This window comes from Canis lupus, chromosome 8, assembly GCF_011100685.1.
Source record: "Canis lupus familiaris isolate Mischka breed German Shepherd chromosome 8, alternate assembly UU_Cfam_GSD_1.0, whole genome shotgun sequence".
NCBI lineage: Eukaryota > Metazoa > Chordata > Mammalia > Carnivora > Canidae > Canis > Canis lupus.
The window spans coordinates 65,772,688-65,916,866 of NC_049229.1; the positions used below are offsets into that span (position 1 = coordinate 65,772,688).

The following is a 144,179-nucleotide window of genomic DNA, read 5'->3' on the forward strand; positions in this document are numbered from 1 at the left end:
AGAACCCTGGGATCATGACCTGAGCCAAAGGCAGAAGCTCAATCGCTGAGCCACCCAGGCGTTCCTCACATTCTGTTTCTACTGGGCAGCGCTGGTTTAGGAGATTTGCAGACATGTAATTGGTTAATTATAAAACAACAAGGAGAGTGCTATAATTTTTCACATGTCCCTAGAGGTGGAGCCTCACATGGAGAGACCTCCCCAAAGGCAGGAAGGGGAGGTTAGCAGAGGCTCCAGCTGTGTGGGGAGGCTCGAGGTGCTAACTGGGGTTTGGGTGAGGAGATTGGAGTTGGAACCGGGGCATCGAGAGTGAGCACAAACATACTGGGATCCAGTGGTGTTTGGAGGGTGTATGCATCAGCTTTTGCTGTGTAACAAACAGTGACAAAAACCACAGAGATATACAAGAATATGCATTTGTTTCTCACTCATGTTTCTGCAGACAGGCTGGGGTTCTGCTGATCTAGACTGGGCTTGGCTTCTCCTGACGACTGGGCTCAGATCTGCTCCAAGGGTGTTCTTTTCAGGGTCCCCGCTGAAGGGGTAGCAACGAGCTGAGAAAAGCAGTCGCATGATGGTATAGGTGCAAGAGACAAATCCCAATTGTCTGCAAGTGCTTTCAACCCTCATTTCAGTCACATTGGCTAACATCCCATCAGCCACAGCAAGTCACAGAGCTGCGGCCAAATTCAGCAGCAGGGAAGTGCCATGAGGCCAGAGCAAGTCATAATGGTCAAGCCCTACATCTGTTGGACAGAGGAAAATACTCCTTCCTCGGTGGTTGGGGGTAAGGAGAGAGTGCATTCTGTGCAACAATAATCAAATCTATCAATGTGGGAGCATGATTAGAGGTGGGGTAGGGCAGGTCTGTTCCGAATGACTGGTATGAAAGGAACAGAGGACTCAAGGTCCATGGGAAGGGTGACTATGTAGTTTAGGAGTCCTTCTGAGAGTGAAGGGGGACCATTAGTGATTATTTCAGGATAGGGATAAGTTGGGACGGTCCCAGGACCACCCTCACTGCAAGCCAAATCCCCAGCACAGATGGACATGCTTTGTTTTCCTGACATAGTGTTTCTTTTCATTTTTTTTCTTTAAGAATAAATTTGAATGTTCTTTAGAGAAGCCTGTGTTCTCACAGGCTAGGCACTCTGTTTGGTCTTACACATAATCAAATCACCTGCCCAGCATGCCAAGTTGTGGCTCCCAGTGGGCCAGCAGCAGCTTGATTTCAGCGGCCACTCTTGGGTCCCAGGCTGTTGTACCAATTACTGCACATTCGGTAGCTAAACCAACAGAAACGTATCTTCTCACAGTTCTGGAGGCCAGAAGTTTGAAATCAAGGATGCCAGCAGGTTGGTTTCTCTAAAGGCTCTGAGTGAGAATCCGTCACATGCCTCTCTCCCAGCTTCTGGGGGCGGCCCGCAATCCCTGGTGTGTCTTGGCTCATGGCTGCATCAATCCCAGCTCTGCCTCCATCTTCATATGGCCTTCTCCCCGTGTCTTCCAGTACCCCGATGTCAAATTTTCCTCTCCGTTCTCTTATAAGGACACCAGTCCTAGATCCAGGATGATCTCATCTTAGGATCCTCAATGTAATTGCATCTGCAAAAATCCTATTCCCAGATACAGTCACATCACAAGTCCCAGAGATTAGGACTTCCTTGCACGTGTCTTTTCTAGGGAAGCACAGTTCAACCCAGTACAGGTGGATTGCCAGGTGGGCCACGGAGAGCAGAGTGTGTGGGGGCGGGTGCAAAGCAGGGTGATGGTGAACATGCTGTTGGCTCTCTTGGGAGTCAGGGGGTGGGGGTTGCTAGGGAGAGCTCTCCAGGGAGAAGCATTTGAGGTGGGTCTTGAGGGATGAATGGAGTTTGGGGGAGGAAGAGAGGCCATGGGAGCAGAGGGACAAGCGAACCACAGAAGTGTGGAGCAGTCTGGGGGTCGCCAGGGGTCCTCACTAGCATGCAGGGGCTGGAGCCACAGAGTATGGAAGGGCAGGTGACCAGGGACGGCTTTGGGTGTCAGGTCACAGTGTTTTGCCTTTATCAGGAGCACGCCCAGGAAATGAATGGCTAACAGAAGCAACGAAACTGTACGTTTTCATTGCTTTAGGTACAAGGTCCTAGGTGGAGACAGCAGAGACTGGCTAGTTGTTCCCCAGTCGAATCTGGTTTCCTCTGGGGCATGTAAGTGAACTGCACATCCCAGGCTCCCGTGCGGTTGGGTGACCATGCGAATCCTGGCCGAAGGAAGGTGGGGGAAGCCGTGTGTGCCACTTCTAGACCTGGCCGTGGCAATCCACCCCTCATCTGCCTGCCAGCTGCAGATGCGGTAGTGGGGGGTCTCAGCTCGAGAGGCCTGGGTGGCTCAGTGACTGCACTGAGCCGAGTTCCCCATGAACCCATGTTGGGCTGCATCAGGTGCACAAATAAACCTTACTGCAGGAAGCCACTGCGATCTGGGACTTTCTAACTTCTCACTGTTGCTAGGGGAGAGCCCTCTGCAGACAACGGAAGCACGTGAGGGAGTCAAAGTCCAGGGGACTGAAGCTTGGGGCCAGATGGAGGCCCGGCCTGGGAGAGGCTAATGTGGCTCAGAGGACATGGTCTTCAGACCCCCTACTCTTGCCCTATTGGGACCAGGTGAGTCGCTTGCTAAGACTAAGACTCTAGGGACTTTCTAGGGCAGACCCACTTCCCAAGGAGGTCCAAGGTAGAAAGAGCAGAGGGGCCAGAAGTCTTCGGACGGGGTCCAGAGTCCCCAGGAGCCAGAGGCAGTGGTTGCTGCAGGTGTGAGCAGATGCCAGGGATGGAGGCCAAGGTCAGGAACTCAGCATGAGTCAGGTGCACATGAGACAGTGAGAGGGTGTCGGGGTGGAGTATGGAAACCAAGCCCACAGCAGGACGTGCTTGCTGAGAGGCGAGGGTGGCCGTGAGGTAACAAGGTGTGCCATCAGGTCCTAATGCTACGGGCTGGAACCACGACGAGCCTGTCCTGAGGCGGCATTCGTCTTTCAATCATTCAGTCCTTCACTGATTCCTTCCACGTGTGAGCCGGGGTGGGCAGCTAACACCTGGACCCTGGCCTCCGAGATGCTGCCCCCGCAGAGGGAGGCCCGTGGTCGCCGTGTGGGTGCAAGGGCAGAGCGGCGCAGCGCTGTGACCGAGGGACGAGGGACGGGAGTGGAGGGGTCTCTCGGGGGGACGTGGCCAGAGCCCCGGGCAGGGTGGTTCTGATCACGGGGCGGCCCTGGGGCAGCCCCTCTCTCACCTCCGGAGCCACTCAGAGCGTGCTCTACGACTGCACAACTGTGCTTTTGCTAACTTGCCAGGGAAAGCGTCCTTTGTCCCTCTTAGGGACAAAGAGGAAGGAAGGAAGGGCAGTGTCCAGGTCTGGTCCCTTTGTGCTCGGGGCCAGCAAGGTGGATGTTAATCATTTTATTATTTTTTTTAAGATTTTATTTATTTATTCATGAGAGACAGAAAGAGAGAGAGAGAGAACCAAGCTCCATGCAGGGAGCCTGATGTGGGACTCGATCCCGGGACTCCAGAGCACGCCCTGGGCCGGAGGCAGGAGCTAAACCACTAAGCCACCCAGGGATCCCCCAAGGTGGATATTAAATGCAATGATCCCCATGTATTTCAGCAGCGTCTGCTCTGGTGCCCACTGGTAGCTGGAGGACACACACACACACACACACACACACACACACACAGCCCACGGGGTCTGGCAGATGCAATTAGCCTCTGGGTCCCTCAGAATTAGATGCAGGTGGCTAATTGTCCATGCCAGGAGGCAACTGTGGACACAATTAGTCATGTCTCTTCTCCCACTCGGGGCTAATAGTGGGTGGGGAATCTGAGGTGGGGGAGGGGCTCGGCAGCTTTGGGTGGGAGTGCTCACCCTCTGGGTCTGGGGAGGGCGTCGGGGCAGGTGAGGGGGAGGGTGGCAGCTCTTCTGAGGATGTGCGGGCTCCTCGCCTCCCCTTCCCCGCCCCGCTGGGCACATTAGAGTCCCTGCGTCCCAGTCTACTAATGATGCCAACCCCCTGCTTTTGTGTGGCTTGTTAGGGCTTTCAAAGCCCTTTTGCATACGTTATTACATCCACCAGCCCCACGACTGGGAGGGGCTGTGGTTACTACATCCCACTTTACAGGTGAGGAAGTGGAGGTTCACCTGGCCATGGGCAGAGCCTCTGCTGGAACCCAGGCCTGGGGCACCCTGCCCGGGGGCTGCCTTTGTCTGTCTTCTCCTTTTTATCTATGAGCTGCTCAGGGGCAGCTCCCAGGGCCAGAGAGAGCTGCTGACAGCCAAGCAGGCTGGGGACATTCCAGATATAAAGTTTACCTCTGCAAATTTTCAACAATGCTTGTTTATTTTTTATTTTTTAAGATTTATTTATTCATGAGACACACACACACACAGAGAGAGAGAGAGAGAGAGAGAGAGAGGCAGAGACACAGGCAGAGGGAGAAGCAGGCTCCGTGCAGGGAGCCCGACGTGGGACTCGAGCCCAGGTCTCCAGGGTGACACTCTGGGCCGAAGGCAGGTGCTAAACCGCTGAGCCACCCGGGCGTCCCAACAATGCTTGTTTAAGCCCTGAAAGTCTCCTGTGTCCAAAACCTGTTCACAGACCCATGGGGGTCCGGAGATGGAGTGGGTGCAGCCCCAGCTTCTAAGAGGTTTATGGTCCAGTAGAGAGAATAAGATGCGAACGTTATATCCATCCCCCCAGCCGGAATGCTTCCCTAATGCGCCCCCTAACTGTGGGGTGACTTTGGTCAGTTTCTCCTTGTCTCTCTGGGCCTCGGTTGAGCCTCAGTGAGGTCTCGGGCTCTGACCAGTTCTTCCAACTGACTTCTATCAGTGCAATGGACTCACGAAGGATGTAATTCCTATGACTGGGGAGGAGGAATTGGAATAGGGAGGGTGCACCAAAAAGCCTAATTCATTTGGTCTTGACAGGTAGGATTTCAACCCGGGAGAGGGCAGAGCAGACCTATATTCTAACCCAGGCTCTGCTCAAACTTGTTTTTGATTGCAAGTAATGGAAATCTAACTCTGAGGGCATCAAAGAGAAAACATTGGCTGGTGTATCGTGGTAGCTCTAAAACTGCAGTCTGAGTGAATCAAGACTCGGTATGCATCCCTTGTGCAGGCTCCTCCTCTCGAGTTTCTAGGTTGACCCAGAAGCTTTCTTGTAACCGGTGGGAGTGGGAGAAATGACGCTGCCTGGTTCCTGAGACAAACTTTGTAGCTTCCACCTTCTCTTGGAACCGCTCACCCCAAGGAAAGCCAGACATGGTATGAGGTTTGACTCTGATGAGACCTCCAGGCTCTGAGGAAGTCCAAACCAGCCATGTGGAGAGGCTGCATGGAGAGAGATGCCCGGCCAGCCCCCAGGGAGTCCACCTATGCTAACCCAGCCAACAGACATGTTGGTGAAGATGCCATTTTACACTTTAAGTTTGCTTAACATCTGAATACAACACGGAAGACCTTGCGTCGGAACCACCTAGCTGAGCCCATCAATCCACAGAACCATGATAATAATAATGACTTACTGTCTTAAGCCACTAAGCTTTGGGATGGTTTGTTACAACAGCAATAGATGACAAGAATACATATGTAATGCAAAAGTCTAGGGAGGTCTCGTTTCAGGTGTGGCTAGATCCAGAGGCTCAAATAATATTGCCGGATCTTATTTTTCTTTTTCATGTCTTGTTCTCTTCCATGCTAGTTTCTTCCTAAACCACCTCTCTCTGCTGATATTGCCCCAAACTTCCAGACTTGTATCACCCCTGTTCCAGGAACACACCCATCCTGTCTCAGTAGGTACATGACATTCCTGGAAATGCATTCCATTAGCCTAGTACATGATCTTCTTTCACATTAAGGGTGCAGAAGGAGCATTCTCCACCTCTAGGAGCAGGATTAGGCATCAGCCCAAGCCAAACCATGGCTCGTGCATGGCGGAATGACACTATCTAAAAGGATCTTTAAGGGGAATATTGTCATGCTGCGGGTGGGAAATGGCCCCTGGACAGGCACAAGACAGATGTTCATTCCTGCTACCTTGTATGAGATACAGAAATTCCCTAAATCTTTGTTTCCTTCTATTTTAGAAAAGTTCAGGAAATAATTCCTGTTCTGCCCAACCCATGGTGAGGCTCAAGGTTGATAGCCAGGTGGTGGGAAGCCTGGGAAAGCTGTCCATGGGATCTATCTAGAAGAAATGACCTAGGCAAAGTAGGGCTGCCTCAATTGCTGCATAAAGCAGGGTGAGATGTGGATCCCCCAATCCCAAATCCTGTTTCCAGATCACTAGGCAGAAAGTAGTGTTCCCAGACACCTTGGCTCTCAGGAGTCCTTTACCCTGCGTTTCCTGGGTTATGCATTTCTGTGCACTAGCAGAGTCTGGGTCATCTAAAGATTTCCTGAAATTGAGTCCCCAGCTTGAAGTAGGGGTGAGGAGAGTTCCACTTGCTGGAAGAAGGGGTTAAGGCTTTCCCCAAACCTGCAGAAAGATCAGAGACACTGCACAGGAGGCCCCAATCTAGAATGATTCATCTTACTTGAGAGCCTACATACTATTTTCTCTCTAGCCATAATATCAAGAGGCACTGAACATATCTAAATAAAAGGGACTTTTACATTAGTCAAGGTCACAGGGTACAAAACACAAGGCAACATAAAAAATAATTTTAAAAAAAGACTCAGTGCTAGAAGTAAGAAAATGGACATTCTTTCTACTACAAAGGCAATTCAGTCCTTAAAACCTGGTGTGAACTAAAATGGTATCATTCATTCACCCGTGTGTTGATGCATTCATGCATCCATGCATCCCCCTAGCCATCCCCCATTGCTCTTCTCTCATGTCAACTATGCACCTGATCGTACCCATACTAGCCTCAGTCGGAGAAAAGCTCCAATGCCTGGTAGAGGCTGAGAGAGAAATTCTTAGAGCAGAGAAATAGTTAAAATAAATCAAAATAAAATCGGAGTTGGCTGTGGTGCTTATTCTTAATGACACACAGGAAACTATAAACCAGCCATGCTACATAATTGACCACTGAGGATTTTTCGCTCTCAGTTTGAGATGTACCGAATCCAATATCATATCAGTGATTTGATTTGTTAATAATCAAATTGCAAATACCTTTTCATTTGGCTTCAAAAAGCAAACAGCCATTCGGAATAATTTTTATGGGTCTTGGAAAGCAATATAAACTTAAAATATTGTGTTTGCAAGTCCTATTGGCATGACCATATTATAATTTATATTGGCCTATTTTGATGTACAGTGGCATAATGAAACTTTAAAAAATATATTCTGCAAAGCTGCATCTAAGCCCAAGCCAGCAGCACAGATTAATGTAAGAACATCATGGGGATTCTTTGCATATTTTCTTAAGGAGATTTCTGGAGAATGATGGTTCTACTCACCAGAACTTTAACTGAAGCAGGGATTGCAAAGTCTTTCAGAGTTTTGCCCCTTGTCACCTTTCCAGACCCTCTGTCTGACACTCCTCCTCCTGCCCCCTGCATCCCCACCCCCTGCCCTACTGTTCGCAGTTTTCTGAACATATTGTGTATTCAGTTTCCTGTTCCCTCTGTCTGGAATGTCCTTCCTCTCTTCTCTCTTAGATATTCTTCAGCTCCTGGCTAAAATGTCATCCCTGCTGGGAACTTTCTCTCACACTCCCAGCAGTTATTACTTCCATTCTCCTACAGCAATTTAAAGGGGACTCTATTATAGCACTTGTCACAGTGTGTTATTGTTATATGTTTACACACAGGAGTGTCTCGACCAAGATATGTTCAATTTGAAAGCCCCAGTGCCTACCACTGTGGTGCATAATACATGCTCAATAAGTGTCTGTGGAATGGCGCTGTGGATGGATAGATGGGGGGATGGATGGACCGACAGATGGTTGGGTGGGTGGGTAATAGATGGGGGGATGGATGAACGAGTGGCTAGTAGATGGATGAATGGATGGATGGGTGGGTGGGTAGGTGGATAAACGGGTGGATGAGCGAATGGGTGGATGGGCTGGTGGATGGATTGAAAGAACAAGTCCTTCTAGAGGATAATATTTTCTTTGGCACCAAAAGCATTCCAGCACAGGTTGTAGAGAGCCTTCAGGGCCTAGATGGGTTGTCAGACAAACCAATCTGTTAGATTTCTTCCAATCAGAGAGCCTCTGATTCCATTTTATTCCTGTAGGGTTTTGCCTCAGCGCAGCAATGCTGTAGAGACTTATTTTACTTTCAGAACCTTAGAAATCCTCTTTCTCTTGAAATAGATAGATGTGTGAGATTTCTGATTATAGCTGAATAAGAAGGAAGGGAAGGAAGAATATTTATTGAATGCCTACTATATGTCAGGGAGGGTTGGGCATTTTCCAATCATTTTATTATTTAGTCTTCATGATAATCCCACGAGGACCTATTATCCTCATTTCCTAAACAAGGAACTGAGTCTCAAAATCTCTTGTATTTTAGCCACTTATTATTGAAATCTCTTGCCATATCTAGTACTTTTTAGTAAGAAGGCAGATAATGTTGCCCACACGTAATGGAAATTTTAATTTTCCTTTCTAATAGTTATTATTTTTTTCTCACCTAGTTGCTGAGACATGGCTAGGACATCCAGCAAAATGTTGAATAATAAAGAGAGCAGATAAATACTCTTTTCTTGTTCCTGATTTTAATGGGAATGCTTCTACGATTCATGATTGGAAATCATGTTTGTGGTGATTTATGGTAACTACCGTATTCAAGTACTGGTTAGGGCATTGGCTAACTGGCACAACAAAGTGATTCTAGACTACTGTGGCTTAAGTAAGGTAGAAATTAATTTCTCTCCTGCGTAAGAGTTCACAGCAATAGTCCAAGGTAAGCAGCCCAGGGCTGGTTCCACCAGTCCCCCTAAAGGAGCTTCCACACTAGCTCCAGGAATTTCTATTTTCCAGCCAGCTGGAAGGGGGAAAGAGAACTCAGAAGAGAACAGTTCCCTCTTTAGAGCAATAACCTAGCATTTGCAGGTATCATTTCTTTTTTTCTTTTTTAATTTTTTTTTTTGCAGGTATCATTTCTACTTGAGTCCCATTGGCTTGAACTTAATCACCTGTTCACCCCCAACTGCAAGGAATGCTGGGAAATGTAGTCTCTGGCTCAGTGGCCGTGTTACCAGCTAAAACTGGGGGTTGGGTACAAGGGGGGAAACAGAATGGATGATGGTGACTAGAACAATCTCTGCCACAATACTCTTTATCTACTTACATAAATCTCCATCCATTTCTAGTGAACAAGCAGTTTGTTTTATTTTTAAGACTAGGATTAGATGCTTGGTTTCATCTGATTAGTTTTCAGTAACTTTTGAGGTGGCCATATGATTTTCTCCTTTAATGCGTGAGGTGGACTTCCTCATATTGAACCATATTTCCATTTCTGGCATTCAACTGTACTGGATCGAATTGCATTATTCTCTTAACAGGCCACCGATCATGTTTTATTTAGGATTTGCTTCTATATTTATAAATGATACTGACCTATAGTGTTTATGTGTGCACTATTCTTGGCCTTAGGATTGAGGCCACACCAACCTGAAAGGTCAAACTAGGAAACTTTCCATCCTTCCCCACTCTCAGTAACTGAGTATTGCAGAGGATGTATCCTGAAACACTCTATTTCTTAAAGGTTTGGGATAATTTGTTCTTAACCCATCCAGCATGGTGGTTTGTTTGTTGGTTGGTTGGTTTGTTTCTTTGTTTGCTTGCTTGATTGATTTTAAGAGATAAATCAGGGGGATTCCCCAGGTGGCTCAGCCATTGAGGGCCCGCCTTCCACCCAGGGCATGATCCTGGAGTCCCCGAATCCAGTCCCACATCTGGCTCCCTGCATGGAGCCTGTTTCTCCCTTTGCCTGTGTCTCTGCCTCTCTCTGTCTCTATGTCTATCATGAATAAATAAATAGAATCTTTAAAAACAAACATACTTGCTGAAAATATGTCTATTTCATCCGCCTCTCAAAGTGCAAGTGTTTGTTTTTACTATTTTCTAGTTTTCTATTTAATTAATTTCTGCCTTTGTGTTTGTTAATTTCTTCCTTCTACCATTTTTAGTTTTATTTAGGCTTATTTTCTTGTTGTTTCTCCCACCTCTTCAGTTTCCTGAGTTAAATGTTTAGCTCATTTATTTTCAATCTTTCTGATGGAAAGATTTTCAGATGGAAGATTCAAGGCTATAGGTTTTCCTCTGAGTATTAATTTGGCTGCAATCCATGGGTTTTTATATGTGGTGCTTTCATTATTGCTCATTTCTGAACAGTTTTTAATTTTGGTTTGCTTTTCTCTTTTACTTGGGAGTTATCAAGAATGGCATTTTAACATTTTGAAGCAAATCGATTAGATTTAGTTATCTTCACGGTTGCTGTTAATTTCTAACAGTATTGAATTGTCAGAAATGTGTTTGTTTTCACCGTTTTTCCAAAAAGATTTTCTAGGGCACCTGGGTGGCTCAGCAGTTGAGCATCTGCCTTTGGCTCAGGTTGTGATCCTGGGTCCTGGGATTGAGTCCCGTTATCAGGCTCCAGGCCTGCTTCTCCCTCTGCCTGTGTCTCTGCCTCTCTCTGTGTGTCTCTTACGAATAAATAAATAAAATATTAAAAAAAATAAAATAGAAAAGACTTCTTTTATAGCCTACTATATGAGTGTTCCTTGAAAAGAATATGGACCCTCTGCCTGCTAGTTCAAAATTCTATGTTTCTATTATATCAAGCTTGTTAATTGTGTTATTTAAATCTTCTACATTTCTTTCTTTCATTTGATCCCATCAATTTTGAGAAAAGCATGTTAAAGACTTACAGTATGATTTTATAGGAGTAAATTTCCTGCTCTGCATCCATCTTTTAAATGAAGATTTTAAAATAATGCTGTCAGGTGCAAAAATGTCATAACTATTACATTTCCTTATAAATTGTACTTTTTATTAATATGAAAAATTACTTTTTGCTAGTATTCAATACAGTCTTATATTAACATTACCACAATGGCCTTCATTTTTTATTTACTGCTTGTCTTATGTCTTTATTTTCAGTCTTTGTGTGTCATTTTTTAGTTGTGCCTCCTATATGTGATAGGTATTTGCATCAAAACAACTCACTCTGAGCTTCTGATTTTTAATGTAAGAATTTAATGCATTTACATTTCTTTTTCCACAGACATGATTTTGTTTTTGAGTTACCCTGCTCCCCCTCCCTTTCCAGACTTTTATTGAAAAGATTGAATTTTCTTTGTTCCATTGCTTTTCCTTTTTCTTAGCATTTGGAACCTATATGTCTCATTCGTATCTATTAACTTTGACCCTTTAATTAATCAGCATGTATATTTAAGCATATAGTCCTGGCATAAACCAGAAAGAACATTCTCCTTCCGCATGAGAAAAAACTGCTGTTGATTTGATATGTATCCCTGCAGAGCCTTTTCTGAGCATTTATACACATGTGGATATTCTCCTAGAAGGTAGACAGAAGTCTAAGAATGACCACTAATGATCCTTGCCCTGTATCCTCCCTCTGGAGTGTGGATGAAACCCACCAATATGGTGAGCTATCCTTCCCATGATTATGTCACCTTACATGACAGAAGGAGGGTATCAGGGTGGGTCTAACCTAATCACGCAAGCTCTTTTAAAACACCTCCCCCTTTCTTCTTTCTTTTTCCTAGGTCATATTACATAAGACACTATATACATATACCATTACATGAGACACCTAGACCCCAGGTTACTATTAAAATGGTCACAGCTTGAGGAGGGAGGCCACAGTAGGCACACTCAGGTGCCTGTAGGTACAAGATGACATCCTCCAGCTTCAAAGCAGGTGAGCCTTGACTAACCAGGAATGGAGGGGAAGCAGGGAATGAAGGTTCTGGTCAATTCAGTGACCTGCCTTATGGTATAACCGTCTGGTAGGGCTGCCCTAACAAAGTACTGCACACCTGCGAGTTAAACCACAGAAATGCCAGCCTCCTCGTTCTGGAAGCCAGAAGTCTGAGATCAAGGTATCAGCAAGTGCCCTGGGCTTGCTGACAGTGTGCTTCCTGGGGTGGGCATTCAGTGCTCTGCAAAACTATTGGAGATGTGGTCACCTGGGAGTCACACTGCTGACCCATCTGAACCTCTGTACTAGATCCCCAGGGATTGGCTTTTGAGCTATTTTATGGCCCGTTCTGTTGATGAAACACACCCAATGTTAAGTCCTTAATAAGGATGCTTCTAGAAAAAAAGCTCTGTGCAAGGACTCATTGTCCTCAGATCTGAGCTCCTCCTTTCCCTGTCAACTTCAGCCTTTCAAGTAGCTGGATAAAAGGGCTTCTCCTGGAAGAACAGAACTCTGTGTGGAAAAAACAAGTCACTCTTTGAACAATTTGTCTGAGGATTTGTCTGGGGCATCTAATTTTCACTGTTAGGGTTAACAGCGAAGTTCCATCTTGACATGAACACGCAGAGGTGTGGGTGAGGGACTGGGGGTGGTCACAGCCAACCCACCTGGAAAAGTCAGAAATCCAAATTTTACAATCTCACAGGCACGTGTTCCACTTTGGAGAGCTTTATACATGAATAACCTGATATACAGCAAGGAACTCATAAGGAAAACGAGGTAAATTAACATAAAAGAGCAATTCATAATAGGCCTCCGTTTCACAATAATGTCTACGCACAAAGGCCCCAGGTTAGAGCATTCATTTTGCATTTGTTACTCAATAAGAATAACATAGATGAGGCTTGAATAATTGAAAATTCCCAATTACAGTTCCGACGAGTGGGGTTTTCCAGCCTGTTGTGAGTGACGTGCGAGACAGTTTCGCTAAACCCAGTCGTAAAGGGAGAGGGAGATGCTACTCGTCCTACCTTTCTTCCTCCGAACAAAAGCCGTGATGGCTTTGTCAGGTCCCATTTGGAAACACAATATCAATCTTGCCTGATCCATGTTATTGATGGGTTGTGGGTATTCTACTGTAATTATGTCAAAAATGAAATATTTCAAAATGTGATTGGCAGGCTGATTACAATAATGCATGTGATTAAAGCCAGGGCTTGCTTGTGTAACTAAAGCGAGAATGTCAGTGGCAATTAACTATATTTTCTTTAAAGTTTGCCAAGATTTCTCTTGTTTTTCATTGTGTTGTCGGGGAAATAACCCACGGAGGCACCTGGCGGTAGATGTGCTCAGTGTTCTTCCTCACTAGAGCCAATGGGATTGGAGGCAGGGACAAAAGGACTCCTTAGCTCCTGTCTCTGTCAGGAAACCTGGACAGCCTCAGGAAGGTACTAGAACCAGGGACAAAGACCATTCAAATTCTCTCTCCATCTCTCTCTCTCTGGATCTTCCTTTCTGTCTCAGGCTCTCTCTTTCCTTATCTGTTTTCCTCATCTCTGCAACTCAAAATCCTTGGAAAAGGTACTTCCTGGGTGGGTCAGAGGCCCCATTGGCTGCCATTTTGTATGTTGCAGCCTCTTCCTCCCACTTCTGACCCATCGCGTTGACCACAGATGCGTGGACTGGATGAGTAGGGCCATTGCCAGATGGAAGGAGCAGGTGGTCACAGTGGTCTACGTGAGCTGTGCAAACACTCCTAGGCCCCTTGGAGCTTGATGGCCCCAGGAATGGGCTGAGTTGGAGTTCAGTGCTGCTCTCATTTCAGTTCAATAAACACCTGCACAGAACCTACCAGATGCCAGGCTCTGATCTGGCCCCGATTGGGTTTAGAGTCCGTGCACCACAAATCTTCCCCACCCCCTGGAGTTCACAGGGAATTGTGAAGTCATTTGGAGGCCTCACTGACCTTCTCCATGACTGCAGCTGCTCCTCTGCTGACAAGAACCCCTGTAGAGAAAGAGGATTCTTGTCTTAGACACACCTTGCTGTTTGAGGTTTTATCTTGAGTTAGAAGAGCTTGAGTGAAGTGTAAGAATCCTCCGGGTGAAACCTAACAGTGGACCTTATTGAGGAACCTGCTCACAGCCCCAGGGGTTCCCCAAGTCTTCCATGTCACTTCCTCCCAGAGCCTTCTCTGATTCCCTGGGCTGGAGTAGGTGCCTCGTGCTGCTGTTTTGAACTTAGCACATGGCTTTGGGATGAGTTTTTCTTTTTGGAAGACTCTTGAGTGTAGGGAAGGGTCATGTCTTTTTTTTTTTTTTACAATTTTATTTATTTATTGAGAGAGCGAGCGAGCGAGCGAGAGAACATGAGCAGATGGGGTGGGGAAGGGCAGAGGGAGAAGCAGGAAGTCCAACGTGGGGCTCGAGCCCAGGACCCTGGGATCATGACCTGAGCCGAAGGCAGATGTTTAACCCACTGAGCCGCCCAGGCGCCCCTGGGAAGGGTGGTGTCTTAGTCATTTCTATGTATGATGCCTGAGACACAGAAGAAGCTCGAGAAACACAAGTTTGATAAACAAATGACCCCTTGTATGAGTTTCCTCTGGCTGCCATAACCAAGTACCACATGCTGGGTGGTGTACAACAACGGAAACTTATTCTCACACTTCTAGAGGCTGGGAATCTGAGGTCACGGTGTTGGCAGGGTCACGTTCCTTGGAAGGCTCAAGGGAAGGATGTGTTCCAGGCCTCTCTGCCAGGTTCTAGGAGTTCCTTGGCTTGGACAGCTTTGTGTGGCATTCTCTGTGTGTGTCTGTATGTCCATATTTCTGCTTTCTTTTTTATTATTGTTATTTTTTAATTTTTAATTTTATTTATTTTTTTTCAAGCAAATAGGCTCCACACCCAGGGTGGAGCCCAGTGTGGGGCTTGAACTCATGATCCTGAGATCAAGACTTGAGCTTAGATCAGGAGTCAGATGGCTTAACCACCTGAGCCACCCAGGTACCCTCATATTTCTGTTTTCTTTCTTATTTATTTATTTATTTATTTATTTATTGAAAGATTTTATTTATTAGTGAGAGACACAGAGAGAGACAGGCAGAGACACAGGCAGAGGGAGAAGCAGGCTCCATGCAGGGAGCCTGATGTGGGACTTGATCCCGGATCTCCAGGATCACACCCTGGGCTGAAGGCGGCACTAAACCGCTGAGACACCCGAGCTGCCCATATTTCTGTTTTCTATAAGGACACCAGTCACATTGGATTAGGACCCATGACCTGATCTTAACATAATAAAATAGTTCTACAATGACCCTATTTCAAAAAATGGCCACCTTTCTCGGTCCTGGGAGTTAGGACTTTATTTATTTTTTTAAGATTTTACTTATTTATTTGAGAGAGAGAGAAAGAGAGAGAGAACAGGCAGGGGAAGCAGCAGAGGGAGAGAGAGAAGCAGGCTCTCCTCTGAGCAGGGAACCCAACACAGAACTCCATACCAGGACCCTGGGATCATGATCTGATCCAAAGACAGACACTTAACCAACTGAGCCACCCAGGTGCCCCTAGGAGACTTTAACTTAAATTTTGGGAAGACATATTCCACCTATAACAACCCTTGAAGAGGCTGCTCTCAAGGCCCCTTCTCCCAGATGTAACAGACAGTTTGCAAGTTTGCCTCCTCATTGTGTCCCCATGATACTCCCCGAGACAGATAAAGAGCTATCACGTTACAGAAAACCTGAGGTTCAGAACCAGAACCTAAGCGCAGGTCTGTTGATCATGGAGCGGGGCCAGGGCCTCTCCGGGTGTGGCCTGGTGAGGAGGACCCCCTGGAGGGTCCTCCAGGACTAGACTATGTTTCTCCCTCCTGCCGAGTGCCCCCTCACCCATCCTCCTCCTCCTGCACCAAGGCCTCTCTCACATTTCCAGTGTAGAAAGCCAGGGTGAAGCTGAGCTTTGCCTTTGGCTATTCTAGGCTGACTTTGAGCCTTGGGAGGAGATGAATGGCTTGAAATTCCCCCAAAGGCCTACCTTGAAGGGAGGTTTTTGCTGGCTTTGCAATGAGGTCTTGGATTTGACCCAGGAACATAAGAAATTGCTACAGAGATGATCTTGCCATGAGAATGAAATGCCGGCTGACATGGTGTTCTTGCTCAGCTCCTGGAATTGCATTAGATTCTTATCAACAAAACCCACCTACTAATAACACTCTCCCTATTTACATCATGTTCTTTGTCAAATGGGCCACTGTCCCTACACCTTCAGAATTGTGGCCATTGAAGTAGAGGTCAGAGTGGGAATGAAAATGACATAGGAGGTGTGTCTGAGAAGTGTGAGAATGTATATGTGTGTGTGTGCGCACACAAGCATGCACTACTTCCTATTTGTTCACAGGATTTTTTTTTTTCAAGATCTGATGCTTTGAGTGTGTCCTGTTTAGCTCTTGCTGTGTAACAAACCACCCCAGAATTTAGTGGCATAAGACAATAGCCGTTTAATTACATGCACAATTTTGTGGATTAGGAATTGGGGCAGAGAGGCATGCAGGACAGCTGGTCTCCACTCCACAGTGGCTTGGCCTCGGCCCAGATGACTCGAGCAACTGGAGATAGCTGAGCAGCTCGACTGGGGCTGCAGTGCTTGGCCTTGGTCCTGGCTGCTGGCTGGGCTCCTTTGATTTTCATGCTGTGTTTACTTGGGCTGGATTATCCAAGATGGCATCTGTCTTCACACGTCTGATGACTGGGCTGGGCGACAAGAGCAGCTGGGGTGGCCGGGCATCGTGCTCTCAATACACAGCTCCCCACGTGGCTAGCTTGGGCTTCCTTACAGCATGGTGGTCCTAGGGGAGTTGGATCTCCCTCCAGAGTGAGTATTCTAAGAAGGCTGAGTAGAAATGCCAAGGGTTCTTACGACCTAGACTTAGAATTCACACACTGTCCCTTCTTTCACGTTCTATTAGCCAGGAAGTCACTGAGGACTGTCCTGATTCAGGAGGAGGAGAAACACACTCCATCTCTGTCAGAGGATTGACAGAGAATTTGCCGCCATCTTCAATCCTCCAAGCATGCCCTGCCTATAAGCCATTGACTGATGTTTCAGGTGTTTCTCCAAGTCCTTCTCCATGCAGTCTCAGAACGATCGCTCTTTGCCACAGATCTAACCACGTCAGCCCCCTAGCCCCTCGCCACAAGCACACACACGTGTGCACACATTCACAAACACACAGCTTTTCAGATCCTCTGAAAGATTGCCATGCTCCCTGGCACACACACTCAGTAAATCCTTCACAGCCTTCCCCCTTCCTTACTTTTCTCCTCCTCTCCCCTCACCCTCTATTCTCCATCCTAATTTTATTTCTTGTAATTCCAGAAATCTCTTTATCTTCCTTCTGGGCCTTTGCACGTGCTGTGTCTGTGGCATCCCTGCCTCCTCTGATTGTTTCCTTGGGCAGCAACTCATCTTTCAAACAAGGGTTTCCTGACATCTGCCCCACCCTATCCCACCCCACAAGGTGCACATTTATCTTATGGGCCTTGTCACTTTGCATATAATTATCTGCTCAGGTGTCTGTCTTCCCTGTTAGACAATGAGTTCCTTCCAGTCAGGAGCTGTATTTTGGAAGGTATTCTCTTTGCCTTGGAGAGACCATTGGAAGCAGAGCTTGCTCTGTGAATACGGAATACGTGCATGATAGAGTGCTTTGGGAAAGGACGGATGGTGTAGCCCAAGGAATGGCTTCATATTGGAATATGTGAATGAAAGCATATGAAGTATTAGCAGGAATATCACAGCTAAGAAATAGCTGGAAATTCCATTTCAGCTTCTGGAAGTCTTGGAGCCTTGCTCCCCAAGTGGGCTCTCCCTTCCATGAGCGCTATGGATTGGTGACAGATGTTCTGCAGTAGGATTTGGGAAGCCCCAAATTAAACAAAATTATTTATTTCCCTTTTGACTGTAAAAGCTAAATATGCTGATGTGCATTGGAAATCTCACGGAAAGTATAGAATGCCATGCTTCCCAAACCTGTTTCACCATGGAACTCTCATAGGGCCACTGGTCCGTGCTACATTCTCTGGAAATGTTCAATTGCTCCAATTTCTCACTGCTCCTCTGCCCACTGCTCCTTTCAGGGGATACCCCTGCCTTTAGCCCCTGATGACCAGCGAATGAACCAAATGTCCCTGGTGCTCAGCCATTGGGAAAGGGAGGATCAGTGACCAAAAGGTGATGAGCATATTCCTATTTTCCATGGCAGGTGACTGAGCTGTATGATGCATGCATGACATGAATGACCATGACAATCCTGTGACATATTCAAAGCTCCCTTGACAAGGCAAGTAGAGGGGTGGCTGGGTGGCTCAGTAGGTTGAATGTCTGCCTTTGGCTCAGGTCACTGATCCCAGGGTCCTGGGATTAAGCCCCACATGGGGTACCCTGCTCAGCAGGAGTCTGCTTCTCCCTCTCCCTTTGCCCCTCCTCCTGCTTGTGTTCTCTCTCTCTCTCTTTCAAATAAATAAATAAATAAATAAATAAATAAATAAATAAATAAATAAAATCTTAAACAACAACAAGGAAGTGGAGGCTTAGAGACGTGAATGGTCTGCCCAGGGTAAAGCTGAGAGCTTGCTGGTCTCTGGGCTCCAAACATGGGGTCCTTTCCAATCTACCACTGCTCTTGTAGACCTAAATCCCCCAGTTATTGAAGAGTCACATCCACCAAGGACAGGGACCCCCACATTCATGGATCACCTATATGTACCAGGCTTCAGGCTTAACTGACCCCTCACAAGGACACTGGGAGCTGGTACTACTGAACTTATTTTGTAGATGAAGTGACCCAGTGAACACACTGGGTTCTGAGAACTAGCTCCATGCGCATTCTGCATGGCTGCATGTTTTTGCTTGAGTGGGGTGCCTGAAGAAGCCCATTACTGTCTATCCAGAATAGTTTCAATATCTGCAGATGGGAGCATGGGAAGCGTGTCTCACTCACTAGCTGGAGGTCCAGCCTTGCCATGGGATTTGCTACCGCACGGGCTGCTTCCAGAGCAGTCTTCTGGGGAAAGGGATCAATGGCGGAATTGGTAGATCCAGCAAGGCTTTTGCAATAAAAGCTCTTTATGCCTCTTGTTCAAAGCGTTTAAGTGCCTTTTAGATCACAGATTGAACCATCGACATTATAAAGTGGAGCCTTTTAATACCAAAATACACTTCCAGAGTAAAATTCCATTATGGGAAAAAGCATTTCACGGCACCAGGCTAGATAATAATTCTCTCACGTGTAATAGGATGTATGAAATGTTTGATGATAAACAGAGTTTCTCAGCATTGTAATAAGACGACTCACACAGCAGTGTGTGTGTGTGTGTGTGTGTGTGTGTGTGTGTGTGTGGTGTTGTATACATATAACAAGACACGTCTCATTCCGGATACCTGTTTCTTTATCTGTAAAGAGTGGAATTGGACTCGATGGGTCCTGAGGTGCTTCCTGCTGTCAGATTACAAGAAAAAGCCACTTTCCACAATCAGGTTCCATTCCTCAAAATGAAGGCTTTTGTATCAATCAGGAAACTTAGTTGCAGTGACAACTTAAAGTGGCTTCAGACACAAAGTGAAGGATGAAGCAGCTCTTGTAACCACGAACCTCGGAAGTGTTGTGGGTTCGGGCAAGGGTGCATCCTGATGCTCCAAAAGGGTCCCCAGGACTTGATTCCCTCCATCACTTGACATCTCAGCTCCTCAGATGTGCCCCTGGTGCTGCCCCACTCCAGGTTCAACATTCTCACGGCGTGGCAACACCAGCAGAAGGAGAACTTATTTCTCCCAATATTTTCAGTAAAAGCCCCAGGATTAGATCTCACTGGCTCAGATTGAACCACACCCCTGTCCCTGAACAAGTCATCGTTTTCAGGGTGCGAACTGCCCTGATGGGCCAGATCTGGGTCACAGGCCCACCCGAAGGCAGAAGCAGGAATGGGGCCAGTCCCTCCCAACTGTAAAGTAAAAGTTACTGGGGGTATCTCCCCCCGCCCCCCCCGCCCCCCGCCATGGAATAGAGAGAGGCCAGTCTCAGTGGAAGGGTGAAAGGATGACAGGCAAAGCCAACACCAGGCATCCGTTGGGGCTTTGACCTAGCTCTGGTTGGACCTGAGGCTTGCACAAGTTCTAGAAGCTATTGAACAAGTGCTTAGTGCTAGAGGCAATTTTGAGATGATTAAATTCAACCTTTTTGCTTTGAGTTGAGGAGATTAGGGAAGACATGTCTCGCTCAAGGTTACTTGAGTTTTTGGTAGCAGGCCTCTCACTAAGACTCGGGTCTCTAACCCTCAGCTTTTTTTTTCTCCTCTCTGAACTATGCAGGGAGGGAGGCCTCCTGGGAAGGGTCGGTCCAAGGGAGCCTCTTGACAGAGTCCGGCCGAGTACTTCACTACTTCGGTTTGCTTCAGCCAACAACAACCCTTTGGCACAGCCAATACAGGATACCTCAAACTGGCTGGCGCCTTCTAAGTTTCCTTGTGCAGAATCAGGACTCCTGGGTGTGGTTTCTGATTACCTGCTGATTTGTTAAGTACTCTTGGTCAAGTCACTTAACCTCTCTGGTTATCAGTTTCTTAATTTGCAAATTTACCCTCCTTCTTATTATAAATTCACTCAGGAAGTGTTTACATTTTAGCCAAGGTATTTAAAGAATATGGTGACTCTCCAGGAACCTGGATGGCTCAGCCAGTTAAGGGTCTGCCTTTGGCTCAGGTCATGATCTTGGGAGTCCTGCTATTGAGTCCTGCATTAGGCTCCCTGCTTGTCAGGGAGTCTGCTTCTTCTTCTCCCTGTGCCCCATCCCCTTGCTCATACTCTCTATCTCTCTCAAATAAATAAATTAAATCTTAAAACAAAACAAAACAAAACAAAACAAAACACGGTAACTCTCTAATGACCCGTATATTTCAGGCAGTGTGAGATGGCCATCTCGCTAGCTTTGGAGACGACATACCTAAGGTCAAAGACAAACCTGGACTTCTCCGTGTGTGACCTTGAAAAGCTGATTTAAACTTTTTGGCCACTGTTTCCTTCTCTGAAGAGTGGGAACCTTGCCGAGTGGATGTACTTGGGCCAGAGCAGCTCCAATTTGGGGAGAATGTATAGCAGGAGACATGCCCAGCAGCACCTGAGGTCCATGGGCAATTGTTAGAGTAGCCTTCTTTCTTGATTCCATTAAAGAGACTGATGGCAGCAACATTGGCCATGGCTGTTGTAGTGGGTTCAATAGTGTACCTCCCCCCCCCCCCAAAGAGCCAAACCACATACCTGTGACTGTGACCTTGTTTGGAAGTAGGGTCTTTGCAGATGTCATCAAGTTAAAGATTGTGAGATGAGATCATCCTGGATTTAGAGTGGCCCTCAGTCCAGTAACAGGTGTTCATAAAAGAGAGAGGAGAGGGAGATTTTACACACACACAGAGGAAAGGTGGCCATGAAGACAGAGGCAAACGTTGGGGTTATGCAGCCACAAGACAAGAGATGCCTGGAGCATCAGGAGCTGCCAGAGGCAGGGAAGGATTCTCCCTGGAGCCTCCGGAGGGAGCACCACCCTGCTGATACTTTGATTTTGAACTTCTGGCAGGGTGAGAATAAATGTATCTTAAGCCACCAAGTATGTGGTCATTCATGGGGCAGCCACCAGAACCCAAAAACAGTTGCCACCCTGTTTATGATAAAACAGGAACTTGGTAAGTTCTGTAGCGTTGACTCTGCCTTTCTGACTACAAAAAAAAAAAAAATTCTCATCTCTGTCTTTCTCCCCCCACCCCCAACTCTGTCTCAGCATGCACTATCTTTATGTTCAGTCTGATTACTCATGGAAATTTTCCCTACTGAGCTGATTAATCAAAATACTGAGTCATTCATATTATGCTTAGAAATTCCTGGTCGTACTTAAAAATAGTCAGTAACAGATATGTACAAATAGACCCAGCTACAAACCAGAGTGATTATTGGTGATTTAATTCACTCCAGGATCATAGGGTGTGTGTGAAATTATATGGCAGGAAGGCATTTTTAATCATATGTCTTCACTAATAACAAATGTATTAATGCATTATACACACGCAGGCTTTGGTGAGTCATTTATTCATTCAATAGGTATTTATTGGACTGGGTGTCAGGCACCATGCGAGCTCTCTGCTCTTATGGAGCTTCAGTCTAGTGCAAGAAATGGATAGCTCCATGTACAATGTCATCGGGTGTTCAATTTGGTGATGACTGCTTTAGAAGAAGGATATGGGCTACCTGAGGTGAGGGTTGAACATGTAGTTGAGGTTGAGGGCTTCAGTTCTGGAGCTGGAGCCTTTGGGCTTGAATCCCAGCCCTGCCTGGACAAGCTACTGACATGGTGGGGCTTCTGTTTCTTAGTTCCCTAGTCCTTGAGCCTCACCTTTCTTCTTCAGTCATGGTCTTTCGTGGGTTTCAGTGGAGAGATAGCCTAATATGTTAATCAAGCTCCACCAACTTGGTAGGGCTCAAACTCCTGACTCAGTGTCCCCTGTGGTGTGCAATGTTGAACTCAATGCATGCTCTTTCAGCCTTCCAAATACTCCTCCCTCTTGGGCTTCTTGGAGTCTTGCTCGTGTGGGTGCAATTCATCATCAATCAGCCAAAGATTTCAGGAGGTCTTAGGGTCGCCCCTGTGGCTCTGTTCTGCAATCCCTCCCCATTTATGATTGCTCCAGCAGCTCAAGTCCCATCCTCTGACTCCTCAGGCTAGTAGGATTGCGACTTTCCACTTTCCGTTTGAATTCTAGCTGCCTTGTGGTATGTAGGCTGGGGAGTGTCCCCAGTAGAAAAGTCAGATAAACATGGATCCACCTCTTCTTTCAAGGATCAGATCCCCTTCAGGTCTTGCCTACTTCTGGCTGCCCCATCCCAGGGAGGTTAGTATGCTATGAGTTCCTCCCTCATCACCAACAGAACTTTCTGACTTCTTGCCTCAGTCTACACTCGCTCCTTATGTTACTTCCTTCATTCTCATAAATAACCCATCCTCAGTTCTAACAGACCAACTCTGTGCTGAAGATCTCCAAGTTTTTATCTGTGCCCTCTGAAATCAGTGTGGATTTGAACAGAGACACAGAGCAAAGGGCCTTTAAGACTCAGAAGTTGGAGCCAAAGAAGAAGTGCTAGCAAAAGGTACAGGGAAACCGTTTGCAGAAGAGGAAACAGAAACCAGGGCAGAGGTGTGTTCTAGAGGCCAAGAGGAGAAAGTGCTGCAAGAAGAGGAGAATGGCAGGTATGGGGGGCTGCTGTGTGGAGGCCTGGTGGCCTGAGCAAAGGTCACCATAATTAGTCACATGGGTTCATTGGCAACCATTGCGAGAATGCTTCCGGTGGCATGAAGGTGGTGGAGGGCATCCTGGAGGTGTCAGAGAGAAGGTCAAAGAGGAGATGAAGGAGCAAAGGCATAGATGTAGAGAGGGCCACAGCTAAGGAAAGTATAGTTCGTGGAGCGTCACAAGACAAGAGCAGCTGTTTACAATTTCTCAAAAGCACCACACCTCTTACTCACATGCCTTTGCAGATGCCCTTCCCCCTGCCAGGAATGCCCTTCCCAGCCCTGTGTGCTTGATTCATGTCCACGCCTTCTTTAGGACTTCATTCAAGGGTCCAGCTTTGCCTAATGGCCACTTCCCCTGCTTGGTTAGTTATCACTCCTCATGCACTCATGGATTCATTCATTTACTCATTCATTCCTTTTTATTCTCCTTCTACTTCTCCTGCTTACCCCTGGTCACAGCTACCAGAGATCAGGAATCCAATGAACTAACACCCCATTTCCTTTCCTCTGAAAGAAATTGAAATATAGAATCAAACAAATGAAGAGCAGAGTGCCACCTTTAGGATTGGTAAAGCTTCGCTGGAGAATATGGCTTCACCTGTGGACTTGTGAGCTTCCTTGCTACTTTGGTCCCCAATCTAAACCTTCAGATGAGGCCCCTGAGCCGAGTCACATACAACAGAGAGTCTCTGCCCCACATCTGTGAGCCTCAACAGAGAGCTTCATGCTTCCAGACCTGAGTCAGGAAGTCTGGGCTGGCTGAGATCCGAGCCTTCTCTTCCCTTAGGGGCAGGAATGGGGAGATCAGAGAGGAAGGCTGTCTGCCCCATGCTCGTGTTCAGTTACTTCTCACCACCTACCCCTCTGACAAATCCCTTCCATAAGAAGGAATGTAGGAGGAGTCAGTGGGGAGAAGGTTGAGATTTCTTCCTATGACTGCTTTCCTTGGGATATGGGATGGAATTCTCTCATGGGAACTTGAGGAGGGAATGACAATACCCTCTCCTAATGAGGTCATCATGGTCCTGTGACAGTCACTTTATGTCCATCTACCCCAGCAGAGCACGGCCTCTTAGAGACAGCAATCTCGCCCTGTCCCTTCCCACCCTGAGAACCAACACTGCACCTAGGGCATAGTAGGTGCTCAGTAAACCTTTATTCAACAGTACGTGTATAACATCAAGCATGTAGATGCATCAAAGGAGGCAGCACAAGTGGATGCCTAACATCCTGAATCTTCCTAAAGCTACTCGACAAATTTTTATAACACCTGAGGCCTTATCGCTATGCTAACCTAAGACCAATGACAGGGGAAAGAATGATCAAGTTCACAAATTATCCTTTAGCTTCTATTTTAATTCCCAGAGATAAATGTTACCTCGGTGAAATCATGCTTTACGCTTCTATTGCAGGTGTTAGCTTATGAAAATATTGGCTGAGCTCAGCTCCCTGGTGTGAAATGCAAATCCTGGGAAATTCAAACATATCAGTGAATTGCAGCCTGAGTTTCACTTATTAATGGTCACTAATGGTCTACAATCAAGCCACACCTGCTAGCGGCGAAACAATTCGTTTGTTTGCATGGAGTATAATTTATCAACTTGCTGATCATTCATTCTCTCTTAAGGCATTAGCCAGAGACATTTAGGCAGAAAAAGAGAAGGAAAGTCCACTCACCTAGTTTTAGTGGGCAGTGTGGAGTCATCATGGCTCTGGAGTCAGACCGTGTCGAGTATAAGGCTTCATTCTGTCACTAACTAGCTGCCACCACAAAGACTTTGCTTCTCATGTGCTAGGTAATGATAATCAGACCTGCCCTTGGGGGTTGATAGTAAGGATTAAAGAGGTCAACAGCTTCTCAAAGTCTCCCTTAATAGATGTGTAACACATTTCCTCTCTTGTCCCCTTTCTGGTATTTTCCTGAAATTGTCTAGCTTACATCTGAAAGCACTGGTGGAGCATCTCTCCATCAGTTCACACCTTTGGCCTCATAGAAGTTTCTCTCTAAACAGAGCAACAGAAGCAAGGGCTCCTGGCCTGGTGCAGGGCTGGGTTGGCCCACCTACTGGTGCCTGGTAGAGATGGGGCACGAAGCCCAGGAGCCAGGTCTCGGAGCCCTGGGAGTGGGCCGGAGGAGCGGACGGGTGGTGTGGGATTGGCCCTGCGTGCACAGTCACCCAGCTCCGCAGCTTGAGGCTTTGGTCACCATGTGTATTCATTGGCCTGAGCCACCAGAACAAAACACCACAGGTGGCGTCAACAGGAGAAATGTATTTTCTCTGCAAGTCCAAGATCCAAGTGATGGCAGGATCACTTTCTTCTGAGGCCTGTCTCCTTGGCTGGTAGGTGGCCCCCTTCGTCCCGTGTCCTTCTGGGTTTGTCTGTGTCCTAATCTCTTCTTATAAGGACACCAGACATATTGGATCAGGGCCACCCATATGACCTCGTCTTAATTTAATCACCACTTAAAGACCCTATCAATAGGGGTGCCTGGGTGGCTCAGTGGTTGAGTATCTGCCTTTGGCTCAGAGCCTGATGCCAGGGTCCTGGGATGGAGTCTCACTTCAGGCTCCCCGCTGGGAGCTTGCTTCTCCCTCTGCCTGTGTCTCTGCCTTTCTCTGTGTGTCTCTCATGAATAAATAATAAAAAAAAATATATATATATATATTTTTTGTTTGTTTGTTTGTTTTAAACCCCTATCTATAAATAAAGGCATGTTCTGAGATCCTGGGGGTTAGGACTTCTGCATATCAACTGTGGTGGGTGGGAGACACAATTCAGCCCAGGGTACCGTGGTATCACTGCCTGAGGCCCAACAAGCAGCCCAGGTCTGGGAGACAAGGTGGGATCCCATGCCTTGAGTGCCCATCAGATGTGTCCCCCACATTGGTTCTAAGCACCTCCACTGTCTTGGGTTGGCCTTAGGAGGGGGCAGGATACACATACGGCCCCTCTCAGAGACACCTTGGCACCTTCTCCTTTTGCCTCCCTCTTCCTTCTCCCCTCCCTCTGCCCTCAGCATTGGTCTACTGAGACGTCTCCTATGCTCTGCCCTTAACTCCAAAGCTCTGGCCCTTGACACACAGCCTAGCCTCACAAATCTCTGAATTGTATTGCTTCTTCCATGACTTTGCAAAGTGTATTTTAAAATTTCCAAAGCTGAGAATGACCCTCTCTGTTCTCTGGCTCTCTTCCTCGTGGCTTTCTGCCCCCAAGGCACAGAATTGGAATGTCCTTGCTGCCTGAACCAGGGAGAAACTGCAGGGCGCAGAGATATTAGTGGGGAGAAGGAGAGGGAGCCAAGTAATTCATACTAACAAAATGTAGCCCCTGTACTCTGTCTTCCCAAAGAGCCCTGGCCTACTCAGATTTCTCCCGCTGCGGACCTTGACACTTAACTCAATGATCAGACCCCAGATGTCTGAAGATCAGGGGTCATGTGCCAGTTCACTGTGGGATACCATATTCCCTTTGACATACAGGAAGAGGATCATCGTTGACACCTGTACGGCTGGGTTCAAATCTGTCTCCATACACTCACCAGCTATATGACTTTGAACACGTTGCCAAAGCACTCCAAGACTCAGTTTCCTTGCCGGTAAAATAGGTTAATAATGGTACTTATCTCACAGAGTTCCTGGGAAGACTAAATGGGATGTAGCTATAATATACTCAGGACCATGCCTGGCACATGGCAACTGTTAAAATCTTTCAGTTATTTTAAAAAAATATTTATTTATTCTATTTTAGAGAGAGAGAAAGCACATGTACGTGTGTGCACTAGCAGGGAGAGGGACAGAAGGTGAGGGAGAGAGAGAATCCTCAAGCAGCCTCCCTGCTGAGCACAAAGCCGGATACAGGGCTCCATCTCAGGATCCTGAGATCATGACCTGAGCCGAAATCAAGAGTTGGACATTCGATGAACTGAGCCACCCAGGTGCCCCATCTTTCAGTTACTATTATTGAAAAATATTTGCCTATAGATTGACAGGCTATGGGTGTGTGTAGTTGAAGCAGGATGGTGATGATGGCGATGATGTGTGGAATATGGGAAAAATGCATTTTCCATGCGGTGACTGTACTGGGCAACAAGTCTCTCCAATTCTCTTGTGATAAAACGGTTTTGTTTTGCTCAGAGCCCTTCGAGTCTTATAACAATATTCATATACAGTGCCTTTTGTCCCAGAATCTCGGAGCAGCCCTGAAATCAAAACATAATAAAAGGTGGATGGTTGAAAAGCAAAGCAACAATTTGCTTTTTTGGAAGAGCACTCCTTCCTTTCCTAGTTTGTAACCTGGCAGCTTATGAGAGCATGTATGTGTATTTGGCCTGAGTCTATAGCTAGCCACTGGCAATCAATGATGACAGCTGTGGACCTCATGATGTTTAGGAGAGAAGAAAGAGAGGGATGAATAGAAGGAGAAAAGCAACTTTTACTGAGTGGCCGCAGGGGCAAGATTTTTGCACACACTGCCCCATCTGATCCCAACAACTGTGAGCAGCACCAGGTGAGGAAAGAGGCTCAGTGAGGTTAATAATTTCTACAAGGTCACACGGCATTAAGTGAAGAGGGAGGTTCCAGACTCAGGTCTATCTCATCTACAAAACCCATGCTGCTATCATATTACCACACTGCTTCTCTCTCTGAGGACATTTGTCTTCACTTTCAGAAAGTGTGGAGTGGGAGAAAGGAGAAATGCTCATGCCTCTAGGAGTTTGGGGGTGTCAGATCCAGTGTGCAATGTGGGAAGTAGAGTGAACAGGAGAGATGATCTGGAGAGAAGTTCTAATGAAGCAAGCACCAGGTACCCTGGAGTTTATTCAAATCCACCAATCACAATATGCCCCATTATGTTATGTGCTTCTGATAAAGGAAAAATGAAATCGCTGTTAATTACAATTGGCATTGATTGTGAGACATATCCTGATTTCAGAGATGTTAAAGACTGAAAAGTTTGCATGTTAGAATTGATACGAGACGTCTTTTATCAGGGCCAGCTCCTGTTCTGTATTAAAGTTTAACACAACAACCATTCTGGGTATTTTAAGCACAAAGGGATTTAATATAAGAGGTTAGTGCTTTATAAAATCACTGAAGGGCCAAACTAGTCCAACTAGCTGGAACTCTGCAGAACCACCTTGCCAGGGAAGCCACTTGTTCTGCTACAGTCAAAGAGAGGAAGGACGAGGAGGCTGCCATTGGGACTTGCAAGTTTAAATAGAGCTGTGAGAATTCTAGCCAATTCACGGTATACTCGTGGGTAGGGTTTATTGCAGGGAAAGGATACAGATTAAAATTGCCAAGGGAATGAGCAGAACCGAGGATTCCAAATATAGAGCCTCAGTTGTCCTCTTCTGCTGGGGTTAGGACAGCGTTACTTCCCAGTATCAGTACATGACAATGCTTCCAGTATTGCCAACCAGACACCCAAGCCTCCATGTCCTGAGTTCTTATTGGGGCTCTGCACAAAGATATGATTGATTGCCCATGTGGCCGATCTCTAGTCCCTCTGGAAGTTGACTGATATTGCCTGACCCAAAGCACCAGCCATACACTGTGTTGTTGGTTCTTCCAGCATAGCCAGGCCCTACCCTAAACCATTTTATTAGACCATCTTGTGACCCAAGGCTTCCAGGCAAACAGAGACACTCCTATCAAGCATGAGATTTCAAGGTCTTAGAGATTATCTCCCAGACACTAGGATGAAGGTCAGAGCTCCTTTTGGGCAAGGCTAAAGTCTTTATTACATGTACTCACAACTGCACCTGCCACCAGAGCAACTGTCTTCTGACAACGAAATAAGACACATGGAATTGGAACATGGTGGCAAAAAATCCCAAGACTCTGTGACTGTGTTGATGCCTCACTTCTGCCTTCAAATCTTCCTAAGGAATCTCACCTGATGGAGCATAATATACATTTAGGGCCCTAAGCACTTAGGGGGTCTGGGAAATGTAGGTTTTAGCTTTGCAGCCTCTGTAGTAGGAAGGGGCAGTAGAAGATGGTAGAAACATGTGCTGAGTGACAGTAGCTTTTATCTGTCACTCCTCCCAAGTAGGCTGAGAGCAACCCATCCACCAATATCCTCTGCTGAGAGCTGGCGAACCAGCACCATTGAGAAACCATGCAGTCATTCCTGGAGGTACACACATTAGATTCTCCTGTACCGTTAATTTCTTAAAACTTGGGGAAGACAAATAACTATGGTGTCTTGAAAACCAGCTCGGGAGATAGAAACACATGAAATGATGAACGGTTAGTGCACTGCAGGAGGAGTGGTTAAACATTTGGTCTTCGGAGTTGGTTGAAACCTTGGCTTAAAGTCCAGCTGCAGGGGATCCCTGGGTGGCTCGGCGGTTTAGCGCCTGCCTTTGGCCCAGGGTGCGATCCTGGAGTCCCGGGATCGAGTCCCGCGTCGGGCTCCCGGCATGGAGCCTGCTTCTCCCTCTGCCTGTGTCTCTGCCTCTCTCTCTCTCTCTCTATGTCTATCATAAATAAATTAAAAAAAAAAAAAGTCCAGCTGCATCACTTACTAGGTGTGTGACCTTGAGTTGGTTACTTACCTTCTCTGAGCTTTAGTTTCCTTATCTCTGCAGTGGGGGAAGGGGTAGTAATACCAACCTCCAAGGGCTATTGTGAAAATGTCTTGAAATTTTGTTTGTAAAGTATTAGCACAATTCCTGGAAAATACTTGATATAATGAATGGAAGCTGTCATCATCACCATTACCTCCATCATCGTCGTCGTCGTCGTTGTTGACATCATCATTATCAGGATAAGGAAAAGGAGGAGGAGGAGGAAACATTTTCCTAGGCCTTTAAAACCCCCTTTATACACTTCTGACCTCAGAATAATCTATACTCATCAATTATTGTGTCATTAAATCTAAAAGGACCTGTCTCTACTATTGTGGACGTCACCAGATTAGTTCAATAGACCAACTAGATCAATGTCTGTCACCTTGTCTATGAAGCCTGGCAGAGCAACTGGCTCTGCTTTCTGCGTTCTCACTACGTGGAGTCTGTGTGCCACCAGTTACTCCTTACATCATTAGCTTTTGCAACATCAGCTGTAATATCAGGATGGATATGGAGTCAGACAGCTCTATTGGTCACCAGCAGTGACATTGAACACATCAGTTCGTTTCTCTGGGGCTTCGTCTACTTACCTGGACACCAGGGATTATGTTATTTACCTCTCAGGGTTACCAGGGATAGTTTTCCCAGCACATAATACGTGCTCAAAAAATCACAGCTCCTGGAATTTGTAGACATGTCTGGCTTTCCCACTGGATTACAGATTTCTTGAGGACACTGTGCCTGGCACAGGGGAGATGCTCAACAGTCCTTGCTAAAATGGAAATACCAGCTCTCAGCACCAGGTGCAGGGTACTCAGAAGACCATTGTCTACATTCTACTCTTGCCTCCTCTTCCTTTTCCCTCTTCCCAGGAAGTAATATTTCATTGGGTTGTTGTTAGGTTGCCTACACTGACTAATGACACCCTAGCAGCTTTGTTCCTGGTAGATCAAAGCCCTCTCAAAGCCCTGGGAAGGCAGAGAACTGGTTGGCCCAGGATGATTATCCCCATTCTACGGATGAAAACAACAGGGACCGGGACTCATGCACTGACTCATCAGCAGAACCAGAAACTGCTAGACAGCCTGCCAGGGCAATATTTCCTCTTGGTGGCTATCATATTGAACTTCACAGACCTTTTCTGCCACTGTCTAGCCAATACCAACATTTTCTCTCTCTTTGTCAAAGTGCTCTGTTGTATTGTTGTTACCTTTCTGTGCCTTTGTATGAGGATTACAAGAGCTAGCTGGGCTCCTGGAAATAAAAAAGGGCAATCTGGGGCCTGGCTATCTGACAAATCTATACAGATCCCACACATAGATTTTCGGCTGGTCTGTCTTGCTAGGAAGCTGGAAAGTTTTTGTTCATTGAGCTGAACCCACTTATGGGTCACCCCACTTTATCTATGATGATCTGTCAGCCAGGAACCCCATTAGCTGACTATGACAGCCTTGTGTACAAATCTCTATTCCTGCATTGAAATTATTTCTTTATTAGAAGTTTCCTAATGTACTGGAGCTGTGCATAAACGGGGCAGTGAAAACCATTCTTAGTAGATTCAGAGGGCCTGGAATAATTTAGCCTTTGAGATTTTTTTCCTGAATGTATTGTTCCTGAATTTAAGACCTGAATGTATATGAAAAAGCACAGTGTCTAACCCGTGGTAGAGGCCCCTTAAACATTAGTTACACCAGAATCCTCAGAGTCCTCAGAGGTTAGCTTATTCCCTGGCTCAGAGTTAGTGCTCAGTAAACATTTGGACTGTGGATGTTTTTGCGTAGATGGCAGGGTTATATGCATGGACCTTTCCTCTTTAGTTCAATTCTTAAGTTCTAAAACCCAGCCATAGCAAGTTATCGCTGGTCAACTTTCTGCACAACCCTGATCTTGATACCAAGCTATCAAATCATCAAAATTCATTGAGGATCTCCTCCGTCCCAGGGGGTGTATCCCTATCTACAGCATTTCAGACACGCTGTCTCCATGACGGCAGCTTGGACTGGTCCCCTGCCATGCTTTGCACTGGTAGGACATCTCAGCATGTGTGGGTGGTGTTGGAGGTGTTAGCAACTGCCTTGGAACATAGCTGCATTTAAGTAGCATTTAACAGTAAGCCATCCAACTGAGGGTGATGTAATCATGAGCTCCAGAAGAAATATGTTCCATTCTCACCTTGGAATACTCCATGTACTGCTGTTGACTTAATTGTGCTTTAACGACAGCCAATTGTCAACCCAGGGTAGAAGCAGGGAGATTTCTTCTGTATGTGTATGGTGAGGTTAGGGGAACATGGTCACAATGTGACAGATAAGTCCTATTCCAAGTCTTCTTAACACCCAGATGTGTGTGTGTGTGTGTGTGTGTGTGTGTGTGTGTGTGTTTAGAGTCTCTTTTTCTCAATGGATTCTGGGCACATTTTCTTGCTAGGGAATTCAACAACCATGAGATGTGTGAATCTTGAGACCTCTTTACCGACAAATATTCATCAAGTACTCACCTTGTGCATGTGCTTCCTTCAGGGTCTCAACAGAAAGCAGATGACACATTGAGATAAAATGATCTGAGGAGGGTTTATTTGCAAGGAGACTATTAACAAAGGTTTAGGGTTGGGAAGCACAGGAGTGGGGCAGTAACTCCCGGTTCAGAGTAGTAGAGGTGCTAATCTGCAGATCTGAGGAGGGAGGGAGCTGTCACTGCAAGCTGGAGGGGAGGGCCCAGGGGCAGTGTCCTTCAAGTGAGGGACTCACCTGGTGGAGGTGACCTTGTCAACAAAGATCCAGGGGAATACCTCATCAACGACCCTCCTCACCAATATCCTTCTGCCTACGCCTTTGGTGCTTTTGAGCTAGAACGTTGTCCCAGTCTGCAGTAAGCTTACAGCTGCATGGATGATGGAGGCTTAGACAGTTTATTGTAAACACAATGGAAACCATGGCATAAGAGAATTATAGATGAGATGCTACAGAAGGTTAGGTAGACATTGAAGCAGGCTTTGAAAGACAATTAGGATTTAGATGTAGGACAATCGTTGGGCAGAATAATATTAATGCTATCTACTATTTATTGAGCATCTACTGTATGCAAAGCACTGTCTAAGATCATCTCATTTAATCCTGACAGAAACAGGAAAGCAAGACTCACAGGGGTCAAGTAAGTTGCCTTAGATCACAGAGCTACAAAGTGAGAGAGCTAGGGTGTGCACTGTGGGCTGTTTGCTTCCAGACCCTGGCCATAGGACTCTGAACCAAGCTGCTGGGGGAGCAGAAGGTGGGAAAACGCAAGCCTCAGGAGGCACAGGAGACCCTCAGCTCCCAGGACTTATAGAGCTTCTTTTACACCCAACCCTTTGCAATACACTTATGTGATAAATCAAGCCACTGGGAACACTGGCAATATCTACTCCGGTTCCAACAGCATCGAAGGGTACAGTATATGATAGGACCTACCGGCAGGTAGGAAACCACACTTGTCTGGAAACCCAGGCGGACACACAGAGAGAGACCCGGATCGCCCCGAGCCTCGGAAAGACTCCATTTCCCAGCATGCAGCGGGAGCGCCGGGCCACAACTCCCGGCATGCCTGCGGAGGCGGCGCGGGCCCCGCCCCGCTCCCCGGCTGCCCCGCCTCCGCCGCCCGCCCTCAGCCAATGAGCGGGCTCCGTACTGCGGGGTGTGCCGGGGCCGACGCCGCCGCGGAGTCGCAAGTCGGCGAAAGCGGCGGGAAGTTCGTACAGTGTAGAAGGCGACGCTGCTCCGGCTCGGGGTAGGGAGGCCGCGGGCAGGCTGTCCGGGAGCGCGGGCGCCGAGCGAGGGGCTGCGGCCGGGCGGCCTGGCGCTGGGCCGGCGTTGGGGCGGCGGGGCGGCCGGGGGCCGTGACCTCGGGCGGCGCCGCGGCGCGGGCGTCCCTTCCTGCCGCTTCCCCTCGGGCCCCGCGGCGGCCCCGGCTTCCTGCACCTGCCGCACCCCCCCCCCCCCCCGCCCCGCCCCGGCCCAGGCCCAGGCCTAGCTGCACGCGCGCGCTCCGACCTCCCCGCGTCCTGGGCGCTCGGGGCCGGGTCTCGGGGAAGGACCCGCCCGGCATCGCGAAGCTCCCATTCGGGAGGGGAGGCACCGAATGGAAAGAAGCAGGTGCTACAGTTTGCAGACCCTGATACCGGGACGGGCGACTGTAGGCCCGGGAGACCGGGGGGGGGGGGCGGGAGGAGGGAGGGCATCCCAGAGGAGGTGACGCCTGGCCTGAGAGCTGGGCGGGGGGGGCGGGGGGAGAAGGAGCCTGCCCCCACCGCCCGCCCGGCTCCATCTCCCCCCCGCCCCCCGCCGCCGTGCCCGGCTCCATCTCCCCCCACCCCCGCCTGGCTCCAACCCCCTGCCTGGCTCCACCCTCCCCTGCCCGGCTCCATCCCCCCCTGCCGGGCTCCATCTCCCCCCCCCACCCCACCCCGTGCCCGGCTCCATCCCCCCTGCCCGGCTCCATCTCCCCCCACCCCCCCGCAGGGCTCCAACCCCCCCCGCCCGGCTCCACCCCTCCCTGCCTGGCTCCACCCCCTCTGCCCGGCTCCATCCCCCCCGCCCGGCTCCATCCCCCCCGCCCGGCTCCATCCCCACCCCCGCTTGGCTCCACCCCCCTACCCGCTTCCATCACCCCAACCCCGAGCCCGGCTCCACCCCCACCCCCACCCCCGGCTCCATTCCCCCCCCCCCCCTCCAGGATAACATTCGGGGCCCGGGAACCCCCAGGTCGGAGACAGGCCCCCTTGCCAAGCTGTCAGTGTCGGTGTCGGGGCAGGCCGGGCAGGAGCTGGCCTGGCGGGCACGGTGCGAGGCGGCAGAGCCCCGAGGGCCCTTCAGGTTCCAAATAAAGCCCCTGCGTGCGCTGCGCTCGGTGCCTCCTGCGGCTTCTCTCCGTGGCCCACACGTAGCATCCTTAGGGATGCAGGTGCCTGAGGGCAGCGCGCTGCTCTTCCCACCGCCCGAGGAGTTTTTGGCTCTGGTCTCCAAACTCTTAGGTGGTGATGTAGTTAAATCCCGTGCAGCCCCCGAGTCCTTGGGTTGAGAGGCAGACCCTAGGTGCCTTTTTTTGTTTTTCCTTTTATTCCTTTTCCTTTTCCTTTTCCTTTTCCTTTTTTTCCTTTTCCTTTTTCTTTTTTTTTCCTTTTCCTTTTTCTTTTTTCTTCTTTTTTTTCTTTTTCTTCTTCTTTTTTTTTTTTAAGACCCTAGGTTCCTTTTGAGGCCATTCCTTCTTCAACTTTCTTCTTTGTCAAGCGACTCCTTTTTTGTTTTCTTTGTATGGGGCCTTCCCCCCCCCCCCCCCCCCCCAATCTCCCTCTCTTGGAACGACTTGGAAAATCCTAGTTTTGCTCTTGGGGTGGTGGTTTCGGGGAAGCTTTTGAAGAGCCTCATTAATTCTTTTTTTTTTTTTAAACTAGAATGGTCTGTTGTGTCTGAATTCACAAGGGGGAAAAATGTCCCCATTTATTTTTTCAAAGTTCAGAATCAAGACACCTTTTTATAAAAAAAAAAAAAAAAAAAAAAAAAAAAGACCTTTTTATGATATGCGGAGCAGATCTTGGGGTGGGGAGGAGATTTTAATCTACAGTTTTAAAGCAATTTCAGAAGGAAGCGGGGGTTCTTTATATCATCATTTTATTTAGATTATGCTGTTCAAAGTGGCGTGTAGTAATTGGAATTAAATTTCTGGATAGATAAGGTTGTGTTCATCTCCCCATAGAAGGGAATGTAACTTAAGTAGTCACCTAATAATAGCTTTCTCCGCTGAAGCGATCACAGATGGTTATTCTCTGTGCATCTCAACATTGCTGATCCGATTCTGTTTTAATACAGTAAAACAACCTGAATTTAATAACAAGAAACTTACATGAAGTATCACTGGTAAATTTAGTGCTAGTATCTGGTACAGATATCAGGTTTATAGGGTACTGGCTTCTTGTTTAGTACTGCAAAAATTGTAAGAGGGTATTTGTTAAACAAATGGGATAATGGAGTAATGTGTCAAGCATAGAACCTGGCATAGAATAAGTTACTAAGTGCCCAGGAAATGGTTCTGTGGAAAGCTTAGGCTAAGTCTTATTCCAGGATGCAAATATATATATAAAAACAGCAGTACATTCCAAATGTTGACAGACCCTAAAATTTCTTGAATAGGCCACTTTTTTTTTTTTTGTATTTGAGAACTAATGTGAAATAGTAAACATATAAGTGAATGTATTAGATGTGTAGAAGAGAAAAAAAAATAAGATTTTTATTTTGACAACTGTGTATTTTTGCCTTAAAGTCATCCCTGGTAGGATACGGTGTACCGTGAATAGAATTTTGATTTGAAAAATAAAATTTTGAAAGGATTTTTGATTTGAAAAATCAAACTTACTGGAAGCTTTAAAATTCACCTTATAGCAAATGAAGGGTGAGTCCTGAATTTATGCAAATGGGCAAGTGCAGATAACGCCATGTATCAGGCAGTGAACCTAATGGGAATTAAGTGCTGCCTTGGTGTGTGTGGGTAAGGCTTTCATGCAAATTGGTCTTGTTGGGTTATGAGAATGGATTGGTAACTGACTGGGACTGGAGGGTATTTTTTGGAGTGGTAGGATATTTTTCCGTGCTTGCCGAGGTTATTTTTCAGAGTAGGGCCGAAATGGATTCATTTATTCACCAGATATCACGTGCCTGCGTACTGTGTGTCAGGACCTGGGCTAGGTACAGTCTCTTCTTGCCATTGGAGTATTTTGTGCAAACACGTTTTCTTTGTTTTAAATTAATGGAGGTCATTCTTTTTGATTTCAGTTGGCTGGCATTCAGTGCACAAGAAGCCCGTATATGTATAGGACACATTTGAAAAACTACACTATTATTGATACAATTTAGAAAATACGGAATTTTTAAGAAGCTATAACACTAATTCAGAAAGGTGACAATCCTGACAAAGCGCTTAGCTGGGATAGGTTTGTATTCTAGAATACCTTTGGCCCCTTGACAAATTCCTGTGAATATGTTGCTACTAGGCACTGTAAACAGGGGAGGAGGGCTGTGCCCTTTAACCTTTCTCCACTTTGGTTTCTGAATTCTATTTACCTAGCATTGAGGTTGCTGTTTTGAAGTAATTTCATGCACTTTCCCAACTATGCCTGTGTTATATCTCTGCGCTCAAACCAAGTACAGTCTACTACTCTTGTTCTGGATGACTTATGGGCAGCCCTTTCAAAAAGGAATGCTCCCAGGAAGCCTGGGTGGCTCAGTGGTTGAGCGTGTCTGCCTTGGGCTCAGGGTGTGATCCCAGGGTCCCGGGACCGAGTCCCACATTGGGCTCCCCAGAGAGAGCCTGCTTCTCCCTCTGCCTGTGTCTTTGCCTCTGTGTGTGTGTGTGTGTGTGTGTCTATGAATGAATGAATGAATAAATAAATAAAATCTTTAAAAAAAAGGAACACTCTCTAGAGAGCCTAGATAAGAGCTTTTTAATATTCATCAAAAATCACTAATGATAAACTACTTAATAGTACCATTCTCCAGTAAATTTATTAAGAAATTTATTAGCCACAGCAATCTTTATTAACTTGGAAAAATACAGTGTGAATCATATTGTTTCTTTATTCATGTAGACACATGTATTTTGATGATTCTTTGCAATAACTCCTCTATCCATGGATTTCTGGCTCATTGGATGGGAACCAGTACTCTAGGATTTGAAACTTAAGATAGACACTGTTCACACTGGCTAATATTTAGGATGAATTTTAAACATATGTACATATTAAGATATATACATTAAGTGGGATGGTGTAGTAGGTGGAGTCATATAATTAAATTGCAAGGTTCTTAGTTGGGAGATTAGGAGTGTTCTGTCCTATACCTTTTAAGCAAATAGCATTTCATTGGAAAGACACATTTGTTTTATGACTTCACTATTTAGTTGGTCCCAAAAGGGACTGAGGAACAGGAAAGTTATTAGGAACAAGGACAGCAGAGTATGTCCCCCTCCCACCCCGCACCTGCCCCCACGCTCTTTCGGGGAAGTTAGAGTTCTTTTTTGTGCATTTATTTCATCTCTTTGCAGACTGGCTGTCATCCTGATGTTTGCATGTGGATGTCTGTTCCACAGCTAGCTCCTTGTTTCAAGAACCCCAAAAGAGACTCCATTATCCATCTTTATCAATTATATTTAAAATTTTTAAAACTCATGAAGTTAGAAATCTCACAGCTAAGATAACCTCAGCTTTATTTCATATTAATTGCTTTTCTCCAGTTGTTTTACCAAGTTACAGCTGAACAAGTGCCATTGTTTGATAATACTATGTATAAATGCATTGTGAACACATTTCATAATACTAAGAGTTGGAAAGTGCCTAAACAACTTCAGTCTTCACAGGCTATGTCTGGAAGACATAGAAACAAACTTGTACTGTTTCTGTTGGCAATATTGCCTCTTTTTTCACTTCTTATTGCAGTTTATAATATGGCAACTGAACTAGCAACAAAGGGATTATGTCTAAGTATAAATTGTTAGAGGTAATAAAAAAGTCTATTATTTGGGGATCAAGATAAAGGTTTTAAAAATTCACTTTTTATAAACTAAGCTCAGGTTATGACATTTAAGAGGCTTATTCTTACTTTTTTTTTTTTTTTTTTTTTGGGCCTTCAGAGCATATTTTAGAAATTGTGACTTTCAAATTTACATTATCTCTCATTGCTACTGTTAGGAATGTAGAATGGTTCAGCCACTCTGGAAATGAGTTTGGAAGTTTCTTAAAAGTTAAACATACACTTAACAATAACACTCTTGGGTATTTTTCCTAGAGAAATGAAAACTTATCACTAGAAGACCTGCATGTATGTTCATGACAGCTTTGTTTATAATAGCCGAAACCCCAAGACAACACCCGTCCTTCAGCGGGTAAATGGTTAAATAAAATGTGGTCTAGGCATATAATGGAACACCCACTCATAGTAAAAAGGAACAAGACTATGGACATGTAACAGTTTGGGTGGAGCTTAAAGGGCATTGTATTGAGTGGGGGAAAAAAAAGCCAGTCTCAAAAGGATGTGTGACTGTATCATTTTGTTTTGGTAGTATTCTTAAAGTGATAAAATTGTAGATCTGGAGAACAGATCAGTTTCTTCAGAGTTAGGGCTGGGGGGTGGTGTGTTAACTATGAAGAGGTCGCACAAAGGAGTTTCTATGTAGTAACAGTTCTGTATCCTGATTGTTGTGATGGTTGCACAAATCTTTACACATGATGAACTGTCCTAGGACTATATATACACACATAAAAATGTAAAAACTGAAATTTGACGAAATAGTTTGATTACCAATGCTGTATCACTGTCGATTTCCTTGTTTTGATAGTGGTACTGTGCTTGTCCAGTGAATGTGGCACAACCACATTTCATTTAACCACATTTCATTAACCCACGGAAGGAGCTGTGGATTGTTTCTAGTTTTTGACTGTTACACACAAAGCTACTTTGAGCCCACGTTCAGGGTTGTTTTTTTTTTTTTTTTCTTTTTCTTTTTCTTGATTTATTTTAGTTGACACAATGTTACTTTAGTTTCAGGTGTACAAAAGTGATTTGTCTTGTTTAAGTATTCCGCTACCTGCACCAGATAGCTACCATCTGTCAGGATACATCGCTGTTACATTATTAACTATATTCTTTACATTGTACCTCTCCTGTGACTCATTTTATAACTGGAAGCCTGTATTCATATACAGGTTTTAGTGTGAATATAAGTTTTTATTCTTCTAGGATAGATGCCTAGGAGTGCGAATGTTGGGTTGTGGGGTAAGTGAATGTTTAACTTAAGAAACTGCCAAACGTCTCCACTGTAGCTGTACCATTTTACAGTCCTATCATCACTCTATGAGAGATGCAGCTTCATCACATTCTCGCCAGCATTTGGGGTTGGCAGTGTTTTTTATGTTAGCCATGATAATAGGTGTGTAGTAGTATCTTATCATGGCTTTCATTTGCATTTCCCTAGTGGCTAATGATGTTGAACATCTTCTATCTTTTTTGGTACTTCTCTATCTTTTTTGGTGACTTGTCTATTCGTATCTTTTGCCCATTTTGTGATTGGATTGTTTCCTTACTGTTGAGTTTTGAGTGTCCTTTGTATATTCTGAATACAAGTGCTTTGCTAGGTAGGTGATTCTCAGTCTGTAGCTTGTCTTTTCATCTGCTATACTGTCTTGTAGTCAAGACGTTTTTAATTGATGAAGTCTAACTTGTTGATGTATGGAGTGTGTTCTTGGCATCATGCTGTCTCAGAACTCTGCCTAATCCTAGGTCAGAAAGACACTTAAAATTTTATGCCTTATATTTAGATCTGTGATCCATTTTGGGTTAATTTTTGCACAGGATGTGAGGTTTAGGTCTTAGTCTTTGTTTTCTTTTCTTCTTGCCTATGGATGTCCAACTGTTCCAAAACCGTTAGTTGAAAAGACCACCCTTGCTCCATTGAATCACAGTTTACCTTTATAAAAAAAAATCAATTGGCCATACATGGTAAACTGCATATCAGAATGAAGGTAGGAAGTGAGTATGCAATGAAGTATGAAAATTAATACAGATTTAAGAAAGTATGACATGACTTGAGTCTAAAAAAGTATGTATGGATTTGAGGGGAAAACATTTTAGAGAATAGCATGAGCAAAGACAAGTCCTAGAAGAAATAAAAACTGGCTGTTTTGGGGAGAAGACGAGTGAAGGGGAGGAGGGAGATGAAGGATAGTTGCATCATGAATGTAACTGTTGGCTAGATTATAGTCTCTAACTAGTTGTGTTTGCTAGTATGGGTTCTTGAGCAGGAAAATGATAAGAGTCGAAATGGCATTCATAGAGGTTGTTGTAAGCCCTGTGTGGTGGTAACAGGTTCACAGGAAGAACAGGGTATAACCATGGCCTTTGACTTAGCTCTTTGTGTCACAGATGTCTACTGGAAAGCTCAAAAAGTGGTATAATGTCAGAATATTAAGTTCCTAGTATTTTCTGGAAGAATTATGGTAGATTTCAGGCTTTTGCCACTGTTTTTGGCAAAGAGAACTCTGCTGCACTTCCAGACTCTCTTAAATTAATGCTACTTTCGGTATTTTTACGTGTGGGAAGAAGAGTAGTTTCTATTGACTCATTGTTGACAGGTTGACGTTTCTTATCAAGCCTGAAGGTCGTAGAGGTGAGCACCTGAAATGGTGAAAGCATAAAGAGTTAATAAATTGGTTCAATGAGGGAAGTTAATGGTACCGCCTTTATTTATCACGGCAGAGAGGGTTATTCTCTCAGTGTGTCCTGCTGCTTGTCTAGGAAGAACTCTACAGAGAATGCGGGCCAGCTGTCTTTCTGAGTAACTGAGGCCTAAACATGGACACATGTTTCCAATTGCAGCATTCAGGACAAGTCTAAGGCCAGAATCTGGAAGAATTTCCAGACAATAAGAACATTAGGTTTTTCACGCAAGCCTTGCGAAACATCTTTAATGTCAGAATAGGAACCTACATGTACTTTGGGAACATTTTGCTCTAGTCAGGGGGCTGTGACAGGGACAGGCCTTGAGTCCTTATTTATTAATTTGTGACCCAGATTATTCGGTTTTTGTTTTGTGTTCTTAGCACCCATTTCATTTCTTGATTTCTTTCTCTGAACAAATTATACTTTTTCCCCTATTCATCTGTGGAAATCTCTTTTGGTTTCTGCTTTCTTTCTTGCATTTAAAAGATTATCTTGGATATTGATTGAACTTCTGTCATTTAAAAAATAATCACCCAACAAATAGAACGTAATGTCAGGCAAACTGCTAAATATCAATGCATTTCTGCTTTTTTGCTTAGAACATGGAAAAGCATGTCAACCCATTTTTTAAAACAATGATGACTTCTTGAGCAAGGATTTACTGCCTTAAGAGATCACCGTGACGTGTGTTAATGAAAGATTGGCAGTGTGAAAAGCTTTAGCGCAACTGCTTGTCTTCAAAGTACCTTTCCTATTTGATTTAATTTCTTCAGTCTGATTCTTTTCTATCAGTCTAGATCTTTTTCCCCCTAAAATGTTGAGACTGACCAAGAAATATTTCATTTGTGATTGCAACCCTTCAATATTATCACAGAGATTTTTTTTTTTTTTTTTTTTTTTTCTGCAGAAGAGCAAGCTCTTACCGTGCTATGCAAGCTGCCCATTTAAAACTATCATTGCTTGGCACCTATGCCCTAGTGACAGTTTGACCAACATGTGAGCAGGCACATTGCCATCCCGACAGATGGGCGGGAGTATAGGCAGCCAAGAAACCATGTATCTGCATCTAGTGTGTTTGTTAAGGGCAGGATTCCCAGTCGGGGATGTTCAAACGTCTGTCCATCCTGAGCTTTCACGCCTCTGGATAAAGGGATGTCATCATTAATTTCAGCTTCTGACTGAGATTCCATGGGTATATAAGAGCTTCTTGGCTCTTACCAAAGTAGGCAATTGGGGACAATCAGGATAATTGTTCTCTCCTTCATCACAGGACTACTTCAAATAATCCTTTCCTCTTTCTTCTAGCCAGCTAGGTTTACAGTGAGTGCAAACCTGTTCAGACATTGTCCCAATACTTCTAGAAGATCTGCTGCTTCATTTGTTTTCTGGTGTACAGAGGCTTTGAAAGTCATCTAATGTTTGTGCTTTGGACAGTGATGTATATGATTGAGGTCAGGTAGCTCTCAGTTCACATGTTCACCACTGTATGACATTAGAGCATCCTGATTTTACCATCAGATCAAGGTAAAATAATGCCTATATCAGGGTGGCTGTGAGAATGAACTGGGAGATGTGTATCTGAATTACTTGGTATAACACCTGGCCCACAGTAAGTGTTTATCATCTTCACTATCATCATTGTTGCTTTAACATACTGAAGATATTTTTCTCTGGAGAATTATTTGAAACAGGAAATCTTTTTTCAGCTCATCTCCCACCATTTTTGAAAGTCATGGAGTGTTCATAAGTACAGTGTCTGGTCTATAATGGAATACTTCCAGTGACAGGGAACTCACTACCTCTGGAGCAGGTTTTTCATCCATGGCACCACTGACATTTTAGATGGATCATTCTTAGTTGGGGGAGGGGTTCTCTGAATTGTAGGGTGTTTAGCAGCATCCCTGGCCAGTGGGGACAAAATCATCCCAGATTGAGGATCACTGTTCTAGAGATAGTCTATCTTGTTCTTAATCAAGTTTTGACTGTTCATATACTTTTTCTTCTATTGAGTGGAAACCTTCATTATTTCTCCTATCTGGTTCTGTCTTTTGGAGACACCAAAATAAGCGGCATCTCTGTTGTGTAACATCCTTTCAAGTACTTGGTCATCAGGTTTTCTCAGTCTTCCTGAGTTGAGACATCTCCAGTTCATTAGCTGTTCCTTACAAGGCATGATTTCATGGCATTTCACACATTGGTGGCTTTCCCTTGACTTAATTCCATTTTTAAACTGTAGTGTTTAGGATTGAATGCAGTACTCTAAGGCTGGTTTGATTAGTAAAAAAATAGAATCACTTTTTTGTTTTGGATACAGCCTTTTAATTCTAGTAGTGTAGGGAAGAATAATACCTCTGTACATACATATTCTTATTATCAGCTTGTTGACCACATCATACATCAAACTTGGATGATGTTGAGTAGATATGTCTAAGCTGTATCTTCTTTTTTTTTTTAATAAAGATTTTATACATTTATTCATCAGAGACACAGAAAGAAAAAGAGAGAGAGAGGCAGGCAGAGACATAGGTAGAGGGAGAAGTAGGCCCCTTGCAGGAGCCTCATGTGGGACTCAATTCCTGGACCTGGGAACACACCCTGAACTGAAGGTAGATGCTCAACCGCTGAGCCACCCAGGCATCCCTAAGCTGTATCTTTATCCTATTCTTAGGCATTTGTTTTGGGGTCCAAAATGGGAGCTTATGTTTATGCTGTTAAATTTATTGGATTTAGCTAACTGCAGTATTCTTGGTTGACTCAGAAGTTTCTTCTAAAAGAAAGAGTAGGTGATGATGCCATCAACAAAGATTGAAAATACAGGAGCACGGGCCATGTGTTTGCATGTGTGTGCATGCGCGCATGCAGATTGAAGAGGGAATTGAAGATGGAAGCCTGGTGAACCTCCATATTAAGAGGCATCTGGGAGAAAGGAAGGAAAAAAAGGTTTCCAAGGTTAGGGTGGGCAGAAGGTAGGATGAAAATGAGAAGAATGTCTTGGAGGCTGGAGTGACTGAAGTACTGTGGTAAGTACTTGAATACAAAATAAACAGGACATGGTCTGCTTTCTCTGCTCATTTGTATTTCCCTGTCATCTAACTGTTCAGTTAATGGCACTATCTAGTCAGTTATGCCTGGAAAATTAGTTATCCTTCATATTTTCTTCACACTCTCACATCTATTTATCATGTTTTACTGAAAATTTTTTTTCCACCTGAAGTATAGCACATACTGGAAAAAGAATGCAAGTATCAAGGATCTAGATCAGCGATTTTTTTTTTCTTTGAACAAAGTGAACACACTAAAATCACCACCACCCAGGGCAAGACATTCACTATTCCAGCTCTCCAGATGCCCTTGTTGTGCCTTTTCCAGTAATCACTCCCACCTAAGGTAACCACTGTTCTGACTTCTTTAACTATAGCTTCGTTTTGCTCACTAAGAGAAATTATACCGTATATAGTCCTTTTTCCTAAACTTCTTTTATGTGGCATTGTGTCTGAGGTTCATCCTTGCTGCATGTAGATCGTTGTTTTAGCTCTGTTGTTCTGGTTATCTGTTACTGCATAACACATTAGTTTTGGGTTTTGATAACTGCATAACACACCACTCTAAACTTGGTGGGGTAAAACAGCACCATTTTATTGGCTCATGGATTCTGTGGGTTAGGAATTTGGTGGGTATAGCTTGTCCATGCTCTACAGTGGTTGGGGTCTAAAATCATTTAGAGGCTCCTTCACTCACATGCATGATGCCTCAGCTGGGATGTCTTGAAGATGATTGTCTGGGATTGTTGACCACAGCACCTACATGTAGAATTCTCCACTAGGCCTGGGGTTTTTGCAGCATGTCAACTGGGTTCCCAGAGGAAGCTTTCTGAGAGTGACTTCTCCTTGAGAGTCCTATAACATCACTCTGCTATACTGTTGGTTGAAATAGATACCAGCCTGCCTGGATTCAAGAGAGGAACATAGACCTCGTATCTTTCTGGGAGAGGTGTCAGAATTTGTGACCATTTCTAAAAATCACAAATTATATACCACAGTTTATCTACTGTATTGTAGATGAATTTGAGTAATATCTACTTTGGAGCAGTTATAGAAAATGCTGTTGTAACCATTCTTGTACCTATCTTTTGGTTCACATATATATTCATTTTAGTTGTATATAAAACTATTGGCCGTAGTACTTATGTATCTTCAGCTTTGATGGATAGACGCTGCCAGACAGTTTTCCAAAGGGGTTGTATGAATTTATACTTCTACTAACAATGTATGTGAGATCTCGTTGCTCTGCAGTCTTGCCTCTACTTGATACTGTCATTTAAACATTTAGAATTTTTTTTAACCATTCCGTGGTTGTGTAGAAGATCTCAGTGTGATTTTATTAAAGATTTTATTTATTTATTCATGAGAGACACAGAGAGAGAGGCAGAGACATAGGCAGAGGGAGAAGCAGGCTCCCTGCGGAGACCCCGATGTGGGACCCGATCCCAGGACTCTGATCACGACCTGAGCCAAAGGCAGGTGCTCAACCACTGAGCCACTCAGGGGTCCCCTCAATGTAATTTTAATTGGCATTTCCTGGATAAACAATTTGAACACCTTTTTATATACTTGTTAGCCATTTGGTTATCCTCTGTTGCAGACTGACCAAGTTTTTTTTGCCCATATTTGACAAACTGGGATGTCATCTTATTGAAATATTGGTCTTTGTACATATTCTGGATATGAATTTTGTGTTGAATATATGAATTGTAAAAATCTCTTCCTATCCTATGGCATAGCATTTCACTCTTGTAACATGTCTTTTGATAAACTAAAATTCTAAATTTTAATCAATTCCATCTTACCAATCTTTTCTTTATGGTTAGTGCATTTTGTGACCTGTTTACTTTTGCTACCCCACAGTCATGAAGATTTTTTTTTTTTATGTTATCTTCTACTGGTTTTATTATTTTACCTTTCATATTTAGGTCTGAGTTTCCAGGAACTGATTTTTGTGTGTTGTGAGGTAGGGAGATCAAGATCCCCCCCCCCCCCCCCCCCCCCCCCCCCCCCCCCCCCCCCCCCCCCCGCGCCCATATGTGTATCCATACCAGTAGTAGCAGGTAGCATTGGTCAGGTAGACACAGCTGGGAGTTAGGGGTCCTGTATTCCTAGCCTTAACCTACCTTTCATGCACCTTCTGAACTGGGCTTATTATTAAACGCTTCTGGCTTCAACTTCATCTGTAAAAGGAAGGATTTGAATGAAATGTTTTCTGATTTTCAGTCTGGCTCTCTTTTGTTAGATCATTCTATCTAGTTTGAGAGTGTTATTTAGGTTTGTTAGACTCTACTTAGATCTGAATTCTATCTGATATATTCATGATAATCTCCCAGCTTTCTGCTATTGCCAGTAGTGATGAGTACACCATTTAGATGTTCATCTAAACTACTGATGAAATACAGCTTTTTTGATCACGTTGGCAAGTCCCTGCCCAAACATGGTCTTCTGATCTTCTTAGTATGCTTTGTCCTTTGCCAGGAACTCATTATTCTGTTTTAGTAAGCCGTGGTTCATGATACCAATTCAGTTTTTGAAAGCCTTGTGCTATCTTGCCCCTTACTTCAGTTCCTACTTGAATTTTTAAGAGTCACAGATACAGTGTAGAGTTTCATGAATCATCAGAAGTCGTTCATGACCAGTGCGCTCTAATTTCTGCAGTCTCCCTTTAGAGCGTCTTGCATATGTGCTCCTGGAAAGTGGTATACCTTTGAATATCAGGTTTACGTACTATAATTGTGCCCTAAGCAGAGTAGTCAGGAATTATCTGGATGATAGAACAGGAAATCTGTCATTTGCTGGTTCATTTGTCTTTGTAGAGGCCTGCTTTGGGGTGACTTCTGCCCTTCTTTCAGAAGGTAAAGTTTAAAAAAAAAAAAAAAGAAGGTAAAGTTTTGTTTCCACAAAACACTGTAATTCCAGTATAGCGTTATTGTTCCTTCTTTTATTATCTTTGATCCCACATTTTTCTTCTCATTAACTTTTTAAAACACCTTTATTGAGATGTAGTTCACAAAACCTATGATTCACTCATTTAAGGAGTATTGTTCAGTGATTTTTAGCATCTCCCTGGGACTACAACTATCATCATCATCTAATTGTGCAATATTTTCATCAACCTTAAAAGAAACCTCCTACCCATGACAAGTCACTCCATTCTCTCTTCACTTCCTACAGCCCTAGGAAACTATCAGTCTTTTTTTTTTTTGTCTCTATAATGCTTATTTTGGAAATCTTACATAATTGGAGTTGTAAAATATGGGGTCTTTTGTAACTGGCTTCTTTCACTTAGTATAATGTTTTCAAGGCTAATCTATGTTGTAGCAGGTGTCAGTACTTCTTTTTATTCCTCAGCAATATCCCATTGTATGGATAGGCCACATTTGTTTACTTATTCATCCGCTGAAGGGCATTGGAGTTGCTTCCATGTTTAGACTGCTATGGATAATACTGCTATGAACCTTATGTACAAATTTTTGCATAGTGTATATTTTAATTTCCCTTAAGTATGAACCTACCAGTAGGATTGCCATGTCATAAGGTAAGTTCTGTGTTTAACTTTTTAAAGAACTGCCCAATTGTTTACCAAAGTTGACTGTATAATTTTACACTTTTGTAGCACTGTACATGGATTCAGATTTCTCCAAATACTCACCAGTACTTGTTATTGTGTCTCTTTTTGTTTGTGTCTTTGTGAGTGTGAAGTGGTATCTCACTGTAGTTTTGATTTTCATTTCCCTAATGACTGATGCGGTCGAGCACTTTTTTGTGTGCTATTGGCCATTTGTACACCTGTTTTGGAGAAATGTCTGTCTAAATCCTTTGCCCATTTTTAAATTGGGTTGTCTTTTTATTATCTTAACGTTCAGTCTGATTTATTTTCAACTAGAAATATTTTTTTGCCTTGGTATTCTTTCCTTTGTTTTTCATTCATTTTGTTCAGGGACCATTCATTCTTTCTATAGTAAGCCAGAGGATTAAGAGGGTTTTCAAGCCTTTTGCATTCTCTTGGCAACAGCTTCCCTTGGCAACCTACATAATTGTGGAATACCTTAGACTGGAAAATGTACATCTCCTGATTACTGGAATAGATCCTTTATAGTTCATACTGATTCTAAAATGAACCATGCTTCTTTCCCTGCAAATCAGTGGGTAAAACTCCAAGCTTAGACTTTAATCCAAGTAATTTTACAGGTGAGGTAAAAAGACCTGGAGAAGTTGGACCATGTTTGGGTTCACAGCAGGTAGACCTGGAACATGGTTTTAATTCAGCCCATTCTTAAGAAAAATGTTGGTTTCTCACAAAGTGACAGCTTCATGTTAGACTTGGGATACCAAGGTTAGACAGGGTCCCTAACTTCCAGATTCTCACAAAATGTGTCAAAAGAGAGTGACATATATGCAATTAATGGTAATACAGTGTCACTACTGTGACATTTGGGCAAGGGTGTAGAGTCTAGTGCTCGTAACACCACTTAGAGCTCAAATTTTCACTTTACTTTCTTTTGCATGTAGGCAGAATTAGATTTTTGAGTAGTTGATTTTGTCTGGACCATTTAGTAAAGAATAGTAACAAGAGTGCCATCATTCACATGCTGAGATTGCAAACATACTTTAGAATATTGGGGGATTTACAATGGAATCTGAAGATAGTCTCATCAAGTACACTGTTTTTATACATATATTATTAACTGTTTTTTCAAATATTCTGCAGTGGTTCATTACATTTTTTCCCCCTGAATTTGTGTCAATATTTTATATTAAAAAACAACAGCTAAAAACTTCTTTCTGAAGATACTTACATCAGTGATTTATTTCATTTTTTTGTTCTTTTGATCTTTGGAAGTCATTCTTTTTATTCAGCAGAGTTGGGCTGGGTATTTATAGAAACATGGGAATATATTTCTGTTTTATCTTTTATACTGTTTTAATGGCATTTGTAAAGGTATTAGATTGTAATATTAAAGTGAATATTTTACCACCTTAGGACTTCTTGTTTCACAAATGATTTATTTTGTAGCATATACTCTTTTTTAATGCTGTGTTAAATAACAAAAAGGCATTTCTGCAAAAATTATATTTTCCATATGTGTGTTTTGAATATTGGTTGGTCTTACTAACTTACTGGTTCTAAAAGCCATGGACAAATTATTTAACTTCTCTTCTTCCCAGTATTGTTATATGCAGTCAGTATAATGTCACCTATGTTTTATGCTTATTCTAAGAGTTAGAGATAGTGATTTAAAGTAGCCAACGTACAGCCTGCCATATAGGTGCTTAATAGTGAGGGTAGCTGTTGTTATATGTTTATTCATATGTAAGAGCTGTAATTAATGGCTAATTGATTCTTCCTGATACTGATTCAGTCATACATATTTTTATTCATTTAGGATTATTTGGGCAAAAATAAGTGATCATATTAATGTAAGAACTTCATGTCAATATTTACTTTCAGATTGTATTGCTCTTTAGAGACTGACCTAGGCTTTACATCAAAACATAAAGTTTTGGTCTTATCTGCATTGAGGGTTGTTTTTCTACATCGTCAGTTGCTCTGTTTTCAATTTGAGCTAATGGCTGGGGCTGAGTTGGGCGGATCCTGATGTTCAAAGAGCAGATTCCAAAGTGACAACATTGGAAAGAGCTTTTAGTATTTTTTGTAATACAAACTGTTTTATTATTTATGAAGAATTCTTTAGAAAGTTTTAGTTGAAAAATAACATGCACACAGTAAGAAATTTAGACAATATAGGAAGATAAAGAATGGAAACTAAACCTCCTACCACAAAGGCATCTTTTGCTACCAATTGATTATATAGGGTACCAGTAACATACTGTATATATACATGGTACATTGTTGCACAAGTCCCTGGGGTGCTAATCATATATATTCAAGCATATGCAGCATACGTTTTTCACTTTATCTTGAAGACTGTTCCATATTGATGTATATAGGTTTACCTCAGTTTTTAAACTACATATTCATTCTGTGGATATGCCATCACTCACTTAATAAGTTCCCTTTGGATGTAAATTGCGAGTGTTTCCAGTCTTTTGTTAATATTATGCTGTAGTGAATATCCATGTTCACGTTAACCTTAGAATAACATTTATTTTACTAACAGAAATGGACTCATTCAGGAATAACAGAATTGTAATTCAGGACAAGCAAACTGTGGCAAAACCAGAGGCTAGTCCGACAAAAGAGAGGCACAAGAGGAAAGAGGAAGCTGAGTGAGGTCGTTCTGAGTGAAAGTCCACTGGAGGGAATCAGGGGTTCTGGGTGCTGGGGCTTCTCACTGGCTGAGCTGTGGGGGCAGTCTCTTTCTTGTGGGAGATGCAATGTACATCTTTCCCTTTGGGGCCTGTAATTGATGGTTCTTTTCTGTCCACTATTCTGCTGGGTTGTAGTTGTCAGTTCTTCCCCTAATGGATGTTGAGTGGTAGGGCTCCCCCTTCTAGCCTCTGACTCCCACTTTGATGAGGTGTCCCTTGTGAAATGGACACGATATGAGTGTACCTATAGGACAAATTGCTAGAAGTGAACTCAGCCATAGGGCTGTGCGTGTAATGTTTTGGTAGCTAATGCTAAATTGATGGGCCACGATAACTCCTACTAACCCAGTCTGTTTTGTAACTCTTTGAATTTGGCTAATCTGAGAGCTTAAAAATGTTGATTTTAATGGTAAATTAGGTTTTATTGTAATTTTATTTTGCATTTTATTAATGAAGCTGAGCCTATTTGCTGTTGATCTTTGGGATATAGTGTTAGTGAATGAGATCATGGTGATGAATAAGGTATATGTTTTACCTGTTAACCTAAGATGCAGGTGATGCAGATAAATGTATTTTATTTATTGTTTAAAAAGAGGAAAAAAAGAAGGATAAACTAATAACTAATGAAAGCAGTTACATGTAGGGAAAGGACAGGAAGAGGGGAGGAATGGAAGCTGGAATGCTGAGCACACCCTGTGTTTTGGATCTGGAAATGTAAATGTTTTACAAAATTACAAAAATTCAAAGAGAAGAAGTATGTATCAGTTAACTATTTAGGTTAATGTTTGGAATCAAGAATTTTACATGAGAATAGAGACAAATATAAAGGCAAAGAAGTTAAGCAAAAACCCTATAATCCTAAATTTGAACAGGAAATATCAATATAAACTTGTGATGTATTTTCTCTTTGAAGAGACTTACTTCCTCTACCTTTGTCTACTCAAAAGATCTAGAAATAATGAGAACTTGGGACCAGTGAATATGTTAGGGTCCAGATCTTGGTCTCTAAACCATTTTTTTCTACTAAAAGGAGACAGGCTTTTCGTAGAAGTGCTTGATTTTAGATTTGGGGCAGAAAAATATGCATGAGGAATCTAGAACATTTTATACTAGAGAGCAAGGAAAATATCCAGGACTGTTGGGGTTGAATCAGAAGGGTATAGTGACAATGCAAAGGGCTTCCATCGTTTAGTGCAAAAGAGAAAAGAGGCACCCTGGCTGCAGAAGCTGCCTGACATTCATGTCAGGCCATGTCCTCCAGTTGAATGTAAGCAGTCTTACGGAATACCTCAGGCAGGGTTTCATTCACATTATGATAAAATGAAACCAAGCACAAAGCCATGGTCTCTGTGCCATCCACAAAATTCTTGACCAAAATGAGTGATGGCTGCTGCTTTACCACTTACAGCCTTATGTTCATTCTAGTCTGGTCTTGCTGACCTAAGGTTTATGGAGATACCCCTTCATAGAATTACCCTACTTTCCAACATCCAATTTAGAGAAACTCCTGCTTCCTTAGATCCTCCCCTAAATTACCCAGCCAAAGCCTGAATCCTGTGATAGATTCTTTAGAACATTCTTTTACTGAGCTGCCCTAGTATTCCTGTGGAATGTGTTCTCCCAGCAGGTTTAACTATAGCTGTGTGTTCCTGGTGTTCTTTCACCGAGGGACACTAACACCAGATAGATGATAGGATAGTTTGAGTAACAGTAACAAAAGATATCGGGGAACACGTTCAGTGATGCTATAAGGATCCAATGAGCAAAATTCACAAAGTGAGAAATTCTGCAAGACAAATGACAAGGGAAGGAAAAAAAAATAAAAGAGGGAAATGGCATTTGTTCATTAAAGAAATTCAAAGACATCCGCCAGATGCAGCAACTAGCTATAAGGAGATACTTCTTGAAATAGTTAGGGAGTCTTTGAATTTGTTACTAGATGATAATATAGGATGATTGTTAATTTTATTAGATATGATATTTAGTAACTATATTTTAAAAAAAGTACCTGTTAGAAGAATTTGCGTATGAAATGATATGATTTGCTTTGAAGCCATTCTGAAGGGGCAAGTAGATTGGGTATAGGGAAGAAACAGATTGGCTGTGTGTGGATAGTTGTTGAAACCAGGTAACATGTACGTGGGAGTTCATCATACCGCATCTCTACTTTGTATGGATTTGAAAATTCTAGTAAAGAGTGTGTGTGTGTGTGTGTGTGTGTGTGTGTGTGTGTTTCTAGAAGCCTTTTGTATTTCTTTTTCTTTTTTTTTTTTTAAAGATTTTATTTATTTATTCATGAGAGATAGAGAGAGAGAGAGATGCAGAGAAACAGGCTCCATGCAGGGAGCCTGACATGGGACTTGATCCCGGGTCTCCAGGATCAGGCCCTGGTCTGAAAGTGGTGCTAAACCATTGAGCCACCGGGCTGCCCCCTCTTTTTCTGTGACTTTCTGCTCCTCACTTTTCCATTTTTCTGTTGGGTTTTTGCCTTTTTTTTTTTCCTTAGAAAGGAATCATTAGATACTAAGAAAATTAGCCTTTTGTTATGTTTTGTAGATTTCATTTGCCTTTTGGGTTTGTTTGTGCTATTTTTAACCAATGATGGATTTTAATTTTGTCAAATGTGTCAATTTTCTTTGTGGCTTACCTGTTTTATTTCATTGTCTACAAAAACCTTTTTTTTTTTTTTTTTTTTGTCTCTGAGAGTCTTTAAAGTTTTTCTTTTATGTTTTCATGAATAATTTTTTAATGACTAGAGTGCATTTCTGATATGCTCAGACTATTTGGTCATCCTAATTTCCTGGCATTTAGAGCTATTCTCCCCTCGAGCCCTGCCATAAGAATATATAAGGAAAAATGTTTAGTTGCTATCCTGTGAAAATTTAAATGTGAACACGCAGGAATTAACTGTATACAAAGCTTGGTCATTATTTTGCCCCCAAGTAGGAGAACTCATGGGAAAGCTATCATTTACAAAAAAAAAAAAAAAAAAGCCAAAATATGCTAAATGCTGTATAAACATATTAACAGTGTAGTTCATTTTTTTACATTTATTTATTTATTTATTTATTTATTTATTTATTTATTTATTTATGATAGTCATACAGAGAGAAACGAGAGAGAGGCAGAGACACAGGCAGAGGGAGAAGCAGGCTCCATGCACTGGGAGCCCGACGTGGGATTCGATCCCGGGTCTCCAGGATCGCGCCCTGGGGCAAAGGCAGGTGCCAAACCGCTGTACCACCCAGGGATCCCCAATAGTGTAGTTCAACATTTCCAACTTTAAAACGTTTTCAGTGTTTGCTTCACATAGAGAAGCATTCCTTGTAGCTCCGTTTGTAGGGCCTGTGGGTCATACCTCCCTTTGAAGTCAGTATCTTCAGACTTGTTCCCCTCTTAGAGGTCATGGCTTTGTATGGGCAGAGCAGGAAGTCCCCAGTGTCTGCTCTCTGTGGGACAAATGAATGTTACTGTAATGTCTTCTTCATGGTGGTTTCCTGGATACCTGTTAGGACTCCAGGGATGGATCTTCTAACCATCACATCTACAGTCAGACAGAAAGAGAGGTGCACAGCGAGACCTCATGGAATCCTTCCCTTTTCCGAGAAGGGGTGGCAGCCAGGCATCCTGAGCTTGTGTTTGAAATTAGACCATCCTGTGTATTCTCAGTTGAAAATTAATTCTGCAGTTAGTGCTCCTCTTTTAGAACTTTTAGAAATCACTTGAAGGAAATAAAAGTTGAGGAAGTACACTTGATATACTATATTTTAAACATTTTATTCGCTATACCAAAAAATGTTGTAGTGTAATGTAAATCAGTTTTCCAATACAAGTAGAAAACATTCTGACTAGGAAGAAATTTTTCTTCTCTGAGAATACCCACTTTCTTTTTCAGAATTAGAAGCGTGAGTCTTCACCTCGTTCTTTCCAGCGTAGGTGTGAAAACCTGACTAGTGTGACAATTGCTTCCAAAGATTGTGTCACAGTTTGAGTTTAGCTTAATGTTTTTCAGGAACAAGCCTATGAATTTATAGGATCATTATCTCTGGAGGTTCACTTCTATATGCTCATGGGTTGTTGTGCTATAGTTGACTCTTGTTTTGTTAATGTCACTATAGGTACCATAAGGCCACAAATGTTTTTCCTTCTTAAATTGATATGCCTGGTTCTCAGAGTGAGACTGGGGGGACAAACTGGGTGTCCCTAATAGGAACGCACAGTTAACCTTCCTGTGTCACAGGTTTTTATGTTAAATGGTATTGGTAATAAGTATATTTTTATTCTATGGATATCCTTGCAGTTTAGTCTCAGCCATAGGACTTATGGAGATAAAAGAAGTGTATGAAGACCCTCGGTATGATTGGGAAGAAGCTATATAAACTCAAGATGCTGTACTTTGTTTTTTAGATGATTTCTTAGCAGTAATCAACTGCATTAATCAACTTCTGATTAGCTGGCTCATTTGTAAGAGAATTGTCTTTAAATATATTGCTTTCAAATTGTTCCTGATATAATTTAGCAAAAGAGGTGATGAAGTTCTTTGTTGACCGATTATCTCGTTTGCTTTTTATTCTTTGACTTACTGTAGTTTGGCAGAAAGCCATTTACACCAAAACATGTAATTACTTTTTAATCCCAAATAAGTTTGAAATGTAAATGAGTGATTTTTGATCTGGGATCTGATGGGATGGGAAAAAGGTGGTTTTTGGGGGGACTCTTCTTAAATCATTCATTCACTAATTTATATTTTTTTCCCCAACTTCTGAAGTGTACTAGAGGGAGCTTTTATCGACATACATACATACATACAGTGGAAGTGTGTATAATAGAGCTAGTATGTTGAAAATGAGTGACTGAATGAAGAAAGGAGCATGTGCCAGCATATCTAGATTGGTGGTCCAGTCTGTGCATCACCTCCTCCGTGCTTTTCAACACATGGACGCTGGGGCTCTTGTGGGAGAGGGCCTGTGTGGTTCCTGAATTCTGCTGGTAATTACTGTGTGTAGCAAGGACTGAGAGCCACTGCCTCACATTATGGTACTTATGTAATTGAGTTTATAATTTTGCTCTGAACTTGCGCTCATTAAAAAAAATGAGAAAACAGAAGTTTCAGAGCTCTTGATATCTTAAAAACTTGCACCACGGGAAGAAGTGCTTTTTCCCTGCCCTGAAACCAAAAGAGTTTGGTTCTGTAAATGTCTACAACTTTCACTGTCTTTGATAGTTTTATCCGAGGATTCAGAAATTATCAGAGGATTCAGAAACATTCTTTACCTAGAGGGTTTTTTTATTGATCCTTGTTTGAAGCTGATGATACAAAAATCCTAACTGTATGCAGGTGTTTTTACGTGAAGGTGAGTGCAGCTTCTTGAGGCCAAAGGTTGCGTTGATTAACCATGTGTTTCCAGTTCCAAGCATCAGTTTCTGGCACAGATTTTGGAGGTGTTTAATAAATGCCTTTGGAATAAAGGAGTTCAAATATTTAATATTCTGGTGAACTAAATTGTTGTAAAGATAGAGCTTAGAATATCTAGAGTAAGAGATGATTAGCATGTTTCCTAGACCATCTGTCACTAATATCAATTGTTTCTACTTGGCACTGAAGACTTGTGGGTGGGGGGTAAGGGGGTTGGTAGCTTGTGTAAAGTTTAAAAAAAAAATCTTTAAAAACCTCCTAGGTTTTTCTGCACTCCTCTGTTTGGTAGCTAGAAGTCAGTGCAGTGTTTAAAAAATTGACATTCTTATTATTCAGGAAGGATTAATGGAGTCATTGGTTTTTCCAATAGCAATACCATTGTAATAAGTGGTAGCTGTTTCTGCTTTGCCCCCTTCCAGTCTGTTTGATGGATTAACCAGAGTGATCCTTTGAAAATGTAAGCTAGAGCATGCCACTTCTCTGCTCAAAACCCTCCCAGGATTTCCCACCTTACTGAGAACTAAGCTGTGTTGGGTGTGATCACCACCCCATGCCCTGTTACATCCCTAACATCAGCTAGTGCTCTACCATGGCCAACTCTTCTCTGGCTGCTCCCTGTTCCCACCTCCTTGCCACTTCCAGAACAAGCTAGGACCTTTGCACTTGCTGCTCCCTCTGTGTGGGATGCACTTCCTCTGGACGACTGCGTGGCCAGCTTCCCTCCCAGGGTCATTTTTTGCTCAAGGGTCATTTTCTCCTAAGGCTTTACCAGTTCTTCTTTTAAATTTCATCCCCCCTCCCCCACTCCTTCTCCTTACTTTATTTTTTCCCTTATCACTTACTACCATTGGACATTGAGCATGTTTTAATTTTTAAAAAAATCCTCTATCTTAAATTAAAAAAAAACAATGAGAGCAGAGATCTTTTGTGTTTTGTTCGTTTGTTTATTTTCTTATAGAACAGTTCCTGGCACAGAGTGTGCTCAACATAAATATTTGTCTAGCAAATGAATTAATGAAGCAGGCACTATACACTGGAATAATACAGAATAGTATGGAACTCACTATTTTTTTTTTTTTGAAATTAGAGGGTGTAGCATGGTAAAAATTTTTTATTTCCTTTCAAAAAGTTACAAACTGTTCACTCTAAAGCACTACTAAATTACTTACATTTAAGTTAAAGGGAGAATAGATCCTTATTCCTAGGCTCTGCTTTATAGGAATGGAATCTGATCCATTATAAGCCCATTCCTACCTTGAGGTGACATTAGTGACAAAGGCACTACAGAAGCACTGAAGATTTTGAATTTCTATCAAGCTTACATAGTTTAGTCTATTGATGGAGTGGATTCTGAGAATGAAATAATGTACATTAGCAAAAAATATCAAACGTAAAAACTGGTGAGAAATAGGTCAGCAGAAGGAGATTTTTTGACTCAAGTGTTCATGGAGTATGATTTTTATTTTGATTAAAGTATTATGAATTAAAATGCAAGTATAGTACATGTTCCCAAATCTTGTAGAAGTATATTTCCCCTTTTGCTAAAGTCAGGGTCCTGAAGTGGCCTGCAGTGCTGTGCTTGACATGTTGCTCCTGTGTTAACCTGCCATCACCTCCTCCTACTTTCCCCTTGCTCCCCCCATGTATAAGGCACACTGGCATCCTTACTCCTCTTCGGTTGCCTTCTGTGCTTCTTACTTAAGATTTTTGCACTGCTTGTCTCTGCCCACAGTATTCCCCCAGACTCACCAGCTGTGAATCTGCTCAGCCCTCACCTACTTTTCTCAGTGAGGCTCACATGCCTCCGGCTACTCTGCTCTCTCTGTCCTCCTCCACTAGTCTGTTACTTTCCTTTTTTTTTTTTTAAAGCACAGCACCTACATTTTATGAAATGTTATATAATTTTCTCGTGTGTTTTAATTATCAGTTTGTTATCTTTCTCTGCTAGAATGTGTCAAAAGAGCAGCACCTTTGTATTGTTCCTTGAGGTCAAATAAGTATCTAGAACAGTGCTTGGCACTTGGCATATATTCAATAAATACTCATTAAGTGAGTGAATGAATGGATGTAATTCACGTAATAAGTTCACATAATTCATTTAGCCTTTATTTTGTACTGTGATAACTAGTAGATTTCTGTACAAGCATGCCTTGGAAATACTGCAGGTTCAGTTCTGGACCACCACAATCAAGTGAGTATTGCAATAAAGCAAGTCAAATGAATATTTTGGTTTCTTAGTGCAAATATAAAAGTTATGTTTACATTGTTGTATATTCTGTTGTGTGCAATAGCATTATGGATAAAAAACCAATTATATACCTTAATTAAATCTTTGTTGCTAAAAAATGCTATCATATGAGCTTTCAGTGAGTTGTAATCACTGATCATAGATAACCATAATAAATAAAATAAAAATGAAGAAGTATGAAATACTGTGAAAATTTACAAAATTACACAGAGACATGAAATGAGCAAATGCTATTGGAAAAATGGTGCCAATAGACTTGCTCTGGAGAAGGTTGTTACAGACCTTCAATTTGTAAAAAAACACAGTATCCTTGAAGTAAAGCAAAGCGCAATAAAAGGCGGTAGGCCTGTAATTTGCTTCTGTAAGGACAACCTTTGAAATAATACCACTTGTAAGACTTTCCTAGTTTGTGTGTATGTGTGTGTTTGCATGCATGCAGGAAGGGTGATTACATGGTCACCACGAATATGTTGGTATTATACTATATCCGTTTTACCTATCTATAAACACTTGTCATTTTTTAATTGTGGGGGACAAATAACACATAGAACCACAAAATTTATCACCGCTACCATTTTTTAGTGTATAGTTCAGTAGTGTTAGGTGTGTACACAATTGTTGTGTAACCAGTCTCCCAAACTCTTTTTATCTTCCGAATTTGAAACTGTACCCACCACTCAACGACTCAAGAGCTCCCCTCTTCCCCCTCCTCTCAGTCCCAGCAACCATTCTATTTTCTGTTTCTGTAAATTTGACTGTTATCGATACCTCATGGTATGGAATCCTACAATATTTGTCTTTTTGTGACTAGCTTGTTTCACTCAGCATAAGGTCTTGAAGATTCACCCATACTGTAGTAGGAGTCAGAATATCCTTTTTAAGGCTGAATGATGCTGCACTGTACGTATACACCACATCTTATTTATTCATTCATCTGCCCACAGACACTTGGGTTGCTTCTACCTTTTAGCTGTTGTTAGAAGTGCTACTGTGAACATGGGTGTGCAAGCAATTTCTTCGAGACTATAAACTCTTTTCTTGAGATCTGTTAGCTTACAGGAAAAGTGTACCAACCCGTTCTATTTTTGTATATGCCTCCATCTTAATTTCAAAGCTCTTAATTTTATTTCTAAGATCTGAAGTTTATTTAACAGCATGTTTTTCTTTTATGTAATTTACTTTCACATTATAGAATTTGTATTTTGGTGTAAGCTGGGGAAGTGTAGGTGTCCCGCTTTTTTAACATGATTCATTCCTGGAAAACCATATGTCAAAAAGCAGGACAAGCTCCTTGGAAAAACAAGCTACTACTTATTGTATTTTTCAAATTATCTAGACTGTGAATGACCTAAACCGTAGAAATAGCACCAGGATGGTATTGCGTTGTGGTAGCAAAGGAAGGAAATGTTTCTAGAAGGAAAGAATGAACAGTGTTGCTGGCAGAAGGGAGGGTGCAGTGTCATTTGGACTCGGGTGCCCTTAGTCCAAATGAGTATGAGCAGATCCTGAGGGTGGAGTCTGGCTGGAGTAAGGTGTGGCGCCAGCAAGGAGAACAGAGAGGTTACTAGTAGGGGCACATGATTATTGAGACATTGGCATGAAAGGAAGAAGAAAGGACAGCAATGGGGAGGGACCAATCAATAGTGTAAGTCTTAAGGTTGGAAGGGATGGGATACGAGGCAGAGGTAAAGGACCATCTGATATTTGGTAGAGGAGCAAAGCTTCCCTGAATTGTGATAGGAGGGACAGAAGATAGGATGGATGCCCAAGTAGGCTTGATGTAGGTGCAGGTGGTGTGTAGGTTTGGGTTTTAGAAAGAGAAAACAATTTCCCCTTAAAACTTCAGTTTTCTCTCTCAACTGGGAGATGAGGTCATCTCTTGAAATTTATGAGTTAAGAAGAGGAATGACTATTTTGAGGAGAAGAAACAGGGTTTGACATAGTGATTATATGTAGAGAGTGGGAAGAGATAGATACCAGTTGCCAGGCTTGGAGAAGGGAGACATTCAGTCTCCATTGCAGTTGAGTGAGGTACATTAAGCATAAAGTTAGACGTCAGATGTTTGTGAAGATTAATTTGACACATTTATTGAATTCCTACCTACTGCAATGTGTTGGAAGACAGTTCTTGTACCCAGGGAGCTTAGAAGCTTATCGAACATTTATTACATAAAAGAAGAGGTGAGAACAGTCCTGAAACTTCAGAGATCAGATCTGACTGAAGGAGAGAGAGATCTTTGGGTTTGGAAAAGACTTGAGTCAGTGTTGATGGGGAGGTGGGGGGTGGGGGTGGGTGAGAAAAAGCTTCACACAGAAGAATTTGTAGGTACTATGTTAATAGAATGGTGAATAGTCCAGTTTGTTCAGAATTATCCATGAGTCAGTTTGTCTCCAGTGCAGTTTAAAAACATATCACAGAAGCTTATGATTTAAAGAAGATTCTGTAGAAGTATGTGACCCCGCTAGTCACCCATATATAAACAGGCCTTATTGCTGCACTGTAGATTCCCGGTTTGGGCCAGATGAATTTGTAGAGCTCATCAAGTGTGATACTTTACCATCCATTCAAGCTTTTTTTCTGTCTTCAGCAGGCGATTAGAAAAAATTATTCCAAACTTGAATCCAGGACTTGAAAAATGTCAGTTGTCTAAATACAGTATCATATTGTGATAAATATAGCTGTTGAAATAAAAAGAATATCTCTTCACAAAACTTTGTTTTAATATTCACAGCAGAACTTTTTTGGGAATGTTATCTGAGAAATAGGACCATTTTATTATCAGAGCTGACTATTAATTAGGGTATTGTTTCAGATATAAAAGTTGATCTGCCACTGAAATTCTATTTGAATATGTATAGTTCCAAGCTTGCTTTGTGTATTTAATAACTTTAGTACCATAATTACTCTGTTTACAATTAAATTTTGGTGAATATGCTAATACGGAATATTGCAGTGAGTGATTTCAGCAAAGGGCAGTGCTGATTTGCATCTTGATGTGCTTTTCACTTGCATCTGCATTTCATTTAATGTCACTGGGAAAAGAAATGGTCAGATTATGTAATGGGTTTTGTGACAGTAAAGTTTTCCTTTTCTTTGAAACCTAAACTACTGTAATAGTGGATTTGCTTTCCTCCAAGTGGGCAGAAGTGATGCAGAAAGGTTGGGTTTGGTGGAGTTTTGTGCCCTCCAGCGTATTGTTTAACAGAAACCTAATGTAGGTATTGGTTTCATCAGTAGAAGAAACCTATAATGTATTAAGGCAATTGTTGAATTCAAATTAGTGTTTTAAGTTCTTTAGGAAAGTCACCGAGTTACTGAGGCAAATGCTTGTGGTTGTAAAACTTAACGATTTTTGAGTTGAGGCTTCTGGTTTTAAATACTTCTCCTCCTTTTCAGAAATCACATGAAAAGAAACAAGGAGATTGAGAAACAGTTCTCATATTCTCTGAAACTAGGGGAACTTCTGTGACCCTAAACCAGGAAATAAGAGGGGTGGCTAAACGCTAAAGTCAAATGGGGGTGTGGCAGGGCGTAGAAAGGGGACAGTCTTGGCGCTGAGACACAGCTCAGACGGTGCTGGAAGAGGAGTGTTCTCCAGAGTGAGTGGAGTGCAACCAATAAGGTTTTGTTTGGAAAAATAGGATATGGGTGTTGGCAGAACGACTTTATGTGAAAAAAAAAAAAAAAAGATAAAAGAACAACTTTGTATGAACTTGTTTTGTCCTTAGTTTACTTAGGCTGTATGATATATTTAAGTTCCTCGAAACCTGTGGATCTCCCTAACGTGCATGCATGACCGAGACAGAGAAAAAAAACTGGGGAACGGTTTGGAAAATTCCTGTGTTCCTACCCCTGGTTATCTTACACCAGTATAAGTGTAGACAAATCAAAATTATATCAGCAAAATATGAAACCATCAGATAACTAAAAGAAGACATGGGAGGTATTTGAAAAGAGTAATTTGGGAGCAGGCTTTCCAAGGATGACAGACATAAAGTCCAAAAGCTAAAAATAAACTCAAAAGACAAACGGGTGAGACTATTTGCAATATAAAGAGCTAATCTCTTTACTAGAGAATATATGAGAAGTGCCTATAAATAAAAAAGCAAAAGCAACCAATAGTTGTTAGGAAATGAAGTACAGATTTTACTTAGGAGTGCGTGGGTGTGTGTGTGTGTGTGTCTCTGATTGGACAAGCTCATAGAGTCTGAAAAGATTCTCAGTTTTGGTCCCTTGGTGATTGTTAATTATAGGAACAGTAATTTTTTAATGCTTAAAACCATAAAATATTTCACAATACACAAGACCTTATTAAGCAGACACAGACTTAGTGAATTATCAGGTGCTATTAGAACCACCACGCACACCAGGAAATAGAACCACCTGCCCGTCCTCATCACAACTTTCTTACACTTCTGAAAGTAACTTCTATCTTTTATGGCAATCGCTTCCTTTTCTTTATCGGTTATCACTACAATGTGCATCCTTAAATACTTAAGTATGGATTTGCCTGATTTTGTTTTGTTTTAGATACGTTGTTTTTCATCTGTCTCTCTTCTCCCCCATCTCTTGTTTTTTTCCTTTATCTGTTGAAGGAATGGGATCATGTGTACTGTAGGGTTTCCCATCCTTGGGACTTGGCTGATTGCATTCCTGTGCTATAGTTTATCATGTTCTGTTCTATTCATCTCCTGTGAATTGATAGGCTTGATCAGATTCAGATTCTATTAATTTTTTATTTTTATTTTTTGGCAAGATTACTTCATGGGTAGTGGCGTATTCTTTTATCAGGAGGCGTATAATATGTCTGGACACCTCTCACATTTTGATGTTAGTAGCTATCAGTGCTCAGTGTCTGGATCCATTAATTCATTAGAAAGTGGAAGTGGTGTTAACCTAAAACCATTCTTATTCATTTATTAGCTGAAATTTTCCCATAAGGAGAAATTTCTCTTCATCCAGTATTTGGTTACCCAGTGGTACAATTCATGTAAGAAAGAGAGGATAAATGCTTGATTCTTTTCTTTCTTTCTTTTTTTTTTTTAAAGCAGCTTTCAAAATTGAGTGGTCTCCTGTTATTCTCTAGAGGTGACCATTTAGGTTTTCTTACTATTATAAACTCTTGGATTTATCCATTTTATGTGTTTTAATCCATAGCGGTTATTATCTTTATTGAGTCAAATTGGCTCATCTTTGGTCAGAGGGAACGTTTAAGTTGGCTCCTTAGACATATCTGACATAACTCTCATAGTTTTTGATAGCTTCCTTGACACCTAGAAATGACAAGACGTTCCAAGTCTATCTTGTACATTTCTAGCTCCACACCTGGAATCAGTCATCTCTTCAAGAAATCTGATTTCTTTTACAGGAAACAGTATTTCAAGCATACAATTTGTGTACTAGAAATACTCATTACTACTGGGTTGGTTATTTCTAAGCTTTTTGTGGCTAGGGCTAGGAAATGCAAAGGTGTGTGGGTGTGCCTGTGGGCGTTCACGTGTACACGTGCTTTTTGTGAAGATAAAATAACTTCTGAATTAAAAGTATATTCTTTTTAAAAATATTTTATTTATTTATTTATTCATGACAGACACAGAGAGAGCAGAGACATGGGCAGAGGGAGAAGCAGGCTCCCTGCACAGGCTCCCTGCAGGGAGCCTGATGTAGGACTCCATCCTGGGGATCACACCCTGGGTTGAAGGCGGCGCTAAACCCTGAGCCACCTGGGCTGCCCAAAAGTATCTTTGTATAAAGCATTTTTAGCCTTACTTCTTCTGCCTTTCATCTGTATCCCCTTTCTTTCATATATGAATCTTGACTTTTAAGGATGCAGGGGCATGACAATTAAAATATCACATTATTGCTCATTTGCATTATTCCACAGCTATATATACAGTAACCTTAGTTTATAAAACCAAGTATCGTTTACAGTATAATTACCCGAGAGTTGGTTTTTTGGCATATATTCCTCCCCCCCCCCTTTTTTTTTTAACAGTTGTACCGTATCTACTTCGTCAGAACATATGCCTGTTATATATCCTGTCCTTGTAGTCTTTGTTGAGTCTTGCTTCTACAAATCAGTGTCTGCTTACTGCTCACTCCCAGGTCTTCCAGCGATGTTTCTTTGGGCATTTTGGATATCTGAGGCTTGTTCTCTGGTGGATTCTTGCTCCCTTTTTCCAAGTTGAGAACACTTCTGGTTTTTATACTTGAAATTTAACAGAATGTAAAATCTGTGGTTCATGTTTCTTTGTCTTAACTATGTTACTTTCCCTTTTTTTTTTTCTGGCATAGGTATTGCTGTCAGAGTGATGACAGTCTGATTTATTCTCCTTATAAGAGATCTGTTTTTGGCCTGGATGCTCAAAGAATACTTTCTTTTCCGTGGGGTTCCGTAATTTTGCTAGGTGTGTTTGAGCGCAGAGTTGTCCTGGGCTGATTTCTCCATGTACCGGGAGAGGTGTGACCTTTCGTTTTGAGGTTTTTTTTTTTTTAAAGTTCAGGAAAGTCTTCTTAGATTAAAGCATTTTTAGTATTCTGTTCCCTTGCTTTGATTTTCTTTGTTATATGTTCACTGGCTTTTCTTTTTGCGTTCTAAATCTATGACTTTTTTCTTGAAATGTTTATCTTTTTCACCCTTTTTGATTTTTAAATTTTTTTCCTTTTCACTTTCTATTTCTGTTAAGTCACAGTGTTTAAACTGCCTTCAGTCTGATGTTCCTTCTAGCTTAGTTTTCATCTCTGAAATGATTGTGACTTTTTAGTTATTCCCTTCTATCGCTTGGTTTCTGAGTTTTTCTAATTCTGATCTCTGTTAGTCTTTCCATATAAAAATTTTTAAGCTTGTTTTGAAATATTGCTTCATAGCTCTCAACTTTTTGGCAGGCATGTTTTATGTATTTTTCTGCAGGGACTTTAAAAAAATTTCAATTTGCACGGGACTAGGTTTGGATCCTTTTTTGTTTTGCTGAATTTTATAAGCAATTTTTCTTTTATGTGCAATTAGTTCTGGATGGTATAGTTCAGGTTGACTTTGTGTCATATTCTAGAACCTCCTTTTCTGTTCTGTACTGTTTTGTTTTGGTATAGTGTTCCAAAACATGGAGGCTAACTTACAAATCTGCTATTGTGTTTGTTTGAACCTTCTTTTTCCTTTCTTTGTATTATCTTTGTGATGCTCAGTTTGGATTCCATTCCCAGCAGTTTCTGATCCACCTGGGGAGGCTTTGACCTGAGCGTGAGTTTTGGCTGCTTGGTCTTGTGAGCTGTGGAGGCCAGCAGAGCCCCGCATGCGCCGGCTTTGGGAGTGTGCAGGGCCCTCCTCAGCTTCAGCTGCTGAGCTTCCACGTTGTCTCTGTGCCTCTAGAGGCAACCTGGGGTAACTTGGGGGTCCTCAGATTCGTCAGAAACACTACCCTGGCTTCTGCTCCTTTCCTCACAGCAGCTGGTGGCATGTAGGTCATCTTGTTGCCCGTGGCATCTTCACCCACTCCCATTTTGGAGTTCGTGGATGTAGGGAATACTGTTGCCTCATTTTGTTGTAGATACTGTCCTTTGGGTTTGAGTTTGTTCTCTAGTTGTCCTTTCTGGTTTTATGGGGGAATTTAGGGAGATTAAATAGGTGTGCTGCCTCTGATTTGTACAGTGAATTGAGAGACTCTCAGTGATGGCTGATTCTGTGGGGCTGCTTTTAGGAAGGAAAAAAGTCATTCCAGACTGCATTAATTGTTACCAGTAGGGTATAGGACTAACACTCAGAGTAAAAGCTAACCACTTAATTTGGAGAAAAAACACTTTTTGTTGACCACAATTTATATTGAGTAGAAGCTGAGCTAGCATATTTCATTTGAAATATGGCCACTTTTGGAAAGGAATTATAGTAAAACACAAAAGATAGTCTGGTTACTATCTTGAGTTACTGAAAGAGGAAAAGTCTTTTTTTTTTTTGACTCATTTTAAACTGTCTTGACTACTATAAGGAAATCATCAAATAGGAGATTACTCTGATGATTTGTTACAGTGGGGTAAATTTAGAAGGCATCCATTTTAGCATTTGGAAGTGCTGTGTCTAGGTTCTTTCTTTCTCTTTTTTCTTTTTTTGTCTTGCCTATTTCTTGTACTCCGTCTACAACCATAGCTGTAAAAGTCACCTTGATTGGGGTATTGAGTCTAGGCTATTACAGTTTACACTGAAATTTCATTCAGGAAGACTTTACAATGATTAAAAATACAATTAAGGGAATTGTTAGGAAGAAATAATAGTCACATTAATTTATTTTGGAGATGTTTTCTTAGAGAAGATTTGGACAGTGAAGAGGGATTGGTATTCTAAAGGAAAAATTAAATTTAAAAATCTCCAATAAGTTAATAAAGAACATTTGCATATGTAGAGTTTATGTACGTGGCATGATTGTGGATGGATATTTCCGCATCTAATTTCCGGTGTATGTCCTTAGAATATCTAGGCTCCAAACCAAGACACCTTATGTAATGTAATTGTTCTGTCTTAACAAACAGCCTGTCCTTCACCTGAACAGCCATTTCAAAGTGTTGCAGACTGTGGCCTCTGAGAAAGTATTTGTTTTAAATCTTTTCCAATTAGTAGTTGTGGAACTGAGAGTTTGAGGCCCTCCTGCCCCGCCCCTGCCCAGGGTTCTCTCTCTGTGAGGCAAGCTAGATCTCAGGGCACTTACAGCCCAGAGAGAAGTGACTAATTGGTGTCAGTGGTACTAGAATCTGGGGCTTTTGATTCTAGCCCAGGGCTGTTTTCACAGTAACACGCAGCTTCTCTGAATGTTATGTTAAACTCCGCTGTTGAGTGAGAAAGGTGAATCCAGATTCACTTCCAGAAGCATAGGTGTGAGAAGGGAAGCATGGAGCGCTGCGTGTTGCCAGCTTTGCCTTTCTTGGGAACCCGAGAGACCAAACAGCCGCCGTTTCCTTATCACTGTTTGGAAAGGTCCACTCCTTCCCTGGGTAATTGTGGGCCACAGCATCAAGGCTTTGGAGTCAGGTTAGTCTTCAGAGCGATGTCTGTTGCTCTGCTGCTTTTAGGTGTAGAGCCTTCATTTCCTCATCTGTAAGATGGGGATGATAATGTAATCTTCACAGAGACGTGACGATGGATTGTGTGTTAAGAAAGCATCCCCTATCGTGTCGTAAATGCTCTTCCTCATTTGGAAAGCACCTTTGCAGCACCGAGCATCCCTTAGTGGAAAATGTTTTCAGCACTTCTAGGATTATAATTCTGAGTGTCGCTCTCTTTCATGTTATAGTGAAAATGCCTCGTGTAAAAGCAGCTCAAGCTGGAAGACAGGGCCCTGCAAAGAGACGACTTGCAGAACACTTTGCAGCTGGGGAGATAATCACGGACATGACAAAGAAGGAGTGGAAACTAGGATCGCCCATTGGCCAGGGCGGCTTCGGCTGTATATATCTTGGTAAGTGTACCAGTCCAAAGATTTACATGTTTTCTTATCAAATAATTTCTCAGGAGCTTTTACAGGATGTTCCTAATTATCGACATTCAACTTAATACTGTATGATTAGACGAAAACGCATCTCTGTTACAGGAGTGGAGAAGAAGATAGTAGATTTACTCGCAGTAGAAAAAGAGGGTGATAGATCTGTAATATTGTGCTTTAGATTTTTAAGATATTCTGTATATTCTCAGTTTCTTCTGAGACCCGGAGAAAGCCATGGCCATCTTTCTTTCCCCACCTTCACTCAATTGGGATTTATTCCCTCTGTTTTGGTTTAATTTGGAGATTTTCAGATAACAGGTGTGAATTTTTTTTTTTTTCTTTCTCTATGACCCTACAAATCGTTGTAGTGGAATTGGATGACCTGAAAATTGCATACTAGGCCTGATTAAATGTGCTATTAATTAGCATACTTACCTTGAAATTTTGGAGGACCCATGTGGAACCCTGAGATTCTGTAGGTTAACTAAATCATTGATTTAAAAAATATTTTACCTCATTGCTTCTAAAGCTGACTGCTTCACTTGGAGTATTAATAGTGATATATTTCATGTTTGCTTTTGCAATTTCTTTCTTACTTTTCCATGATATATCCTACTCCACCTCTAATCTTGATTTAGTTATTTACCTAATTATTTAATTTCTGCTCTGAGGTTTATACAATTTTATTTTTAGTAATGGAACCCTTTTTTCTTTCAAGCAATGTGTTACTCAGGATACTATTATTAGATACTAGGTTAGTGTTAGTAGTGGAACCTTCTTAGCACTGAGATTCTCAGCTCCACAACCAGGCCTAGGAATCAGATGCCATATGTAGAGAGAGGGCCCAGCAGTGAGACTGAACAAGTACCCCAGGTGATTTGGATGTGTGCTGATGTTTGAGAGCTGCCCACGAGATGAGGATCTTCTTAGGAGGGTCCGACTCCAACTCCTCCAGGGCCAGCAGGCTGTAGGGTTAGCCGTAGCCTCTAGGGCTGTGTTCCTGAGACAGCCTGGAGCCCAGTGCTCTACTGTATGCTGTAAATAGGATTTCTCTAGGTCAGTGGCACCTGTCTTTGGGAGATGGGTGTTGATTCTTTAGTTTTGTTGAGGGCCAAGCCCGCTGTAGTAGACCAGGCTATCTGTTGAGGTGAAAATATGTATTAACCAAGAAAGGTTAGTGGCCAGGTTATATAGGTTTGACCTTAGGGGTTAGAGATGGTAGATTCTATAAGCTGTTCTGCAGAATGTGTGCACTTAGGACATTCCATGTTAGGAGTGGGAACCTGACACAAGTAGGTTCTTCATTTTGTAGTAGTTACTTTACATTTGTAACCTTTGGAACATTTGCCACTCCCACTGCATTTGTGCTCTTTTATTGGTGTTTGTATTTATCATTAAAAAGTGCCATCTAATAGTGAGTACTGTTAATGTCCAATGATTTGACAGATTCCTTTAATAAAGCTTTGCTTTTATAGAGCTGGATTGATCAATCTGGATTTGCTTTAGTATTGCTGCCTCCAGTTTGTCTCTTGGTGCCCACTGACATACAAAAGCAGCCATAGTCAAGATCATCAGCAGTTTTTGCTCATGAATTAAAAAGATTACTTTTGAATTATTTTGGATATTTCCTGCAGTGTTTGCTACCATTTTTTTTTTCTTCTTGGGAAGATTGCTCCCATGTCTTTCACGGGAGCACGTCCCCTCTCGCTGTCCTGCTGCCTGTGGAGATGCATAGGCATCCTCGCAGGGACTTCTGGGTTCTCCAGCTTTCCTTCCTCGGCTCACTTTTCATTCTGTGGGTTCTGCTCTGAGTGCTTTTATCGATTTCATGGCTGCTCTTGCTGTGTTTTGACTGTCGACTTCCCCATCTTTTATCTGTAGCCAGGGGCTTGATCTGCTGCGTGCATCCCGTGGCCAGGGGCCTGCAGGGCACCCACCGGCTCTCTTGTGACCAGGAGAGGCATATCTCAGGCCAGACACCGGAAGGCATTAAGTGTTCCTTTACCAGTGTCCCAAGTACTTCACCTAGTCCTGTGGCTTTACCTGTGTGACAACTCTCTCCATCTTTGCCGACCTTGCCTTAGTGCTGGTCATTTTCACGTCTTGTTTGGATTCTCACTGTGGTGGTGGCTCTTCTTTGCTACCTTCCTGGCCCCCTTGCATCTCATCATTCATGGCTTTGGCTTGAGTGATCTAGCCTAGTCAAATTCCTGTAATGGCTCCCCGTAGCTCCGGGGAGAAAGTGCCAGATGTAGGAGAATGGCATAGAGACCCTCCCTCTGTTCTCATTCCTATGTAGCTTCTTCATCCCTCTTATCTCCTCAGGATCTGTGCTTTGTCCTGAAGCCCTTTGCCTCTTGATCTCGGTATGTGATGCTTCTCTTGCTTCATTTTTCCAAAGCTGAGGATTGGGCAGGTACTCTGTGTATAGGCCCTTTGCATTAACCCTTTCATAATACTGTCCACACTGTATTTGAAGTTACTTTTCTCTCTCTTGGCAATGGGACAGCTCTTCTCATTGTGTCCCCAGTGCCTGGCATGTTTTGTGGCATATAATGTTTGAAGGAATTACTGAGCCTCTTTTTCCCCTTTCCTCATTTGAACTGTGCAGCATTATTGGAATACTATCCTTATTTTAATATTTTGTTACACTGAATGCTTATTTAAAGCTACCATATGCCCATGGTAGTCACTGTTGTGACTCTAGCATTCCTTCTTCACTCTCAAGTACTGTAGCTGCAGTTTCTTCAAAATCCTGCTGTTTTCCTCCCCTGGTCCTCCTTCATCAATTCATCTACTAATGTGAGAATGCCTTAGGGCTCAGGCCTAGGGTTTCTTCTTTTCTTATCTATGCTCGTGCCCTAGGGGCTCTTCCAGGGTCATGGCTTTAACTGAGTAGTGTTTCCATGTCAATGACTCTCAAATTTTTTTCTTCAACCTGGACCATTCTTGTGAACTCAGGACTTGTATATCAAGTGCCTGTTGGATGTTTACTGAGCATCTCAGACAGAAAGCTCTCCAAAGCACCAGCTCTTCCTACAGCTTCCTCCATCTTAGTAAGTAGCAACTTTGCAGCTGCTCAGGCTGAAAACTTGGAGGCCTCCTTGCCTCCTTTTCTTCCTTTCCCTTCCATATCCAGTTTATCAACGAATCCTGTTGACTCCTTTTTGAAAATACATCCACCGTCTAACCACTTAGCACCACCTTGTCTGCTGTCGTTCTGGTTCACCTCGAGTGTCGTTGTGGCCAGGCTGACCTCTCTGCTTCTGCTTTTGCCCTCTGTACCCCATTCTCCACCAGGCAGCCTGAAGAATTCTGAAAAATCAAAGTCTAATCTTGCCAGTCCTCTTCTCAGAACCTTCCAGTGGCTCTCCAGCTCAACCACAGTGACAGCTTTATGTCAGCCTTACGTCACATGCTGCTCTTTGTCCCCTGCTGCTGCTTCTGATCTGTCCCTTATTACTTTCCACCTCACTTAGTTTTCTTCAGCTACTTTTGCCTCCTTGCTTTCTTAGACTTGTCAGAGGCTTCCATGTCAGGGCCTTTGTGCTGGTTTGCATGGAATGTTCTTCCCCAGGTACTTACATGGCCGATTCCCTCTCTGCCTTCAGACCACAGTTCCAGTGACAGAGAGGCTTCTCTGAAGACCTTTCAACAGTGTGTACCTTCTTTCCTGCCTCGTTTTCCTGTTCTAGCACTGAAAGCATTGAGCATGCTTTATGTTTTAATTGCTGTCTGTGTCCTACCACTGAAATGTTAGCTTCATAAGAGTAGCAGTTATTTCTTCCTGTTCATTACTAAATCAGTTTCCTAGAAATGGCATTTAGTAGGTACTTGGTAAAATATTTTTTTCATGAATGTGGGCAGCCTTATATTCCTGACTCCTTAATCTAGCACCTGTGCTTTATTTGCATGAAATAAAATGACAGCCACATTATGATTAGTTCAAAGTTCTAGTGCCAAACATCCTGAATTGTTGATATAGATGAGTTTTCCCCCCAAAACTAGTGCTTTTTGGAACTTTAGCTCCCTCTTTTCTTACCCTCTTTTTCTTTTTTTTTTTTTTGCCCCTGGTTTGTGAAATTTAAGAAATGTCATCAGTTATTATCCTCTTGGGAATTCACAACCTTCATTAGCATATCAAAGGCTATGAGTACTTTTGAATTAAATAAATCTTTAACTCAGAGTTTTCCATACTTAATTGATGATCGGATTAAAGATACCAATAATTATAACATGCATTCCATTTTCAGATCTGTTAAATCTTAAAAAAAAAAAAAAAAGAGCCTTCAAATTGGTGAAATATACTATAATGATATCCTGAGACACATATTTGGGAACTGAAATTTATCCTATCAAGGAGTTATAGATATACAGACCTAAATATTAACAGGTTTGTAACAGGTTAATTAAAATAATGCTACTTCTTGTTCTAATATTACATATGTCACTTTTTCAAACAGCTGATATGAATTCTTCAAAGTCGGTGGGCAGCGATGCACCTTGTGTTGTAAAAGTGGTAAGAAAATATTTTAGCTTATTTTCTTTTTTTGTTGAATGGGTGTATGGTTTATTTTGTATGACATCCTTTTTGATAACTAGAATTAAACTATAAGATACTACATTTTTAACAATGTTTATTAATAAATATGTAAGAAGACAAAAAATATCTTTATAATTTTAAATAATTTAAGTTCAAAAAGTCCATTTCTTCCCTTTTGAGTTAGAGTGATCTTGGTTTTTAGGGGAAAAATGAATCATGGAGGTGTACAGATGTAGAATAAAAAAATTCATCTCATTCTTTTATTTTAGCTATATTTACAATAGAGATGCTTTTTATTTATATCCCGTAAGACTATATACTTTAGTGAAATTATATGGTATTTTTTCTTGCATTTGCTTCTGAACTGCTTTGTCAATTTTTTTCATTTTATTTCCAGTTTTCTTCCCTTCTCCATCCATTTTAATAAATTACTTATTTAATCATCACTTTGAACTTTCTTTTGCTAATGCTGAAATTAGTTTGTAACAAGTAAAAGTTGACAGCATCCCATCTGATATAAGCATACTTTGAATAGTCAGGTCAGCTTATACCTTGGGTGCACTAAAAGGCATTAAAACGACTATTTTTTGTTTAGAATATATTACACATCTTTCTGCTTACAAAGTTATATTTGTAACTCCTCCCTCGAAGTTCTTTACTCCTTATGAAGAACACGCTTTTGTTTAATAGAAGAGATAACAGGGTCTGTTATTTGGGCAAAGTACTGACATATGTTCTCCAACTCTCCTTTTTTCCTAAAGACTACCGAAGTCAGAATTATCCTGAAGTTTTGTTTTTTTGTTTGCTTTACTTTATTTTCTTTTCAATGAGGAATGTATTTGATCCCTTGTGAATTAACTCTTTTGTACCTGAATTGTTTTTGGGATTGTTTTTAACACTTTTTTATTCAGGCATAGTTTTTACAAGGAAATTTATAGGTATTAAATAATTTGAATACTTCTGACAGGTGCATATACCTGTACAGCTCCCACCTGTATCAAAATATGTAACATTTCTGTCACTGCAGAAAGATTTCTTGTATCCTTTCCTGTACCCTTTGAGGTAACCACTTATCTGAGGTTTTCTTTTTTTTAATTTTCTTTTGTGCTGTAGACTAATTATTCTTGTCTAGAATTATCATATAAATGGTATATAGTATATACTGTTTTCTTTCTGACTTATGCTTAGCAAAATGTTTAATGGGCTCATTCATATTGTTGGTATATTGATTACTCGTTCAATCTTACTGCTCAGATATTATACAGTTTTTTCCATTTCCTATTGATAGACAGTTTTTGGCTATTATGAATAAACTGTCTACAAAAACTTTTGTACAAGGTTTTTATTTTTCTTGGATAAATACCTGGAAGGAAAATTGCTGGTTTATAGGGAGGGTGTATATTCAAATTTATAAGAAAGTACCAGACAGATTTCCAAAGTGGTTATGCCATTTTGCACATCCACTGGTGATGTGTGAGAGTTCTGGTTGCTCCACATCCTCTTTAATATGTGCAGTTGTCAGATTGGTTTTGCAGCTGTGGTGTTGGGTGTGTAGCAGTGTCTCATAGTTTTACCTGATGCCTGATTTTGATTAGTTTTTCCAAGTAATTGTGCTTATTGACCATTCATATATGAATGTGAAGTGTCTCCTCAGTTTTTGTTTGAAATAACTAGGTGGTTTTGCTTTTTATAATTGAGTAGTAAGAGCATTGTTCTGAATGCAAGTCCCATTCCACATGTGTGAGTTGTAAAAATTTTCTCCCAGCTTGTAGTTTGCCTGTTTGTTTTCTGAATGCTTTTTCTGCATCTTTTGAGATGGATCATAGGATTTTCTCCTTTATTCTGTTAATGTGGCAGTGATATTGATTGGTAATTTGAGCGTAAAACTTTTATTCTTAACATACCCTACACTTAGTTATGATGTATTATGCTTTTTACATAATGCTGAATTGATTTGCCAGTATTTTGTTAAGGATTTTTCCATATTTGTTCATGAGGGATAGCAGTCTTTAATCTTTTTTCTAATATCTCTAAATTTTAAAAATGTCTAATCTCATTTTTTGGTTTTGGCATCAGGGTTATTGGTGTGTGGTCTTCTTATCCCATAGAACCCTGATTCATCTCCTTTTTACTCCAGGTGCCTCTGTAAGGAAAGCCAGGGCTGGCCTGGGGCTCATTGTGTTTGTCCCCCTCCTCCCCCTCTTTTAAATTTTATTTGTGTATTTACTTAGTGCAAGCAGGAGGTAGGGGCAGAAGGAGAGGGAGAGAAACTCAAACAGGCTCTCTGCTTAGCTTAGACCCTGATGTGGGGCTCGATCCCAGGAACCTGAGATCAGGACCTGAGCTGAAACCAAAAGTCAAACGCTTAATCCATTGAGCCACCAGGCTTCCTGGTTTGTTTCCCATTTTTTAGAGGTCACAGTCTGTGCTTCCTGTTCTGTCTAATGTCTGAAAGGAATAATTTCATCTGTTTTGTCCAGTTTTTATATTTGTTTACAGCATGGGGGGCTAACTGGGGCCCAAGTTACACATGAGGCCTGTAAATGGAAGTAAAGTTGACGCCTTGATGGGCGTGTCCTGCCATTTTGCTTTTCTTTAAGCCCTTTTCATTTTGGATTTTTCTCTCTTTGTGGACTAATATTCCTCTTGAAATACTCAGTTTGCTGCTCTATCAGAGGAAGGAAAGTTCTTAATATTAAATTGAGTTGTTCGTCTTTGATACAACAGATTAAAATCTACGGGTAAGACTAGTCTTCAGGTCTTTAAAAAGTTTCCATTGTGAGAGGAGAGCAAGTCCACTTATGACTTCTCATAATCTTGAGGTTCAAAAATGTGGTTCGCTGAGACCCCCTTGCAGCTGGCTGACCTATACCGCCCTCCCCATGTGTTGGACGGATAGCGCCAGGGCTGCATCTTACAGGCGGAGCTGCTAGGTCACCATGTCTGTCTTCTCTATGGCTGAGATTCTTCCAGCTGCGGTTTAGTTTAGAATTAAGATGCTCTTCTTTATTATGGGTCATTCTAAGTACTTCAGTTAGTCACTTTAACTTCATTTGTACTACCTGTTTTACTTAACAGAATTATGAAAAAAATGGGTTGGAACAGGCATTTCCTAACTGCTTAACATAAGGAAGTAAATTACTCTTTATTTCTAAGTTTAAAGCCCGTTGTTACCAAACCTAGTTTAGTGCTCTGCGTCTCTCCTGTCTCCTAATGTAGTTCTATTTCCATTGACCTGTATTACTCCTTCTCTTTGTAATTAGGACAGTGATAAATATTCAGTCGATTTCTCTTTTGCATTTAATATCTTACTAACATTTTCAATGTGATAGTTGGTCTGTGATCCTGGAAGCATGCCATGAACAAATCAGAATTACTGACTTTCCCTTTCAACCCTCTCAGGGAATGCGAGTCGCTGCTGTTGCTCTTCCTTCCCCAGATCCTCCTCGTCCTCTCAGAACCTGAAACTCCAGCAGCATTTATTCTGTTTACATTTATTTAACCATTTCAGATGCGAATATCCTTCCTAGGCTACAGTTGCTTTTAATTTTGTGTTTCTCTCCTTAGCTGGATTTCAAGTTTTAGTGATAAGGACTTTCTTGTAAACCTGTTTTCTTTATGCAGTTTTTAGTTTTATTCTTCTGAAAACGTTGTAGCCATAATTTCTCACCACCTTTTGATTTCTTGAGACCACTCACTTTCATCTCTGGTCTGTGTCTTTTCAAGTAGCATGATTTGCCTTCACTTGTGACATGCTGTAGCTCTGTCTACTAAAACTACTATTCTGTAAGTCTTACTCTCAGAGCTTTGTAATATTAAAAATGGAGATGGTTCATCAAACACAAACCTGTAAAATGAGTATCAGATCTTTCCAGTATGAAAATCAACTTTATGAACATTTGCCATTTAAAACATTAGGGGCTATTAATCATATTTTCAAGGTACAGGAACTACTCTTTGGGGAGGTTTCATAAGTAATTACTAAAAAAAACAAGATATGGTTATGCCAGGGTGGCTCAGTGGTTGAGTATCTTGCCTGTGGCTCAGGGCCTGATCCTGGGGTCCTGGGATCGAGTTCCACATTGGGTTCTCTCCGTAGGGAGCCTGCTTTTCCCTCTGCCTGTGTCTCTGCCTCTGTCTCTAGTCTCTCAGGAATAAATAAATTTAAAAAAAATTACAAAAAAATAAAAAGCAAGATACAAAACTATGTGTGGTATCAAAGTAATTTTATGAAATAACCACGTATGTGAAGAAAATATACCAAAATATTTCCAAAATCTAAAATAAGCACATACTTTATTTTTGGAGAAAAATCACTCCAGCAGATGTTATTTAAGAAATAATCGAAGGCTGGGGCACCTGAGTGGCTCAGTCAGTTAAATGTCTGCCTTTGGTTCAGGTCATGATTCCAGGGTCCTGGGATCGAGTCCCACATCTGGCTCCCTGCTCAGCAGGGAGTCTACTTCTGTCTCTCCCTCTGTGTGTGCTCTCTTTCTCTCAGATAGGTAAATCCTTAAAAAAATTTTTTTTGAAGGCAAGTTTTATTATGAAATTAGACTTAACAGTGCAATGCTATATCAAATCAAAAAGTGATTCTCTATCGGGTTGTGCAGTATAATCAGAATCTCTGAGTGCAGAGCCTGGCTATTGGTATTTTTAGTAAAGCTCCCCAGGGGATTCTTTTGCGCCTCAAGGTTGAGAACCACTGGTAGAGTGTGGTGCACAAAGCACTTTAATTATTTTCAGTGGACTCATGCATGCTCATGTTTACCTTTGTGGATCGTTTCATTCAGTAGAGGCAGCAGGTATCCCGTGCTTGTGGTAGGGCTTCCGCCTCAGCGTGCAAGATTTGTCAGAAAATTTGGTTGCTGCTCATATGCATACCTACCTGCTCTATGAAAGAGCTTTGGATGGTTAGCCCACATGTTTCTTACATTTGGTCTTGAAGTTAGGACAGATTTAAGATAGAGGTTTCGGTGCATACTAAATATATTCTCCCTCCTACCAAATGATCATGGTTTAGATTAGGGCCTTATCCTTACAGACTTAGGGGAGCAGCCTTGGAGTCGTGATACTGGGGTCACCGGACATGGTAAACTTGTATTCTCTGCCTCTAGTTAACTGCAAGATACCGTGTTTTGCCTCAGGAAAGATGATGTGCAGCGGGAAATGGGAAATTGGTACTAAGTTGGATTATGCAAGGAGAAAAAAATACTCTCTTGTGTTATCTTGTTAACACAGTTGATAGTTTTCAGTGATCTCCCCCAGACTGACCGACTGCAGTCCCATCAGTGAGCTCAGAGCAGAACTGAGCGGGGAGGGGTGGGTGGGGGGGTGGGATGGGTAGACTTTTAGGTCTTGTATCCTAACAGTTCTTTATATCATGGTCACTTTACAGTATGAACGATCATAAAGCCTGTATTTCAAAGTTTCCTGGCAAGAAGTTTGCAGACTGATGTTTCATTTTCCTCACTGACTTTATGAGAAGTGACCTGAATTTTCAATTCATATATCATAATTTTTTGGTAGGAAGGGGAAACTTTATACAGCTTCATTTTTAAATGGCAGCCAGTTGCTTTTAGAGGGTGCCATTGAAATATATCACATTTTAATTTTTTTTCTGTTGTCATCTTCATTTTGACACTTAGAAGTCTTAAAGAAACGTTTAGTGATATTCTAGTTAAAATGTCAGTCCCAATTTCTTTTCTAAATCTTGGCTATTATAGAGTTGGCAAAGTATTTTAGATTTGAAATATGTTAATAAAATTTTAGTTATGAGTTAAGGTATTTTCTTCCACAGAAATAGCGAGCTTTGGCCAGAGTGCAATGCCAAGGAAGTAGCTCCTTTATTTTGTTATAATGGAACCTTATTGGATTAGAAAAAGTATGAAATGAGCTCAAAGAGCCTTCATTGTAGTGGGGCTTTCATTATAATAGTCTGATTTATATAGGTTGATTTTTATTATTATAAGTTTAATAAATTATTGCCCAAAGGGAAGTTTGAAAATTAAAGTTGATATGACATAGGTTGAAAGGGAATGAATCAGAATTTTATACTGATGGTAATAAGCCAGGATTTGTCTTAGGAAAACCCCTTTCAAACCTGAATTATATTAATAAGCTATTCTAAAAGTTAGCCTTTGGAGAGTAACTTCACCAAAATTTCATCTCTTGAATTTCTACTTCTTCATTTCTTACACTGAGACTGCTACTTCTGCTGGAGGCCTAGCGGTGGGCTCTGACCACACACAGGTGTCTGTCTAGAGAGCGTTGATGCCAAAAAGGAGCCACGGGTTGTGGCAAAATTTGGGGTATTGAGTCTAAAAATTAGGAATTTGGACTCATACTTTGTATGTTGGTTAGTTTCTACTTCTTAAGAGGCAGTGAGATGCCAGACCTTGTGTACCATTCTGTTCTAATGCTGGGCTGACAAGTATACTTACCTGGAACAAGGCAAATTTATTTTCAAGTTCTGATCCACGTGTTAGTTACTTATGGTGCCTGTTTGTCGAGTGCTCATTCTTAACTAGGTACTGCCTGACTGTTTGCAGATTGGCTGACTAGTCTTCCTACAGGTGCTGTAACTGGAGATTCCTGAAGCTAGTGGGCCTCATTGTCATTTTTTCTAATGCTCTGCTGACCCTGGAACTCCAGCTACACGGATGTTTTGTCCAAAATAACTTTCTTCCCATATTTCCTAAAGGAAAAGCAACCCTAAAATTTAGCTGGGAAATGTTAGCTTCCTAGTTTGAAGTTTTTACTGCTTTTCAGATTTTTTCTCAGGTTCTCGATAAATAAAACAGAAATGATCAAACATGACCTAATAACCACTTTTGATTCAGATACAATTTACTATTTAAAAAACCCACAAAATTGTAAGATCTGTTTTACCCTTCCATATCTGTTTAACAAAGGCAAAATTCCCAACAGGCTGACATTTCTTGTTTGTCCATACCTTTTTGTGCATGTGTACCTCTTCACAAATCATCTTACCTGTTACTGCCCCTAAAAATGTAAAATGAATGTAGTTCAGTAAAGTTGGTGGGAAACAATTATTACTGAGCCCTGGTTTCCTCTTGACTTTGAATTATCATGTGGGATGTTGTAGGGCTTCTTAGTTTGAAAAAGGCGGGAATCAGTTGTCAGCAAGAAAGGGATGCAGCTAAGTGGATAGTGCTTGCTTGCTCTGGAGTTCCAGAAGATTCCCTCTGACAAGATTCCCTCTGATCAACTAGATACAACTGCTTTGAGAAACAGGGAAAAGAGTTAGATTTTGACACTGATGGGTTAAGTTAGGTGTTAGAATTTTATTAGATCTCAGAAACCTCTGGTAGCCCCTTGTTGAGACAGTTCACATGGTTGCCAATCATTGCTTAAGAGAAAGCTTAATAAAGATGAAAACGAGTTTAAAGATTGTTCTTAAACTTCTGTGAAGACTGAGCCGTATATGTGTTTTTTAAGTTTTATCACTTACAGAAGTGGACCTTGAGAAAAATGTAAGACTCACAGACTCTTCTGAGAATATCTAAAACATTTCCAAAGAGTGTATGCCTTAAACATAGTTACAAACTTAAGTAATACAATTAATTATATTGGAAAAAAATACTGATGTTAGTGCTTTTTGAAGTTTCATTGAAAATGACTCCATAATGTTAAGCACTGCTAGCACCAATTACCTCTTATGTTTTAAGGAACCCAGTGACAACGGACCTCTCTTTACTGAACTGAAGTTCTACCAGCGAGCAGCCAAACCAGAGCAAAGTAAGGAATACATACATACGTGTACAGTCTCAAAGTGACCACTGCTTGTGTGAACTCAGGACTAGAGCACTGGGTCTGATACTCTGATGCTTTGTTAGTTTTATTTTCTACTTCGTAAATAAATTTCATTTTGATGAGGTGTGTATGAAAGAATTCTGATATAAGATTTCACCTATATTAATATATAGAATAAAGTTAGTAAAGGATATATGATTTAGGAAATATTGTTAAAAATTGAGAAGTAATCCTAATTCATGCATAGGATTTAAGGATATCCATCCCAGTCTTTTTGAGACATTTTTCTAAAGTCTGGACAGCATAACCTGGGTGGAGGGGGATTTTGTAATTGATGAATTAGAACAGACTACTGGGAAGAGAGCAGGACCTCTTCAAGCCACCCTCCTTTGAGCTTCATTTCCTGATTGACAACCTTTAGAAATGAGGTAAACAACTTCTAGGTTGGGTAAAAATTAAGTCTTTCTGGAGAAGCAAGTAACCATTTACATCATTAGAGCTAGTAACTGCCACTAGAGTTACTGTGGTTGGATTTTCTTTTTTTTTAAAATGCCTTTCACAGATTTTTCATTTTAAAGACAGTGTTTAGAGCAGGGTAACACAATTTTGTGGGTTAATAAAAATGCTTTGATTGTAAGGTACTTGTTATTTGTTATTATAACGTGTTCCCTTTTTTATGAAAAAAAGATGAAATCTTATTGCATGTATAAGTACATTCTACTCTTAACAATTTAAAAAATGAAAAAAGGAGATTTATTTAAAACAAAAGTGAAATCACAAGCATGTGTTTTTAACTTGTAGTTCAGAAGTGGATTCGTACCCATAAACTGAAGTACCTGGGTGTCCCTAAGTACTGGGGGTCTGGTCTACATGATAAAAATGGAAAGAGGTAAAACTATGCATGTATTGTTTTTCTTCTCCCTGTTGAGCATTCACCATTTACTGTTTACTGAGTACCTGCAGTACTGCTGGGCCTTCATCTGGGCTACATGGCATGCACTTGACAGAGATGAACAAGACATTATTTAGAGTCTGGAGGACTTGTGCAAAAGCACTAGCAACTGACTGGAACCCAGCTGATGAGTAGGAACAAAGCAAATGCACCTTGCATTTATTTCTCTTACAAATAAGGAAGGAAGCATGCTCCATATCCTTAATGTGAAAGGGAGCCCTTCAGGCTTCAATTCGGTGTTTCATATTAGATATATGATCTACCCATAGCATCGTCCCCCTCTTTATGACGTTTCAGTCTAGCTGATGAGAAGAAACAAACATATATGAAACGATTAAAACCACTAAGTGCTGCTAAATTGTGTAACTCCAAATCGTTCATGTCTTAGGAGTTCCGAGATTGGAGAGAGAACATAGTTGGCACAGCTGAGTTGGAGAAAACCTCCCATACTTTAAAGTGATTGATGTTTTAAAAATACTTGAATGAATGACTGGAGCTTCTTGGAATAAGGCTGGTAGCTATATGAAGAGTAGATTTAGTCTGGCTCTGGGGGTGTATTGGGTGCTTTCAGCTGCAGGTAAAGGAAAAATGACTCAGCTCTCTGGAGTGATCATCTTGCTTCCTTTATCATGCCCTTTTGCCCTCTTCTTGGCTTTGTGCTGTATTAATTCTCTGTTATGTGGTCCCAGGGTGGCTAGCTGCCCTATTTCTAGGCATCACATGCAAACACAGCAGCCCACAGCAGTAGAAAGTATTGCTTGTTGTGTGTTTCATTTTCCTGCAAGGGAACCTCCCTTCCTCTCGTGTTTTCTTGGTTGGGGTTGTATCAGTGCTCATTCTTAAACTAGTCACTGGCAAAGGCCGAGCGATCACAGTGATTGGCATGGCGGAGCACGTGGCCACGTGGAAGAGGACAGAATGCCTGAACCCAGTTGGTGCTTTGTTGAAAAGGATGGAGAGGAGAGGTAGTTGTCAGATAGGCAGCCAGTGTTGTCTTTTACTTGGAAGTTCTTATCATGGGATCTGTGTATCCCTCAGCGAGTGTGCGAACTTCCTGAAATAATGGCGTTTTGTTATATAAGGTTTTGCTGGGACGATTCTCTATAGTTCTCATGGAAATTTTGGAGAAATAGTATAGAGCAAGGAGTTATTATGAATAGAGCAAGGGTTCTAGAGCCATATTGTTGGGTTTCAAATCTGTGTTTTGCTCCTTAAAATGTATGTGACTAAGTAAGTTACTCCTTTTGCCTTGATTTCCTTGTTTGTGAAATTGAATAACAGCTACCCACTTAATAAGGAGGATGAAACAAAAGCTATTAGAATATATGTAAAATATTGTGTTAACTTTTACTTTCAAGGGGATTTTAATCCCTTAAATGTTCAGAACTACTGATTTAGAAAACCATTGGAGAGCAGGATAGCATCTCAGGTGGGAGAGTAATATGAATGCAGGGCCAGGGTAGGATTTTGGCCTGTTGTGTGGCACTCAGCATCACTCTTTCACCAGGAACAGGGTGTGCATTTGGAAGGGAGAAGGGGCCTGAGGCTGGTAATGGAGACTGGGGTGAGGAGAGGAGAGCGGTGTGGAAGCATGGAAATCTTCACCACCTTCTTTTGTAAGAATGCTTCTCCCACTGAATAGTAAAATGAAAGTTATTTCTAGGTAATTCCTCCAAGGGAAAGCCATCAATGTCTACTTTCCTGGGGACTTAGATAAAATGGCACAAATGATGGGAAAATCAGTTGATGTGTATAATTTGAAACAGACGATTAGGGGATTATTTACAGTAGTGGTGGAGTGGTCTATGAATAAAAACAAAGATGTACTCAGTGTGATGTATTAATAGATCTCATGTTGAATTAAGCAATTGTGTTTTAGCCCTCTTTTAGACTGTTAGCAGAGGTTGTATTTTCGTTACCCCTGTATTATATTATACTAATTACATCACTTATCATAAAAACAAATGTGTATTTGTGTCCTTTTGTCCTCCCTCCAAAATCAAGTTGTACAAATGAAATCAGGAAGTCAGAATTATTGTTCCTTCTTTATGATGATAGAGATCATGGTGTACTGGAAAATCTTGCACGAATGAATGCATTTTGCTCTAATTATATGACTTTGGACAAAGCATTTTATGTGTATACACATTAATTTATTTATTAAAAGATGTTTAGATAAGAGGATCTCTCATTCCCTTCCACTTCAAAAATGAATAGAATCCTGATTTTTTATTTGTCATGTTATCTTTTAATGTTAGCTTTCCTTCCCTGTTGAACTTGTCATATGGTATTTGTTGTAGGCTTCACAGATAAAAATAAGTGGGATTTTTTGTGTACCACTGACGTTTATTTATTTGGATATGTGAAAAAGAATGACACCATCACTTCCTGGAAGGCAAATTACCAATCATCAGTTTTCTTCTGCTGTAAAATGGGGTGAATAGGAGCCTCTACCTCATGAGGGTGATGTGAGGTTGACATGCACTAATACATGTGAAGTAGACCAAGGCTTCAGTGAGTGATAGGTGTGGTTATGATGATCATCATTAATCTTATCCTCATTGGAAGATACATTGTGAGTGTGGTATTGGTTTTTACGATTTTTCAGAGTGATTTAACCAGGCAAATCAGAATCTGGAAAACTTGGTAAAGATAAAAGTGATCCTTAGAGCATAAGGTGAACTGTGTTACTGGACTGAGGTGTTGCTGTTTGGGCACACACAGAAGTGTCACGGTTGTCGAGGGTTAGAATTCAAGTGCCAGAAAAGACCTCCGTAGACATGAGGCCCCACGCTCTCATTTGACACCCGGGGGAATCAGGGCTCAAAGAAGTGATGTGAGTCAGCCAAGGTGACCTAGTGGGTTTGTGGCAAAATCAAAAATCTGCACATTTCCCCAGGATATTTGTTCTTCCCTAACTCTTGTCCTTTGAGTATTTAACATACAGCCCTTTTATACCATTTAAACAATTTCATTGAATTTAGCTATTATTATAGCATCTTTGGTATCTTGATTTTAATAAAATGTTAATACTGCTAAAATGTGCCCCCAAAATAGAGAAAAACGGTCACAGACAACAAGCTAATATCCAGAAACATGAATTGACTTTGGCGGGAAGAAAATCCGTGATACTGGTCTTACTCATATTGTCTTATCTTTCCTGTGAATGAATCAGCTGGAGTCAGTCTGTGGGCTAATTACCTTATATTGATGGGTGTCTCAGGAAACTACCTGGCTGCCACCAGGAGAAGGCCCTCAGGCAGGACAGGGAAGTATTCCCAACTCTGAGATTTCTAGTTGGAAAAAATGGTTTCAAATGTTTGTCTTTCTTTCCTCCTTTCTTCTTTCTTCCCTTTTCCTTCTGCTTTCTTACTAAACATGGACTTGAAAAAAATGACTGTGAGAGTAGTCCCTGCAAAGTAGGTTACCCGAGTTCTGTTTTGTTTCATTGACTTTTCTTGTTTGTCTTTAGTTACAGGTTTATGATAATGGATCGCTTTGGGAGTGACCTTCAGAAAATATATGAAGCAAATGCCAGAAGGTTTTCTCGGAAAACTGTCTTGCAGCTAAGCTTGAGAATTGTATGTGAGCTACATTCCTCTTGTTTTAATCCAGTGAAGGCGAGTTGCGTTGAAGCTCGGTCCTCTGCTGGCTGGTGTTAGGTACTGCATTAATTTATTCTATATGGTGCTTTCATAGCTGGATATTCTGGAATATATTCACGAGCATGAGTACGTACACGGAGATATCAAGGCCTCAAATCTGCTCCTGAGCTACAAGAATCCTGACCAGGTAGCATTGTTAAGTTTAATTTCTACTAGTTAAAAGCTGTTGTTTGAAAACAAATATGGTTGCTTTGAACTTTTGAACCTGTGCAGAAGTTTTACTTTTTGGAGTCGATATGGTAATAATAATATTTCTTCTTGACACTTTTATCTAGTTAACATTCTACATTTTTGATGCGATTTGTTGGCACTTTATCAAGTTGGCTATTTTGCCCTAAATAATATTCAGAAGAAGTGCTTGTGATACAAAATGAATTTCAAATAGCTATTTGGGGGTGGAAGTTTAAAATTATATAGTGCACCGATGAATTATGTTTGCCTGTCTGCTTTGTCATTTTTTTATTTCCTTTGTTCAAGAAATCCATCAAATGTAAGTGTTCTATTACTTGGAAAATTTGGTCTTTAACATGTTGATTATTCAAATCAATTGGTTTACAGAAATATCTTAGCTGTCTAAATTTGTATACCCTTAGTGTTTAGAATTCAAATGTGCATTTTTTTTTTAGTTTATTACATTCACTTTGTAATTTTTACTTTTTAAGGAAAAGAGAAAAGCTAATGTTATTATATCTCTATTTGGATCAGTTTAGTCAGAATAGAAGGGTTTATACAATGTTCTTGAAGCTGTACCACAATTTTGGTTAAAGTAAGGTTTGACGTAGGCACTCCTGGTAGGGCCACTGAAGGAAATCAGTTCCATATGTGTTCTTGCATCTTATTGATGGTGTGTAAGAAGGGACTGTCTAGGTATTTGAAGTGTGTTTATGTTGACACTCCACTTTATTCTTTTTCTCAAACCAATCTTTGACTTCCTCTTGCTTAGTTTCCACTTGTCCCTTCACCTTCCCTTTATTGTCCATCTGACATTGTCCCCCCAGCCCCATCTCTGTCACAGTGGCTGTCAGGGGTCTTTCCGTGCACAACAAAGGAAAGTTGTTATATTTGTAGAATGCTCATGGGGAAGTCTTAAAGGCACTCGCAGGATTCCCAGACATCTTGTGTTAGATGTTTTTAAAAAGGTTAAAAGCAAGCAAGCAAACAAACAACATAGCTGAGGATTCCATTAAGCATAAGGATTCCATTAATTGAGGCGAACTGTACTTGTACAATGTAATAAATAAAAATACCATTGATTTCAGTTTGCAATTAACCAAAATATGCTGCCTTTTGTTTATAGGAAAATATTTTTGCATCTCTGTTATCCTTCGGGCATATGCTTTGGATGGGATTATTTTTCTAGTGTTAGATGTGTGTGTTAGATCTGTCCCTATATTTTTACTTCAGTTTCCTCTTGTGATCACATGCATACATTTGTGAGACAGTTACCCAGAATTAGAGATGTGATACATGGCTATGGATTAGAAGAAAGCCAAATTTACTAGCTTTTATGCTCATCAAACCCACACATACATGCCCACAGATATGTGCTTTGTAGTATTAAAATTTAGTTTTAATTATGAAGCTTTATTATATAATATTTAAATTATGTATTATATAATATATCTCATATATTATAGATAAAAGTCATCTAAAGGTTCTTCAGATCATTATTGTAATCTGAACTACTTTTATGAAATGAATTGATAATTAGAATATTTTGTAAGTGAAGGAGCAGAGGAATAGAAGATAATGTATCATGTATCATCTACACCAGTAGTCTTATATTTGGTGTGGGGCAGTTGTAACAAATATTGATGGTTTCCTCTCTGCCCAATTATTCTGTTTTAGACCCTGCAAGAAAAAGTGCAAGATTTATAATCTTTGCTCAAGTTAGCAGACAGGATTAATTACAAGTATAACATGCTTATTTTAAAAAGTATATAAAGTCAGGTGATAGTGTCTGGAGTTTAGTGACATGATCACTCAACATTTTTCTTGAAATAAGTCTTTCAGAATTGGGGCACCGTGGTGGCGAAGTCCATTAAATGTTCTGACTCCTGGTTTTGGCTCAGGTCATGATCTTAGGGTTGTGAGATCAAGTCCTGTGTTGCACTGTGCACTCAGCATGGAGTCTGCTTGAGACTCTCTCCCTCTACCCCTCCCTACCTGTGTACACACATGCTCTCTCTCTCTAAAAATAAATAAATAAATCTTTAAAAACAAAAAAAAGTCTTTCAGAATTCAGTATTTGCTGTTGTTAGCATATTGGATCTCACTTGTTGGGGGGTACAGTGGTGTGGCCTTGCAGATGAATCCACCTTTAAATGAAGTATTTTATCTCTGGGCCATAAAGGATTATATGTGCAATCATTTTGGCTTTGATTTTACCTTGTGCTTGGACATTTATAGGTGTACTTGGTAGATTACGGCCTTGCTTACCGGTATTGCCCAGAAGGAATTCATAAAGAATATAAGGAAGATCCCAAAAGATGTCATGATGGCACAATTGAATTCACCAGCATTGATGCGCACAATGGTGTGGGTATGTCAGATTCCTCCCTGGTTCTTAATCTTGTACAAATAAACAAGCTGATAAATAAATAAGAATTGCAGAGGCAAGGTAAGGCCAGGGAGGGATCCGGGGAAGAGGTTAGACTCTTCCAGCCCTGTAATCTGCCACCTTGTCTTTCCCTGTGGTCCCCTTCTGTCCTTCACAGACGCCATGGTTTGAGCAGGGAAGGTGGTTTGGTTCAGCTCAGGATTTCTTTTTGGTTCTCTTTAGCTTAGTTGAATGTGGGGTGTTATTCCCCCTAAAAGTCTATAAGTTTCTTAGGCAGCCATGACTTGGCGGCAGGCAAACTGACTTTCTTACCTGTGAAATCATCCTGCTTTCTTTAGCAGGCATTTTGCTTTTCTGGGGCCCGTACAGTATAGAGGAGCTGAGACCCCCAGTTCTCTGGGCCTCTCCGTAGCTCATAGCATTTTAGTGTCTTCAGGTTTTCCAAGAGCAATATTAAATGTGTCTCCACTTTATAGTTTATTTCCTACACTCATAGTCTTAGTTTGAAACTCTAGAGTTTGCCAATTTGGATTTTAAAGTAAGCTGTTAGTTGGATGTAAATGACTTCTTTCGTATTGCCAAGTATTTATTCAGTACTTTTATTAAATGCAATGATAAGTTTTGATGAAAAACAAGACTGTAAGATTGGCTGTTTTACTTTATTGGTTTGTATATATTTGAAACTATACCTGAAAGTGATTTTAGTATCCTTATCCTGCTTCTTTTGTATTCACAGCCCCATCAAGACGTGGTGATTTGGAAATACTTGGTTATTGCATGATCCAGTGGCTTAGTGGTCATCTTCCATGGGAAGATAATTTGAAAGATCCTAACTATGTTAGAGATTCCAAAATGAGGTAAAGGAAAACTTAAATTATCTTGGGCAAAATCATGATAAGATAAATGTGTATGTCAGAATTTCTTGAAGAGACTATAGTTTTAATGGCTACTGATGTAGAAATAAGAAAGTACTTGCTAAATAGGAGGAGTCCTTGGTTCTGTCTTCTGTTTATTTTAGAAGAAAGCCTGTAAGCATATTTAGGATGTAACGCAGTGCTGCTTATTGTGCTATTTACTGTCATTAAATATTAATAAGTTTCCATGGTATAAAGCTTCAAACAATGACTCATTCTTTAATTTTTAACAGATATAGAGAGAATATTGCTGGTTTGATGGACAAATGTTTTCCTGAGAGAAACAAGCCAGGTAGGAAAAGACTTCTTAAATGTTCATAAGGTTTTCGTTTTCTGGGAGAAAAAGATTAAGAATCATGATGTGCACAGCATATCCCGTAAAGTAAGAGCTTAGGTATTTTCAAGTGTGATTGTTGTATAGAGGCCTGTTCTCATCATGACAGCAGACCCCTTTCCAAAGGTGGACTAAATGGGGATTTGAGCTTCCTTAAGTTATTGTTCAACTTTCAGGAAAGGAAACCAAATTTCATTCATAAATTCAACTTTTTTTTTTTTTTTTTTTTTTTTTTTTATTGAGGCTTGATTGAATGCCAGGAACTGTTCTAGATACTAGAGTTACAACAGTAAACTAAATAAAGAGAAATTTTTGTCTTCATGAAGCTCATGTTGTAGTTGGGAGAGACACACAGTAAACACAGGAGTGATTTTATAGTATATTCTGTGGTTAGTACTATGGAAAAAAAGAAAGTGGGGAATAGAATTAGTGAGTGTGGGGATGAGGTAGGGAGTACAGTCAGGGGGAGTTGGAATTTTAAATAGGGTGGCCAGGGGGATCCCTGGGTGGTGCAGCGGTTTAGCGCCTGCCTTTGTCCCAGGGCGCGATCCTGGAGACCCGGGATCGAATCCCACGTCGGGCTCCCGGTGCATGGAGCCTGTTTCTCCCTCTGCCTGTGTCTCTGCCTCTCTCTCTCTCACTGTGTGCCTATCATAAATAAATAAAAATTAAAAAAAAAAATTGGGTGGCCAGGATGGCCTTATTGAGAAGGGTGACATTTGAGCAGTTGGAGATAGGGATTGAGCTCTGTGCAAGTCTGGGGAACAGTGTGTCTGGTGAACTAGAGGACTGCGTTGTTTTAGGCCATCCATTATAAGGGCTTTGGCTTTTACTTTGAGCAGGAGTGTAAAGTTTGGAGTAGACGAGTGACATCAATGTGTATTTTTAAGGGAACTCTCTAGCTCCTGTTCTGAGAATAAACTGCTAAGGGAGGAAGGCAAGTATGAGCAGGAGCCGGCTAGGAGGGCCACCACAGAGATCCAGGGAAGGGAGGTAGCAGTGGGAGGAGTGAGAAGTGGTTACTTCACACATATTTAGATGTCTTTTCAAGCCCTTGCTCATTTGTCTCCTTTTTAGGGTAGTCCACTCTGACCTTATGCAGTTTAAAATTGCAGTCTTACCAAGTACCATATGAGAAATGGAACGCTATAGGCTTTTCAGAGTCCCCCCTTGTGCCTCCTACGAATCATGAGCCTTTCCCTCTAGGCTAATGAATAACTTGCCTGACTTCCAACCCCTAAGATTTGTTTTTGAGCTCTATAAAAAATGGAATCATAGAGTGTGAACAACGTAGATAAAAATCCCTGCCCTCATGATCTTGACTGCTAGCTCTGTTGGAGTCCTGTTTCTTTTACTCAGTATTGTATTTGTGAAATGCATTTCCATTGTTGCATGGGGTTTTTTCTTAATGTTTTTACTTATTTATTTTTTAACTTTATTGACAAATACAATTGTATACATTTAAAGTGTACAATGTGGTGATTTGATATATGTTTATATCATAGAATGATTAACAAGATCAAGATAATTAACACTTCTATTACCTCACAGTTAACTTTGTGGTGTATGTGTGTGTGTGTGTGTGTGTGGTGAGGATGCTTAAGATCTACGCTCAGCCACTCTCCAGTCTGTAGTACCAGATTATTAACTATAGTCCCCATGCTGTGCATTTGATCCTCATGGGACCCCATTGTTGCATGTTTAACAGTGATGTGTTCATTCTCATCTCTAATAGTAGTCTGTTGTATTTATATCCTATTACTTAACTATTCTGCTGTTGATGGTTTCCAATTTTTGGCAATTATAGATCCCCTGTTACAGATATAGATGTTTAGTCCACCTAGCATTGATTATTGTGCCTTATATAAGGAGGGGCCAGATTTTTTCCCACCCCCATATTTATAAACAGTTGACCGAGTAGCTTTTCTTGAAGAAAACACTTCTTGTCTATGGTGCTACCTTTGTCTTAAATCAAGTGTGGATCTGTGGATCTGTTTCTGAACTCCTTCTTTCTGTTATTCTTTTTGTCTGTTCTTGCGCCACAGTGTCATAATGATTCTGACTGAGTCTTGACATCTGGTAGTATAAGTCCTTCAGCACTGATGCTCCTTAACTTGACTTTGGTCTTCTGCAATTCTTGACCCTTTGAGTATCTGTGTACATTTTAGAGCCACCTTGTCAGTTCCACACACATCCCCTCCCTTTCCAGTTTGCTGGAATTTTGAGTGGGATTGCCATGACTCTAGATCAGCTGACATCCTTGTACTAGTGAGTCTTCCAATCTACTAATAAAGTATATCCTCCACTTCATTTCTTTCACTGTGTTTTATAATTTTGTCTGTAAAAAGTCTTGCCTGTCTTCATCGTATTTGTTGCTAAGTATTTGATGTTTTTTTGATGCCATTGTAAATGATCTGTTTTTAAATTTTATTTTAAGATTTTTTTTTATTTTAAAGAGAGAGAGCATGTGTGTGTGTGTGTGTGTGTGTGTGTGTGTGTATGTGTGTGAGAGCAGGAGGAGGACGGGCGGAGGGTGGGGGAAGCAGACTCCCTGCTGAGTACAGAGCCCATTGAGGGGCTCGTTCTCACGACCCTGAGATCATGACTCCTGCTGAACCAAGAGTCAGAGGCTTAACTGACTGAGCCACTCAGCTGCCCCAGTGATCTATTTTTTAAGAAATTTATTTTCCAATTGCTTGTTGCTGATACATAGAAAATGATTTTTTAAATATTTACCTTGTATTCTGTAACCTGGTAAATTTACCTATTAGTCCCATTAGTTTTTTTTATAGATTCCTTAGGGTTTTCTGCATACAGTGCTGTGTTTGTGGATAAACTGTTTCACTCTCTTTGCCTTCTCTTTCTTTTCTTGCTTTACGGTACTGACTAAAAGCGTAGATGACTATTACACTGAACAGAAGTGGTGAATGTGGACATGCTTCACATTTTACCCCCTCCGAAGGAAGGTTTTCCATATGTGACCTTATTAGGTGAAGTTTGCTTTAGATTTTCCATAGATCCTCTATAGATTAAGAAAATGAAGGGAGGGATTTCCATTTCTTTTTTCCTCACATATCCCAAGTACCTAGAATTGTGCCTGTCGCATGGTAAGTGCTAGTCAGTGTTTGAATGAGGGTGTGTGTGTGTGTGTGTGTGTGTGTGTGTAGTGCTCTCAGGATCTCTTGGTTTATGGCATGTGGGGTGTGGGAAGAGTTTTTGGCTTGAGCTGGAAGGATGGAATTCTCAGTAACTGGGGTGGGAGGAACTGCAGGAGAGCAGGTGGAGGGATAGGTCAGGAGTTTGGATTTGGATTTGTTGGGATTCAAGAGGATAGTTGGAGATCCAAGAGGAGTGGGCACACAGGTTCCTGGGGGCCAGTGGACGGATGAGGCTGGGGATGTAGGAGTCGTTAGCTTAACGATGGATTTCTGGCCTTGAGGAGTGTCTATCTTGACTAGTAAGATTTCTTTTTAGGGGATTGGTCCTGCCTCAGTGTACAGTGAGCCTTTCATCATTCAGAAGCTGATTTTCCTCTTTTATGGGAAAAGTAGGTCTTGCTTCTTTCTCCCTTCAACTTGGCTTTGGTATGTTTTATTTCCCATTTTCACAAAGAATGCAGCTATTTTCTATAGAATTAATGGCTTCTGTGGCAAAAAAAAAAAAAAAAAATACGGCTGTGATCGTCCTTGTACTTAAGTACCTTTTACTTTATAATCTGTTTGAGGTCCTTTCCTGTTTTGTTTTTGTAGCCTTAAAACTACAGCAGTTATTTCGTGCATGTTTAAATTTTAATATGTGTCTCATCTTTTGTCCCTTAGAATTACAAAAATGTCTTTTACATTCTATCTCAAAATAAGTTTCTTATTTCACTTATCTGACAGCTCCCGACTTCAAAAGCGTACTTTCTATTGAAGAAGTGATTTATGTAAAAAACATATTTTAACAGGATACACATTTGCATTCTAATTTTACTGTGAGTTATTTTCTTAGAAGTAAGAGATAAATCTGTTGTATTTGTGATTAAAAAATTACAGAACAATTATGTTACTCTTTTAGATGAAATTGCTAAATACATGGAAACAGTGAAATTACTGGGCTATGCTGAGAAACCTCTCTATCAGAACTTGCGAGACACTCTTTTGCAAGGACTAAAAGCTATAGGAAGCAAGGATGATGGCAAGCTGGACCTCAGCCCCGTGGAGAATGGAGGCTTGAGAGCAAAGTCAATGACGAAGGTGAATTTTGATCCTAAGTTATCCTTTGGCCTCCTATGATGATAATTGCCGCAAACTAATTTTAGAGAAATAAATCAGTAAAGAAAAATGTAACAGATTGCTTGGCAATTAAATATCTATCACCATTAGGTAAAGGCACAAAAACATGTAGGGGGTTGTAGAAGAATGAATAAGTATCAGTTTCTTATGTGCAGTAGCAAGTTAGTAAATTCCTGGAAAGATTGTCACTTGGGATACTGACCACTGACAGGGGGATTGGGATGGGGCATGCGATTTAGAGTGTGGGTGTTTTTTTCTCCCAGGCCACTGAGTGCGGTTGGTCTTCTCTCTTAGCTTTTCCTCCTTTGTTGATGTGGTCAAAGCATTTACCGTTTGAAAATCAGTGTTTGAAAATGACTATTTGAAAATTAGTGTTCGAAAGTTTCTTTGTTTGCTGGTGTGGGGTGCTTACCATTTGACCATTAGTTTGCTCTTTATAGAAATGTCATTATGTAAAGCTATGTATCTGCATAGAAAGAGGTTCACTTATCGGACAGCTATGTTAACAGTGAACATTGTGGGCAAAGTATTGTGCAGGCATGTAAATAACTTCTTGGTATGACTTTAAAATTAACTTATTGGATATTTTTAATTAAATTACTAACTCAGATTTCCTTTATAGTCTGAAATTATTGAATAAAATGTGCTACCTGCATTTAAATCAAAAAGAAGAACTACTCTTAGAAAAAAAATATTTTTTTACAATACTACTTTTCCTGTTACTGACTCTGTAAATTCCAGTAGATTCCTTTGGAAATCTCCAAACTATGAGAAAAAGGGTTTAAAAGCAAATTTTCTCTTCTTAAAATAAGAAGCAGCATTATTAAAAGGTTTTTATAATTCTTTTTAACTTTATAAGTTAATGTTATAAAGGAGATGGGAATTTTGAAATTGTATCTTGAATTTGACTTTTTTTTGGCAGTTAGGTCTCTGTGTAGTTTCGCTCCAAATCTGAAATTATGCACATGCACCTACATCTAAATTTTTTTCTTTTGTAAGTTTTGTCTTAATTGCATCGCTCCATTTTTGTGGTCAACAAGTGTGCTGAAAGCCATGTCCAGTTTTGAAATGAAGAGGATAAAATGGCAGCTCGAGTGGGATTTTTCAGTAAGGTAGTAAACTTATAGTTTGCATGTATGTGTAAACATACAGCTTGCACCTTTCTGCTCAGGACAGGTTTCTGTGCATTAATATTCATAGATAGCTTCTGTGGTGTTTTCCTCTAAAATTTTGCTGATTGAGAAATAAAGATCTCTGTTGCAGTGAGAACATGTCCAGTGCCATACCCTCTTACTTTTCAGATCACTGTTATTTGGACTTACATGCTGGAGAAAATTTGGTTTCTGCAGCTTGGCTGACTTTATAGCTGAATAGGTCAGTCTGCTGCAGAGCTAACATCTGTGAACTTAAAATTCTCATGTGTCCTTGGGTAGTTCAGAAGGCTGGAAATTTCCTGCTGGATCATCCCCTACATGTATAAAGCTTCATTTAGAGGAGGAAAAAAATGACTAACAACTGAACTATTAGATTGCTTCATTAGTTTACTGCTTTTTTTGCCCCTACCCTCATAGCTGACCCAGGCCTATTCTTTGTATTAAAAAGAAGTTAATAAAAGTTCAGATTAGGTAAGATCCTGAAGCTGCTTGATGGCCGTGTAACTGTAGATGAGTTGTTAATTTTAGGTGGCCTTTTGTCTTGTTTTTGTAACCTGAACAAGTTGGACCAGACCAGTTTTCTTTTTTAAGTTTTTTTTTTTTTTTTTAAAGCCCAGAACATTTTCTTCAAATACATTGTAAATACTCCACATTTAAGGCAGATAATAGCAGAGCTCCACCAACTGAAAAGTTAGGGACTCTGTCTCTACAAGGGAAAACTTTCCCTTTGATAAATTAGTATTCCATCTTTTTTTTTTAATTTTTTAATTTTTTTTTATTTATGATAGTCACAGAGAGAGAGAGAGAGAGAGGCAGAGACACAGGCAGAGGGAGAAGCAGGCTCCATGCACCAGGAGCACGTTGTGGGATTCGATCCCGGGTCTCCAGGATCGTGCCTTGGGCCAAAGGCAGGCGCCAAACCGCTGCGCCACCCAGGGATCCCTCCATCTCTTTTTTAGCAAGGGGTGTATAATCAAGATGTCGTTTTTTGCTCTGGTTACTAGGAAGCTCAGAGTTAATTATGCTTAATCATAGAAATTATGCTAATCCTTATAATTAGTATGTATTCTCCTTTCCCTTTGTCATAATTTCTTAAAACTTTTAAGTATGTACTCTTTGTATTTACGACACTCAAATCTCTTTTGGAAAGGGATAATAGTTTTAATTCAATATACATATTTCTTTTTATGTTCCTGAGAGTTGTCCATGATGGTAAGAACATATAAAAATTGGTTAGCAGTGGAATGAAACAAGGTTTCTATCCATTTTTAAATAGCCATGCTTGATTATGGTACAGTAAATTTGGAAACTAGAGTGAAATATGAATTTTCCCACTTGAAAATGTTTTCAGCCTCAGTAGCCTAAGAGTTTTATTTAAAGCACAGGATTTGGGGATAATATAAAGCTGAAGTAGAAAAAAACTAGGTATCAGTCTACCTTTAGGAAGTTCACAGCCAGAGATTTTCATTGTTGATCAGAACTGAACACTTGCCTTAGAATCGGGCAGTACAGTTCCAGCACTGGATTCAGTGTGTACTCTTAAACCAACATTCAACAATATAAAGGTCTAATTTATGTACCTGGTCTAGGCTGGGTCCCCGGGGCTATAAAGATCAATAGCACGTAGTTCCATCCTTAAAGAATTCCTCCCTGTCCGATCTGGGTTAAGAACAGCTTAATTTACTGGAAAGAACTCAGCAAGTTAAAAGGACATTAATACCTCCATTAGCTATTTTCTTGTAAGGTTTTGATTAAGTTACTTGCCCAAGCCAACAAAAGGGGCTGTTCATTAGAATTTCTCAAGTCTCATCCCTGGAGATTCATTGAGTAGGTCTAGAGTGTGGCCCTGCGATTTGCATTTTTCTCAACAGTATATACTGTTGTTTCCTGTGAATGACGTGCACATACCCTTTTCTCTACTCCCACATTTTTTAGTTCTTTTAAGTTGTATTATGCTAGTTCCCTTCCTAGAGTTTCTCTGAAAAATGATTAACCATTAAATAAATCCCTGCTGGTACTCACCCTGAAACATAGTACAAGGAGACAAGAGTAGAGGCCCTCCATTGCCCACCAGTGGTCTGCAGCTGCTCTGGTGGACAGCTTCCTGTCTCGAGGTGACTGCCCCCAAGGCAGCTTATAGTTCTAGTCAGATAGCCCCAGATACACCCTCTGAACTTGGCGAAAGTCTGTCTAGCTGGGTTTAGCATGCTAGAATAATAGAAACTGTCTTTTCCTTTATATAAGTTTAGATGGTTGAAGTCAGTACATTTCTTTCCTAGAATAATAGAAACTGTCTTTTCCTTTATATAAGTTTAGATGGTTGAAGTCAGTACATTTCTTTCTGTTTTTTTTTTTTTAATTTTTATTTATTTATGATAGTCACAGAGAGAGAGAGAGAGAGGCAGAGACATAGGCAGAGGGAGAAGCAGGCTCCATGTACAGGGAGCCCGACGTGGGATTCGATCCCGGGTCTCCAGGATCGCGCCCGGGGCCAAAGGCAGGCGCTAAACTGCTGAGCCACCCAGGGATCCCTTCTTTCTGTTTTCTGATGAGGATTTAGTCGTAGTTTTCTATGTAAGTGGATTCATTGTTTACTAATGATTCTCTTCTTTAGATTTTTGCTTGAGCTCTGTATTTTAAATCTCATATTATTTGGCTGGATTTTGCCAGGTAGCTTTTTTCCCCTATATTTTTAAGTGAGATTATGACATATGTACAGAAAAATACACAAGTGAATGTGGAATTCAAAGTTTACAAAGTGAACATACACATTTAAACATCCCCCATATCAAGGTATGGATTATCACTTGAACCCAGGAAACCTTTATCAGGCCCCCTCCAGCCATTATCCCTTCATTAACAGTAACCAGTGTTTTGACTTTGACACCATAGATTAGTTGCCATTTAAAGAAAATTAATAGCACCTTACAATATATTCTTCTTATACTTTTTTGTGTCTTTTATTCATTGTATGTCTAGATTTCCATGCTGTTGCATGCAACAGAAGTTTTCTGTTTCTTGTTACTGTATAGTATGGCACTCTGTTATATGAGAACATCATAATTCCTTAATTCCTTTTATTGATGGATATTTGATGGACATTTGTACTGTTTCCAGTTTTTGGCATTTGCAGTAATGCTGGTTAAGAACATTCTTGTAATTTCTTTTGGGAACTGCATATATTTATTTTAACTGGGGTATATACATAGTGGAAGTACTTGGGTGGAGGGCTTATGTTTAGCTTTAGTAGGTGTTGTCATGCAGTTTCTCCCAGCAGTTGTCCCAGTTGATAATCCCACCAGCAGTTTATGAGACGTCTAATTGCTTGACAGTAGCTTTTGCATTATATTTAATTTTATCCATTTTGGTAGATTTGTACTGGTGTTCCTTTGTGGTTTTAATTTAATCTCCTTGAGAATATTGATTTTGAACACCTTTTCCTATGCCCATCAGTCTTATTGTCCTTTTCCTGTGAGGTGCATTTCAAATCTTTTGTCCATGAAAAAGGAGGAGGTCGTCTGCTTTCTTTTGATTTGGTAGATTTGACTACCTCATATATATGCAGTCTATGTATTATACACTTTTCTTTTTATAATTGATAGTTTATTTTTTCATTCTGTTAATGTAGTAGTACTTCTTGATGAACAGAAAGTTCTGCATTTTAATGAAGCCTAATTTATCAGTCTTTCTGTTTATGGTTAGTGCCCTTTTGTATTCTGTTTTTGGGAAAATTTTGTCTACCAAGGTCATGAAAATATTCTTTTATTATCAAGAAATTTTATCATTTGTATTTAGGTCTACGATATAACAGCAACTGATTTTGTGCATGGTGTGAGTCTGTGTTTATTTACCTCCTGTGGATAACCAGTTGATTTGAACCATTTATTGAAAAGACTGTAATGTCCCCACAGCATGTAGCAGGTTTTCAGGTAACAATATGTGTTTGGATCTGCTTCTAGAAACTCTGTTCTGTGCCATTGGCCCACTTACCTTTTTACCAAGCCACACTGTTTGAACTCCTGGCTTCATAATGGTATCTGATGGTGTTACTCCTTCAACTTTGTTCTTTTTGTCTTAGCTATTCTTGGCCCTTCTGCTTTATGTATAAATATCAGGATCAGTTTATTAATTTCCACAAAAATACTTCTGGTATTAAAAAAAATACTTCTGGGATTTTGATTGAGATTGCACTGACTCTCATTTTGGGGTAGAATTGACATATTAACAATCCACCTTTCTGTCCATGAATATAGTATACCCCTGTATTTATTTAGGTGATCTTTCATTTCTCTCAGTCATGTTTGCAGTCGCCTCTGGCTGTGTAGAGATCATACATGTGCGTCTTCCTTTCTGTTTTCTTCTAAGTGCTTAATTCTTCATCTATTTCTTTTGTATCATCTGTAATTACCATAGAACTTACCTTCGTGTCATTTAGTTGTCAGCTCTCTCTGCTGTTTTTTGATGTTTCTAATATATTTATAAGTTCTGTGGTGTTCTGTTCTATTTATTGGCTGCACAGTTTCCTTGTTTTCTCTTTTAAATGATCAATTCTCATTTACTCAGTTTTTAAAATCTTTTTTCTTTTAAGCCTCCAATGCACATTATAAAGTTTTCTTCTTTTGGGAGGACTTTGTTTTCTTTCAGAGTGGAATCTTGGCTGTCTTTTGCAATCATTTATTTCATCTTCTTTTTTTGTTTCTGAGGATTCTCATTTTGTTGGCATACTTCTTCTCTGGATCGTATTAATATTGAATAGGATAGCTTTATCTGGGCAGAACAGATTACCATATTTGTGAATCCTTGGCTTTTCCATTTGATGAAACTGTTTTGCTTTTCCTCATAGTTTGGATTTGGGGGTTTGGCATTGTTAAGGGACATTCTTTGCCTGCAGCTCACAGTCTGGGAGGGTTTGGAGGGCCATGGCTTAGCTGGTACTGCAGGCTGGATTACCTGTGTTTCCTCAGTACCTGCCCCATTTTCCCTTCCTGGTCAGAAGAGGCAAAAGTTTGGTAAAATCTAAACCCATATTTAGAGAAACCTCATTGGGGATTCTTCTCCATAGCTTGATCTGTTTTATTCATTTCCTCTTTTGTCATCTATTTTGGTAAATCATTGTTTATTATTGAAAATAATTAGTCTTGAATGATTGTAGTTATTCTGCCCCCTTTCTCCAGATTTTTTCTCAGCCAGAGAAGAAACAGAATTACATGTCCTGCTTTCTATCGGGGACTGTGGAACTAGGGAAGGTCTCTTCCAGGGGCTGTTCTACTCTTTCTTTCCAAGCTTCCTATTTATATTTTGTAACTTGAAGGTCAGTGGTGAAAAGTTTCTGAAAGGTGTTCACTCATGTTCTTTTCCTCAGTATGGTTTGGTGGTGTGTGCTTTCTAAAAGTGTCTGACTCTTCTTGGCCATCACTTCTCAAAGGTTATGGTGTGACACTCTGTCACTGTTGCTGCTGAATTACTTCTTAACTGTTATTGTGTGTTCTTTTCTTCAGAGTTCAGATGGAGGGAGGCTGAAATATTACCCCTCACAAATGTCCCTTATTTTTAAACATTATTGCTTGTTTGTGAGTATGAACATTCTGGGGTAACCCAAAATCTCTGCTCTTCCTCTACAAGAGTAAACTGCATGTTGTGCTATCACCCTCTCAGCTCTTCACAGATTGTCTCCCACATTACAGTCACCTGAGATTTCAGTTCTTGTACAATAGGTAGCATTAATTCATTTTCGGACAATGACAGTAAATTCTTCATTCTTCATGGTATTTTAAGGGTGAAGAACTTGAACTGGTGAAGAACACCATATTCCAAACTTTGTTAGTCATATGATGAAACATTTTCTGTTGTTAAACCCTTTCCCCCAGACCTGGAAATAGCTAGCAAACTTGACATGAGTTTACATGCTCTTCCTACCTCCATAGTAGACAATGAAACGTGTTGACAAGCACGTTTAAGCAAGTAACAAGAGGAACAACAAATAAAATAAGTCGTGCATGGGCTCCATTTACAGGTGCACTGATACTTCACTGAATGGCATTCATGCATGTGGGGTTACACTGGACACTTACTATGTAAGACTATTTACAGAACTCTGAAGTGATTTCTTCTAGGACTTAAAGTGTTACAAATTTAACCTGTGTGTGTTTGATGTTTTTATAAAAGATAAGCTTACTCTTGCTTTAATCTATTTTTTTAGCATATATTTTTCGACTTGAGAATGCAGCCTGTAACAGTACCAAGGCACACAGTAGGTGCTTAGTAAATATGTGGTGGGTTCTCTCCCCCTGGTAACATGGAAGCCCACGTTATTGCAGAAGAAATTGTAATATTTATGATTCTTATTACAGCCTTTATCACTGGAACTCATTTAAAATAATAAATCACTTTAATGCATTCTAGCAGAATATTTTTAGATTTTTCTTCAAATTAATCTGCCCCTCTTTTTAAGTCCTTCACTTCCTGACCCACTTCCCATCTTTCATTTCTTCTTTTTCTAATTATGTCTGGCCTCTTCCTACTTTTTCTCAAAATATACCTGTAATTACTTAATGTTCACTTAAAATTACACAGTTTGTAAAGGGTTTGGAGTAAAATAGGAAGTCAGCTCTTATTACAACACTGGATGAAGAGTTCCTCGACAGGTGCAGACGCATAGATGTTTCTATGTAAAATACTGTGCTTGACTCAACGAGTGCTCCCCAAATGGGGAACAGTAGTCCCTGCCTTCTGGGAACACATGTAGAAGGGAGAAATAGGGTGTGTAATAGGATCTGTCGAGTTCTGTGGACTCGAACTCTTCGGGAAGGGTTGCGCTAATATGAAAGCACAGCAGCTGGGAATTGCTGTGTCCACTGCAGGGCCTGTACCAGACGACATAGCTCCAAGATAGAAATTAGAGCGAGAATGAAGAGTTCTGAGTTCTGATCTTTCCCATCCTCAGCTGAGAAACACTGAGCCTGTTCTCTTAGCCTTCTGTCTCCAGCCTCAGCGTTTTCTGTCTATATTGTGAATGTTAACCAACTCCACTGGTTTTGTAAATATTACGTAACAACGTGTCTGCTTTGCCTTCATAGAAGGTATGTTCCATGTTTTTTTTTAGCTACTGGTTGCTACTAATGAATATAGGACTATAAATAAATAATACTGTTTATAAAGTATGCACCTTTTCCCAGTGACTTCAGGTGGCCTTAAGTAAATAAAATGAGATGAACTGATGGATGGAGTCACATGTTTGTATTTGGAGTTCTTTGTTCATCGCCACATGTAAAGTACCAGACCTTTGGAAGTTTTAGGTTGTATATTTTAAGTTTCTGTAATAAGGAAACTTAGAATGGTGATTTTTGTAATAAGGAGGAAAAAACCAGCAACAGTCCTGGAATACTCCTCTCCTTTGATAGAGCAGTGGATCTGATTGGCTTTTTTTAGAGGCTTTTGAAAGCATCTAGAGGTGATCTTTTGATGTGCGACCTGGGAAGCAAAGAATGAACGGGTCTTTGGTTTTTGCCTCGCAAGATTTTTATTCTTTGTCCCGTTAAAACAGCTTTAAGTCTCTTAAGTGGTCTCTAGTCAGTGTTTAGACTATTAGTAAATTATCAGTCCAAATGCATCTAGCTGATTTGTCTTCCTGTTTCTAAGCTGGAAGTGAGAAGCTGCTAATTAACTAAATTTTAGCCTAGCATATCTGAACACTTCAAAAATACAATGCGTAATACATACACTAATGCCCTTTGAAAAAAAACCTAATTGTCTGCAGATATTTTAGCTGTGCTGAATTAAAAGAAAACTCTCTTCTAAGTTTATAAGTCATTCTTGTGTGCCGTACAATATTTTGATTTCATTTATAAACGCAAAGGCACTTTGTGGGACCTGGTGTGGAATATGACAAAATCAGACATTAGCACAGTCCCTTTGTGAAGCTGTTTTCTGTTCTGGGAGAACCCAAATATGCACTATCTGAAGCCCAGGATGTTGACAAATAACAGAATGAAGCATTTGGAGATAATCCGGAGAAAGAAGCTGCCAGTGAATTGTTTGGAATTTTGCTCATTGCCTTATAAAATCAATAACACACTTAGATACTATTAAACTTTAAGTTTTTTTTTGTTTTTAATTGGTCTTTTCCTGTAGACCATTGGCCCTTTCTATCAAAACTAAATATATTCTCAGAAAAGTTGGGCAGGAGACACCTAGCTGAAGTGTGGACTAATGAAATTCAGTGCTTTACCTATTGCATGATGCTTAAAACACAGGTGGGGTTTTTTTTGTTGTTGTTGTTTTTGGTGGTGGTGATTGAATACTGGCTGTTTTTTTCATTCCTGTGTAATTTACCTGCATGGAGATTAAGAAAGCTCTTTTTTATTAAATAAGCTTGGGAACAAGATGAATGCACTAGGTTCTTGGGTAGAATGTATTGGATAGCTCCCTTTATAATGAGCATCTAAAAGTCTGCCTCCTTAAAATCAGAAAAAATGCATTCTTTCCTGTATGGGAAGCAATATAGTAGTGAAATATTCCTCCTTAATTTTGGTCCGAACGAACAAAAGTGTCCGTGTTTATTCCTGCCTAATGCATCACAAATCTGCTGACATGCTAACCTTGGAGTCTTGGCTGGCGTTAATCAGGCCTGTGCACCGACAGAAAAGATGTACCTAGTGCACTCCATCAGTGCAGTTTGCATATGGAAGTTCTCACAGGGGAGCTGCCCTGTGCCAGCTGAGGGTTACCTGCCCACTGCAGTTATTGTATGTAATTATCGAGCCAATCTGTTCAGCCCAGCAGGGTTTAGATGGTAATCATGAAGCAACACTTTGGAAAAGAAAGATGTAAGGCACTCTCCCCTTCTCTCATCAGTTATATGAAGTTACAGCCTCTCTTAACAGCTATCTCTGAGAGGCAATACCTCCATATACAGATCTAAATCAATGCCTTTGAAAGTTTCTTAAACTTTAGTCAAGTTATTTTTGTCTATGTGAAGCATTTTCTTTAGGAAAATGGCAGGAACCTCAGAGTTTTAATCTTTTCACGGCTGCCTTAAGAATATTTTTGAAACAGTGGGGTTATTTGTAATATGTAGATAATAACAGTTCTGACCATTTGGGGGGGGGTGTTTCAGGGAATGTGGTTTGAGTAGAGTTTTCCCATGTAGTTCTCTGTGGAACAGAGCCTGTTGCTGTTAGGCAAGAGAGCAGTGTTCTGTCAGCAGGCAGTGTGCAACATGGCCCGAAGCAAGTGAATTCGCAGATGAAGTTTAACTTAATATTAATTGTTGGAAAATGTAAGTGAGGATATTCCAATGCATTGCGAATCTAAAATTTGGGACAGATGAGAGGATTTTCTAAATGAAATCTGGGCAACCCAGGGAAGCTCTTTGACTTATCATTTGGATTTTATCGCATTTAAATTTGAGACTACATAGGATAAAATTATATGAAAAATAGAAAGTTCTAAAGTTATTTCGTAAGTCCTTCCATAGTTATTCCTACATGTAGACATGTTGAGTAAATTAAAACCCTCATACCGTACTGAACTAGTTAGAAAATGTCATAGTGATAGAAAATAATAAAAAGAAATTGAACAGACACCTGGGAAGACTAGCTGGTGACAGAATATAAGCATTTACTCCTAAGTAGCCCTCAACTAGAAAAATAAATAGAAAGTTGGAAAAGGGGCAGCCCGGGTGGCCCAGCGGTTTAGCACCGCCTTAAGCCCAGGGCGTGATCCTGGAGACCAGGGATTGAGTCCCACGTCGGGCTCCCTGCATGGAGTCTGCTTCTCCTTCTGCCTGTGTCTCTGCCTCTCTCTCTCTCTCTCTCTCTGTATCTCTCAAGAATAAATAAATGAAATCTTAAAAAAAAAAAAAAGTTGGGAAAGCTTGAGGGGAGGTGGAAAATCCAACCTATTTTCAAGATTTTAGGAGGGCTATGTGCTTACTTTTAAGACTCTTCCTTTATAGGAAGGTGTCCCCCTTAAAATTTTAATAAAAAGTTTACAAAGGAAAATACGCACTGGAAGTTGGTCATTATTGATTTGTGAGTAGAATTTTGCCACCGATTGACAGGGTATAAGCAGTTATATACTGTATCGACAAAGTATATTTTCCCGCCCCCCAAACACACACACAGTAAAAATTGGGAGAATTAAGTGTCATTAGCCTCAGGGCCAATTCCAAATTTGTTAAATGCTTTGATGTTCAAAACAGAGTTTCTGTATAATCAGTCCTGATGGGTAGGGTTTCAGTGATGAACTATAAGAAGCATAAAAAGTTAGAAGTGGTTATAACAGACAAGCCGACAATGAGACTACTATATAGTTGAAGATTCTCTTAATTCCATTTTCTTCCATCCCCAACCCCTTCCCCTTAGGTAACACCCACCCTGAGATTGTATATATTCTTACTGTATGTTTTGATAACACCCCCACCTAGATAGACTGGCATGTATACCAGTATACGGTAAGTTGTTGTATTTACTTGCTTGACCGTCAGACTACATCTCTCTTTCTCTTTCTTTTAAAAAATCTTTGTATGTAAGAAGCGCAAGAAAGGAATTGAGGAGAGCACACAGTCCAGTGTTGAAGACATGGAATGCTCCGATACACAGACAAAAGAGGCCACACAGACCCGTAAGTTGAACAGTCTTACCTGTTAGCCTTTTCTGTATATAAATACAGATTTCATTTCCTTCCAAGAAGGTAACCTATGATTTTATAATAAAACATCATGCAAGAAGATCTTATATTTGTATCGTATTATCACAATGTCCTTCGTACATACATTGCATTATTTACTATTCACAGTAATCATGAAATTGGGGTGGGGAGCTACTCTCATTTTGCATCTAGGGAGCCCAAGATACGAGACATTTAAATGGCAGAGCCAGAAAGCCTACCTCTCAGGCTATTGTCTTTCCATTTCCACATGTTGATGTACATAATGGGATACGAGGAAGATCCAGATCAGGCGAGTAGTACCTGGGCTTACTGCAGCTGCTGAGTTCCACTGGCCTGAGCTGCCTGAGTACCCCCCACAAAGTGTGCCAACCCTCCTTTTCTCTCAACAAGTTGGGACACAAGGAATTAAAGCCTCAAGTCATCACTTTTCTTTTTTTCTTTTTAATATTTTATTTATTTGAGAGCGAGCAAGCACTAGAGACAGAGCAAGCATGAGTGGGGGTGGGGGAGGAAGAGGGAGAAGCCGGCTCCCCGCTGAGCTAACACAGGGCTTGATCTCAGGACCCTGAGATCATGACTGAGCCACAGGCAGATACTTAACTGACTGAGCCACCCAGGAGCCCCTAAGTCATCACTTTTCAAAGCTCTTGAAGCAAAAGGCAAAGTAGAAAGTCATTTCTGAGGTGGCTCATAATCTAGTGCTGAAGGCTCTTCCAGTACGGAGCAGAGCCATCATCGACATTAACAGGGCCCCACTTGCAAAGGGCATGGCAGGGTTGGGCTTCCATGTGGTCCCCTTCATAGCTGGGCAGTGCGGGATGTGTAGGCACACCTGTGGGCAGCTCAGGCAAGGGGAAGATGGTTTCAGGTTTCACAAGAGAGGATTTATTTGATGCAATGAAGAGATTCAGTACTGGCTGCAGTACCAGGTTTCTCCTACCTCTCTGCCCTTTGTTTATTATTTTTTGGTTCCAAAACATTTCTTGCCTTCTAATAGAAAAGGCTCATTCTGGGGAAAAGTTTCATTAATGTACAAGTGCCCTGTTGAGTCAGGCCATGGATATATTTTACCTTTCCTTTGATAGTGTCATTTGTGGATAGTCTCATCTGTGGAGACAAACATTCGACTTTCCAAGAGAATTGTCTGCCCTCCAACTCAGTTAACATTGTCTTTATCATATAGTGTGGATAGAACATCCTTAGGTTTACATGAATTCACCCCAGAGAATGCTGGGGTATCTAAAGAGGGAGGACAGAATTTCACCCTGGAGGCTAAAGGTTTTGAAGAAATTCCTCTCTCTCTCCTGTAGCCTGTTCCCATCCCCACTTTCTTCCTGCCTCCCGTCTTGTTCATTTTGTTATTAGGAAGTGAGGAGTCCCGAGGAGCAGTGCATGGAAGCCTGTCTCAGCCAGAGGCTAGCAACAGCAGCTATGACAGTGAGTGGGAGTGAAATTAAGGAGCATTTGTAAAGATAGAGCAATATTCTTACTTTAAGAAATCCCTCATGTTTTAAAATGGGCAGTTTTAGTTTAGGAAAGGGCCCACATTGTGTTAGGAAGGGGCTGATACCCATCTAGCCCAGAGTGAATTCACAGCTGTGTGTGGAGAAGACTCCTGTCTCTCTTGGCTGCCTGAAGGTCATTTGTTACCTGCACTTTGCTTAATGAGCATCAGCGTCATTTGTTTTGATACATAAATGATTTTAAATTCGACTATAATTATGAAAAATGTTTTTTATACCTAGAATTTTAATTTAAGGTCCTTACACTGATGGCTTTTACTGGAAGAAAATATATTTGTTGTTTTTTTTTTTTTTTTTTTAGTTATTAATAACAAGAGTGTGGGTCCCCTTGCAAATTTAAAGAGAACAATCTAGATTTTTGGTTTTGATTTAGAAAAAAAGAAGATAGAATAATTAAATTCTCCCTTATTCATATAAACTCTGAATTGTTTTACTTAAACATTGTTTCTCCTCTTATTGTAATTTATCCTTTCTTCTAAAGTAAAGGGCTAGTTAGAGTATTTTGCCATCTAAATATTCATAAATGAAAGAAATATTACCTGAGATGGTAAAATGTTATTGTTTCTGGCAAAAAAAAAAGGCTTAATGTTCATGAAAATATATATTTATATTCATCATTTTAAAGTAACTTGAAGGAGGAGGCACACTATTACGTTTGAATTTTGTTTTCAAGAAATATATAATACAATTCAGTGACTTCTGTGTTTTAGAGCTTTAAGATTTTGTGTCATAAACGTGTTTCAAGAATGGTTACCTCTAACAGCAGCTTTAGAAATGTCAGTTTCTTCATTAACAATTTTATTTTCAAACACAATTTATGGTTTACAATATGGTAAGAGATTTTTCTCACTGTGTGATCTTTCAGAATGCTGTGCCTGGCAAAATGGGAGCAACTTTCCTTTAATATCTATTTAGACCATTTTAAAAACGTGTATAATTTTCTTGATACACCTAAACTCATTTTGACTAGTTGGGGGTCTATTGTGTAAGAACACATTCTGAAAGCTTTCAAAATGTGTATTGTGTAGGTTTTCTCAAAGAAAGAGAGGGGGTGACGGGGTGGTTTTCAAGAAGAACAGAGGCCTCTAATCCTTTTATTTTTATGCAAGGCATAATTTTTACCAATTGAGAAAATTTGGTTATTTGCTTTAAGTAATTTTTCCCCCCACAAAATGATAAGCCTTAAAAAACCATGCATATTTTGGCATTTCAAAACCGTGCCAATACTTCAGAATTATACCAAAAATTAGTTAATGTAGCCATGATATTTATAGCTGGTGTTCTTTGTCCCTCCCGTACATGAAATGGACAGTACTCCACAACCTTCTCTTGTGAGTGTTGTTTTTGAAGTAACCTTGAATACTGGTCCATTCTAGAGAAATCTGAGGGAGGCAGGATTTACATTTACCTCCCAAATACCTATGATCTCATCAAAAGGATATTTTTAAATGAACAAAGAAACTCCCACTTACTTTAAATTTCTGCATTAATAAAATCAGAGAAGAGTACCCAAACTTAGGTATTTTGTTTTTTGGATGTTAAGTTTTACATATTAGTCTTACAATTGCACCTTTTACCAGTAGTAATATATTATGAAAATGGGTATATTTTTTAAAGAGACGAGAATCACAAAAGTATTTTTTGTGCCACAATTAGAGTTGATTATTAGGGAAGATACTGAATGGATACCTGCTGCAAAGACTCCATGTTGCAGAATCCTGCAACATGAATTTATTACATAATTATTATGTAATATATTCAAGATGGTGATAGTGTTTTAGTTGTAGTGAAAAATTTTAAATCTAGTTTGAAGGAGATAAGCAGCAGTGGTATTTAAGAATAAAATGACAAATTAGAATGTTAATGAGAATACTACTATTTGAACATAGTGATAACTGTTGTTAAGTGTCCTTTGTAATGTGACTATAGATTTCAAATTTATTGAAAGGGAAGATGTACTATAGTACTGATTACTGACCTGGATTTCGTGATACTCTGTTATGCCCATCTCAGCCCATCAAAACATTCTTAGTTTTCTGTGCAAAAATAATTTCAAAATTCTTGAAATAAAAAACTAAAAACCTACCATGGGATTTTTTTTTTTTTTATATATATCACAAAAATTGAGAAAGCTCAAAAGTTTAAACCAGCCATAATATGGGCTATGGATTATCAGTGGCAGGAAAAAAAAGATATCCATGAAAATTTGAAATTTGCTTTAATTGAAGTATATGGCAATTAAGTAAAAACTGGAACGTGGAAAAATAAAAAACACTAATTTTCAAACTGATCTTCCACATAAATAAGCCTGTAAACAGAACATCTTTAGAATTTTTTATTAGACATGTGGTAAATACTGTCCTGGATTCAAAGAATGTTTTGTATGTTTCAGAAAAGAAATATTATTGATCTGTTGTTTAGTACATTCATTGATAAATTATGGGCGACCACACTGCCCCTCACCCTGGTACCGTTGCTCTTTTCCTGGCAGAGGGAGGCATGAGGCAGTGGGAGGGCATACTTCGTTTGCCCGTGCTAGGGAGCCGTGATCAGGCTTCAACATACCCTTCCAACTGCTGTGTTCGCCTTGGAGGTAGAGTGGGGGTGCTAGGTGGGAATAGTCTCTCCTCGGTGAGGTGGAATGCCCATGTGGAATTCCCATAAAGAATTCTGCCCCTAGTGTAGAATCACTGATTTATTCCAACTCAGGAGTTGTTGGATAGGAACTGTCATAAGGCACTTAGACCAGTTATCAGATGTGATGCTTCTTTAGAAGGCTACTCAGTTGGGATCTATTTAATTCCTAGTGGAAAAGACTTTGTGTTTTGGAATGGCCCAGTGTCCTCCTGCCTAAAGAGTATAGGTAACAGGCTTTAAAAAGCAACACATTTTATTCTTTGCTTTTCAAAATATGCATTACTTTGTCGCTTCTCTTCAAGAAATGACTGCCTGTCGTGTTGCTATCTATAGCTTACATTAAGAGTTACTGTTTTAGATTGCATAATAAAATTTTGGGGGAGAAATATTTTAGTTCCATTATAAATTGGATGTGTTTTGCCAGTGGCAGAGTTCTGTTGTGAGTTCTGTTAAGACTGGAAGGTACAGGTTAGCATATTTTTCTGACATATTAAAGAGTTGACACAGTTTCCTAAGGTTTTCAGGCTATTAACCATTACCTTTGTGTTTGAATTTCATTTCCACAAATCATTGTAGTCATTTAGATTTTTAAATACAAATAAGTATATTTGGAAATGCTTATATTTCTGTTTTTTAGTTTTTATAAGTTAATGATTTGAATTTGTTTTTTTTTTTTCTCTTCAAGGTTCAAAAACCAGAAAGAGAGTCCAGAAGTAAATCAAATGCTGTCAACCGACTTTTCTTTTCTTCCTGTCATTTAACTTTTTCCTCTTTCTCTATTTTAAATGTTGTATTTTCATGTGAGTCTATTAGGGTGGGACTAACCATGAAAATACCTATGTCTTTGAAAAATATAAACTTTTTTATGAAGTAAATACTTTGTACAATTTATTAAAGACTAATTTATAAAATTGAAAATCTTTAGGTCATACTCTTTAAGCTCTCCCGAGCGGTATGTGTTTGAGGTTCTGAAGTAGCTTATAAGAAAAACCCCATGATGTGCACTTTGTAATCATTGTACATTTGCCCTAAGTGTTTAGAATGCTTGGCAAAGTCCTCACCTTTAAGCAGATACAAACCTTAAAATAAAGGTCTCTTTGCATGATACAAATACACCATTTGTTGTGGCTCTAAGATTTGGATCGTACTGGTTCTGTTCCATTCTGCAAGTATTCATTGAGCAACTGCTGTATGAAGCAAGAGGAACAAAGGAAAAAGGCTATGAAAGCAAAAGTGGGGTACTTAATGTGTCTGCGAGAGACCAAATGCATGTATTTCAAAGTTAGATTGCAGAAGGACTACGTAAGCATGCAAGCTGTATGAAAAGAAAACGGGTGATAGAGTATCTAGTGGTAGCATGATCACAGTCCTATAGACTGGCTGCTTTTAAGGAGATCCTGGGAAACAAACAAACAAAGCAAGCGTATTGCTCATTCACAGGAGATTATTTTTCTTACAAGTGTTGTGTTTTGTAGCATATGATGTCTGTGCAGTAAACTAAGCACTTGAGAGTTTTAGGGATCAAACATTTTAAGGTTTGGACTCTTCTAGTCACCCTGGTGATAAAAGCTTGGGATTTAAACCTTTATGAACAATTTTAAGGCTTACTTCGTTGCAGAGATTGGAATTGAGTTGGATTTCCTAAAGGGAACACCTTACCACTTAATGGCATGTCCCATGTTTCTAGGTGGCATAGAGACAGACTTTTATTTAAGTATTTAAGGATTGAACGTGTATTTTATTTTTTTTTAAAATTTATTTATTTCTTCATGAGAGAGACAGAGAGGCAGAGGCACAGGCAGAGGGAGTTCGATGTGGGACTTGATCCTGGGTCTCCAGGATCACTCCCTGGGCTGAAGGCAGCACTAAACTGCTGAGCCACCCGGGCTGTCCAGAACGTGTATTTTAATATGTATTCAGAACATAAGTAGCACATGAAACTGGTGATTTCTCTGTTGCTTAGGACAAGCCTAGAGTAGGTATTTCTGTTTTTAAAAAAGTGAGCTGGGGATCCCTGGGTGGCGCAGCGGTTTGGCGCCTGCCTTTGGCCTGGGGCGCGATCCTGGAGACCCAGGATCGATTCCCACGTCGGGCTCCCGGTGCATGGAGCCTGCTTCTCCCTCTGCCTGTGTCTCTGCCTCTCTTTCTCTCTCTGTGACTATCATAAATAAATTAAAAAAAAAAAAAGTGAGCTGATTTAAAGAAAAAAGTAAGTAGTAGCACAGGAGGAATGTAGATTTACCACATGTTGTCAAGGCGGACTGCATTTGAGCAGCTCTGAGCCAACACAGAGACTTTAAAACTTTGGCTCCCTGATGTGGGTGTTTAGTTGTCGCATGGAACCTGTGTCCCGGTAGTGGTCAGAAGTTGAAAAGTGTATACCAGATCTGTAGACTTTCCTTTGAAAGTTAATCTTTTAAATGCCTCTTGAAGTTCTTAAGCTGTGTGTCTTCGCAGAATAGAGAACTAGATTTTGGGCAGAGCCGCCTCCTGTTTTCTGTAGAATGTTGGATTTTCGTGCTCATCAGTGTTATGGTCCCAAGTTTATTTGTAACACCTAAATCAACTCTCAAGTTCTGTTTCAAACACATTGACGCTTAAAATAGGATAAAATGTGTGTGGTGTGTTTTTGTGTATATGCCTTAGCCTTTTTTATTTTTCAAAACACAAAAACATAGCAAAACCTGTTGGTTAAATATTAAGAAAACAAATATTTCCTCACATATTGTTTTTAACAAGTGCTGGCATTTTCTCGAATGTTACTCTCTTGGCAGGGCTGCAAAAATTAAAAACTAGTAGCCATAGTAGCCAGTTTGATTCATTGGCTGCATCTCCTGATTCCACTGCTCTCCTTCTCCTTCCTGTCTTACACTTGGTTTTCTTACATTCCCTTTATTTTAAGCCAGTGATCGAATAGACTCGTCATTTGGAGTTATGCCTTTTTTTTTTTCCTTGCCCTTTTTCAGTTCTGTATTTACTATTTTTATGTTGCATCATTTCTTTCCTTTCCGGTCTGTGTTTCAGTGGACTTTGCCAGTCTTCTTTCCTAACCCAGCGTCCACATTCTGACAGGTGTTCCTGGCACCGAGTGGTCCTGCCTTCTTTGCCATTTGCCTCGGTTGTTAGCGAGCCTAGGTGGTCTGGGCTGTTGAGGATTGGCACCTGTGCCAGGCTCTTGTCCTTTGCATGCCGGGGGCAATATGTGCTCTAGATGTTCCAAAAAGCAACCGGTACATCTTTGGTAATCAGCTAAGCCCTAAAGTAAAGTAGCTTCTGGTGTTTTTCAGTAGTGATCTCTTAAGACAAATAAAGTGCTAATAGGCCAGAGCTATAAAACCCCAATTATTTTTTTGAATTACTAAATTAAGTGTGCATATGAGGGCCTAAGTTGCATAGCAATAAATCAGTGCTAGAAATATAAATTAAATGTGTTTATGTATATGTGTTTATATGTGGTAGAGCAGTATGTAGCTTGATTATCCCTTAAAATGCTATTTTTTTTGTTGGCTATATCCTTATGATTATCAAAGTTTATTAATAATGCCTGGTCACTAGGAAATTTAGGACACATTAAAAAGTATCAAAAGACAAACTAGCCATCCTACTCCCACCCACAGGCAACTACTGTGAATGTCTTGACACATTTTCTTCCAGTCTTTTCTGTGCATTTTTATCTTCAAATTATTTTGTATTAAAACTTCATATATTGCTTTTTAAAGCTAGAATTAAATACTTTCCAGGTTATTACAGATACGTCATGAATATAATTATGTTTCTATAATATTTTCTTCCTGTGGATTTATGACGCTTTCCTGACCATTTCCCTAATATTGGACATTTAAGTTGTCTTCAGTATTGGGGTATTATAAGTAGTAATTTTTTAAAGTTTTTTTTTTTTTTATTTATTCAGGTAGCCTCTACACTCAATGTGGGGCTTGAACTCAACCCTGTAGTCAAGAGTTGCTTGCTGTGCCAACTGAGCCAACCAGGATCTCCTATAAGTGATATTCTTGATTAAACTGGGCAGAAATCTTTGTCCACATGTACAAATACTTCCTTAGATATTTCAGAAGGAAGCCACTGAGTCACAAACTATGAAAGTGGAAGGTAACTGATGCACGTTATCAAGTTGCTCTGCAAATCACCCAGCCAGCATTTTGCCCAGCAGCTCAGGGTGCACAGCTAGAATTTGTCATTCTTGCGTTTTACTAATTTTTATAATCCTATTGATAAGGTAAAGATTTTTAATTGCTAGTGAACCTGAGCACCTTTTTATTTGTAAATAATCACTCTGTTTTCTCCCTGGTGTATCTGTTTGTATAGTGATTATCTTCATCCTTGGTTATTTTCGTTGCTGACTTTCTTCTGTTTGTGTTTTGTTGATGGTAATATTTTTTATTTTTGTGAAATTTAATATTTATGGCTTCCATCTTTTGATATTTTTTCATGGTAATTTCCACCACTGTTTTAAAATACTTCCCATCCTGAAATCAGAAATACTTACCATGTTTTTTTCTAGGCTTTTTGTTTTAGTGCTTCTAAATTTTTCATCCATATGGAATTAATTTTGGCATATCTATGTTGGTAAGGATCACAATGTACTTTTTTTCCAAATAGCTAACCAGTAGTTCAAATACCTTTGTTTAATAAATCTTCCTCCCCAGCCCCTAAATCCTGGTTTTGTAATGCCTGCTTTATCATATATTAAGTTATTATACCAGGGTCTGGTTCTGGACTTTCTGTTCGATTTCATTGATCTGTCTGTCCTGATGCCAGCATCACACTGATTTAATTAATGCCATTTTACTTATTAATTCTTGTTTGTTGCCCAAACCACATTAACAGAAATCAAAATGAAAGAAAAAATTCACTTATGAGCTCACTATGCTACAAAAATCAAACTCTTGTTCTTTGGCTTCATAATTTCTCATAATTATAACAGTTGCATAGATAAGGCCCTGTGGGTTTTGGTTTCTTTTATAGTTCACAGGTTTTCTGTCCCCCTCATTCTTTAATCTCTGCTGGTATAACGAGGACAAGACAGACTGAAGAATCAATACTGGAAAAGGGTGTTTGGATAACACAGCCTCACACACTGGATCAGAGAATCTATCAGTGCACCGCTGACCAGGTGGTTTAGGCAGCTCTCTCATTCCTTGGGTGTTATTTAGCAAATAAAATGTTTACCATTTCGGCTGTTCTGAACATGTATTATTCATATAGTGGTGAGTTTTCTTTTATTACGGCAGTAGTGTTTGGCAATTTGTGAGTGGTGGTCCTGAATTTTTGTAATTTTGGCTCAAGTTAACCTGTAACATTTCTGCATTGAGCAAATTATGGTTTTATTTAAGTGAGCCACCATAAGTGATCTTTGGAAAAATTCTTTCCTCTTTTTGATTTAGAGTACAGCACTCGTTAGAAGTCTGAATTATCAAAAGGATGAATGGAGATGATCTGTAACATAACTTTTGTGCCTGGTCTGTGGGGGCGAGAAGGAGTTCTAGAGGGGAGTCCAGAGTTTGGAGAGGGAGGACAGGGGACAGTAGACTGAACCTATTCCTGCTTTTCTGTAGGTCGTCTTTCTGCTGCTACCTTTCATAAGTAACTGAAGAGCGATCACAGTTATATAAATGAAAACCTTGTTAACAGCCAGGCTAGCTTGTTTGAAAACTGAAAAATTGCTCATTCAGTATTCTTTCTGACCTTGATACAAGAATCTTAGTACAGAGGGTCATTCTGATCCTTATTGGTATACTTCTCATATGGGAGCGATGCCCCTGCACCTTTCCCAAACTTTGTTCATGAGGGTCTAGTATGTGCCAGCACCATAGAAATGTCGGAGTTGAGCCACTGAACCGTCTGCTAACTGAATGCTAGAAAGTTCTAGGGCAGTAGACACAGGGAAAGTTACAGTTGGATAGTATGTATTGATTCTCTTAGATTGCCCAGTGCAATGAGAAGAGAGGAATAGTTCTTGCAGTTTTCCACATAGAGAAATGTGCCTTCAAGATCCCTAAGAAGGGCTCACCCCCACCCGGAAGGGGAGGATTAAAGCTGTGTTCTTTTGTCTTTGTTTATTTCATTAACTCTATAGAACATTCTGGTGCTAAGGCATGAGTCCGTTCAACTGGAGAAGTATTGTGCACATCCAAATGGGTTTAACACTAGTTGCAAAGCTGTGTGATCTGGTCCTTGTGTAACAGCCTCCCTGCTACCTCCCACCCCTCCCAGCCCCTCAGGTTTCTAGTCCAAAAATCCTTGGCAGATATTTAAAGGCTTATGACAAAGATATGTAATTTGCCCTGCCATTTGTAATTTAAACAATGATCATTTTATATTTCTTAAGATGCACGTATAGTCATGGCATGTTTCTTTTTTTTTTTTTTTCCCCTTAAAGTTCCTAACCAGGGTTTTGAAAGAAAGTGTCTGTATTCCAGGTGCTACAGGCCCCAAATATGTCTTTGCTATGCCATGCAAAGTGTTCAGAAAGCAAAGGTGGCTGAAATTACATGAAAATGGCTTCCAAGGCCCTGTCTGTTCCTGTAGAGGTCAGAGAAAGCACAGCCCGCAGAGACACAATTCGAGGTCAGGAATCCCAGACACCCGCTGTTCCCGGTGAACTGTGTGATGCACATAGAAAATGTTTGGAAGTGAGGGTCGAGCGAAGTGAACAGTCATGATAATACCTGATTGGTCTTTTAGCAGCAAAATTGGGGGGGAAATATGAAACTTCTTAAAATGGTGGGGTTTTTTATTTTTTTTATTTTTTTGGTGTTATTGTTGATACCCCTATTTGAATGTAAAGTCCCTAACAAAAGAAGCAAGCTGCCTTTAGACTGCATTTACTGCTCTTGATGACTCCAGTTGTGTGTAAATATTAGAAAACAGCAGGGTCCTACATTCCAAGAATCACTTGAGCAGTGCCACGAAGACAAGTGTCCTTACTGGTATTGTAGTCATACTCCCAAGCTCTCCCGCTGTTTCTAATCTGTGCGCACAGCCGTGAAAAAACTGGACTGACATTTACAGGCACAGCAGGGAGACACTTGAGTAGGGAATGTTAAAGACTCCAGTACCTCCGATTCAAAGTGGCCACCACACATGATAAATCTTCACAGGAGAGCTAGTCTGCACTTCAGCTGATGCCATAATGAGGGTATCTGTAATGAAGCAAAGAAGTAGAACATTTTTTTCCCTCAGCTCAACTTTTTAGCAGTCAGATATTTATTGTCGTCTCTTGCAGACCTGAATGTCTGCAGGGAGACTCTCATTCTGGGTAGGCGAAGGGTCTTTTCCCCTGGAACTGTGCTTTCTGGGGGGCCTCTTGCCCTCTCCTCTGTCCCCAGGCCCTGCCGGGGTCACACGGGAACGTTCCTCAGTGGAACAGCACTCACCCATCAGCTGTGAACAAAAATAAGGTTTCCCGGAATCTGCTATACCTGGGTTGTGAAGGAGGGTCAGTTGCTTTCCTGACTCGAGTTTGACAGACTTTACTCCTGGTTTTGTCCCAGTGAGCTGCCAGATTTGTATGCCATAATACCAGTAATGCAATTAGGTTTGCTACACATTGTCTGGTTGACTTCTCAGTTAAGAGTTTCTTTCCCTATGGGAATAAGACTAGACAGGCTGTCATTTGCTATTACTAATTCTGCTTAGCATTAGCACTGGAGCTTTTTTTGTAATTAGCTATCTTAGTTGGCTCTTAAATTTTAATAGCCAATTGAAGCTACGTTTTAGCCAAGTTCCATATCTAAATTGCATTCAGTCCATTAACAAAGTTGGTTAAAAGGCTATTAAAACAAAAGCCAATATATGGTGGTTCGCGCTCCCATCTTTGCAGCCGTAGCAATGCCAGCCTCCTGCGAGTTCTCTAAAGGAACTCAGCCTCCTCGAGCAAAGTTACACACAAGCTGGACTGAACTTCCAAGTGGCAAGAAACTCACGGCGACAAGATTTTTGTTACGCTAACATATTCAAAAATGTCACCGCTCACACCCGGTTCCTTTCTGTGAGGGTTCTTTTGGGGTTGGGCTTTACTTGGTTGGTGGCGACAGAGGGGGGAAGAAAGGGGCATTTCGTATTCCAACTTAAAATTGACGGTTTTTGAAAGTGAATAATTGAAATGATGTTTTTCTCCATTTCAGCTGATCAAAATTATTAGCAAAACCATCTGAGGCACCTTCTGGTAGAATTGTAGTCTTGCTGGGTTTAGTTTGTAAAACATTCTGCCAGACATTAAAAAAAAGAAAACTGTAGCCGAGCCAGCACATAGGCTCCGAGCGCCCATTGCCTAATTGAGAGTCGCCATTGTCGTTATTTGTAAAATCACAAGACCATTTCTAACACGAACTCCCCACCCCACCCCCCTGCAAATTAGTTTACCATGATCTTAGTTTCTGTGTGGAGTCCTCCTCCATCCAGATTGAGACAGTGGATCTGTTTTCCATGTTCAAAGAGACTTAATTTCAAAAATTCGTATAATTTGTGAAGCAGGCTGTCAAAAGAAATTAGTCTGGTATGGGGCGTGTTCAGTTGACATTTCATCTCTGAATCCTTGGAACCCAGGGAATGAAGATGTGGAGAGAAACCAGCAGGCAAATGAGTCTGTCACCTTGACCAAGCCCAGTGCTTCTGAAGCACTTGCCCACCCCCACCCTGCCCATTCAGCCCGTGGCCTGGTTTGAAACTAACAGGTAGTTTTTCTGCTCCAAAAATATGTGTTAAAAACAACAACTCCAATGACGGCTCTTTCTGTCTTCCCATTCAGAAGATACTGGGAATCGTAGTTTAAATTTCTAAAGCAATGAGTGGCTTTGCGTGCTTTTCATTTCCCATGTCTTGCCATTCTTGGCCTCCTCTGACTCCCTCCAGGCCGCCGTCGGGCTTTAGTCTTGATGATGATGTCTTCCTTCCCAAAGGCTGCCTGGCAGGTAGATTCTAGTGAAGCCCAACAGCTCCTTCTACTTAGGTTTCCATGTGAAAAGGTCTAGTAGCCCAGCTCACAATGAGACCTTTTGCCCTGGTTTCCTTCTCCAGCCTTGGGCTCCTTGGCTGAGACGCCATCACATGAAAGCGTGGCCTCAGTGACAAAGGTGAAGAGCTTCACTTGTCATAGCAAAGGACGGGCCAGGAATGCCAGAGGCCCTCTGGTGGTTTTTGTTCTCTGCCAGAAGCTGATCGAACAGGGCAAGAGAGGCTGTTATATCCGGGTCTTAGATTATATGTTAAAGTTAAAATTAACATCCTGTTAAAAATGTGTATGTGACTATTGGCCTTTAATAAAAATGGAACTGGCTCTGAAGATCAGGTCATAAACTCTCTAAGAGGTCAGGGCCTGATGGCCTCTCCCAAGGAAGACTGAACGCAGGACCAGCCCTGAGGTGGCTTTTACAGGGACACCCTCCCCCTGACCCCCGGCTATTGATGGGTGAACTGTGAGAGCTTTAAGTGAATGTCTACGTGTGTTAGACCTCATCTACCCCATACAGCATTTTAAACTAATTGTTAGGAAATACCCATTTTTTTTTAATAGAAGTACATGTACATGGCACATGATACAGAAATAGGGAGAAAAGCAAATCGAAATCTTAAATTGAAGATCTTGGGCCTCTAAGGGACCTGGATGGAGAATAATCCTGTTTTGTTCATTGCATTAAACACAGAATCTATTGCAGAAAAATTAAGACCCTTTCCTTCCCCCTAGTGTTACTTACCCTCCGTTCTAGGTTTAGATAGCTTTCCAAAGCCACAGTATCTCTGTGTCTGTGTGTGTCTGAGGGAAAGAGAAAGGCGAGGTTGGGGGAGATGGAAAGTTCTTAAATTTTTTGTGTTGCAGTTTATTGGTTTAAAGTTTGAGTCAAGGTATAGGACCAAATGCCAGGTTTAAGTGTAACTCCTTGTGATGCTAGGGGATGTACTATCTCATTATGTGGTCTGAGTTTCACATCATTATCTTTGAAGATCTCTCTTAATGACCCAGCCACAGAAGTGATTGGCTTTGCCTGTTCACGCTGGAGGCCAGTGGCTCTGGCTCTGGAGCCCAGCACAGACCTCGGGCATGGATTTGCAGAGCCACGGCTGTTCGCAGTCTTCCTGGTCCCCTTCTCCCCGACTCTGGGGCTTCCTCTGTGCATCCCCTGTGTGGGATCACCCGTTTCCTGGTCCAGCGTGTTCCTCTCTCTCAGTTTACTCCTCTTAGTTGGTGGAGCACATCCTCCATTAGTTGCTTGAGAAAAAAGATGTGTGGGAGGTAATTGTTTTGAAGTCTTCAGGTCTAAAAATGTCTTTGTTCACCCGTTGCTCTCGACTGCTAGTTTGACTCACATAGAATTACAGATTGGAAATCGTTTCCTTCGTTGTTAAGGCCTCACTCTGATGACTTCTGGGTCCTAGGATTGCTGCTGAACATACTTGTCTGTCCTCTCCTTCTGGAACTTCTGTTATTCAGATGTTGGGATTCCTGGGCTGATCCCAGCCCCTTCTCCTCACCCTGCCTGCCCTCCCCACCTGCTTTCTGTTGCTTTTGTCTTTTTTCCCTCTACTTCCTGGAGATTGCTTCCGTTTTCTTCTGTTCTTCTGGTTTTTAAGATTTTTGCAGGAGCTCCCTGTTATCCTAATTTCTTTAAAATGTCATCTTGGTCTTAGTTTATGGATGCAGGATCTTCTGTCTCTAAGAACATTGATTATAGTATCTGGAGGCTGGAGGTTTTCTTGTCCCTACATAGTTTCTCTTTCTCTCAAGTTACATTCCCATTTCCCTGCCCTGTTTGTTTTGGTCTTTTTCATTTGAGACAGTTTTCTCAAATGTCTGGTTTCCTTGGCTGTTTATATATCAGCTACTAAAAAGGTGATTGGGGGTTCTGAGTCTGTGTGATGGGGAGGGGCTTAGAGCTGTCTTTTTTTTTTTTCTTTAGCATGAGCTGTTTTTAGAAGAACCCTGTCTTGGGGCTTCTGGGTGGCTCAGTCAGTTATGTGCCTGCCTTTGGCTCGGGTCATGATCCTAGCACACTGGGATCGAGTGCCACTGTGTCGGGCTCCCTGTTCAGTGGCGAGCCTGCTTCTCCCTCTCCTCCCCACTTATGCTCTCTCTCGCTATCTCTGTCTCGGTCTCTCTCAAATATATAAATAAAATCTTAAAAAAAAAAAAAAGAATAGAAGAACCCTGTCTCTTAACCTGGTACCTTCAGAAAGCCGAGCCAGAGATAAAGGCTTATGTGCAGATGGTTTATTATGAATGTGGCCCCAATGAAAAGTGAGGGTCAGGAGATAGGAACAGGGATGCATCATCACATTGGCTGTGAACGAAGAATGACTGGTGCTCAAATCTTCAAGGACCTCCTAAATAACCCAGTTGATATGCATCTCACAGCCTTTCTTGGGGTGCTAACTTTCTGAGATGCACATGTGGAATGCCCACTGTTACTGGCAGATATTTCATGCAAATCCCAGAGAAGGAAATAAGCGGGGCTTTCAGGTTATACTTAAGAGGGGGGTGGAAGCCTGTGCAGAGTCCATCTCTGTGGCTTGGGCTGGAGTGAGGATTTGAAGCAGCGTTCAAGAGGTATCTACCCCTGCACTGTTGTGTAATTATCTTAGTCTTTCCTCTTGGACTGGTCCGTTTCCTTAGAGAAGAGTCTTCCTATCCCTTGCCCAGGAAGTTGAGTTCTTAAGAAAGCCCGGTTGTCTTACCTTAGGCTGCTGTAACAAAAATCCGATAGACTCGAGCGGCTTATAAACAACAGAAATCTACTTTGTCATAGTTCATCCAGCCCTCATTTCCTCCCAAAGGCCCCACCTCCTTATACCATCACACTGGGTGTTGTGAGATACATTTCCTTGGGTTAATTACAAGGTCCCATGAGATTTGTGTGCCAGATGGGGTTCAACATGATTTTGGGGGGACACATTCATCCTTAACACCCATCCAGTGTATCAATTTTTGCCTTGTAAATGGATTGTGCTGTTTGTGTCAAATTTAAAAACTCAGCTCTAGATAAGATTTTCTATTTTTCTTTTCTTTTTAAAACTTTCTGTTCCTCCTTCCTTCCTTCTTTCCTTCCTTCCTTCCTTGTATACTTACTTTGCTTGGATTTAGGAGGAATAAAATAGAGCAAGACTTAGCAAGGCAGAGAGTCCTGGAAAAAGTGCAGAAATATTGGCATTGTACTGTCAGAAAGAGTCGTAGCTGGCTGATGGAGCTCACCCAGAGGAGTCCTCACTGTCCTGCTGTGATTCTCAGTCCTTCTCTCCACATTTTAATTTTGTTTTATATAAAGACATAAAAATCTGCTTATCATGTTTCCAGATGAAATGATTTACTAGGAGTAGCAGTTTATACTTTGGATGATACCAAGCATCAAAAGAGTGCACAGTCTTGTTGATTACTGATTAGTCTCCCTCAGCTGCCCATGTGCATCTTGTCTTGGTGTTTGTGGCCTCCGTACGAAGCACGGTGTCTGGCACGTGGTTGATGTGGGATAGGTATTTGTTGAATGCGTTAATGAATGCTTGGAAGACCAGGAAAACTGGGAAGTGAAATAAATCTGCCAAACATTTGTATTAAGGGAAAAAAATACCAATTACCTAAGAACAGGATGAAGGAGACATGGCCCATTAGCAGATGGAGGGGACGGGCATGGGGCTTGGGTTGAGCACCATCTCCTGGGCTAGGTCAGCAGGAGGGGGATGGCCACAGGGAGGTTGCTCTATGACTCAGTGGTCTGCCACCCAGTAGGGCAGATAGTGGTGCCCCCACCTGCATGGACCTGGACAAGTCCAGGGGCTTCCAAGGGAGGGTGGGAAGGATAGAGAGGGGTTAAGGAACCATGTCCCATGAGGAAACACTGGAAAAAACCAGAACCCTTTAGTCTGGAGAAGAGGACAGAGGTGGTCACGGGAGTCTGGTGGAGAAGGTCCGTGTGTGCAAATATCTGATCTGTGAAAGAAGAATATGACTTCACTGAGTCACCAGAGGAGCAGAATGAGGCCTGAGGAAGCAGAAGTTAAAAGGAGCTGGCCCAGGGCAGACAGGGAATTGGTCCAAATAGGACCAGCAGCCCTCAATGCTTTCCGTAAAGCTTGCTACGCGTGATGTTGGGGGGATGTTTATTAGATCCTCCCATCTTGATATAATATGTAGAAAAACTTACTAATATTAACTCACTTTCACTGAATGTTTCCTGTGTTCCGGGCACCATGCTCGGCGTGCGTGCATCATCCCGTGGAATCTTCCTAAAGTCCTTGTGAGGGTGCTGTGATTTCCCAGGAATTGGATGCTTAGGTCAGATGATGCCTGAAGTCACAGTTAGGACTCCTACGGTGGGATGTGAGGCGAATCTCGTCCAGAGCCACCATGTTTGGTACTGTCCCCTGTGGCCACAGTCTCTGTGAGTGGCCTGTTTCGCCATGCTCAGCCACTGCGCCCTGGCCTCGCACCCCTCAGGTATTTTCAACCCTACTGTGTCAGTGTGGGATAGGTCATCCTGCAGCAGCCAACAGTTCTAGAATCCCAGTGGCTTAAATCCAGTCACAGGGATTTGTCTTTTCCTGTGCTTTAGGACCCAGGCTGCACTGGAAAGAAGATCTGGAAATACTTGGTGACCAACAGAGGCTCTCACATAGGCCAATAGGAAGTTAAAAATAACAGTAAATTATAAACAATAAATTAATGGAGTCAGACCATGATCTAGAGGGCATGAATGTTCTGTAGCAAGACTTCCCATGTAGCCTATGCAAGGCCATCCTGTGGTTTTGTCGTTACACGTGGACGGTGAGGACCATTTCCTTCAGCAGCCGCCTGGGGTGCAAGCCTTGGTGGCGAGAGCCTGGGCCATGATAGCACTGCTCCTGTCATCAGCGGAAGTGTGGAAATGTGTGTCTGCACCCATCTCCTGCCATTTGGCCCAGGAACACAGGACGAATCCAAGCGTTCTTTGTCCACAGCCAAGGGCGAGTTGTGTGCTGCACACGGTTTCAGATTTCCCTCTGCCTCCTCCACCCCACCTTCTCAGGTACGGCATAGTCCTCTGCTCTTGTTTGGAAACGAAGGCACCAAATCCAGAAGTAAACTACCTTGTGGAAGGGCAGAGGTTCTCATCTTGACTCAGGTCCCCTCCATTCTCAGAAGGTCATGGAGGAGGTGCACCCAATGGCAGGAACCACTCTTAGGAACTGAGGTCAGTAAGAGGACATTCCAGATGGCCCAAGCTGCATTCAATGTGTGTCGTTTGGGGGACTATTTCCTCTGTCTTTTCCCCACTGCTTAGCATTTCCTCCAAAACTTAGGATGTTTCAAAGCTGGGAAGTTCAATTTCAAGTCTTTAGAATATTGCATACTCCATCTCCTCTCGCCGATGGGCCTCCACCAGCCACTCTGTACAGGGACTCGGGTCGGCCAGGGAGACGGCTAAACGATGGTGCACACCTCCCGTGACACAAAATAACACTGGCTGACACAGCTTTGAGTCGAAGCTCACAGATTTCTTTTACTCTTTTTGATTTCTGAAAGTCCCCTAAAATTCGGGTTGCCAGGTAAAACACAGGATGCCCAGCTATTTTGAGTTTCATTTAAACAACAAATAACTTCATAGTATAGATATGTCCCAAATACTGCCTGGGACATGCTTATCCTAAAAACATTATTTATTATTTATCTGCAATCCACATGTCACCGGGGGTCCTGTGTGTCTGCTTGCTGCACTCCACCTGAAACACGAGTGCTGCTAATTTTTAAATACTAGGAGACAGCTCAGGAAAGCACGTTGCCTGAGCTACACAGAAGTAGTGTCTCCGATTGCATTCCCGACACCCATGATTTGGGGATCGGTAAGGCCCACAACAGAATGCTGAAGACAAATGGCTTTCGTCTGCTTCCAAGAAGGCATGATTCTGCACCTTGGGTTACTGAAACCCTGATGACCCTCCACAAGGGGAGAACCGCAGTGGCAAACTCACTGCAAGGTGACAATCAGCCCTCACCCGAAGCTGGATGGAGGTAGACGGGGCAGAGTGCATCTCCTTTATGAAGCCAGAGTGTGACCCCAAACCCAAGGCAGACCCTTCCTGGTGCACCAGCCAGCAGCCTAACGGTGGGAAGCCCAACAGACTGGTTCTGAAGACCGTGGTTTAACTGAACTGTTTGTTAAAAGCCACTCCGAGAATTCTCGATGGTCTGGTGTTTCTGGCGGCATCAGTGAAGAGCTGTGTGAGTGAAAACCTTATGCGTGGGTTGCCTGCTGCTCTTTCTGCCCATGCTGTGTGCCGCTATGTGGACAACGGACTCTGGCTGTGTCATCTGCTCACCCGACACATTGTTGAGCTGCCAGGTTCTGGTGAGTGAGTAGGGAACCCTGCTCTCGTGGGAACGTGGTCCAGGAGCCCTCCGTTCATCTGCACAGAGACCGTCTCAGGCTGGGCACCAGCTTGGGGTCTTTTGTTCACTGGTCTCATCCATTCCTGGTGACAGCCCAAGACTTGTCCCCATTGCATAGATAAGGACTGTAGAGCTGAGATCTCCAGCTGTGCTGGGGCGAGATACCCTTTCCATGACCTCACCAACACCCGGAGCACCCATATAACATGGCCCTGACTCTCAGATGTAGGCCAAGCCTCTCACTTGAGATGCAGAAACTAAGGCTCAGTGAGATTAGGTGAAAACCCCCAAGTCCTGATGGTGGAGGCAGATCTGGTTTGAAGAGGGGCCCCGCCTAAGGTCAGCTAGTGCCTTCAATTGGGTCCCAAGAAACAGACCCTGAGGTGCAGAGGAGTCTTGAGTTCAGGAAGCTTACTGTGCTTTGGGATGGGCCACGAGGACAGCAGCATGCTGGTGAATGTTTCATAACAATTTCCTGGTGAGGAAGAGTCCTGACTTGCAGTTTGCCAATATCCATGGTGTCGGTTCTCAGACAGTGAACTCACTACCTACCTGCCCTGATGCCTGAGTTAGGAAGAGGGGCCCAGAATTGGCTCCTATAAGCTGGTGGCCACAGGCTCCAGCACACCCCTGCCTGTGGGGGAGTGAAGGAAACCAGTGGGGCAGAGGGGACGTTCAGCTGCCATGCAAGCACTGTGGAGGGAAGCTGGGGCCGTCCTGCAGGGCAGTCCCACACTCCGGTGAAGGCCTGAGCCTTGTATCCCCTTCTCCCACATGAGCCTGCTACTAGGTTCGGGCTGCCCAGGGTGCTCCAAGGGTCAACCAGGGTGCTCTTCCCTGATGGCCACAGCACTGCACCTGTAGCCCTCACAAGCTCCAAGGTGGGCTTCCGTCATGTCTGACTCTCTTCTTGCCCTTCGTTAGCAAGAAACACCTGGCTTCTGATTCACCCTTGTTTTTCCCCACATTTTCTGGCACCTGGATGGTGCTTGGCAAACACTGGATGATAGATGAGGGAACGTGTGATTGAGCGAACGTTTAGTAAATGTCTGCTGACTAGATCTCCCATTCAGCACAGCCTCCAGGCTCCTGGCTGGATTGTCACAGGCTGTTGTCTCCTGTGCAAAATCTCATTTCCCCACCAGGGACCATGAACCCCTTGCCCTGGACCTGCGCCCTCTGCTTCTCCTGCAATCCACAGAGCAGCTCCTCTCGCTAAAGCTCACTATCAGGAGAGATTGGGTGAGTGGGGGAACTAGTGGTTCTGGTTTTACATTTCACTTTGGAAAAAGATTGGGAAATTAAGTTAAAAAAAAAAAAAAAAAAAAAAAAAACAGTTCCAAGTTACCACAGGGTTATGGAATTCCAGTGAATGGAAAGGCCTGGAGGTTATTTGCATTGTCCGTTCCGTAGGTGGGTACTGCAGAGTAGCAGTGTTTTCTGGAAGGCCTCAAGAGGTCAAAGTCATCTGTTCTCCCACAGACATTTGGACTGTCTGGGATCTTGGGGACACCCTTGGTTCTGTGACTGGTAATTCCTGGAACGTAGACCACTCCGTCTCTGCTCTGTAGTCGTTCCTTTCTGACCGAATTTCTGCCTTTATTTCTGGAGTTTCTCACTCAGGCCCTTGCAATCACTATTGCTGATCTGATCCACCCTCTACCTGAATAAATGACCCAGAGCAATCCCACACGACCTCTAGTTCTGTGTGCGTGTGTGTGCCTGTGCATAGGCATATGGGGAGGTGGGCGTGCAGAGTCTAGCCCCGTTTAGAGGTTGACTTTGCGTCTACCATTTTCCCTGTGATGCTCAGTCACTTCCTATGTCTGGTAGATGCACATTTCACCAGGATGTCTCAGGCCCCCACTGACCTCACTCCTCATCCGTCTCTCTAGAAATCTCTTCTGCCCTGGCTTAGGTATTCTACTACTGGCTGTCTAAAAAAGTATAGATTTATGACACTGATTCACAAAAAGGAAGGAAGACTCCAGAAGGTGTTCTATTTATTGTGCAGAAAAACTAATTAGAAACAAAGGGCTTACCCATCCTGGTCTGTGCTAATGTAGTGCATTGAAGGAACAATGTGCGGGTCTTCCAGTGAGCTGCTGTGTCCAGCACTCTGTGTGTCTTTGCACCCAGAACCATCTCTGCTCCAAAAGCCCTTCCTCCTCCTTCCCCTTTAACTAATTCCTACTAATCCTTTGAGAGTCTGGTTCCACTTCCTCCAGGAAGCCTTCCCTGATCCCACCAACTTGGCTTAGATATCTCACCAGTTCGCCCTCTGTTAAATAGCTATTTTTATGATTAAATATCTATAGACTGTCTTTTTCTGAAAAGCTTATAGAAATATTGGACAAGAATTGTCTGCTGACTTAATCCTGAATGCCCAATGTCTAGAACATAAGGGACACCCAACACATCATTTTTTTTTAGTGGGATAAATGAATTATGAAGTTTTTAAGGGAATCATAGTTTTATTGGTTCCAAAGGCATTTGGTCCTTGACTGATAACCCCTATTTGCAGAGTTTAGGGCACAGAGAGATTGGATACCAAGCAACATGGAAGGATATGATGGCAGACATGATACTCACCCATCTCTTATTTCAAAATCTGATTGAAATAGAAGTCAACAAAATTTAATTCATTCAAATAGCATACTATGTATGCTTCCAAACCTAATGGGTGAAGGTTACACCTTTTGAATTTTCATAATGAAATTCAAGGACAAAGAGTTAAAAAAAAACAAACCCACAATGATTAGTCACCTTATTTAAGTATGAAAGGAATACAAAAGATTCTAATCTAAATGACGTTTTCACTCTATTTTTACAGAGATGGCTTTATATGTAATAACATGGTGGGTTGGGCACTAAAGAATTTTGCTATTTTCTCTGCAACTGGAGGAAGCTGAGGTCTGGTCTGCGCAGCTCCGAGGTGTGCTCCCCCTCATGCACAGCCCTGGGGGCTAGCTGCTCAGAGTAATATACGCTCTTCCATATATTCCCAGTAATTAGGCAATTTTTATGTACGAGGTGGTTTATAACACGCACACCTACATCATTCTGACCTTTCTTCCGTTTACCTGCAGCGTGTGGTATTTTGGGAAGTGAACTTTTCTTGGTGAGTGACGGTGTCACACTGCTCGCCAGCTCGCGGGGAAAGCAGGGCAGCCAGCTGCCCCGGTCGCCCTCAAGAGCAGGAACCGCACACCCCACCAAGGCACCTCCATCTGTAATCCCCAGCCCAGAAATGCCAGTCCTCCTCTCAGTTGCCCTGTGCGATCCCGGGGTTCTGTTTTCAATAGTTCACAGCATGTAATTCCGAGAGGCAAGGTGGGTGTGGTGGGACCAGTGTCCTCCTTGAGGTGATGGGTCCAGCCCCAGGGCTCCCATCGCAGCTCGCGGGAGGTGTCCTGTGCATGAAGGCAGCACCCGGTGCCCTGAAGGAGGGGAATCTTGTGACTAGCAGGCTGGTCTACGAAATGGGCTCTTGATTCCCATCATCTGTCTGGATTCAGAGTCATGCTCTCTTGAAATGGATTTTGCCAGCCTTTTTAATGGGAAATGCTTTGCTACCCTCCCTAACGTTGACTGCGCGCGAGGTGTGGCTTTTAATTAATCATCAGAAGTTTTGAAACAAACATTCCACGTTGTATCTTAATGAGTATGTTGTCTATCAAAACAAGCAGAGCCTTAAAAAAAAATGTATTTATTTGAGAGAGAGTGAGCAGGAGACAGAGAGAGAGCATGAGTCGGGGGAAGGAGAAGCAGACTCCCTGCTGAATAGGGAGTCCCTCCTGGGCCTTCATCCCCAGACCCGGGGATCAGGACCCAAAGGCAGATGCTTAACCGACAGAGCCACCCAGGCACCCCAGTGGAGCCTTCTATATTCCAAGTCTCGGGGTCCGTGGTGGGGTTGGGGACACGGTGCTACCCACGGGTACTGAGTGTCCTTGGCCTCTGGGCCCTGGGTCCCCTCCGCAGAGTAGCCCCACCCGAGTCCTGGAGCTGACTGGTCAGATGGAGGTTCCTCCCCCGACAGGGGTAAAGGGCAGCACACTGAGGGGCACCTCTTCTACAAAAGTGGGTTTCTTTGAACACGGTCAGTGCAGAGGCCACCACCAACCTTTGGGGCCAGATTTGATGTTTGGACGTGGTTCTGGAGGCAGATCTAGCAAATGAAACGGGCAGTTGCGCTGAGGAGTACAGCGCTGGAGAATCAAAAAACAATGTGTGGCCAGAGAAACGAGGCCATTGTATGATTTACAAATGGGTCCCGGTGGCAATTCCAAAATAAGAATCCAGATGAGGTTGGAGCAGTGACAGTCCCAATCAAATGAGTATGTGCCTTCCCCAGGGGACATCATAAAAGGTCCCATGCAGGCACAGAGGGGGATGTATTTGCCAAGTGCTTAGGTAGCCAACAGCCACAAAAATGATGGGTGTTGAGTCAAGGCCAGGGGCTTGTGGTCAGTCTCCACGCTGCCGTACCCTTGGCACATGGTCCCGGAGGACCCCCTCCTTCCCCGCAATAGGCACTGTTTGCTGCTCTAACCAGGGTGCCTTAAACCCCTCTTCACCAGGCCGACTCCTAGACATCCTTCAAGACTCAACTTGACTTTCCCTTCCTCACTCCCCACAGATTTACTCCCCTCTCTGCCTCATTTTGCACTTGTGTAAATCTCCATCATGTAGACTTTCCCGGGGCATTATTACAATTCGTTTGCTTTTTGTCTCCCCGCACCCCCACCCTCACATCCCCACACTGTGGACATCTGCAGGCAGGTGCTGTCCTGTTCACATCTGTATTTCCAATGCTTGGCACGTAGTAGATGTGCAGTAGAATGCTTTGTGATTGACCACTCCAACTTTGATGGACCCGTCGGCTCATTTATCATGTGTCCTAAAGTCACAGGATCTTGTGAAGTAAGAGGAAAGATGTGGGAATTCTGTGAACATGTGCATGGCCGCTGTATGCACACCTACGTGACACCATGATCTCTTTACACTGATGGTTGTGTGAATGCATCTCATGGGCTTGTGTTTCTTGAGCACTGATGTGTGGCAGGCACTGTTGGGGGTGCCCTCGATCTATAGAGCTGGTTCCTCTAATGAAATCCACCTCTAGATCTGACGTGCAGCTCAACCCTGCCAGAAATACTCCCATTTAAGTGCGATATGTAACAAGTAGTATTTGAAAGTCAATTACCAAAAGGATACCACTGCAGAATAAAAAAGAACTAACCATGGAAAATTAGAAAGCTATGCAGAACAGTCTTTAGTCTCAATTAGCCACATTTCCCCGTCTTCCAGCAGCTGAACTCAGAGTGTCATTTGAGCGGGAGCTTGGGCCTGGCAGCTCGCGGCACTCTGTTGCTTCTCATGTCCCCAATTATGCAATAATGGTAATCACTGATCGAGGGCTCAGTTGAGAAATGTCTGTTTCCCCATGTCTAGAGCTCAGTAATCATGGGGGAGGAGGGTGTCTGAGCAGAATTCGTTGATTTCAAATTATTGTTTGAGAAGGCAGCAAGTGAGATCAGGCTTTTACAGCCAGAATTGTGGGGGCTGAGGGGTGGAAATGTCACCCTCAGAAGGATGCCTCAGGCAGAGAGAGATCTGCCCACCCCGTGCAGAATGTCTGCTCTAAGCCCGGGCTCCATCCCCATCCTCAGGAGTTCAAGGACCATTTGAGATGGAATTTCTGGCATTAGCTCACTTTAGCACTCAAAATAACTGGTTTTTATCATGGAGGGCTGGAAGTAGGAATAAGAGATGGAACAAGCTGGTTTTCCATTTCTCAGCCCCAAGGAGGGCTTCCAGGCTTCCATCAAGCCTGGCCACCGGCAGAGGCTTTCTGAATTCTCTTTAGATGTCTTTGGCATTTCTGGAAACAAAACAAAACAAAACAAAACAAAAAAAACAAGGGAGCAGTAGGTTGCACAAATGGCCACAAATTCTTCTGCTCTCATCAGGAGGTGGAGTCTGCCTCTCTACTCCTTGAAGTTGGGTTGGCAGTGTGGCATGTTGGGGTCCGTAGGATATTAGCAAAATGACGCAAGTAGAAACTTGGCACGTGCTTGCATGTTGGGGCTTGCTTTCGCTTTCTGCTTTTGGGGTCACTGTGATGGCCCCCAAAGCAAACAAGTCTGAGCTGGCCTGCTGGAAGGGGGGGGACACGTGGCCCCGGTACCCCTGTCACCCCAGCTACATCTAGCTAACTCTCTGGCATGTGAGTGAGGTCATTGATTGCCAGCACGTGCAAGAGTGAGCCCAGCCAAAACCAGAAGAAGAACTGCGAGGTGGAGGTCAGCCCAAATTGCCAAACGACAGAATCATGAGTTGGATCAATGATTGCCATTTTACGTCACTAACTTTGGTGAGTTTGTTACGCAGCACAAACTAACTGGTACATGGCTACACTTACATAGCATATGTTACGTTCCAGGCGCCATTCTAAAGGCCACATGTATGAACTCCTTTCATCCTCACAGAACCCTATGAAAGGAGAACTGTTGTCATCCCCATCTTGCACATGAGGGAGCGGAGGTTAAGTGGCTTGCACGAGATTACACAGCCGGCCTGTTGCAGGGGCAGGAGTCACCTCTGGCAGCCTGGCCCGAGTTTGTCCTAACCGTTACGTCCCCTGCAGATCTGGAGCATGTCACAGGCCTGCTCACACTCTCCAGGGGCCACTCTGGCGCCTCAGGGAGGAAGCTACTACACGCCTGGCTGTGGGATGTAAGACGTTCTTGATTTCATTCATCCAGCCAAGCTTTTCCTGGGGTCTGCGGTGTGCAGACACTGTTCTGGGTGCCAGGCGTGCAGCAGAGGATAAAGCAGGTAAAACCCCCGCCCCTGTGGAGCTTACAGTCTGCTGGGGTGGAGCAAATAGTACATTGGAAGGAGAGAAATGCCAAGGGCAAGGGAAGCTGTCGGCCTGCCACGTAGTTTCATGGCTGGAGTAGGGACCTTGCCACCTCACCACTTTTTCACTCTTTTTTTTTTTTTAATTTTTATTTATTTATGATAGTCACACAGAGAGAGAGAGAGGCAGAGACATAGGCAGAAGGAGAAGCAGGCTCCATGCACCAGGAGCCCAATGTGGGATTCGATCCCGGGTCTCCAGGATCACGCCCTGGGCCAAAGGCAGGCGCTAAACCGCTGCGCCACCCAGGGATCCCACTTTTTCACTCTTGTACACGTTGTTACGTATTTAGTTAGCTGCTCCACTTTCTCCCCACTCCCTCTGTCCTTCCCTCCACGTAGACAACCGTTCCCATATGTTTAATGAGAATTACCGCTTTGATTTACGTAAGCAGTTGCGTGTGTACAGCCTGTCTGATGCTTCCAGGCACATGGTTCTCCGTGATATCTGTGCCTCGTTTTCCCCATCGTTCCCAGATGGGCTCCCAATCCACAAACACCATGTCTCAGGGATCCTGACAAGTGCGTTTCTAGTTATTCTAACATCTTGAAGTTGGCTGGCCTCTTGTGCCTGCTGTTGGCCGTTGTGACCCATTGCCCCTGACTGCCCCCCACGGACATCACAGCACCATCACAGGAGTTCTGGAACAACCTGTGTAGGGAGAATGCCGGGGGCTGATGGCCAAGCACTCTTTTAAGATACGCTCACGATTAATGCCATGAAGGCAACACATGCTTGCGTGCTGCCAACACCAAGTCCAAAGCTGGTGTGTAGTTGCTGGGCCGAGGGGAATGAGAGCTAGGAAGACTCCACTCCATTTGTTTCACTAATCTTTTCCTTCTTATGTGAGTCTAAGAGTGGAAAATGATTTTTAAAATGAGCTGTGTCCAGCCCAGGGCATGATCCTGGAGGCCCAGGATTGAGTCCTATGTCGGGCTCCCTGCATGGAGCCTGCTTCTCCCTCTGCCTGTGTCTCTGCCTCTCTCTCTCTCTCTGTGTCTCTAATGAATAAATAAATAAAATCCTTAAAAAAAAATGAGCTGTGTCTAAACATTGAAAAGAGCCCTTTCGATGAGTATAAAAGTCCTAAATGATAAGAAAGCATTTTGTCAATAGCAGCAATTTGCTCTCTCTTAGACACAAAACTGGTGCTCCTCACAGTGGAGTGAGGCTTGGCTTTGGGGAAGTACTGTGAGGCCATGGGGGGCACCCTCAGTGGGCATGTTCCCGTCGTGGGCCTGTAATCCGACCAAGGTGCCCACATCTTCACCAACACGTGGCGTCACTCAGCTTTCTGATTTCCGTCAGTCCTATATGTGTAACGTGCTGTCTTTGTTTTAAAAAGCATTTCTCTGAGGACCACTCTGTTCCCACATCTCTTCACATACCTTTTGGCCCTTTTGTTTTCTTCCTCTGCACGTTGCCTGTTCTTACCTTTCACCCGATTTTCTATTAAGTCTGCTCTCTTTTTCTTCTCGACCTACAGCTGTTTCTTGCACATTCTAGCTACTAACCCATTGCAGGCTTAGACATTTTGAATATGGTTTCCCTCTCTGTCCCCTGGAGCTCTTTGGAAATGGTGGTGTGGCTGGTCAGTGATAGGTTCTCACTGTCATGGGGACTCATGGCACTCAGCTTTCCAAATGACCACTTGGCCGTGACCTGGCCCTTCAGTGTGCTTACCCTTCCTCTAAACCAGTTCTTCCAGGAGCTGTGCATTGAGGGAATGCTCATGAGACCCACTTGCAGCTGCAGAGACTGATGCTATTTAACTTCACAATTACCTCTGTCTGCACTCCTGGGATCTCCATGAAATCGGCTAGTGTTTTCTGAGCATCTTCAAGTAGAAATTAGGCTCTGGGTTTTCAGGGACAAAGGAGAGGAGCTCAGGCATGACAGAGGCTTGCAGATCCACAAAGAATAATGTGAGAGAAGCTGCTCACCACTCACTCCCCAGGCACAGAGCAGGAATGGAGGCTTCCTGGAAGAGGCAGCATTGGGTTGTTGCCTTAAGGATAGGAAACATGTCTTGCCTTTCTTCCTGCCCAAACTGTAAAGTCCTGAGGGCAGTGACCATGTTGGGCAGCTCTGTTTCTTCTGAAGAATAAACATGACTCCCATGTAGAGGTAGCCCTGCCCTTCAGAGGTGCCCAAGCACAAGGCCAGGAGACACTGAAGCCCACACACAGCACTGGGGGCTGACCTCAACTCTGCAGAGGTAGCCCTGAGGCTCACCGGGGCTCTCTGGGGGACCATTAACCTTCCTAAGGTCACTCACTCAGAAAATAACACCCTCTGCACCCACCCCCAGACTATCCAGAGGGCCAGAGCCATCCCTGCTTGTAGCCAGTTATAACTGTTGTCTTAGCCAGAGCAGGCCTTCTCTTCAATGGGGGTGACTTTTGGTGCCAAGGGTCCAGAGTCACCAAATTCCTGTCTGTCCTGAACCTGAGTGTGCACAGGTCACAAGACCCAAAGAGCTTGGGATGACCTCAAAGACAGCCTGCGCTGTGGCCCCAGGGCCGGCGGCGCGGGGTGAGGGGGCATTCCTATTAGGCAGGTGAGCGGCGAGAACTGGGTGCTTGATGGATCCTCAGGACGGGCCCAAGAGAAAGAATGAACTCCATTCCACTTTGGTTTTGCTTCCCAAGAAGCCAGACACTCCGGAGTTTAGCATGCATGCTGTCTCCTCCTGTAATATCGTGGTAGAGAAAAATTAATTCTTGTTAAAAAAAAAAAAAGTTCCAAAAGATACATATTGATAGAAAACACGTTGCTGGGAATAAAAAGAAAGTAATGAATAACGTTCCACATAATAGTGACTCAAAGCAAAATAGTCTTCAGTGGAGGTTGCAAGTTGAGCTCAAGTTGGAGGTGCTTTGTAATACTGATCGAGTAGCTGTCCTTTCCGAGGGGAAAATATCGCACTGTATTTTTATCAAGTGGCCCAAAGAGGAGGAAATTAAATAGGGGGAAAGCAGCTTTGGGAGGACAGGGAGGTGGCGGGCAGGTAGACGGTGGCTTGTGCCTGAGCCCATGTGCTGCCGCCTTCAGAGGTGAGCCATGCAGACACGCAGGGCTCGACCCACAGGGTCGGTCCTCATCCCCACGCTCGTCCTTCTGATGGCGAGGGGAGCGTCTCGAACCCTACCTCACGGGGGCCGGCTCCGGGACCTTCCGGCTCACTTCTCGGCGGCTGGGCGGCGGGGGCACAGGTCCCATCTCTAGTTACCACTTCTGACTTGGCCCAGCTCCCCTCCTCAGTCGGCCTGGACATCTCCACCGTGCAGCCTCCGGGATGTCCCACTTTGCGGCTGGTCTTGAGTTAGGCTGGGTGGCAAGACCGATCCTACACCTCCCTCACCCTTGCTCATCTTCCACGCTAGAAGCTCAAAAATCCTGTTACTCCCTTTGCTAGGCTCCCCTGTGCCATATGCAAGGGAGCAGTCCTACATTCTAGTTTGGGATTATGAGATGAACAGGAAGGCTTCTGGGAAAGACTTTCCTCTCTGACAAGAACAGAGAGGTATAGATGAGGGATTCCTTTTGCTAGAGTCTCCTTTTTTCACTCCTTGCTATGGATGCTGCAGTGTGAAGATGTAATGCTTGGGGCTATAGCAGCCTCCTTGCATCCATGAGGGATAAGTCTAAAAACAAGAGTCTCCTCCATCCCTGGGTCCGATTCTCCATCTCCTTTGCGGACACCAGCCTTATTGGCCTGAGGCCCCAACCTACTCCTGTATGACCTCATATACCTAATTCTGCAATGACCCTATTTCTAAATAAGGTGATCTTTTGGGGTTCTGGTTCTACACGGCATTTGCTGGGACCCTCTTCAACCCGGTACAGTTCGCGACTTGAAAGAGGTCGTGGGGGTGATGCTGTTGCCTGCTTGCCCATCTGCCCGCTTGTGGCTGGATCACTAGCACCGGAGCCCTAGCCCAACCGCCTGTCTACCTGAGTGCTCCCAAATTCCTGGCCTTCAGAAACAGTGACAGATAATATCAGGGGCTGAATTTTGCCCTCTTCTCCAAATTTATATGGAGAATTTACCCGCCCCCCATACTTCAGAATGTGGCAGTCTTTGGAGTTGGGGCCTGTAAAGAGAATATTAAGGTTAAATGAGATCATAAGGGTGGGGCCCTAACCTAATCTGACTGGGAGAGACACCAGGGATGCAGATGTGCGGGAGAAAGGCTGCCACGGAGAGAAGGTGGCCGCCTGCAAGCCAAGGAGAGGACTTTGGAGAAACCCACCTTGCCAGATCTTGATCTTGAACGTCTACCCTCTAGGACCGTGAGAAATAAATTCCTGTTGGTTAAGCCACTCAGGCTGTGACGTGCTGCTATAGCAGCCTGAGTAAACCAACACGGACGAGAAGATGATTGTTGTTTTAGGACACTATGTTTTGGGGGCATTTGTGACGAAGTGATAGTAACTGACCCAGAATGTATGGAGCAAGAGGAGATAAGGGGAAACACTCGGCGATCTGGGGTTCCGCTCCTGGCTCTGCCGCGACCTCCCTGGAGGACCTTGGCCAATTCTTTTCCCCTCTTGGGGACTTGGTGTCCCTATCTGTAAAATGGGCACATTGAATGACTTGTAATGTTAGGGGTTAGTTCAGCAGGGAACCAGATTTGCAGCCGAGTTCATGGGCACTTGGTTGGTTCAGGAGACATTTGCTGAGAGTCTCAGTAATCTAAGAATAACACCTACTGCTCGAGAAAGCTCGTTTTGTGTCAGGTCTGCAGTGATCTGCATACATTATCCCATTACATCAAACCCTCACAATCACTCCACAGGGAAGGGGTTCTTCTTATGGCCAAGATAGCCGAGCAGAGAAGTTGAGTGACCTGCCCAAGGTCGCACAGCGACCACAGTCTGCCTGACTCTGAGGTTCACACTGTGTCCGCAGGTTGACACTTAGAGCAAAGGTGGGCCGAGTCTCATCTGTTGTTCTCTGCCTGAAGGTGGTTTTGTCAGCGGCACTCACACGTCAAAGTGACCGTCCCCGCCACCGTCTCTCCCAGATGGAGGGGCAGACACGGGAGCAGGCGATTGTCCAGCCATCTGTGCGGCGATGGGGTACAAATGCTGTTATTGTTTCTTAAATAAGAACAGACAGGATTTGTATGTCAAGGCCAAGTGAGGGGAGAGGTGCCCTTTGAGGTCTTCCGCGGACCAGACCCAGGACAGGTGGCGAACTTGTCACTTGATACGGAATTAGGCCAAGCCGAAGTATAGGTTGAGAGACTGCGGTTCACGTTTCCATTCAGCTGTCGGCAAAATGAGCTCGTCTAATGAACGGCCCCCGCGCTGGCCACTGGGATCCCCTTTTCATTTTTAAAAACAGTTTTTGTGTCTGATGGCTCCTTTTTGATCACAGCGGCACTGTTCAGTTGGGTGATTTATCATGTCCTGGCTGCCCAGACAAAATGCTGCTTTTATCAGGTGGCTGGTGGTAGCCGCAGAAGGCCTGGAGGGGTGGAGCAGGGTCCGCAGCTCAGTCCCTGCATGATCTCAGGCGAGCCTCTTGCCATCCCCGTGCCTCAGCCTCCTCACCTGGGCACTGGGAGTAAAACACCAAGCCCCAAGAGCTCCCGAGGACTAATGCTGTCCTGTGACTGTCCCATATAGTAGCTGCTCATCGAATGCTAATTCCTCCCCCCCTCTCCCCCTCGGGGATTGACTTACTCATTTTTGCACTTGCTTATTGAGTGCCAGCTGTGTGCCTCGCTGCAGGGGCACACTTGGTGCACAAGACCAAACATTCTCCCCTTCTCGTGGCGGGAGGCAGGCCACGGACAAGTGAGCAGGTGAGGATGCTTTGAGGTGCTGAGCGCTATGAGGGGTAAGAAGCGGTGCTGTGTTCGAGAGGGCTGGCACCTGGCCTCTCCTAGGAGTTTGCCTGCATTTGATGCTCTAATCTGCAGGACCTCCCACGGCAGAGCCCTTCCCCAGTCCTTCCTGGAATGGCTTTCTTATTCGAACCAGAGAGCGCGCCTGGCAGTTCCCCTCACCTCTGTCAGGAAGGCTCTTTTTCCCTTCCTACACCTGTTCCAAATTTCAATTACACAAAATATCTTTAACACACAGTTCCGCCAGATTCCTTAGGAGGAGGGGGGGAAATGGTGCTGTAAGTATTCATAATGTGTTTGCATTATGGAATAATTATACATAATTGCTCTGCCTTGTAAATAAGTATAAAACATTTACCAGTCTCGACAGTGGGAGAAACCGCGAAACTGCCTTCTCCCACGGAAGACGCCCTGGTGGGGACACGTGGTGACACTGGCTGTCTTTTCAACCCACTGGGCACTTTGGTACTTTTCCAAACGCGGGGAGCTTAGTGGTTATTCCTAAACCTTTCAAAATTATGCCCACTTATTGGTTCTTTTTTTTATATATTCTGATTCTCTCACTCCCCACACTTGAATTAAATGCCCACGGTGTGCCAGAAAGTGGGGACATAAGACAGTTGTAACATGTACTGCTTGCTGAGGGCACGTGCGCACATTTCACGGGATTTTCTCCTTTAATTGTTGCAGATACCCCGTGGGCCAAGTACTGAGATTTTATTCTCATTTTATAGAGGAAGCAACTGGGCCCTATAGGGTCTAAGACAGTTCCCTAAATTCACAGAGTTAGTAAAGGACAAAAAGCTCACACTCCAAACCCAGGCAAGGGCGTCCATGCACTTGACCCCTCACCATGATGAGCTAACTGAGCTCGTCGAGCTACAGCCCCATTCCGCTGTATCCCATACGTGCCTCCCCAGCAATAAATGGTTGATTGACTTCTGGAAGGATCCATACCTCTAGTTGCTGTTCCAGCATGTGCGTTGAATCGTGTCTCCCCCCCCCCAAATCTGAACACCTAGGACCTCAGGATGTGACCTTCTTCGGAGGTGGGGTCTCTACGGAGGTAAATGGGCTAAAACGAGGTCCTTAGGGTGGCCCCTCATCCAATATGACTGGTGTCCTTTTAAAAAGGAGAAGTTTGAACCGAGAGATGTCCACAGAGGAAAAACAATGTGAAGACACATGGAGAAGACAGCCATCTACAAGCAAAAGGCTGGGAGGCTTCCAGAAGCTGGGAGGGAGGCCCGGAACACGTTCTCCTCCCCGCCTGCAGAAGGAACCAACCCTCACCCACACCCAGATCTCCAATCCCTGGCCTCCAGGACTGGGAGACAATACATTTCCATTGTTGAAGCCGCGCTGTGCGGTACGTGGCCAGAGCAGCGCTAACTGAGCAGCAGATCCAGGGAACCTGCCCCACGCGCCGAGGAGGGAAGTGCCGTCACGGTGGTGACTTGACTCAGAGCGTCTTGCCTAACGATCGCATACTCGGGCCCTTGGTGGATGGTTTCTAAGGGCCCAGCGCTAACTCATTTCTCAACAAGACCCCTCGCACATGGGCCAGTGGGCGCCCAGAGGGGAAATGACAGACCCATGACTGCACAGCACAGGGGTGCAACCTGGATGGGAGCCAGCAGGTTCCCCAACCACCGCTCTTCGTTCTCCTTGTGTCTAACGGACTGTGTGTCTGCCCCTTCCTTCCTCCTGCGAGGGGGAAGCCGTATGGGGAAGCCACAATGCCAAGGCCAGAGTCGCTAATGGTGCACAGAAACAGCTGGATACTTGTGCCGGCGGTTATGATGTGACAGTCCCACTCTGAATTATGAGCAAAGCCCAGTCCCCGCTTCTGGGTGGCAGGTGGGTCCTGTGTCAGCTGGCCCTCTGCAACGGCCAGACAGGGTGTATTCATTTCCCGTGGCTTCCACAACAAATTACCACAAAATGAGTAACTTAAACCGATGAGAATTTGTTCTCACGGTCCTGGAGGCCAGAAGTCCTAAACTAAAGTGTCATCAGGGCCAACTTCCCTATGAAATGCTCTGGGGGAGGCCCACCTTGTGTCTTCCAGACTCTGGTGGCTCCTGACGTCCTCTGGCTTGGGGTGGCCTCTCTCCAATCTCTGTTTCTGTCTGCACATGATGGGCCTCTCCCCCCTGCCTTGCTGGGTCTCAGGCCTCTCCCTTGGCCTTTCTCTTATAAAGACACCAGTCAGGGATTGAGGGCCCACCCTAAATCCAGGATGATTTCATATTGAGACTCTAAATCTAATTACATCTGTGAAGACCCCTGATTCTGAGTCAGGTCCCATCATGGATTCTGGGGGTTAGGACTTAGACATCACTTGGGGGGGGGCACAATTCAGACCACCACGCAGGGGGTGGACCATTGCCCCCAAGCCCATTAGATGTCCAGTCATATCATCCACACCCTCCTGAAACAGGGACAAGGAAGAGATGGATGCAAATCGTTTAGAGCAACTCTTACGGTGACTGAAGAAAAAGACTGTGCTTCCGAGCCTCCGACAGAAGCCTCTGCCTACCCACCCTGCGCTTGATGACTCAGGGGCCGCCTCTGAGACTTGTTCCAGGACAGCCCTGCCTTCTCTAACCCTGAGGTCCCCAGGCGGCCCCAGCTCCTGGCACCCACTGTATCTCAGGACTTTTCCACATGCCCTCCAACCAACAGTTCTGTTTATTAAGTAGTAGGTCCAGACAACCTGACATATAGTCATGTCCAAATGACTTAGTAACCATTTGAAAGAAATAATACATGCAAATTTTTAAAAAAACATTCTTATTTTATTCTGAAATAATCACAAATGCTTCCTAATGGGCTGTGTGCCCCTGTTGTGCCCTACACCATGTGCCGAGCCCTGTGGACACCAGCTTTGCATCTCCTAATTATTTGTGAAGCAGAGCATCTTTTTTTTTTTTTTTTTTTTAAGGTTGTGGTCTATTGGTGTTTCTTCTTTCAGGGAATGCCTGTTCAAATTCTTTCCTCTTGGATCATTTCTGTCTCTTCCTTACTGATTGGTAGATGTTCTTTATATATGTTCTGATCTTCTCCTTCGGCTGGCCATACACGTGGCAAATCAAGGACATCTGCCTTGTCCTTTCATGTTTTGATGACTGGAAATCTCAAATCCGAACGCAGTCTGAGTTCCTTCTTCCCACACTTGCCCCCAGGATCAGGCTGACCCTGTGCGAAAGCCCCCTGCCTGAGGGCAGTAGAACACATTCCGGCCCTGACTCTTCCCCATCTCTCCCACCTCTCCGGTTCTGCCCTCCTTGTGGCTCACTCTGCCCCAGGCACGCTGGGTTTTTCAGTTTCTGGATGCCCCCAGCTCATTTTCATCTATGGCCCATGCATAGCGCACCTCTCTGTACTCCCACCTTCCTCTGCTCCTCCCTCTCCCCCAGGTCTACTCCTCCAGGGAGCTCATCTTTGCCCACACCCTCCAAACTCGCTCAGCCCTTTACCCTCTGCTGCAGCCCCCAGTGACTCCCGGCTTTTGTGTTGTCATAGTCTGTCAGCATCCTAGTGATCCGTGTTGCTTGTTTGCTGGTTTTCCATGGCATGTCTCCTCCACCAGCTCGAGGACAAGGGGCCATGTTTGTCTGTCCATTGCTCCTTCTCCAGTGCCTGGAACAGTGCACAGCATGTAGCCAGTGTTTGCCCAGGGCCCCTGGAACAGCAACCCCCTCAACCCCACCATTGGAACCAGTTGCTGAGAGGCAGCCCTGTGCCCCGGTGTCCTGCTGGGCTCTTAGCCTCCAAACCAGTGAGTCCCCTCCCACACCCAAGCACTCAGTTGAATACATCAACTCACTTGTTGCTGAACGGGCAGCCTGGGGCCCGGGCTTTTTGGTCTAAGGCTTGGCAGGGGAGACCTCATTCAGGGGTGAGCTGGTGGCAGGGAGGGGAGATTGAGTGCCCCCCCCCCACACATACAGGAAGAGATGGGCTGGCTGGGGGCACATTTGCATGAGAACTAGGCATAAGGGGGAAATGAGCAAGGGGAGCAGTTGTCCAATTGGAGGTCTGGGATTTGTCTTCAGCAAATTTTCTCTGATTTCCCCAAACACTTGAAATTAATTAGGTGGACCGAAGCCTCTGTGAGCCTCTCCCAGTTGGAGTCTCGCCCCTGCCAGCGTTGGGTTTGGCAAGCCTTCTGCAGGAGTCCCGGGGTTTCTCATGCTGCCCTGGCCTGTCTTGTGTTCTCCCGGCTTCTCGCCACACTTCTGCGGAGCCGCAGAGAGCCTCCTATGTGAGGCTTCCTGTACTGGTGCACCTGCCAAACGCACAGCTGCCGGGCTATTCTGGGCTCCTGTCCTTCCGGGGCCACAGGGCAGGGCCGTGTCCCTGGTGGGAGCGGCTGTTCCCATTGTCAGGCATCCTGTAGAGAGCCCCCCGCCCCGACTTGGAGAGGAGAGGGATGGGCTGACCACTGGGCTCTCTGGCAGCTTGGGCTGGACGTGGAAGTGCGGCGTGCACTCCCCTGGTGTGGGCTGCGTGGCCCTTGAGCTTGCAGATGGGAGCAGCATTCAGCAAGGCCTGTGACGTTAAGGTCCCCCTATCTAATAGCAGATGTTCAGTTGTCTCTGTTGTGCCCGGGGCCTTCCTGACACCTCAAAAGAGCCAAAAACCCGGAATTAGCTGTGTCAGATGGAATCAAGGTAGGAGTCCCTCCCCAAGGCCAGAGGGTACTGTGAGCAGTGACCACCGTGCTAAAGAGTCTCCCTGGAGGAAAGTGACCTCCTTAGTGCTATCAGCAGCCACAGCTGTGACATGTTGGCTTTCCATGCATCCCAAAGAGGCATGACACAGCAGCCTGGAGCTTGCCAGAAATGCTGGGGCATGCTCATGGGGTGTGTGTGTGTGCATGTGCATGTACAAGTTCCTGCATGTGTACATGGGGGGCTCAAAGTCGATTTTAATGAAGGTTTTTACAAAATATTTTAGAGATTTTTCTGGAACGGGTCATGCATTTACAGTGGCTGAACATTCCAAAGGTGGAGAAGGATAGCAGTGGAGCGTGCCCTCCCCTCTCCTAATTGTCAGCCGAGCATCCTCTTCTTAAAGACAAGCAGTGTCACCAGCTTCCTGTGTCAGAAACGTTTTACGAATATAGAGTCAACTGTATGTATCCGCTTCTACGTCATGGCAGTATTTTGGACATTCTGCTCTGCGCTTCAATTTCTTCATCATGTATTTTGAGATGACCTCATATTTATGTGTAAGTGCTTTCTCTTTTTTCTAATTAAAATATGTTCTATTGGTGAGTCTAGCAATTAACTTCATCAGTTCCCTGTTGCAACATTTAGGCTGTTTCTCATCTTTTGTCGCGATCCAGTGGGCATTTCACAGAAGGGTGCTCTTATTTTGTCTTTACAGAGTAGGCTGTGGCACAGCCAGTGAAGCTCACCTAATAATCTGTTGGACTTCCCACCGGCCCTAGCTCCCTTGCAGGTAGGCGTGGTCATGTGACCATTCTGTCCCAGGGGCCTGTGAGTAGAGCAATGGGCATGACTTGGAGCAGGAGCCCTGGAAAGCCCGTGTAGGATTCCCTAATCTCTTTTCCCTCCACCATGGTGATGGAAAAGGTGGAATGTTCCAGAATGTTCCACCCAAGGGTGGATCCTCTGTCAGCCTGGGCCACTGAGGAACCCTGTGGAGCAGAGTCTCCTGCAGACCGGCACTGAACATTGTGATATTTTGCATGAGCAAAAAGCAACCTTTGTTATACTCAGACACGGGGCATTTAGGATGGCTTGCTTTGGCCCATCTAATTCACAGTAAGGATCAACATACAGGTATTTGTGACATCAAATTTAATAACTGACTTTTAAGTGAATGGCTTATCAAGAAGTTCCTGGAGAGGCTCCATGGAACCTGTGGAGCTGCGTATGCAGACAGGAATTGTTAGAGCCATCCTGGGCATCTGCATCTTCCTGCCATCCCAGGTAGAATGTGGTCCCTAAATGACCCGTCACCACTGGACTGCTCATCCCCAGCCTGACTGAGAGCACCCAGGAGTTGGGTATCCCGTCCCTCTTGCGCTCTCTCCCTTTGATCACAGTGGAGCTCTTACAAAGAAGATCAGCTGTATTAGAGTCAAACATTGCAGGAGGGCGTACATAATCGTGAAAACCCAGAAATAATCTAAATGCCCACAACAGGGAATATTCAGTACTTTATGACATGAGTTGAAGCAGCCATTAAAAGTGAGGTCAGAGAAAAAAGTATAGGAGCAGGTCCATGATATTTTTATTAAGAGAAAAATAAAGCAATTACAAACTAGTGCTTAACGTGTAATCCCACTTACAAATATAGATCTGTGTGTAGAAAATGTGTACTATAGGAACGTGCAAACGCTGCCGCTTGGGTCCTCTCCAGTTTTGCTGAAATATAGTCTTTGATTACAGTTCTCTTCCTCTTTTGTAGCTTCGATTCCCACCCATGTGCTGAGAGCTCCCCACCCGGGCTTCACACTAGGATTTCAGCATTTGCCAAATGGTCACTTGTTCACTGCCTTCTCACACCTGCTCTTTCTCTGTGCTGCCGCCTCGGCCACTGGTTCCGCCATTCCACCAGACACCTGGGAACCCTCCAGGGTCTCTCCATTTTATAAATCTACCCAGTCAACCGATGGCTTTGGTTATTCCTCTCTAACATCCTTTCTATCTGTCTCTGCTCTGGATTGCTTTCAGCACCTTATCTTGGGCCTTACTTATTATTTCATATCCTGAAGATTGCAGCAGCCTTCTCCCTGGTTACCTGCCTCCACTAGCTTCTGCCCCCATTGATTACACACACTGAAGCCACCATGCAGACAGACCTGGCCACTCACTCACAGATTGAAACCTTCCAGTAGTCATTGACCACCTCGGGCAGTCCAGGCTCTTACATGACATTTGAGCTGCCCCAGCCATACCTCTAGACTCATCACTTCTTGTCTTACCTCAGTGCCTACCCATCCATCCCCCCATCTACCCCCTTACTCATCCATACCCCCATGTATCCATCCATCCCTCCATCCATCAATCCCCCCACCCAAACCTTCATCCATCCAATCATCCATACCCTCACCCACCCATCCATCTCCCCACCCATCAATCCCCTACCCATCCATCCATCCCTCATCCATCCATCCGTCCGTTCATCCGTTCACCCATCCATCCCTCTATCTTCCCATCCCCCATCCATTCATCCCCCATCCATCCATTCCCCACTCATCTATCCTCCCACTCATCCCCCCTCAATCCCCTCATCTTCTCAACCATCCAACCTTCCCATCCCCCATCCATTCACACACACAGCCTCCCCGCCGGCCAATCTACCCAACTCTCCAATAGCAGGTCTTTATGTATCTCCATGACTTGGGGTATAAAAACATCACTGTTCATCTGGACAAACAATTCTGGAGATCCTATATGTGAAATTAAAGACAACAAAACAAAACAATAAAGGATTCTCTCTCCCTTTCTTAATGCTTCCTATTTTGTGGCCTCTTGAGTTAATTTTTCCTAATGAT

General features: G+C 42.6%; 1 protein-coding gene across 7 annotated transcripts; it reads left to right on the forward strand.

The window, feature by feature from the left end:
- Positions 1-2,522: 2,522 nt before the first annotated feature.
- VRK1 (VRK serine/threonine kinase 1) lies at positions 2,523-109,597 on the forward strand. 7 transcript variants are annotated; one of them, XM_038545680.1, is made up of 14 exons: positions 2,523-2,645; positions 67,295-67,459; positions 71,947-72,002; positions 79,718-79,787; positions 80,604-80,691; positions 84,227-84,335; positions 84,454-84,546; positions 86,829-86,961; positions 87,716-87,836; positions 88,127-88,185; positions 92,284-92,462; positions 104,188-104,278; positions 105,692-105,763; positions 109,172-109,597. In XM_038545680.1, exons 1-14 carry the CDS (start codon positions 2,606-2,608, stop codon positions 109,201-109,203), a joined length of 1,308 nt encoding a protein of 435 aa, XP_038401608.1. In that variant the 5' UTR covers positions 2,523-2,605; the 3' UTR covers positions 109,204-109,597. The 7 variants fall into 7 exon arrangements, with proteins under 7 accessions (XP_038401608.1, XP_038401609.1, XP_038401612.1 ...); XM_038545681.1 differs by having other exon boundaries at positions 2,524-2,645; positions 104,191-104,278; XM_038545682.1 differs by lacking the exon at positions 2,523-2,645 and adding an exon at positions 33,428-33,562 and having other exon boundaries at positions 109,172-109,345.
- The last annotated feature ends 34,582 nt before the right edge of the window (positions 109,598-144,179 follow it).

Excerpts from the sequence above, each read along its gene's own strand:
- VRK1 (XM_038545680.1), top strand. The coding sequence starts at position 2,606 with ATGGTCTTCAGACCCCCTACTCTTGCCCTATTGGGACCAG. Across the intron at positions 79,788-80,603 it reads AGCAGCCAAACCAGAGCAAA|TTCAGAAGTGGATTCGTACC; the intron begins GTAAGGAATACA and ends TTTAACTTGTAG. Across the intron at positions 86,962-87,715 it reads TGATGCGCACAATGGTGTGG|CCCCATCAAGACGTGGTGAT; the intron begins GTATGTCAGATT and ends TTGTATTCACAG.